This window comes from Anolis sagrei, chromosome 5 (genome assembly GCF_037176765.1).
Source record: "Anolis sagrei isolate rAnoSag1 chromosome 5, rAnoSag1.mat, whole genome shotgun sequence".
NCBI classification, from domain to species: domain Eukaryota; kingdom Metazoa; phylum Chordata; class Lepidosauria; order Squamata; family Dactyloidae; genus Anolis; species Anolis sagrei.
In genome coordinates, this window is record NC_090025.1 from 77902077 (window position 1) to 78046255 (window position 144179).

At 40.4% G+C, this 144179-nt stretch overlaps 3 protein-coding genes across 5 annotated transcripts; 2 read left to right on the forward strand and 1 right to left on the reverse strand.

Moving 5' to 3' along the window:
• Positions 1-3396: 3396 nt before the first annotated feature.
• Positions 3397-17840, forward strand: GNPDA2 (glucosamine-6-phosphate deaminase 2). Of its 2 annotated transcripts, none has more exons than XM_060778469.2 (7): positions 3397-3603; positions 8229-8392; positions 10878-10979; positions 11914-12096; positions 13829-14013; positions 15891-16065; positions 17452-17840. In XM_060778469.2, exons 2-7 carry the CDS (start codon positions 8269-8271, stop codon positions 17511-17513), a joined length of 831 nt encoding a protein of 276 aa, XP_060634452.1. In that variant the 5' UTR covers positions 3397-3603; positions 8229-8268; the 3' UTR covers positions 17514-17840. The 2 variants fall into 2 exon arrangements, with proteins under 2 accessions (XP_060634452.1, XP_060634453.1); XM_060778470.2 differs by having other exon boundaries at positions 3397-3542.
• Positions 17841-19572: 1732 nt separating this feature from the next.
• GUF1 (GTP binding elongation factor GUF1) lies at positions 19573-51078 on the reverse strand. 2 transcript variants are annotated; one of them, XM_060778466.2, is made up of 18 exons: positions 50981-51078; positions 45889-46282; positions 45168-45279; positions 42030-42178; positions 36964-37044; positions 34842-34919; positions 34126-34209; positions 32818-32882; positions 31907-32110; positions 30146-30285; positions 28881-29004; positions 28620-28752; positions 27820-27963; positions 26192-26325; positions 24103-24204; positions 22000-22119; positions 20419-20455; positions 19573-20000 (listed from the first exon to the last, which is right to left on the reverse strand). In XM_060778466.2, exons 2-18 carry the CDS (start codon positions 46039-46041, stop codon positions 19863-19865), a joined length of 1998 nt encoding a protein of 665 aa, XP_060634449.2. In that variant the 5' UTR covers positions 46042-46282; positions 50981-51078; the 3' UTR covers positions 19573-19862. The 2 variants fall into 2 exon arrangements, with proteins under 2 accessions (XP_060634449.2, XP_060634451.2); XM_060778468.2 differs by lacking the exons at positions 45168-45279; positions 50981-51078 and having other exon boundaries at positions 45889-45967.
• A 15803-nt stretch (positions 51079-66881) lies between these two features.
• On the forward strand, positions 66882-101563 carry YIPF7 (Yip1 domain family member 7). The gene is made up of 6 exons (XM_067468789.1): positions 66882-66969; positions 70388-70504; positions 74301-74464; positions 83288-83433; positions 90900-91081; positions 100455-101563. Exons 2-6 carry the CDS (start codon positions 70389-70391, stop codon positions 100615-100617), a joined length of 771 nt encoding a protein of 256 aa, XP_067324890.1. The 5' UTR covers positions 66882-66969; position 70388; the 3' UTR covers positions 100618-101563.
• The last annotated feature ends 42616 nt before the right edge of the window (positions 101564-144179 follow it).

A 144179-nucleotide genomic window follows, 5' to 3' on the forward strand; every position in this document is an offset into this window, starting at 1 on the left:
AATGGACGAGCCGCCCCTGTCTGTATGTTTGCCCACAATGCCCTGCCTCATGCAGAGGAAGAACTATTTGAAGTTAGACGTGGTCTCTGTTGCCCGTTTTTGGCCTAAAGTTATTTAGCCACTTGTGCTCCCTCCATTTTACCAGTTTTATACTTGTCTATTAGTGCAATGTTTTTGACACAATACAAGTCTTTGTTGTGTGTACTTAATATATGCTCATTAATACTGTATTTTATTTAAACCCTGTTGCACCCTGTCATGACTCATACCTTTGTAGGCTGAAACCGAAGTCAATAAGCTGGCCTCCATGTTAGGAAGGTAGTACAGTGAGGCAGACATCTTAGGAGAGGCAGATCAGCAGAGGGGAGGAGTTCAGCTATCCCAGGATTGGCTAGTACAGGTGGGAGGAGCTGGAGCTATGAGTGTAAAAAGGCAGGCAGCTTCTGACAGAGAAGAAGATTGGATTGTGATCTGAAGGGAAGCGGGTGGATTTCTAGTGAGCTCAAGTTTTCCTGTGAGAGTGTTTGGAGGCAGGTGTGTCTATAGGGATTGACCTGGAGGGTCAAGATACCCACCTGTGGACTTGTGTGAGCGTTAGAACACAAGTTAATTTTACTCTCTAGGGGACAGGGTATCTTAGCTATTAGGGATCTCTGAAGAGGGAAGCTAGATACTCTGGGGACAGCCAGGATTGGTGTGTCAGAGGGACTCACTGCTACTAGGTATAGAGTAGAGTGAGGGAACTTGCTCACGTTAAAGAAACACAGTTAAGGAAACCATCAAGCTTGTTAAGATCAAGAAACCATTTAAGAAGGTTGTGCTTTGTTAACCAAATACGCTTGTGTACCTCATAGAAGAAGTTAGTTGTGTGTTCAAGTATACAAATAAACTTTGTTCTAGTTCAACCTTCAAAGCAGCCTCAGCATTGAATCATTCCATAGAATCTGTTCCAGTAATTTTTAACATCTTTTTACTTCAGACATTTTAAAGGGAGTTAAAGGAGAGGACTGGTGAACAACAGGGCTTACCTCAAGCATAACATCAAGATAATTTCTCAAATCCATTTGAGTGGCGGCAGCAACTATACCAATACACATTCACGTTTCCTCAACACACATCAAAGCGCTTTGGGACAGGATTGTGTTGGTGTCCAGTTGGAGCCGTAGTAAGAAAAAATCATCTACACTGATTCTTCAAAGTGGTAGCCAGCTGTGTGCTATAGAGCAGCTGAAGGAACGGGTGGGTGTGTATTAGGGGATTTATTAGTGAAGTATGAATCCCCTGGGGCCTGACTATATTATACACCCCTTCCTCAAAAAGCAGGTAATAAATTATTAGATTAACAACTTCAGTACTAATTCCATTTTGTAACACTATCTGTATTTGTCTTTCAGTGAGCTTTTGGAGTGCATTTCAAAAAGCCCGTTCATCACTGCATTTTTCCTTCACTGAGTAAAGGCACTTAAATGCCCAAGCTCCATAAAGATATATCTGGCAATAGCCACGAAAAGTACAAGGCCCTCCACTGTATTTTGAGTTTAAGGCTTTAAACCAGTGTTTCTCCACCTTCCGAATGCCACAACTCCTTAATACAGTTCCTCGTGTTGTCATTTGGGAGTTGTAGCTGCTGGGATTTATAGTTCACCTACAATCAAAGAGAATTCTGAACCCCACCAACTATAGAATGGGGTCAAAAAGCCTGTTCGTCATTGCATTTTTCCTTCATGGAGTAAAGGCACTTGAATGCCCAAGTTCCATAAAGATATCTCTGGCAATAGTCATGAAAGGTACAAGGCCCTCCACTTTATTTTGAGGAGATTAAGGCTTTAAATCACTGTTTCTCAACCTTCCTAATCCCACAGCTCCTTAATACAGTTTCTCTGTTGTCATTTGGGAGTTGTATTTGGTGGGATTTCTAGTTCACCTACAATCAAAGAGAATTCTGAACCCTACCAACTATAGAATTGGGTCAAAAAGCCTGTTCATCATTGCATTTGTCCTTCATGGAGAAAAGGCACTTGAATGCCCAAGCTCCATAAAGATATCTGGCAATACCCATGAAAAGCACAAGGCCTTCCCACTTTATTTTGAGGGGTTTAAGGCTTTAAACCAGTGTTTCTCCACCTTCCTAATGCCACAACCTCTTAAAAGTTCCAAACGTCATTTGGGAGTTGTAGTTGTTGGGACTTATAGTTCACCTACAATCAAAGAGAAGTCTGATCCCCAACTATAGAATTGGGTCAAAAAGCCCCTTCATAGTTGCATTTTTCCTTCATGGAGAAAAGGGACTTGAATGCCCAAGCTCCATAAAGATATCTCTGGCAATAGCCATGCAAGGTACAATGTCCTCCACTTTATTTTGAGGAGTTTAAGGCTTTAAATCAGTGTTCCTAATGCCACAGCTCCTTAATACAGTTCCTCTGTTGTCATTTGGGAGTTGTAGTTGCTGGGATTTATAGTTCACCTACTATTTATTATTTATTTATTTACAGTTCTTATATTCCGCCCTTCTCTCCCCGCAGGGGACTCAGGGCGGATTACAGTAAACACATATATGGCAAACATTCAATGCCAGTTTGACAAACAACATTTAACAGACAAAGGCTATTTAACTTTTTTTTTCTGGCCGCTGGAGGAGCTGCTGCTTTTCATCATCCATCAACGACACCGATGAAGTTCTTCCGCATTCCACATTCCCCGGAATCTTCTTTCTTTATGGCCTCATAAATTAGTTAAATTTTGCCTCCCACACAAGGTGGTACCTTATTTTCCTACTTGACAGATGCAACTGTCTTTCGGGTTGCAAAGGTCGACAACGGGCTACACAATGGCTGGACACCCACTCCAGCCCGGGCTGGCTTCGAACTCATGACCTTTTGGTCAGAGTGATCTTAATGCAGCTGACACTCAGCGAGCTGCGCCACAATCCCAGCTGCGCCACACTATCAATGAGCATTCTGAACCCCAACAACTATAGAATTGGGTCAAACTTCCCTCACAAAACCCCCATGACCTACAGAAAACACTGTGTTCCCTGATGGTCTTTGTCAGGTCGACCCTTCTGACACCCCAATAACCCTCAGGTTGAGAAACGCAGCTTTAAACATAGGCCGCAAGTCCTTATATCCAACTTAAAGTATCTAATATCTGGCTTGGCTTGCTTTCCAACTTCCCACCCACGCTCTCCACAACGCAGAAGCAATTAGTTAAAACCCTTTCTCGTCTACCCACTCAGAAACAATGTCTAATTTGGCTATTTTTCTTTCCCTTCCCCGAGCTCCACTCCCTCCCAAGCCAACTGCGCAATGAAAAACGCGGGCGCTGAACGCGCAGGCTTTATAGAGCTGGCCTGCCGCACGCATGCGCAGTGGGCGCCCTCGCGGCCCCGCCCCTTTCCCCATCTGTGGCTCCCGCCGCTGCAGCGAGGACTGAGGCTTCCTTGTGTTTGTGCCGGAAGCCGTGGCCACGCCCCCTCTTTCCCAGGCCGTAGGCTCTTCTACGCCAGTCTCGCGCCGTTGACTTGCCTGCTGGATCTGGTCAAAGTGAGAGAGCTTCAGTAGATCGGGCTTTTGCAAAAATCTTTCCTGCAGGGAATCTTTCCGGGTGGGTGCGGGGTATTTGCATGCAAAAGGGGGCGGTGGGGTTTTCTGCAATCTTCTATCTTTCTCTCTCTTTGCTGTGTTTGTTTGTGGATCAACTCCAGGGCTTTGAATGACTGCACTTTAATTAGAGCAAATGTCTGCAACATGGTGGTATCCTCCAAAAGTTTTGCTCAGAAAGCAGGGAGTGCAGCTCCCATCATCCCTGGCCAGCTTGGCACTAGGATGGTTGGAAACGAGGAAAGGCAGTCATTGTAGAATTCGTGCATTCTGATCCCACTTTGACATCCAAGGTTCATTGCTATGGAATCGTTGGGAGTTGCAGTTTGGTGAGCACTCTTGGAGCACTCTTTGGCAGGAAATGCAACTCTCAGGATTCCATAGCATTGAACCACAGTGGTGTCAAACTGGATTAATTATACAGTGCAAATGCACCCTGAAAATTTTTGCCCATGCCTGTAGATCAGGCATGGGCAAACCTCAGCCTTCCAGGTGTTTTGGACTTCAGTTCCCACAATTCTTAACAGCCAGGAATTATGGGAGTTGAAGTCCAAAAACACCTGGAGGGCTGAGGTTTGCCCATGCCTTCTGTAGATTTGGGGGAGGGGAGAGAAAGGTGATATATAGACTGAGTATCTCTTAACGGTGCTCCGTGCAGTCATGCTGGCAACATGACCTTGGAGGTGTCTACGGACAATGCCGGCTCTTTGACTTAAGAGTTTCTCCTCCACAAACAATCTGCTCCATCCCTATCTCATCCTGATTTTAGTATTTTTAGTATCTTAGTTTCTATCTTGCAAATGCGGCTCGCTCCCGCTCATTGTTATGATATTTTATTTTACTGTGTATGATTTTGCTTTATCGTCTTTGCGTGCATATGTTGTATGTATTTTACTGTGTTGTTATTGTGTTTTGGTTTTACTTTATTGTAATATGCTGTTGGGCTTGGTGTCATGTAAGCCGCCCCGAGTCGCCATTGGGGAGACTCTGCATATATAACCCTGCTATATGCCTGTGAAACGTGGACTGTCTACAGACGTCATATGCAACTCCTGGAACGATTCCATCAGCGCTGCCTCCGGAAAATCCTGCAAATCTCTTGGGAAGACAAGCGGACAAACGTCAGCGTGCTGGAAGATGCAAAGACCACCAGCATTGAAGCAATGGTCCTCTGCCATCAACTCTGCTGTGCCGGCCACGTTGTCCGGATGCCTGACCACCGTCTCCCAAAGCAGTTGCTCTACTCTGAACTTAAGAACGGAAAACGGAACGTTGGTGGACAGGAAAAAAGATTGAAAGATGGACTCAAAGCCAACCTTAAAATCTCTGGCATAGACACTGAGAACTGGGAAGCCCTGGCCCTTGAGCGCTCCAGCTGGAGGTCAGCTGTGACCAGCAGTGCTGCAGAATTCAAGGAGGCACGAGTGGAGGGTGAAAGAGAGAAACGTGCCAGGAGGAAGGCGCGTCAAGCCAACCCCGACCGGGGCCGCCTTCCACCTGGAAACCAATGCCTTCACTTTGGGAGAAGATGCGGGTCAAGGATAGGGCTCCACAACCACGTACGAATCCACAAGGAAACCCATCATGGAAGACCATCTTACTCGTCCAACGAGGGATCGCCTAAGTAAGTATAAGTAAGTGAGTATTATTATTATTATTATTATTAGAAATGGAGATGAGCACCACACTCCAGAGTCGGACACAACTGAACTTCATGTCAGGGGAAAACCTTTACCTTTACTATCTCTTAACCAAAATGTCTAGGACCAAAAGTGTTTTGAATTCCAGATTTTGGAATACCTGTGTTTGCCTGTATATATAATGAGATATCTTGGGGAGGGAAAGCAAGTCTAAATATGAAATTCATTGATTTTTCCACATTCATCTTCTCTACATAGCTTGAAGGTAGCTTTATGCAATATTTTGAATAATTTTGTGTCTGAAACAAAGTTTGTTTGTACTGATATTAGCAAAGGTGTCACTAAAATTAAAGGCAAGAATCAAGCAATTTATGGCTTTGCTTACTAGATCAAAGGGGTATTTTGGCAACACTGTGTGCTTTGAAGTGTTCCTTGTCCTTTATCTTGCCCTGCAAGTTATTTGCTGAGTGAAGTCTAGTCTATAACAGTGTATTCCTTCACAAGATGGTTGGTTAGTCCATATGATGCCACTGTTCTCACAACCTCTGAGGATGCTTGCCATAGATGCAGGCGAAACGTCAGGAGAGAATGCTTCTAGAACATGGCCATATAGCCTGAAAAACCTACAACTCAGTGATTCCAGCCATGAAAGCCTTTGATTATTTTTGGTGAGATCTGCCTCACTTACATGCATGTTCCCACAGCAGCATAAATTAATCCATCGGCATCACAATGTAACGAATGTACTTTTTCTAAGTCTCCTTCCACTCAGCTGAATAAAATCCCACATTATCTGCTTTGAACTTGAATATATGGTAGTATGGATTCAGATAACCCAGTACAAAGCAGATATTGTGGGATTTTCTGCCTTGATATTCTGAGCTATATTGCTGTGTGGAAGGGTCCTTAGCCTCATTTGATGCCATGTCATTTGCCTCTGCTTGAAAACCAATTGGCTGACTTTAATGTGATTTCTGGCCAGGAGAATTGAAGATCATTTGTACTATTGTTCCTTTCCGTAACTGTTATGAATATCCAGTACTTTTCCTGTGCTGAGTCCGGATATTTTGTCAGATGCCTTGGAATGGTTTCCTGTCCAACAACTTTGGGAAGAAATCTAATCTTGCAGAATGCCTTTGTGCTAATGTATTGATTGCTGAAGGCTTTCATGGCTGGAATCACTAGGTTCTTGTGGGTTTTTTCGGGCTATGGGGCCATGTTCTAGAGGCTTTTCTCCTGACGTTTCGCCTTTGTGCTGCTTCTGGAGAATTATGGTCAGTAGTTGCAGAGTGATTCATGTGAAGTATTGCTTTCTCAAAAGCTTCCCACCCAGCACTAAATGCTTGTGATTGCAAAATATTCTGAAACAAATAACTGAGTATTGTGAAAGTATGTGACTCAGGGTGAGCATATATAAAGTATTTGCAGGATCTTGACATGCTTGGAATTTCAGGATTGTCCTTGAATGTTTAAAAAGACAATTGCTGTGATTGCATTGTGAAAGTCCAAGCAATAGAACTTTTCCTACATTGTGTGCTAAAGGTTGCTAAATCCCCAAGCCAACATGACTTGTAACTGTGCTGGTTCAGGGATTCTGGGGACTGTCGGCCAAAAAGTAACTTTCCCAGACTCTACCTATGGGCTGTAAAGCCCAGCTGAGATTCCTGTTCATGGTCAATGGACCCCCAGGGACTGGATAAAATTTCTGGTTTTGTTGTCTCCCTGAGGGTGCCAAAGAAATCAAATACCATGGCCAAGATCCTGGTATCAAAAAGTATTAAGCTTTTTTTATACTCTTCCATTTCCCCTAGCCCAGTCATGCTCAAATGGGAAAATGCAGTCTGTCGCATTGCCCGGACTTTAAGTCATATACATTTCTGTAATTTATAATCAGAACACTAATTGCAGATTGGGAGTGATCCTGGATTCATCGCTGAGCCTGGAACCCCAGGTTTCGGCCGTGGCCAGGGGAGCTTTCGCACAGTTAAAACGTGTGTGCCAGCTACACCCGTACCTTGGAAAGACTGATCTGTACCCAGGCATTGACTGTTTGCCGTGTATATGTTGTGCTCCGCTCTGAGTTCCCTTCGGGGTGAGAAGGGCGGAATATAAGTGTTTTAAATAATAATAATAATAATAATAATAATAATAATAATAATAATAATCTGGCCACGGTTGTCCACACTCTGTTTACATCCTGAATAGACTACTGCAACGTGCTCTACTTGGGGTTGCCTTTGAAGACTGTTGGGAAACTTCAGTTAGTCCAAAGGGCGGTAGCCAGGTTTCTTACTGGAGCAACATACAAGGAGCATACCACCCCCTGTTGTGTCAGCTCCACTGGCTGCCAGTCCATTTCCGAGCACAATTCAAAGTGCTGGTCTTGACCTATAAAGCTCTGTATGCTTACCTGTCCAAACGCATCTCCCTCTACATCCCGCCTCGCAGTTTAAGATCACCTGGAAAGGCCCTGCTCTCAGTCCCACCAGCCTCACAAGTGCGCTTGGCGGGGAGAGGAACAGGGCCTTCTTGGCAGTGGCCCCACGCCTATGGAACTCGCTCCTCAGCGGGATCAGGTCGGCATCTTTTCTCTTTTCTTTTAGGAAGAAGGTTAAATCGTGATTCTGGGACCAGGTCTTTGGACAGCAAGCATGACAGCACTTTGGATCGGACTGGAATTGGCTATATGAATTGTTGACAATGTTTCAATGGGATGTTAATTTGTTTTTTTCCTTGATGTTTTATTCACTGTTTTTAATTGATGTTTATTTGTTATAGTGTATTATCTTGTAGCATCAAATTGTTGCCGATATAAGATGCCCTGAGTCCCTCCTCGGGAGTTGAGAAAGGCGGTTTAGAAATGTTCGAAATACATATATAATAAATAAGTAAACAAACTTCATTGTGCCTGGAAATACTGGGTTTTGTTTGGATCACAAATTGTAACTGTTTGGCTTCAAATAACTGTATGCACTTGTTCTCCTTCCAGTTGTGACCTCGGTTGGCTTTGGAAAGACTTTCTGTAAGGGATGAGGCTGGTCATACTTGATAATTACGATCTGGCTAGCGAATGGGCTGCAAAGTATATCTGCAACCGCATCATCCAGTTCAAGCCAAATCAGAGCAGATATTTCACTCTTGGCTTACCAACAGGTAATGCTTCCTCTCTATTGCAAGTATACCATTAGTTCTCACCTTTACGCACATGGCTTCATTCATTTGCTGAGTCTGGGCTTCTTCTTGTTCTGCTATCTGATATAGTAATGTATAAGAAAGTATGAGGGGAACAGTTGAACACAGATGAGCACATACAGCCCTTGAAATGCAATTCCAATTGGCCTTAGGCAGCATGTGGTGGGGATTATGGGAGCTACAGTCTGTCCTACAGCATCTAGAGAGCCACAAGTGCCAGTAACAAGCATATGCAACCCTGTGTCTGTAAACCGTTGAGCAAGACATATGTGTTGTTTTCAACTTCCAGGATCTAAATGTGGAGTTAGATACTTCCTCTATCCAGACCCCTAACTCCACAAAATAATCAAGTTCCTTTCCTTTTGTGGCTGACTCATTTCCTCAACTTCCTTGACAATGAAGAACTGCTCACAAAGACATTCAGTGAAATTCAGATGGTCACTTTTTTGTTGTCAGAAACATCTTTAACAGGCACATCTTTGAACAGAAATGCTGCAGGTGCCTTAAATGTGAAATCTGTGTCTATTACTGCTCCTGCAGTAGGCAAATTGCTATCTTTGAATAGCAGAAAATGAACTTTTAGAGTTTGACATAGGAAACTCATCACCAGTTTGTTTGTTTTTTGGGTTTTTTTTTTTTTTTGCAAATTAGACTACAGTATATATAGCAAAAGCCTTGCAGGTTTAGAGTCTATCTGATACAGTATTCTAGACTCATAGATGCCTACAAGACACCCACAAACAAGCAGCAAATGCAATAACGCTCCCTCCAATTGAATTCTATAGTTATTGATATTCAAAAGCATGTTGTCTTCGATGCTGGAGATAGTATGAGGCTGCAAAATAATCTGATCCACCTTCAGAGGTGTTCATGTTGGAAACCAGTGCTACATTTTGGAGAGGCAAACTCCATTATTTAGTTATGGACTAGTTGTTTGAGAAAAATACTTCATTTTGTCTTTCCTGAGTACCAATTTTGTCTCAGTGAAGGTTTTATATATATATAAAAAACGGCTTTAGAATACGACTTTAAGCCTTTTCAAGTATATGTTTCAAATTGTTCTCATTCTGTGAATTCAATCAACACCGACCTTTTTGCTATGTTGCTTTTGTTTTAAATGGTAAGCTACAACACAAAGAACTTGAAAGTACATAATCACATTGAAAAAATAAAAGAAGACTTGGTTCTACATGGTGTGTGGGCATTTATACTCTTAAAAGCCAAACACATTTCACCCTTATCACAAATGGGACGCCTACAGAAGCTATTCAGTCTTTAGAAATGTTTGGAGTTACAGTATGCGTTCGCTATACAGCCCATTCCTTTCCTAATTATCTTCAGTAGGGAACTAGCCTTTTTCACAAGTGTGCCATGGAGCAATGTTTTCATCAGTATGTTACATTCCAAGTTCTCAAGTTCCCTTTGCTTAATATAGGTCAGTCACCATTAGCTGACCAGTCACCAGCAAGCATCTATGCAGAATCAGACTATTTTGTATCAACATATATCTATTAATCGTTACACAGAATTTCATTTGCCATCCTCCAGCTTTCTAAAATCCCCATTTGGTTCTTTATTTTAAACATCTTTATTTTTACATTCAGCAATTGGCACTCCAAAATCCCATTCTGGGTATGCGTATTCAGCTGCTGAGTAGCAAAGTGCCAGGGCAGGTGTCTTCACTGTGTCTGGTTGTGATCCCCAGGTTGTGTCAGTCAGCTTTCATATGATATTATTTCTAGCTCCCACTTTTTGCTTGATATTCAAGCAGTGCTTCTTGTAAGTCAGAGCACTGTCAAGTGTAACTCCCAGGTATTTTGGTGTGCTGCAGTGCTCCAGTGGGATTCCTTCCCAGGTAATCTTCAGAACTTGAGATGCTTTTCTGTTCTTAAGATGAAAAGCACACATCTGCATTTTAGATAGATTAGGAATCAGCCGGTTTTCCTTGTAATACGCAGTAAGAGCACCTAAAGCTTCAAAGAGCTTCTGTTCAACCATTTAAAAGCTCCCTGCTTGAGTGGTGATGGCATGATCGTCAGCATAGATGAAACTCTCTGTCCCTTCTGGCAGTGGCTGATCATTTGTGTAAATGTTAAACATTGATGGAGATCGTTTGTGTTTTTTAATACATTATAACCGTACCCTCAGTTCTTTTCTTTTGCATTCTTTTTACTAAGAAAAAGAGTTGGATTTATAGCAAATCAAACACTGCTCAGTATAAATCAGGCCTATGCTATAGATGTGATTAAGAAGGGAGGGCATATGTTAATTTTTAATGCATTTTCTTTATTTCTAGACTGATACTATCAGTTTGAATGTTCCCTTTGCTTAGAAATAAATGGAGCAAAATAACCAATCTATCAATGGCTGCATTTGGATTTTACGCTTTTAATTACCGTGAAGATGTTCTTACTAGAGTAAATAATATTTTCTTTGCTTAATATAGGAAGTACACCTCTGGGATGCTATCAGAAACTAATAGAATATCACAAGAAGGGAGATCTTTCTTTCAAATATGTGAAAACATTCAACATGGATGAATACGTGGGTAAGCCCTACTAAACATGTTTACATTTAATCTACAATGAGTCCTTAATATCTGCTGAGGTTTGGTTCCTGGACCTCCTTGTGGGTACCAAAATCTGCGAGTGCTACAATCCCATTATGTGCAATTTTGTAGTAAAATTGTGTCCCTTATATTTTGGGGGATGAAAAAAATGTTTTGAAATATTTTCAAGATGTGTTTGGTTGAGTTTGTGGATAGAGAGGACCAGCTATACTGATAGGGATTCCAAGTGGCCTCTGTGCAAAATAGAATATGAATGTGATATATATAAAATTATTTAGTACTAGCCGTCCCCTGCCACGCGTTGCTGTGGCCCACATGGGGGTTCTGTTTGGAAGCTTTGCCCCAATTCTGTCATGGGTGGGGTTCAGAATGCTCTGTGATTGTAGGTGAACTATAAATCCCAGCAACTACAACTCCCAAATGTCAAGATTCTATTTTCTCCAAACTTCACCAGTGTTCACTTTTGGGCATATTGAGTATTCGTGTAGAGTTTGTTCCAGATCCATCATTGTTTGAGTCCACAGTGATCTCTGGATGTAGGTGAACTACAACTCCAAAACCAAAATATTATTGCCCATTAAACCCTTCCAGTATTTTCTGTTGGTCATGGGAGTTCTGTGTGCCAAGTTTGGTTCAATTCCATAGTTGGTGGGGTTCAGAATGCTCTTTGATTGTAGGTGAACTATAAATCCCAGCAACTACAACTCCTAAATGACAAAATCAATTTTTGAATGAAGGACATACATTGGGTTGTTAGGTGTCTTGTGTCCAAATTTGGTGTCAATTTCCCCAGTGGTTTTTGAGTTCTGTTAATACCACAAACGAACATTACATTTTATTTATATAGATGAGTATTTTGGTAATGGAACTGATATTGTAAATTAGCTGTTGTGTGATCTTCATTTTCTCCTAGGGCTTCCCAGAAATCATCCAGAGAGCTATCATTCTTACATGTGGAACAATTTCTTTAAGCATATCGACATAGATCCAAACAATGCACATATACTTGATGGAAATGCTGCAGATCTAAAGGCAGAGTGTGATGCATTTGAGAAAAAAATAAAAGAAGCTGGGGGGATAGACTTGTTTGTTGGAGGTAAGTTTTTTACATGTTGATATATTTTTAAAAACCGATACATTTCATGTTTAGACCCACGCCTTTTTCTAAGATATCTCATATAAATAAAATATGTAGTGGTATTCAGAAATCTGAAATTCATAGAATCAAGGAGTTGAAAGAGACCTCATGGGCCATCCAGTCCTACCCCCTGCCAAGAAGCAGGAATATTGCATTCAAAGCACCCCCAACAGATGGCCATCCAGCCTCTGTTTAAAAGCTTCCAAAGAAAGAGCCTCCACCACACTCCCTGTGGCTTCCTCTCACATATTTATACATGGCTATCATATCTCCTCTCAGCCTTCTCTTCTTCAGGCTAAACATGCCCAGCTCCTTAAGCCGCTTCTCATAGGGCTTGTTCTCCAGACCCTTCAAATAATTCAAATAAAATTCAAATAATTTTGTTCCCAAGAATTTCAAATAAGGGATGCTCAACCAGTATTAATAAATGGAGGGAAAGAGCTGAACTTTCTGTGAGTTATACAAATATCTGAAAGAAACAAAAGTGAGATTATTTTAATAGTGATTGTATCTGGTTGGCTTTGTTTATTCTCATATACTGGCGTGAATTTCCCTTCCTAGATGTAGATTTCTCTCACTACCTGTTGCTTCACAAACTATGAGTTGTTTGGTAGTCGGATGTTTGTAACTTGGGAACTGCTTGTACTCACAATTCTTATGAATTGTGGGCTAAATGTCGTGTTGATGCTAGCTAGCAAATAGACTTAATTGAAATAAATAATACTTATTTAAGCAGTGACTGCCAAGTTTCATTTAAACTGTTGTTGAGATTAATATTATATTCAGACTATTGCATCTGTAAAATCAGCTTCCCTTTTTTAATTGTATATTGGTGCTACACAATCACCTATAACAGCAATGACTGCCACTCATTTTTTAACATGCCTCTGGAATTCATCCACATTGTACCCTGCTTTCCCCAATACTTTTTGAAGAGAAGCCTAAGTTCAAATTTTGAAGGCTATTATGGGCAAGGCTTGCACACCAAAACAAGTGTCAAATCACATAGCACCAGTTTAAAAAGAATTGCGCTGTCTGTCAATATGATTCCTGTGTGAATTCAGGGTGGTGACAATGACATTTAAAACCCTTAATTGCTTGAGAAGGCAGTGATTGAGCTTTTCCTCAATATCCCTGCTCATGTTTGACATCTGCAGGAGGAACCATCTTCTGTGTCCCATCAGCCAATTGCTGTTGGAAGCCATGGGAGGTAGCTATTTTGGTTGTAGCGCCTCAGTCATGAATTCTTTCCCCTTAAAGGCTCTCTTGATGCCTTCATCATTGTCATTTTGGTGCCAAGTGGAAATGTTTGCAAAACCCTTTAGTGCATAACTGGTTTTACACAAATCAGTGCATGAGCATAGTTTTAAAGTATTTTATTTGGTTTAATCTTTTCTTTAAACTTCTTAAATTGTTTAGTCTGCTTTTAGTATGTTTCTAAAAACTTTTTACCATTTACCGTAAATTGCTGGGGCTTTATTATCCATCACAATAGATGGCAGGATATAAACATTTTAAGAAACAAAAGTGTTCAGTGTTGTTACCTTATAAATGTCATAAAGTCTTACTGGTATCATTTTTCAGTTCTTCCTTTATAGCTTAGAATGTCAGCAGAGTTTTGTTGCATAAAAATTGTTTCTGAAACAAATATGTTGGCATTATTTTTTTATGTTTTGTGCGCTCTTTCCAGGCATTGGTCCAGATGGTCACATAGCTTTCAATGAACCTGGGTCAAGTTTGGTATCAAGGACAAGATTGAAGACACTTGCCATGGACACCATTTTGGCAAATGCAAAATATTTTGATGGAGACTTAACTAAAGTTCCAACTATGGCATTAACGGTTGGTGTGGGGACAGTGATGGATGCCAGAGAAGTAAGAAGATCTGTTCATAGTTCCCTGATATTTTGATATTTCTTGAGACAACCATTATGAAATGAAATATTTCAAGACTACTTTGTTATAAGAGTTGACAGTTCATGTACAACATGACGATGATGGAGTGAACTCATTTTGTCCAGTATAAATTGATACAGTGTAATAACAACAATGATACATTTTATTTATTAACTGCTTCTCCTGGTGGCTCAAAGCAGGGAACAACAAATTCATCAGTGCTTTAGTTGTCCTTCCCATTTCATTTTTCCAAGAGGCTCTGTATACTAGGGAGTCTGATTAGTAACAGATCGGAAAGGACATTTGGGAGCAATTGTGTCAGAAGCCCATGTTAGATTTTGATTCCACTTACTGATTCCACAGAGTTTTAACAGGATTGTTAGTGATACCAGCCACAGAACACTCTAAGTGTTCCTGAAATCTCAAAGGATCCATTAGCCTTTGAGGACAGACCATTTTAGTAGGTTCTTCACCCCTACTGTGATACTAGCCCAGACCAGAAAGTGATCGGTCACCTCCGCCCACAGATCCATGTGTTCCGAGCTGAAAATTGCATCAAGGGTATGACCTGCCAAGTGCGTTGGTCTGGAAACCAATTGGGATAAGCCCATATTTGTCATGGATGGATACTATATGCTCCCAGATGACAGTATGGCCCCATATAAACAGGACTGTGCTTTCACCGACATGCATCCAATGAAATGTGTGCTTTCTACGAATTTTCTAGATCCTCCAGGGGAACTCTGTGGTAACTCCAATTGAAGTCATTCATTTTGATAGGGTTCTCCATTATACATGGTTTACTGTTTCTGTGGTAAGTTTAGGAACATTTACTGTCAATATATCACAGGTTAAAATGAAACAGACCATTGTCCCCATATATTACTCACTTTTGAGACTGGAATGTGTGTGATCAATGTAAAATTAGTGTGTATTATTTCCCCATATATGGGAGGAGGGATACATCCACTGGCTTCCAGGTATCTTAGACTAATTCCCAGAACCCCCAACTAGCATCTGGAGAATAAAAGTTTATTCCTGCCATGTTGACAAATATCCAGTCACTTTGAGAAATGTTGTTAATAAAGTTAGGTATTGATAAGGTAGTAACTCGTGGTCCACTTTGTTCTTCTTAGCATCTCTACAATCAGCTGTCCATAGTCAAAAAGCCATCAGGTCTCTCCTTGTTGACAAAAGGACTGATGAGGTGATTGTCCCTTTTACTCATTAATAGCGTATGAGCAAGAACTAAAGTAGTGGGAGAGACAGTTTGCTTCAGAAGAGTTCAGAGTCAGCTTATTCTTCAAAACTTCACATTCTGCTGGTTCCAGAAGTTTGGACAGTGTGTTGTTTTTTGTTGAACACAATCCAAGGATTTGTCTTTAAGGACAAAAGATTTGTTCCACTATTAGAATGTAGCTATTGCCTGATGTATTTTGTGAGTGCACTTCTGTCAAAATGTAATATTCTCTATAACTGTCTGAAGCAAGTAGGGTTTTGATGGTTGCCTTCAGATTGTTTCTGACTTAGGGCAACCCTGGGGCAATTCTGTCATTAGTTTTTTCTTGCCAGTGGGTTTGCCTTTGCCTTCCTCTGGGACTGAGAGTGAGTGACTTGCCCAAAATTATCCAATGGGTTTCCATGGCCAAGTGGTGATTACGACTCTGGTCCTCAAAGTCCAATACTTAAACCACTATGTCAGTTTTTCTAGTAGACTTCACAGGTATCTTTCTATAATATTATAAAGCACAATAGTAAATCCATGAAATTATTATAGCAATTGGCATACATGTACTCATACCTATTTCCGGAAGTGCTAGTTTTGGATAACTTGCATAATCATATCTATTTTGCAGGTGATGATTCTGATCACTGGTGCACACAAAGCTTTTGCCTTGTACAAGGCAATTGAAGAAGGGGTCAATCACATGTGGACAGTTTCTGCTTTTCAACAACACCCACACACTATCTTTGTATGTGATGAAGATGCTACCTTAGAACTACGAGTTAAAACTGTCAAGTACTTTAAAGGTGAGCATTATCCCTTGAGATGCAATCAATCACGAACATCTTGTACTCAAGGGTGGGCAATCTGCAGTACTCTAGATATTGTAGGATTGCAGTGGCCATCTTCCCTAGATAGCATATCTTATTTTGAGAGATATTAGGCGTTGTTGTGTGCCTTCACGTTATTTACAACTTTTAAGGCAAATCTATCACAGATGTTTTGGGGACGAAGTGTGTGACTCACCCAAGGGCACCAAGTGGGTTTCCATGGCAATGTAGGGAATTGAATCCTGACTTAAAGAGTCATCATCCAGCACACAAACCACTACACCATTCTGGGTTTATTAGGAGTTGTCCTCCAACAATAGCTGAAGACTAATTTTTTGCCCACCTGGATGAAAAGTTTAGCAAGATACCTTCTCTGTGGTATGTAAAGGAAGTGCTTGACAGACACACACACATAATGTCCTGGTCATAAAATAAAAAAATGCACATTATAAATGTTATATTAGACTATAATTTATTCAATTTGATAACGTGCCTCACCAAATATGACTTGATAAGTGTTTAAAAATCTTGGCCTACCTGCTATTGTCTTCAACTTTTAAATCATACCAAAAAGTGTAGAAGCTTTCACCATTGCCATAGGCATCCTTTGTTTCTCCCCATGGTTTTCAGCCCCACCAAAAATAATCAAATTTGGCACTACTGATTGTCATTTGAAGAACATAGTAGTGAGTTAAAATTGTTGTCTCTACTCAAGTTGCAGTCTGTTTTCTGATCTTGGAATGCCTGAGTGTATATATACATACAACTGAAATGCATTGAAACTGAGACCCAAGTTTAAACCTGAAAGTAATTTATGCTTATAGGCATCTAAAATGTATAACTTGGAGGTAATTTAGTAAATAGTTTTAATAATTTTGAGCATGAAAAAGTTTGTGTACATTAAACTATCAGAAAGCAAAGGTGTTGTTATCTCAGCCCTCAGTTTGAGAAGTTTTGGATCTCAGAATTCCAGATAAAGGATGCTCAACTTGTCCATGTCTGGCATCTCCAAATCCTTTTCTCTAATTAGGGCCAACTTTTTTTCTAACTATACTTCAACACTTTTAGGAGTGCAACATTGTCAATGCTATAAAAAGATTACTTCTTGTCTTAACTATTGATAAAGTATAGAAATTCTACTTTAGAGGGGGTGGAGAAGTCATTGTTTACTTTCTCTTGTTACAAAATGGCTGAGATAATAAAGCCAAATGAATATGTATTGCATTAGCTCAAGTGAAAGTACAGCCTGTTTTCCATTAGCCTCTGATCTAATCAAATAAATAAAATTTGAATGTAGTATAATAATAAAGGCTGAATTATTTACTTATTAGGTTGCTAACACTGCTGCTTCATTTCTTCAAGGTCTAATGCATGTGCACAACAAACTTGTGGACCCTCTGCACAGTATGAAAGAACAAAACTGAAGGACACATCCATGCTGGACTCCCTTTTCTGGCCCTGGCAGTGTTACTAGGTGGCAGAAGCACTGCTATGCAATATGCTGAAAACTGGCTAAAGTGAAGAACCTTAAGTACTGTGGAGGGTTTTCTCTTTCCCCCAAAGGTCCAAATGTGCACACATTCCTCCTCGCACTATTATAAGCTCTCCTTTTCTGCTTCCCTACCTAGATCTCTTTTGCCTGTTACATGCTATATGCTGCTGGAAACCAGTGGAACATTTTGAACTTGAAGAGCGCAGGTGTAAACAAGCTGGCCACAAATGTAACTCAAATATAGAAATATATCTTTTCATTTTGTCTCAAGGACTTTTTTGGGGCTTGGCCTGTGTAAAATAACTGATGAACTGTTATTCTATCATGAATGTTTACATCCAGACAACTGTTACACCTGAAATATCTTCAGTTGACTGGTTTAAAATCCACACCTTTGTCTTTGTGAGGTATAATGCCACAATACCATTGCAAATTAGTTTGAAGACAGTGCTAATCTTATAGGTGATTGCTTCAGGTTTTTTGTAAGCTTCTAATGGGGGTAGCTATGCTAGAGTTTTACATGCTAACAAAAGGAATTCTCTGGTATCTTTTTAATCTTTGCAGATGTCTCTCTCTGTGTGTATATAGGACTCCCTTTTTAAAAGAAAATATATTTGTCATGGGGGAGAGAATTCTACATATCTTAAATGCTTCCGCAACAATTGTCATATTTCTGAACTGATTTCAGCAAAGTTTAATGTACCCTATATACTCATGTATAAGAGCCGCCGCGAACTAGCGTCGTGGGAGAGCAAACTGCCAGCACGGCCGATGACATCGAAGACTCCGCCTCTTTCTCCATCTATTTCTCCGCTGTTGACAGAACTCAACAGCGAGAGTACGCTCGCATTGCTGCCCTAGCAAAGGGAAAACCACGCGGGCGCGGAGAAAGAGGCGGAGAAAGAGGCGGAGTCTTCGACGACATCGGTCGTGCTGGCAGTTTGCTCTCCCAAGACGCTAGTTTGCGGCGGCTCTAAGTCTAAAACGAGAGTCAAAAAACCAGCCCGAAAAGCCTAGGTGGACTTTTCCATGGATCAGTGTAGGTGCTGTACCTTTCCTCTTATCAGAAAAAGAACCATCTCTGAGTAAACTGTCTTTTAATTGTTGTGGCATTGAACAATTAAAGAGAGATTTCTGCCCAAGACCACGGGAAAGATCTCAAAAAACAAGGAAAAGCTAGAATTGGCGCCAATCCTCTTCTAAAAGACAATAATTAAATTAGATTATTCTGGGATAGTTAACCCTTCAGTTCTCTTCTAGTCTTCTTGGACCACATGTAGTCTTGATGGGATTTTTATCTAACAGGAAATAAAGGCTGCCCTACACATGTATGTATACATTATTCTTGAGCAAGAGCTACAGCTGAACACATTTCTTACATCCTTTTAATTCCATGGCTGGTCCTTTCAGGTCAGGATTTTCAGGCAGGGATGACTTGTGGGCTAAGCACTTATGGATACTACCCAAGGGCAGAGCTGCTTAAGTCTGCCTGACCATCTTAATGGAGACACATTGGAGGATCAAATGTAGATCATGTTGATGCAAATTTACTGTTTATATCAAAGGTGGGCAACATGTAGCCCTCTGGATGGTATTTCTCACCATCTCTCATCAGTATTCATTCAGGTGAGGGCTCCCTAGAGTTCCTATTCAATCTCAAGGCTGCAAATTTCCTAATTTTTTGTTACACTATGTTAAAATTATTAATTAATAGATGGTTAACACAGTTTGTGGAAAGGCGGACACTCTAATGTAAAATTTACAACCCTCCATATACATGGATCCTGTGCCCCAACATGAAAATCACCAGCCCCCCCCCCCCCCCCCCAAAAATTAAAAAGCAAATCTTAATTATGCCATCTTATTTAAGGCACGCCAGTATATATACCAGGACTTCACATGGTATCCATGTGGGACGTGAGAACCCAAGCCTAACTGATACCAAGGGCCCACTGCACACACCAAATAAGCAAGTTCACATTAAAAACTCATTTATTCTTTACACATGATCGTTTAATTAGCATGTCCAAAAGGTCACACGGTGATCTCAGGATTATTTCAACCATCAGCCAAAATGTTTAAGTCAATTGCTTACAAATCCAGTTATTTATTTTAAAAAGTCTTACAGTAATTGTCAACATAGTATAGTCTAAATTTATGATCATTCACAGAACTGTATGTACACACAGAAAATACATTCAAGGAATCATATTTTGTCAGTGCTGGTCAGTTATTGACAATGAAATTTAAAAAACCTTCAAAGCAGTCTGTAGAATTCAAGCTACTTGTCAGGCTGTCTCTTCAGAACACTGATGAATGCATCCTTTGGCACTTCTATATTCCCAATTTTCCTCAGCTTCTTCTTTCCTTCTGCTTGCCTCTTCAAAAGTTTCATTTTCCTTGAAATATCTCCTCCGTACTGTTTTGCCCAAAAAGTCATGTTAGTTTTCTCAGATTATATAGTAATTATGCACACAGTACTGACTACTATTTTGAAAGTCTCTCAGACAATGGAAAGATGTATGAAAAATCCAAAACGTGCTATTAATTGCTCTAGATAAATTTAAAATTGTTATGCTAAACCCAGACCACAATGTTGAGAGTAGCAACACCTCTCTATCTGAGGAATGTCAACTTTAAGCAAGTTTCATGTTACTAATCTTACATATATTAAGAAAAAATCAAATTGCATTCAAAATGTACGGGCATGGAAATAGATTCCTCGCCAGAACTAACCCCATTAAAAACAAATACAAATTATACAAACTCTAGAATCAAAATACTGAAGGAAAAGAAAAGAGATCACAGGGCCTGGGTGGGTGCAAATTGATACTTACACATTTTGCCAAGACATTTTTTCTGTAAGCTTTCACCCTGGAATAGAAACATTATGTGTAAACCAAACTGCATTTTTAAGAGGGTGTGATGCAAAAAGGTTCCACATTGGATCACAAAATCTGAATAAATAGCATGTGAAGTGAGAAGATATCAAAAAGAAAAAACAATAAATGTATATTAAGATCAATAACGAATTACCAGTCTCCCACTAGAGTGGACCTATGGAATCAGTAGCATTTATATAAGTGTTGACACACTATTCAGTGGATTCTGTGACTAGCAACTGGATTTGGGCCCAAGGTATAAGGCAATTTTTTACTTGGGGGATAGGTATAGAAAACATCTCTTGGGCGTTTGGCAAGGAAAAGACTGACATACAAATGGGGCTATTCAATATAATCAGACCTTTGACCATAGGATTCCTGCCTGAAGCAGTTAGCCAAAGATGTCAACTTATTCCTGGATAACTACAATTGCTACTTTGTATCTGCTGAGGTTTAGTTCCAGGATCCCTCAGGGATACCAAAATCCCATTCTATAAAATATGGTAGCAAAATGTTTCCCCTTATATAGAATGGCAAAATCAAGTTTTGATTTTTGGAATATCTATTTTCAAGTCATGGGTAGTTGAATTCATGAATGCAAAATCTATGGATATGGAGGGCTGACTGCCTTGCAAACAGAATTATTACCTTCTGCGATCTATTTTCTAGTTTATTTTAAACACACAGATAAGTTGCTGGGGATCTACAAAATTTTGAACCTGTTATGAAATAATGTGTTCAAGTTCATTCCAACACCACTTTAACTGCAAAGAAATGCTAAAGAGCAATATGATTGTTCTTTATTTCAAACTATAATGTCTTCAAGTCAGAAAGGGAATTGTTTTTTGACAGCCTGAACTGTACTGTCTTTAAGACTGCCTTTCAAGTTTGGTTTAAAGCGATTCAGAATGTTAACACTGCACTTGCTAACTAGACATGTTTCTATATCCACTGCTTAATACTTAGGCTAAATTTAAGATGCTGCTTCCTGGGCCTGAGGGATTTTCATTAACCTCTGCAGTGTAAACTTCTCAATATATTGAGACTAGTTTGGAGCAAGGACATATTAAACAATGTTGTAAAGCCATCCCAAACATATCCCAGCACCACAGAACTTGCATAGTCAGAAAAGCTTTCATTTCAAAAGGAGGAAAGCCTGTAAGATATTATCATGAGGGTAGGGGACCACATAGAGCGTATGTCCCTCATGTTGTTCGCAGTGGACTACAGTCACTTCAATAGTGAAATTTAATCTCTGAAATTCTCTGGAAGTGCACAGAAGAAAGGAACAAACATGTTCAATGAAACCACTATGTCAATGCAAAATTGTTTTTGTTCTGTTTAGCTGTATCCTTTTAAAATGTCTGGGCTTTTATTTCAGTGTTGGGTGAGCGGGAAAAAAAAATACAACAATTTATAGAGGAGAAAGACAAAGCTACTAAATTTGTGTCCAGTGGTACCTTCAAGCACAGGCCTATGTGTACAACAAAGGCTAATTCAACTCTCTTTTAACAGAGTCAAGACCGGTAAACTCACGTTTCTCTTGCAATTATTTTGCTTCCAATCGCTGCCTGAATAGCTATTTCAAACAGTTGTCTTGGGATAACATCTTTTAAACGTTCACACATAGATTTAGCAACTGGGTATGCTTTGTCTCTGAAAAAGAGAAAATAGTTCAGCTTCATATAAAGCCTACATTCTGAACAGCCTGTTTTAAAATATGCTACTTTTGACAGTTTCACATAATGATGCCTGGATTAATGCAGTGAACTCACTGAGAGAAAGAATTCTAACTGTACTGAAGAATGGCCTGCAAACTATAATTAAGATCCCAAAGAACAGTTTTTAGAATACAACCCAGAGCTGAAAATAATTTCAACAGTAAACCTGGTTACTTTCTGTAGTTTACCATTTCATTTCTATCAATTCCTGATTTGAACTTCCAAGTGTTTAACGTATTGTTCATTATGTTTTAATTTTTAAAGTCTGATGAATTGTGTCAAATCAGCAGATAGTTATATGAAGGGTTTCATCTTATTAGTCTTTATAGTTTGTCCTGATAATTTGCTATAATAGCCATATTTAACACTGTTGACAGATCTTCAGTTTGTTGTTGTTTATTTGTTCAATCGCTTCCGACTTTGTGACCTCATGGACCATCCCACACCAAACCTCCCTGTCAGCCGTGGCCACCCCCAGCTCCTTCAAGGTCAAGCCGGACACTTCAAGGATGCCATCGATCCATCCTGCCCTTGGTCGGCCCCTCTTCCTTTTCCCTTCCATTTTCCCCAACATTATTGTCTTCTCTGAGGTTTCCGGTCTTCTCATTATGTAGCCAAAGTACTTCATCTTTGCCTCTACTATCCTTCCCTCCAATGAGCAGTTAGGCATTATTTTCTGGAGTATGGATTGGTTTGATCTTCTCGCGGTCCAAAGCACTCTCAGAATTTTCCTCCCAACACCACAGTTCAAAAGCATCTATCTTCCTTTGCTCAGCCTTCCAGCTCTCGCATCCATAGGGAATACCACTGCTTTAACTATGTGGATTTTCGTTGCCAGTGTGATGTCTTTACTCTTCACTATTGTTATGAGATTGGTCATTGCCCTCCTCCCAAGAATTACTTAGCTAAAAATAAAGACGCATCTGCTCAATTCTTCATGCTCTTAGAATAGAGAATGAATCAGGATATAGGTGAGATCCTGTTTTAATTGTTTTGACCCTTTCAAAAAATATGCTGTTTTTTTCCCAAAATAAATCTATGGCCAAGATTCTAGCTCTGTTATTTACTGAAGTATAAGTAATTAGCATGCCCTGGCCCAATCCACGCCCCATTCCTGACTTACCAGGCATGCGGAGTCCTGTCAATAGGATTACAGCAGGGTGATTCCATCCTCCTCCCAACACAGATCTCCGATGCAACAATCAGAAGTAGGATGCTTGCTGCAATCCATAACTATATCAGAAATCAATGGTGGGAAAAGGGTGGGAACATCAATATGCTGTGTCCAGATCTGAGAGAAAGATGGGATATAAATATAGAGGGGTAGATGGGCCCTGTTGCTTGCAGCAGCTGCTACCCACTGAACCAAGACTGGGACAAATTTATGATTCCTACATATTCTCTACCCTACTGGATATATAGCTGTGGTTCCCAACCTTTTTTTTTTTTTTTTTTACCAGGGACCACTCTCCAGCATTAGTAACAAAAGGGTTACGACAACTTTAGATTCGGTTTGGTTATTTGGGGTGCTGACTCAGAAAATTGCACTGGATAGACCACATCAGCTTTAGTTTCTGATACAGAACGTATGCCTTCCAGTAGCTGCCATCTGCTCGCCCACAGAAAACCATATTTAATAAGCCTCGGCACTATAAGAGGGTTTTTGCAAGGTAAATCACTCTCGTTGCAACGGTGTAGTAACGGTGTTAGTTCTTGCGGACCACTGGTAGTCCATGGGAACCACTGATATATAGGGATTGTGTACAAGAACCAGTTACAAATGTGTAACTTTGGGTTACGGAATCATAAGTGTGTTTCGTGAAGTTCAATCTCTTTTTTTTAACACTTCCATGTGTTTTTCTGACAGAATCTATTAGCTACTTACTTGCAATAGGAATTAATTTTTAAATCTACTCACTTGTGTACAATGGTCCCCAGTTCTTCTACAGGATTCCCATTTAAAAGAATGTCCATTTTGACAAGATCTGCAGTCTGGTATCCTGCGTCTTCGTAATCAAAACTGAAAGAGGATGGGAAAACACAATTCAAGATGACTTCCTGCTTGCTTACAAAAAAGCATAATGTCAATATAAATTTAGGATATTATTTTCCTGAAAGAGCACAGGTCTTTTGTACTTCATTAAATTGTTCCATTTCCAAATGCTGATGAATATATTCACAATGAGAATGTTCTTATCCTCCCATTTAAGGCATAGCCCAAGATAATAACAGCATTATTTCAATCACATATTAAAAGACACAAATTCAAGCTTTCAATGTTCCTACATTTCCTGTGTGTCAAGACTTTTTTTTATTTTGGAGGGGTCATACCTGTTTTTTAAAGTATTCCTCCAGCTTAAAACTAAGGGAAGGAAATTACTACCTAAGACTGCGAGGCCATAGCAATAGAAGACAGGATATACACAAAGATATGTTAGCACCCTCTGCCAGGAATCAGGTAGCTAAACTTCCCCATATCATCAGTACTAATAGGCTCTAACAGATTCTTTATTGAAGAGAGCCATGTTCAATTACTGTGTGTACATATACTGGAATTCTCCTAAACCAGTAATTTGAACATGTTTATATGAGTTTATTTTATATCTGTAAAGGAAGTAATATTGTTGTAGTTCAGCGTGCTGACAGAGTTGCTACTCCTAGTAGCAGAGGGGAAAGGTCTCCTCGGGAGTCAGGGAGAGCGGCAGCATCAGCACATTCGAGAAATCCTCATGGCTCCAAGTGATTCCGATACGTTTCCTGGCTTCTCAGATTACGACATGGAGAGTGGGGAAGGGAGTAGAGGAGTAAAGAGAACTGCTCGTGAGCCAGAGTCAGAGGGGGAATTGCAAAGGAAGTGTATTTGGGAAATACTTTGTGCACCAACCGATGAAGAAGACTTTTTGGGTTTTGAACAGAGTTCTGGGGCTGAGAGTAGCATGGAGGGGGATGAGTTGGATTGGACCCGTGTGCAAAACATAAGGGACATCTGCCACCAGCCCACCTCTAGTGAGGAATTTGAGCAGTTCACTGGGGACTGGCAGCCAGGAGATTCTTGGCAGGATCTAAACACCAATGATAATTGGCAGAGGTGGAGGGATGGGCACTCAGCTGCGGCTTTGGGAGCAGGTGATAGTGATGACGAGAGGGTGGGGAGCTCATCAAGCTCTGATGATGATTTGTGAGATATAAGGGGGTTCTGTTGGCACATTTAATTGCAGGAAGCAAAGTGTCTTATGGGACGTATTCTTTGTACTGCCAACTCTCATCCTTGGGTCCTGGGCTTCAGCCTCGTGTGATCCTGAACCTCTGTTTCTCCAGCGTTTCCAGCGTTTCAGCTTCACTCTATTTTGGATTGACCACGGACCAGTTTGACTTCGCTTTCAGGATTTATGGACTTTGTTTATTAATATCTTAGTGACTCTTAACTACTTTTTGTTATGAAAATACGTTTTTCAAGACTGTGTTTGTGCTCTGTTTTGATTTTCAAGCGAATTGCTGCATTTTTAGTTTAATCTGGATTAAGAGTCTACACTATAATCCAGATTATACTTCAGTTTGCCCTATTGAATCATTTTTGGTGCCAAATTACTCATTGGACCTTCTGCACTGCTGTTAAGTGCGTTTTTGGTTCTTTTGCTTTCAATAAAGCTGTGTTTGAACCTTTATTTTGTGTCTGGCATTGTTTGCAAGCATCTGGGTCTTGACAAATATGGCTGTAGCCAAGTTAGGTGGCTTTGTAGATATTTAGGGAAACTCAAATATTAGACTTGATATAATTATGCCTTCTATGCTGTTCATCACTACAAGAGAATCTAGACCCCAACTATTTACTTATTATTTACCATATTTGTATACTGCCTTTCTCAGGCCAAAGGCAGCTATTTACAGCAGTGAGACTACTGCTTCAAAATCTTTAAAGTCAATAAGAATTGAGTGCTAGGTTCCCAGTTATGATTCTGAAAATCCAACAAACAAAATGTTCAGCATTGATACAAAAGTTGCATTACCTGGCATATCCAGAAGATAGGGATTTCAGAGCATCATAGAAATCTACTACGATTTCATTCAGTGGAAAGAGATACTTCATCATGACTCTGTGGTCATCAATGTAAAGTAGGTCCTTCTGAACAGCCCTTCGAGTCTGACAAGAAACACAGTCAACTGAATTTTACACTGATAAGACACCTCTACCAGATATTACATTTTAATATAGGCTGATTGCATTTGTAAACACATTGTTAAGACTATATAATGTAGTTATACATGCTCAAAGACTTCAAAACCTAGTCAGGTCATGTTGCCCAGGCCTCAGTCTTTGACAAAAATCTAGGTTTTCCTTCAGTACCAAAATGAGGCCAGCATTAGTACCAACCAGACCTTGAAGGATAAGGAAGTTTACAACCATGACACTATGGAAGAATGGGCCCTACCTTGGGTCTCCACATTGGCTATTGTTTCCACTGGTGAAACACAAAAAGGGGATTCTCTTTAGGAAATCTCTGAGCAGGTATATCTAACATGCAAATCAAGGTCCCAATCCAGTTAAAGCTTTAAAGCTTCAATTGTAAGACACCATTGATTGTAAAACACTCAGTATCAACAACAACAAAATTACATAAGATACACCTGTGACTCTAAGACACTCCCTATTTATCGACATGTTGATATAGGAAAAGGCTGTGTTAGAACTGAAGAAATACAGTACCATCGTCAACACTACACATTTGAATAGGAACCAGATGCACCAGTTAATGCACTATGCAGATGCAGGTTCTTAAGAAGCTATCATAGCTTCTGTGAGGTGTTCTTGTCAATAATAATTACCATATATACTGTATTAGCTGCAGCATCCATATTGTGTTCTAGCATAGCCCTATACAGGACACACTGCAGTAGTCTAAATAGGAAGTTGTTAGTGTACAAACTACTGTGGACAGTAAATTCCACCCACCCCCAACCCCAGATTTCCAAGATTTGCCCACATTCCTCTATGCACATTTCTCTATGCTTTTAAGGCAGGGTTAATGCACATTCCTCTATGCTTTTAAGGCAGGGTTAGAAACATGGTCTTTTCCAAAAATCACCACTTCCCTGAATTAAGCACTAAAAAGGAAGAGCAAAGCCAGGTAAATTCAGCCACTGCTTTGAGAATTGGCTAACTCCTGTAGTTTGCACTCAGCCTGTTCCTAAATTGCCAGATGAGTGGACCTTACTGTGTTGGCTCCAAACACTGATTAAAGATAACATAATTCCAAACTCAAAACTCTGCTTGGTAGTTAAGGAAGTAGTAATCCCTTAACTACCAGTAGGCATCCTTTCTAGTTTCATATCTCTTTCAAAGGGAGGTTGGATTTTAAGAACAGCTTAGGCTGAAGTAATCTAAGGACCACACCTATAGGCTCATGCCTGACATATTACCTTGCCCGGTTTTAGGATATACACTTGGCCTGCTTGAGTAATAATGAGACACAAGATATACATGCAAACTGTGTGCCCTAAAATGCACCCAAGAGATATCTATAATATGCAGAGTTTATCCAAAGACCAAATACAATCTGTTTCCTAAGAAGCTGGAAATCACCAGAATACTTTATCACCATCAAACTTGCCTAATTTGCTCATCCAATAAACCTACCTGGCACAAAGATATTATTTTCCCAATATATTCATCAGGTGTTATAACAGTGCCCAAAACGGTAGGCTCCAAATATTCTACCACTGTTGATTTATCAGGAAATTCAGCAGGATTTATGATGGTGATCTCCTTTGTCCCATGTTGCTACAAAAATGGAAAACAACACCAAATTGTAATTTTGTGCTTAATCTCCTTGCTCCAAATTCTGATCGAAAGTGAATTGCTAAGCAATGGTGTTTCTCAAGAAACACAAGACTTTAATAAAGAAATGTATGTTAACATTGCCTACAGACTCTTGCCAAATGATTAACTATTTGAATTATAATTAATCCAATGAGTCCATGTTGAAGGGCTGCAGTGACGCAATGGGTTAAACCCTTGTGCTGAACTGCTGACGGGGTAAGCTCCTGCTGTTAGTCACAGCTCCTGCTAACCTAGCAGTTCAAAAACATACAAATGTGAGTAGATCAATAGGTACTGCTTCGGCAGGAAAAGGTAAAAAGACGCTCCAAGCAGTAATCCTGGCCACATGACCAGGAGGTGACTACAGACACAGGCTTCTCAGCTTGGAAATGGAGAAAGCACCTCATAACACTGCCTCCAGAGCTGGAAATGAAAGGAGAAGCCTTTGTAACAAGGCATTGAATGTTTGCCTGTATTTGTTTATATACTGTAATCTGCTCTGAGTCCCCTTGGGTAGAAGGGTGGAATATAAATACAGTGTTTATTATTATTATTATTATTATTATTATTACTAATAATAATAATAATAATAATATTTTTTAAAAAATCTTCATTACCTTTATCAATTTTGCTGAAGAAAGAACTGCCTTATAGGGAACTGTGGGAGAGGTTAAAATCACAGATGCATTATATTCTTGCTCCAAACGCTGATTAAAAACTTCCATATGCAAAAGACCAAGGAAACCCAATCTGTAAATACATGAGAAGGCGGTCATGTTGACTTATACTGAAGGATGTAACAACTAGGAATCCTTTCTCCTTACCCCACAAAAGGAAGTTAAAGTCTGAAGTGCTAATTTGAATTAAGCAAAACTCACCTCCACCCAGCTCCCAAGGCAAGGCTACTATCACGATGAACAGTAACACTAGAGTCATTAAGTGTCAATTTTTCCACAGCACTTTTCAGGTTGTTATATTCTGACTGATCTACTGGGTACATTCCTGCCAACAAAGACAGAACTTTGATTGAAAAAGGAGGTTGACCACTAGTCTTTTTATTCAGTACATTCTTTACAACCATTTAAAAGCTTCTCTGCAGACAGCTGATTTTTTTTCAGTTGCTCCCTAGCAATAATATACCCAGCTTTTAGTTAGGAACCCCACTCCCAAATCTGTTAATCCACAAACAAATTTTGAGGAAGTGTGGAAGGAGCGCAAGTGATCCCTATTCCACTTACAGAAGCAGTTCCATCAACTGAAGGAATTGATTCCATTCTAGGGTTTTAAGCCCCATTTTATATACAAAAGTTCTAAACAAATAATAATAATAATAATAATAATAATAATAATAATATATCCCGCTTTCCCCCCTAAACGTGGCTCACAACGTTTTAAAACAATATGTCAACCATATATATAACAATAAAACCAAATATACAATAAAACAGAAATAAACATTTTAAAATCATTTAACACAGTGGTTCTCAAACTGTGGGTCCCCATATGTTTTGGCCTTCAACTCCCAGAAATCTTAACAGCAGGTAAACTGGTAACAGTGGTTCTTAACCTGTGGGTCCCCAGATGTTTTGGCCTTCAACTCCCAGCTGGTAAACTGGCTGAGATTTCTGGGAGTTGTAGGCCGAAACACCTGGGGACCCACAGGCTGAGAACCACTGATTTAACAGAATATATAAGCCTAAATTCAATGTTAAACACATTTTCAACACGAGTAGATTCACTGAATCAGTAACATCTATGCGAGTCCTCTAGGAATCTCTAGATTCCCGAACTCTGTGGTCAACTTCATGAAGAAAAGTTGTGCTGGAGGACCTTGAGTTTCACAGAGAACATATTAATCAAATCCATAAAGAACCACATCTACAAAAGTTGAACCAGCAAATGTAGAATACAAACTATACTGAACAATGAATAGCCATATATCATATTGTATCTGTGGTGTATTCCTATCCATGCCATCATAGTAACATGAGAAATATTGATGTTTTTGGTAACAAGACAAGAAGCATTAATGCCCAAGTAGCACCCATGCCTGAGTAGCAAGTATTCAATAAGAGGCATAGGCAATTTTCCTATACTAGTACATATTAAACTGCTCTCCAACTTTTGAATATATACACCTCACCTGCAAATACCATCGGTTTTGCTGATTTAAACCCAGGAAACGGATCCACTGGTTGGTTATGTAAATAAATCGTATCTCCTATTTGGGCTTCTGTAATCTCTTTCATCCCAGCAATCAGATAGCCAACCTGGCCAGCATATCTAAATAAAATTGCCACCATTTGTAAGTATATATTGCAATAAATAATTCAAGCCACTTTCATTTTACAGATAAGATATTTTTGAATTTAATCACAATTAAAGTTGTATTAATTTCCCCTCACACACATTGCCCTCAGTTATTTAATTCAAGATCCTGCATCAGACACATAGTCACTATGGCACCTTCTACACTGTCCTATAAAATCCAGTTTCTCTGCTTAGACCAGGATTATATGGCTGTGTAGACTCATATAATCCAGTTCAAAACAGATAATGTGGATTATCTGCTTTGATAATCTGGATTATATGGCACTGTAGAAGTGGCCCACATTATCTGTCTCCCAATCCAAAGACAAAAACACATCTTACAATCCAGGCAGCTTCACGGAAGGACAAAGTTCTGTCGCACTGGTGAGAATGGCATCAAAAAATGACACCTCCAGCCCTATCACACCTGTAAGCAACGCAGTAAAGACAAGATGGAACAGGACGATGCAGGGATTCCTGTTTCTGTTAATCACTCTGCCACCTATTAGTAGGAAGGGGATTAATATATCATCCTTCAGCAACCTGCTCATCGGTACCAAAAAAATCCACCCCTCAATGAAGCTGCCTGGATTGTATGGTGCATTTTGAGGGCATTTACAATTAAGTGCATAGTGCAATGATTATAAACAATCCCAACTGGCAACCATCACCCAGAGGACCTTTTTATTGGCCACCCCAAGACTGCGGAACAACCTGCCAGAAATGCTCTCGACAACTAAAAAAACTTGAAATTTAAAAACCATCAAAAGACCTGTCTCTTCCAGCAGGCCTAGCCATCCAGTTTTAATCATTAATTTTAAATTTGTGTCTTCTGTTTAACCTTTGCTCTGTGTATTTTAATATGCATTTTGTAGAAATATGTTTTAATATGTGTATTTTGTAGAATGTTTTTAGGTGATTGTGTGTTTTTAGCAATGTTGTAACCTACTTCGACCCACAAGGAGAGGTGGGTAAGAAATAAAATTATTATTAGAGTGTTGTGTGGTTTCCGGGTTGTATAGCCATGTTCTCGCAGTGCTTTCTCCTGACCTTTCACCTGCATCTATGACTGGCATCTTTAGAGGATCCTCTGAAGATGCCAGACATAGATGCAGGTGAAACGTTAGGAGAAAATGCTGCTAGAACACGGCCATGCAGCCCGGAAACAACACAACATCCTAGAGATTTTGGCTATGAAAGCCTTCGACAATACAAAAGAATACTATGTCACAATCCTAGTTTATGACACTGTAACTGCCCATCAGGATGTCAATCTTAACTTTTTAAAATCAACAAAAAGACTACTTCTTGAAATCTTCCAATTTTAAGCCTAGAATGGAGAAGTACCAAGACTAACTTAGATCCACTTGGTAGGTTTTAGCAAAATAAAAATAAATCAACAAAACAAAACAAAAAAGAAGCCCTACTTTATACTTGGTCTGTGTGGCTGGATATGAAATGAAAACACAGCTGCCAAATATTATTGCATTTGTGCTGCTACTAACAGGCCAAGACAGGAATAAGGAATCAGCATATCCCTAAAGGCTACAAATAATATATTCACAGAGCTTCCCTGCCCCTGCATAATACTTACAACTTAGGTGTTGGCTGCTCATTGGGCGTCAGAATTCCTATTTCATTCACTTCATAAATCTTTTTTGTGTGAGCTGATGTTATCCTTTGGCCTTTGCGAATTTCACCACCATAAAGTGCGATGTTAGCGATCACACCTCTGTACTGATCAAAGGTGGAGTCAAACACCAAAGCCTTCAATGGATCATCAACGCTAACCGGGGGACTATTATAAAACACACAGCAAAATATTAAGTTTGCTTTATAAAATATATAAACGTTACTATTCAATGCCACATGTATATTCTCTAAAATGTTCAAATTACCAATAGGAAAGAAAACAATAACAGCTATATTGTTACTGTATAGTAAAAGATAAGGGTTTCCCCTTGACATTAAGTCTGGTCAAATCCGACTCTGGGGAGTTGATGCTCATCTCCATTTCTAAGCCAAAGAGCCGGCATTGTCCGTAGACACCTCCAAGGTCATGTGGCTGGCATGACTGCATGGAGCACCATTACCTTCCCGCCAAAGCAGTACCTATTGATCTAATCGCAAACTGCTAGGTTGGCAGAAGCTGGGGTTAACAGTTGAAGCTCACCCCATCCCGCACATGCGAAGCAGTGACCTTCCGGTCAGCAAGTTCTGCAGCTTAGTGGTTTAACCCGCTGTGCCACCGCAGCCCCTTGTATTGGTACTGTATACTGTATAAAATGTAATATTCTTTTTTTTTTTACAGAGAACATTAAAATGTTTGTCTTCGTGCTTACGTTTTTTCTCATCATAAAATAATTAATAGTACAATCTACTAAAATAAGAAGTTACTAAGTTACAGTTATTATGAAAGGGCTTTCAATTAAAATGTAGAAAGTTAGGCAAAATTGCAAGCCTGAGCTTTCAATAGTAGGAAAGATACTAGAAAAGAAAACTTACGGAGGAATCCTTTCAATCACTTCCTGAAGTATCCTTTCAACATTTGTTCCCAGTTTAGCAGAAATCTAAAAACAAGTGTTAAAAGTCGGACTTATTTCCATAGAATCCTAAGTGCACTGTAACTAGCAAACTGTCAAGTGCCATATTTATGTTATAAATCACTTAGGATGCCTAGCAATATTTGAAAAAAAAATGGCTTCATTACAAAGAGTAAACCAGTACATCTATTCAACAACTAATTTCTCAGAACTATTCAGAAATATGGGTAACACAACAGAAAAGGACAGTCCTTCAGTAGAAAAACAGCTGACATAAAACATTCCTTTTTATGATCAACAGGAAACACTGAGACAATTGAGATAAATATTCACATCATCCAAGCACTCTCTGACAACCCAGATTATTTATTTATGAAAAGTAGTTATTCTGTCCATATGGATTCCCAAGGTGAAGTAACAAGAAAACAGATAAAACATTCCATTTAAAACAGTGGCTGCAGCGTAGTGATTGAAACAAACTATAATGCAAGATTTCTCTGAACTGATTAGCTGAATGGATTGTCAGAGATAATTAGATAGAGAATAAAGTTTAATTCAAAGTAGTAGTTGCCACATGGAATACTTTTGTGGCCCCAGACACAGAGCCCTTCCACACAGCTATATATCCCAGAATATAGGAACCATAATGGTTCAATGGGATAAACCCTTGTGCTGGCAGAACTGCTGACCTGAAGGTTGGGTTGCTGACCTGATGGTTGCCAGTTCGAATCTGCAAGATGGGGTAAGCTCCCATCTGTCAGCTCTAGCTTGCGGGGATATGAGAGAAGCCTCCCAGCTAACACATTCAGGCATCCCCTTTCACACCAGAAGTGACTTGCAGTATGTTCTCAAGTCGCTTCAGACACGATAAAAACCCAGAATATCAAGACAGAAAATCCACAATATCTGCTTTGAACTGGGGGCCCTACCACACAGCTCTATATCCCAGAATATGAAGGCAGGAAATCCCACATTATCTGAATGTACACTCAGATTACCAGATTCAAAGCAGATGTTGTCATATTTCCTGCCTTGATATTCTGGGATATGGGGCTGTGTGGAAGAGCCCTGGGTTAACTGAGTCCACAATGCCATATATTCCAGTTCAAAGCAGAAAATGTGGGATTTTATTCAGCTGTGTGGAAAGGGCCATAGAGTCATGCGGAAGGTGTGGAAAGAAATAAAGGGCAACTCCTTGTTACCTATCCACAGACCCATAAGCAGGCAACTCAATTAACCAGACACACAGACACATATAAAGACATCTTACCCTAATACAATCTCTTTTGGGAATATCGAAGACCATTTCAATTTGATTTTCAACCCTCTCAGGATCTGCATTTTTTAGATCAATCTAAAAAAATATAAAGCAATGATATTATTGTGATAACGTGGACTTTTAGGACAATGCATTCAATATAACAGAAATTAAGTAACACACAGCATTTTCAGAAATAAATTGTATTTGTGGCCAAAATGAGAGAATAAAGCCATATTTCCTTACAATATGGTAAGTCTATATTATGTTTGCATACTATCATGTTTGAGCTACCTGGAAAGTTTCTATGTATTTCTTAAGAATAAAAAATTTCCTAATGACTTCCAGCCAAGGAGAGTGGATTTATTTACACCTGCTACAGCAAATTGTTTTGTTTACTATTATCATCGTTTACTCATAAATCACCCAACATTACTATATTGTACTTTTAAAAAAATCTCATTGACGACACATAAATCTAAGTATAAAAACTGAAATCAGAAGAGCCCGATGAAACATCAACATAAATCAAGGATATCATAAAGCTGAGTAGTAACATAGCTAGTCATTGAAGAAAATATATAGAAATGATACACGATCAGGACAGAAAGCTACCTTTCTGCACTTGGCCTCTTATTACCAGCACATTACAGTTATTGTGAAAAAGTCATGATTCTTTATTTGTAAGCTCTTAAGATTAGATATTAATCCAGGACATGTGGCATTACCTTATTTATGACAGGAATTATTGCGAGTTGTGCTTCAAAGGCAAGATAAAAATTTGCTACTGTCTGAGCTTGAATACCCTAGAAAAACATCAGTGTTAAATATGTGAGAATTTGTACATGTTCTTCTTTCCAAAAACATTTTGCACAGAAAAGAAAATCAGCACACCAAGAAAGATTTAAAACATAATATTTGTGAATGTATTATGTAATTGATCATCAATAATCAACAAAGCAGGATCAACTAGGACCTGAGGTGGCACAATGGGCTAAACCAGGGGTCCTCAAACTTTTTAAACCAGGGGCCAGTTCACTGTCCCTCAGACTGTTGGAGGGCCAGACTATAGTTTTTTTTAAAAAAAAATCAATAAAAAAATTCCTATGCACATTGCACATATCTTATTTTGCTGTGTGGAAGGGCCCTTAGAGGGGGGTTCTTTCTAGTCCTCCAGGAGCAGAGAATGGGAAATCTTCTTATTTCTAGTCTGAACAAAATCTGGCTACCAGTATTTAAATAACTCTAAAATTATAACTGTAAATAAAGAACAACACTCAAACACAGGGGAACTCCAGACAAGAAACAATCAGGGCCAGCTAATCACCTCTCAACAAAGGATTCTCCCTAAAAACTGTCAGGCTATGAAATGGTAATCAAGGTGGCCAATTGAAACATTCATACCTACCTCCAACAGACATGAGTTCTTTCTCCCACCCTGGATCTTGCACAATTTTCCTAGTTCAAGGTTTTCCTCTGACATGAAGTCCAATCGTGTCTGACTCTGGGGTGTGGTGCTCATCTGCATTTCTAAGTCGAAGAGCCGGAGTTGTCCATAGCCACCTCTAAGGTCATGTGGCCGGCATGACTGCATGGAGCGCCGGAACAGCCTCCCTTGGCTGGCTCACGCTGCCCATTGGGCGCGATGGGCAACGTGAGCCTGCCAAGGGAGGAGCAGCACCGCGCGGCCTACTCACGCGTAAAGCACCTCGCAAGCTGCCCTTGGCTGGCTCACACTGCCCATCAGGAATGGAGCTGCCCCGGCACTCCATGCAATCATTACTATTATCACCTCTGTGGAAATCAGATCCAAACTAACTATTTTTTGGTTAAGATTTGGTATACCAAAGTTTCTTGTAACAGAGATAATTCCAGAGTTATTATGTGAACCTACAGCATTTGTCATGTTGCTATTGTTGTTTAAAGGAATAGACTAGCATGCTACAAAACAATATAGAATGTGAGTCCTCTGCTTCTACAAATTACTAAGAACCCTGACACCCACAAAGTGGAGCAAAGTTTGGTGACACTATTTGAAAAACTGCTTTTTACATGTTGTCACAGACATAACAATTCAACAATTCAATATATCACGATATATGAATTGAGGATCGGAAATAGATTCAAACCACTGGAAGAAAGAGTCCCCAAGTTACAAACGTCTGACTTACAAATGACTCATAATTAAGAATGGGGGCGAGACAACAAGAAGTGAGAGAAATCTACCTCTAGGAAGGGAAATTCTCTTCTGAAAGATTTATCACAGGGAAAAGGGGTCTCCACTGAAGCTTTATCACCAATCCTTGTTTCCACAACAAGCCAATTCTTTCAAAATCCAATTATTACAGCGAGAGAAAGTGAGGTGAAATCTTCTGAACAGGGACACAGTCAGCAAAACAAACACCATAGGGCTGTCAAACCTTCCCTATGCTATCCAAAACATATGGGGATGGAGTTACACTTTAAAAATGTGCCTGTTTTGATTTAAGAACAAACCTATAGAACCTATCTTGGTTGTAACTTAGAGACTGCCTGTATTTGAGTCTATGGGGTAATAGAGTTCGCAACAGAATTAGCTTGGACCCATCTGAAATTTGCAAAATCACAGTTGCTTTCAGCCACATTACTACAGGAAATGTTCCTCTTTGTGTTCACTAATCATTTCAAGCCTTAAAATATACAAAGCTACTTCTGACAACATAGAATGTCCCTTGGCCTATTGTCTGGGATATGTGTCAAAACTGGAAGTTTAAGATTTCCACAAAAAAGGAAAAGAAAAGAACATTATACCAAATATACCCTTTCATTATTTTTCATTTACACACCAAGGAAAATATTTTAAATCCCTACCTCATTTGCATCCACTACAAGCAAGACACCTTGACAAGCCGACAAAGACCGTGACACTTCATAGTTGAAATCGACATGGCCCTATGCAATAAAAGAAAAATGTGTGATATATAAGCTTATACAAATAGCCTGGAGGTAATTTTATACAATATTTTAAAATTATTTTGTGTATGAAACATTTGTGTACACTGACTCATCAGAAAGCAATGATGTCACTATCTCAGTCATCCATGTGGAGAATTTTGGGTTTGGAAGAATTCTGGATTTTGGAATTCTACATAAGGGATGTACTTCAGGTCTTGATCTTGGAAAAGATGGAAAAGAAGTTGGCTGGAACTAGGAAGATAATGAGTGAGATCTTCATGGCATGATCCTCCAGAAATTTTGATCTACAGCTCCTATTAGCACCAGATAGCATGGTAAAGGGATTCTGGGATTGCTGGTTTTGGGTGCTGCACCCCAATACACCAGGAAGGCAAAAGATGCACTGGACTATCCAAGTCCATGTATGATAATTGAGATTTCTAAAGAACTTATAGGTTTTGCATTGTTTGTTTTTTATAGTTGTTTTATTGGTTTTTTTCCCCACTCCCAACCTTCCCTCCTTGTACATGCAATTTATACATCAAACTACAGAAGTTACATTTGAAATATCACTCTCAGTCTTAATTTTTCTACTCCACATCTTAGCACATTCTCTAAATAATTCCTAACTAGTTCCCACATCCTCTTAGTTATTGTAACCTTTTTCAATTTTATTTTTATTCCATTTGCGATTTGTTATTTCCACATTTAACATATCTATCTATATATATAAATTTGTTAGGGGCATCCAACGAGGAAACAAAACTCAAAAAACCCCCAACGAAACTTAACCAAAATTCCCATGCCCATAACACAACCCACAAGGTACAAACATATCTACTCAAAATGAAAAACAACACAACAACACACTCACAAAACGGCAAAACAACAAAACTCAAAAATCCCCCAACGAAACTTAACTAAAATCCCCGTGCCCATAACACAACCCACAAGGTACAAACATATCTACTCAAAATGAAAAACAACACAACAACACACTCACAAAACGGCAAAACAACAAAACTCAAAAATCCCCCAACGAAACTTAACCAAAATCCCCGTGCCCATAACACAACCCACAAGGTACAAACATACCTACTCAAAATGAAAAACAACACAACAACACACTCACAAAACGGCAAAACAACAAAACTATAAAATCCCCCAACGAAACTTAACTAAAATCCCCGTGCCCATAACACAACCCACAAGGTACAAACATATCTACTCAAAATGAAAAACAACACAGCAACACACTCACAAAACGGCAACAGAACAAAACTAAAAAAAAACCCAACGAAACTTAACCAAAATTCCCATGCCCATAACACAACCCACAAGGTACAAACATATCTACTCAAAATGAAAAACAACACAACACACTCACAAAACGGCAAAACAACTGAGCATGCGCATTGGCGCCCAGCCGCAAGTTCCATCGCGCGCGCACATGGCCTTCCGGCCAACGTTCACTCTGCGGAAACCATGCCCACTCCAAGCCCCGCCGCGCCGCTTCCCGCACACACACACACCCTGCCGCACACACACACGCAACCCCACGTTCCATCACTCCCCCCGCCGCCGCACACACACACGCAACCCCACGCTCCATCACTCCCCCCGCCGCCGCACACACACACGCAACCCCAGGCTCCATCACTCCCCTGCCCCAATCTTACCTCCTTTTACTTCAGGCCACCTCCAAACCCCACCCCGCCCCTTCCCGCCCTGTCAAAATCTAGGAAAGACAGGAAGGAAGGAAAGAAGGAAGAAAGAGAAAGGGAGGTAAAGAAAAAGGGGGAAGGAAGGAAAGTTAGAGGAAGAAGGAAGAAGAAAAGGAAAGAAAAGGAAAGATGGAAGGAAAGAAAAGAGAGACAGCAGAAGAGAAAGAAAAAGGGGGAAGGAAGGAAAGAGATAGAGAAAGAAGAGGAGAAGGAAAGATGGGAAGGAAGGAAGGAAGGAAGGAAGGAAGGAAGGAAGGAAGGAGGGAGGGAGGGAGGGAGGGAGGGAGGGAGGGAAAGAAGGAGAGAAAGAGGGAAGATTGGCCACAGCAACACGTGGCGGGTAAAGGTTGTTATTTCTATTATTATTATGATGATGCTATTGTTCCTCTGAGACCCTTTGAGGGGGAATGGGAGAGGTGTCAGGTCCCAGAGGCAATGCATTGCATTATTGTTATTGTTATGATGGTGGTGAAATAAAAGGAAATAAAAAGAGAAAGAAGGAAGCAAACAGGGAGGGAAGAAAGGCAAAGGAAGAAAGGGGGAGGGAATGAAGGAAAGAGAGAAGGATGAAACCAAGTAGTGAAAGAAGGAAAGAAAGAAAGAGGTAGAGAAGGAAGAAAGTAGAGAAAGGGGGAGGAAAAGGGGGAAGGAATAGGTAGGTACCTCTCTTTCATAACAGTCCAGATATCTACCTCAACTTTGATAAGTTTTACTATAGGCCACAGCAACGCGTGGCAGGGCACAGCTAGTATATATATAAATTTGTTAGGGGCATCCAACGAGGAAACAAAACTCAAAAACCCCCCAACGACACTTAACCAAAATTCCCATGCACATAACACAACCCACAAGGTACAAACATATCTACTCAAAATGAAAAACAACACAACAACACACTCACAAAACGGCAAAACAACAAAACTCAAAAATCCCCCAACGAAACTTAACCAAAATTCCCATGCCCATAACACAACCCACAAGGTACAAACATATCTACTCAAAATGAAAAAAACACAACAACACACTCATAAAACGGCAAAACAACAAAACTCAAAAATCCCCCAACGAAACTTAACCAAAATTCCCATGCCCATAACACAACCCACAAGGTACAAACATATCTACTCAAAATGAAAAACAACACAACAGCACACTCACAAAACGGCAAAACAACAAAACTCAAAAATCCCCCAACGAAACTTAACCAAAATTCCCATGCCCATAACACAACCCACAAGGTACAAACATATCTACTCAAAATGAAAAACAACACAACAGCACACTCACAAAACGGCAAAACAACAAAACTCAAAAATCCCCCAACGAAACTTAACCTAAATTCCCATGCCCATAACACAACCCACAAGGTACAAACATATCTACTCAAAATGAAAAACAACTCACTCCAAGCCCCGTCGCGCCGCTTCCCGCACACACACCCCCTGCCGCACACACACACAACCCCACACTCCATCACTCCCCCCGCCGCCGCACGCACACATGCAACCCCACTCCCCCCGCCGCCGCACACACACACGCAACCCCACGCTCCATCACTCCCCCTGCCGCCGCACGCACACACGCAACCCCACTCCCCCCGCCGCCGCACACACACACGCAACCCCACGCTTCATCACTCCCCCCGCCGCCGCACACACACAACCCCACGCTCCATCACTCCCCCCGCCGCTGCACACACACACGCAACCCCACGCTCCATCACTCCCCCACCCCAATCTTACCTCCTTTTACTTCACGCCACCTCCAAACCCCACCCCGCCCCTTCCCGCCCTGTCAAAATCTAGGAAAGACAGGAAGGAAGGAAAGAAGGAAGAAAGAGAAAGGGAGGTAAAGAAAAAGGGGGAAGGAAGGAAAGTTAGAGAAAGAAGGAAGAAGAAAAGGAAAGAAAAGGAAAGATGGAAGGAAAGAAAAGAGAGACAGCAGAAAAGAAAGAAAAAGGGGGAAGGAAGGAAAGAGATAGAGAAAGAAGAGGAGAAGGAAAGATGGGAGGGAAGGAAGGAGGGAAAGAAGGAGAGAAAGAGGGAAGATTGGCCACAGCAACACGTGGCGGGTAAAGGTTGTTATTTCTATTATTATTATTATGATGCTATTATTCTTCCTCTGAGACCCTTTTAGGGGGAATGGGAGAGGTGTCAGGTCCCGGAGGCAATGTATTGCATTATTGTTATTGTTATGATGGTGGTAAAATAAAAGGAAATAAAAAGTGAAAGAAGGAAGCAAACAGGGAGGGAAGAAAGGCAAAGGAAGAAAGGGAGAGGGAATGAAGGAAAGAGAGAAGGATGAAACCAAGTAGTGAAAGAAAGAGGTAGAGAAGGAAGAAAGGAGAGAAAGGGGGAGGAAAAGGGGGAAGGAATAGGTAGGGACCTCTCTTTCATAATAGTCCAGATATCTACCTCAACTTTGATAAGTTTTACTATAGGCCACAGCAACGCGTGGCAGGGCACAGCTAGTTAACTATATAGTTATACCAATTAGTCAATATCCATTTTGTTTTATCTTTCCAACCCCTCACTAAAACAGTTTGTGCACATGCTATTAATTTGTCAACTAATTTTTCTTTTTGTATATTCTTCACTCCTGCTATTTGTGCATTTCTGTTACCTATTACTATTTGTAAATTTAGCATTCTATTGATTTCTCCTTCAATCATTTTCCAATATTCTTGCACTTATAGGTTTTGCAAATCCTCTCATCAATTTTAACGAATTAGCTACAACATTTCAGCAGCAGTAAATTGTCCAGCTAATCACTGCAGGTTTACTTCCCAATTACCTCATAACAAAAGTACACAGGTGAATAATTTAGAAGCCCAGTAATTTCTATGACTACACGAAATTCCCACCCTAAATTGCAATGGCTCAGAACCAAAACCCACATTTTTGTACTCAAATGAACTTTGATGGGAATATGCACCATCTTTTAATACAAAAATACCTCTTTGGGAGAAATCAGATACTAGACTTTCTCCAGTTCCACTTCACTGTAACAGAGTACATCAACCATGCAATTGGTGGCTTGCAGGGGAATTCACCCTCATTCCTTGAAAGTAATTCCCCACAATAGGGAACTAGTTTGCATGTGTGCAAAGGTATAACCACCCCACGGCCAGCACATCTGAACCGTTTGCCTTTGCATAAATCTAAGAACACAAACCGAAAGATTAAGGCTTCAGTTCCACAATAAAGATACACATACTATGATTTAGTAGTACTTTGAAGACAATGACAATGAACTTACAGGCGTATCAATGAGATTTAAGAGGTAATTTGTTCCTTCGTGATTATAAATGAGAGAGGCAGTCTGGGCTTTCACGGTGATTCCTCTTTCACGCTCTACTTGCAATTTATCCAGCACCTGTTTATTATGGTCAGTTTTAGCAATTGTTCCTAAAGGATCAGACACATTCAGTAATTAATATGCACCACAAGGAAGAAAATAATAGTCACTCGGCTCACAGAAGGCACTTTGCTCTGCCTGAAGTTTCTTGCAACAGAAGAAGGAAGGCATTGTCATAGATGCCTCCTTTCTCCTGTAGCAATTCCCATGTTGCTCCAGATCATTCGTGGAACAGAACTTCGGGGGGGGGGGGGGGGAGGAAAATCACCCACATATACATCAATTTAGAGAAATTTTCCTAGCTCAAAGAATAATATCATGTAAGCCAATCTAGTTTATGCAATCATATTTCAATCTTATAAGAAAGTTGTGATAGAAAATACTCCAGGAAATTTGTCTGAAATTTCTTAGAATCGTTTCAAGTAAAAAGATTAAGGCAGGTTGAATATCCCTCCTAATCCTAAAGTGCTATGTATTTTGTGGGGTTGTTGCTGTTATTTCGGTGGACTTTTGAATGCTTATCTATCCATCTATCTATTGGAGATGGGACCGAATTTAAATTTATGATTCATATATATCTTTTACAGACAGCATGAAAGTAATTTTATATGCAGTATCTTTAATAATTTTGTTTATGTGTAACAAAGTTTTTGTACACTGAACTATCAGAAAGCAAAGCTGTCACTATCTCTGCCAGCTATGTGTATTTGGTGTATTTCTGATTTCAGAATTCCAGCTAACGGGTGGCTACCTGTATATCACTAATTATACAGTGGTACAGCCCTGGTGGTGCAGCGGGTTAAATGGCTGAGCTGGTAAACTTGCTGATTGAAAGGTTGAAAGTGCGAATCCAGGGAGCTGGGTGAGCTCCCACTGTTAGGCCCAGCTTCTGCCAACCTAGCAGTTTGAAAACATGCAAATGTGAGTAGATTAATAGGTACCGCTTCTGCGGGAAGGTAACAGCGCTCCATCCAGTCATACTGACCACATGATCTTGGAGGTGTCTATGGACAACACCGTCTCTTCAACTTAGCAATGGAGAAGAGCACTACCCCCCCCCCCATAGAAGGACACAACTAGACTTAATATCAGGGAAAACCTTTACCTTTTTGCACAACAAAGCAAATGTTACCATGCCCAAACATTCTAGTGTGCAGTTTCAACACCTATGTTCAGTTACTTGCCAGCTTAATGTTTACCAAATTCCAAACTTGAAACAGGCAATTTAAAAACAAGCCTCTCCGCAGTTTCCCCATGTTGCAAAGAACTGCCGTAAACAAAACCAGTGAGGCAGACAGGCCATTTGATGAGCTGGATGTTACTAAAGGAGTGCTGCCTGTTGTCCCTTACATTGGAATCTGTACAAATCTTGCATCTGTCTCCAAAGCTAGTGATAAGGGATGGCAATTCACCAATGAAAAATAAGCTAGCAACTGTGCACATTAAGGGATCAAAGCAAATTAGGCATCTCATGTTTGCTCATTTCTGCATAAAACATATTGTCTCCCTGTGCTGTATTTTCCAAACATCACAACAGGAGAATGACAATATTTTCATGGTAATGAAACTAAAATTTACTTTTTAAAATGGAAGTCACATATAATTTCACAGAAGATAATTTAACAGTTGCAACGAAACTGCACTTCAACTTAACTAGACCAGAAAATGAGAGCTTCCAGACTGCAAAACTGAAAGTTTCCAAGAAGATCGTTGCCACCTACAGAATACACTGGACTGGTGATAATCTGAACTGGTGAAAATTGTGTGCCCCCCTCCCAAATTGGGGAGTCAGGGTGGTTCAGAACTGTTTGATTTTTGTCGCTGCTGCATTCTTGAGATTTTAGACCCTTCTATACTGGCTGCTAATGCCGGACCCATTCAGCATCCCAGACACTGAATGGGCCCCACATAGCATCCAGAGAGGGACTCTCTCAACTGCCTAGGAAACAGGAGAGAGTCCCAACTACCAAGCCACTGGGAAGTCACCGTAGGGATCCCCTCTGCTCCAGCCTGTGTTGAGGCTGTCATCAGCATTGATGCCCCACCTACCCTGCTCTTCCTCACTATGGCTAAGGGAACTGGGAGGGAAAGCCCCCCCCCCCCCCAAATTGGTGTGCCAGTACTTTGGCTGACAGCAGCCAGAGTGCTAAAAAGCTAGGAAGGTAGAATGTAGTGGCTGGTGGCAGCTTTGACAAAGAGGGAGGGGGGAAGAGAGGCCTGCTTTCAAGCTGTCTTGACAGCCCTAAAGTCGATGGAAGTCTGGATTTGGCCTTTACCATGACTTGCCTTAACCTGGGGCAAGGCCACATTAAGGTAAACCAGATCAGCCTCATGTACCATTTAGCCACCGCAGGGCTGATTCAACTCAACTGCACACCGATTTAAGTGGTCAGTGTAGATGTGCCTTTGTTTTGGTGAGACATAGTTGAAGGATTATTTCTTCCTGATACAAAAGTTGAAAGCAAAGAATAGATGGGAGAAACTGGAGGGAGTCTTAGGCCCCCATCTACATTGCCATATAAAATCCAGATTATCTGCTTTGAACTGGATTGTATTAATCTGCACTGCTATATAATCCATTTTAAAGGAGATAATCTGGATTTTATATAGAAGTGTAGATGGGGCCTTAGGCTCCTTCTACACTGCCCTACACCCCAGGATATGATCCCACATTATCCACTTATTCCAGATTATATGGCAGTGGAGACTCATATAATCCAGTTCAAAGCAGATAATCTGAGATTGGATCCTGGGATATAGGACAGTGTAGATCCAGCTTTAGAGTTTTTAAAAATAAATTCATATTAAATACAGTGCAAAACACAAAATAATTTCTGAAGTTTGGAGATAGCTTCAATTCACATCAATTATAACAAAAAATTATGGAGGGCAGCGAGTTGCCCTCTTCTGGCTGTGCTATTCTAAATTAGTGTTCCTTCACCTCAGTCAGTATGAAATAGTATAAGTTAAATTAAACTCAGCCAAATGAAACAGAGCCTATCTACAAGGGACATGACACATACATGAACATTACCTCACCTGTTATCTCCAGCAGCCTGTCTGCTAGAGTACTTTTGCCATGGTCTACATGAGCTATTATGCTGAAATTTCTAATATTCTCAACAGGAAATACTGACATATCCACCATGTCCTAAAACACACAATGTCAGAAAATATTAAATTTGTCAACAAACCATGCAATCAAATGTGTATATTTATCCATGTAGTTATACTCATCTTAAAGCCTAAAATACAGTTTAAGTTTCTTTTGTTTGTTTGCTGAAGGATACAAACTGAACATACATCCTGGTACAAGTTCACTATTCTAGTACTAAAAAAGTAAACTGACTCAGCGGTTATTAGTGCAAATGATACACCTGGAGTACACTCACTTGAGATTAATTCTCACTAAATAAAAGAAAATCTATAAATGGATAGCAATGTGTCATAGAGGTAGAACCACTAGAAAACTGAATAAATAGCGATAATAGCATCCTAAATGAATGTGAGTGATAGAAAAGTTCAGAACCAAAAAAGAAAATTTTGTACTAATCAAGGCAGAAAAACAGACAAGTTTTTTGCTGATTGAAAGGCATCATATGATGAACAGTTGTAAACAGTGACTCGTAGCAGACAAGTTGGTGATAGTTCAAAATTGTTGTTTTGTTGTGTTATATTGCTGATAGAAGTGAAAGGTGTTTAATAAAACTGAAATCATTTCCAACCAACAAATATGTATAAGTATCCAAAGTACTGTTACCTTGCCACTGCCAGAGTGGTACTGTCTGGGAGACACAGTGCAATACGGAGGGAGTTCTTCCACTCTGAGGGAAAGATACGAAGCGATACCTCCATGGTATGATTTCTTAAGCCGGACATGAAGAAATAAGACCCTTTTCACAAGTGCAAACATTTTTCAGGACAGCTGCAAACGCCACCATTCAGACTGTGGGGTGGTAGGCAAAGCTTTTGGAACACAGCACAGATTCAGTCAGTGGTTCAATATAGCATACTCCATAGATAAGCTTGCTTCAGTAAAAGCCAATGATCAATTCTTTCACTCAAACACATTTTCAAATTCAGGGCAGACTGCTTTTATGACGAAAAATGTTCTCAGAATAGGGATGAAGACAGATGCACAGTCCAGGGTGAACCTGCAAAAAAGGGAAACAGAGCTTAATTTCTAAAAGTACACCTAACCTGCCTCAATGTTTTACTTTCTTTCTTGCCATAATCCAACTGTAATCAGCAACCAAATTCTTGCTATTGAACATTACAGAATTTGCTTCCTTCCTCTCTCCACTGCAGCCTCTGGTTCCATGTGAAAATGGACTTAGCAGCTTTAGTAAGATAATCACAACAATTATCCAGTCACTGCCTATCATTATTTTCTATAATTTGAACAGCTTATTCAGCCCCCCTGGTGTTCGTGCTGACCTGCATTAGTTTTGATTATTGATTATTTAGTTTGTTTTCCCCCCCAGAACTCATTAAATGTTTGCATTACTCATGGAAGGTATTTCAACATATAAATAAACATAGAACTTACTAGTGCAAGTTTGTTTCCCCACTGGGTTTATATGCAGCAATTTACCATGTCTCCTGACAACAAGGTAATATAGCAAAGAGACATTGTAGTTGCATATTACACATTTATCTCTGCAGAGAAAGTTAATTTGACTCTGTACTTATGCAGGAAAAAAAAGCTTAAGGCAATGAGATGGGAGCCACAAGACAGCTTCCTCTTCATATTGCCTCATATAGCTGTGATATATATTTAAAGTTCATCTGTTTCTGTTTCTGCTATCTAAAGTTGGACATTGCTAAAGCCATGTTATTTTCAGACATCTCATAGACCTACAGGTTGGGAATATCATCATCCTAACAGAAACACACTTGATCTTTACTACTTTGGAGAAACTAAGCAAACTTTGGTCTACCTAGTGCTTGGATGGAAGATGAAATATCAGTGTTCTGCAGATTGTACTAAGAAAGACACTTGCCTAAAACCCAGTAAGAGCTGAAACTCTTCTTAGGGGGCATCTACACTGTAGGAATAATGCATTGACCATTTTAATATTGACTATTCAATTACGGGACCTCTAGTATTGATCTTATACATTCTTTTCAATGGACATTATATGTTTTAACTGGTCTATGTGTTAACCGATATCACGTGTCTTTAACTGATATTATGTCTTTCAACAGACTGTGTCCCTCCCCCATGAACCTGCGCAGGTTTTGATATTTTGCTGGGGAGGCCCTTCTCTCTGTCCCACCCCCGTCCCAAGCATGGTTGGTGAGGATGAGGGAGAGAGCTTTCTTGGTTACGACCCCCTGGCTTTTGAATGCCCTCCCCATGAAGGCATGACTATTCAAGCAGATCTTTGACAATGGCTAATGTATAATCTAAAGTGGATGACCTAAACAGATTGAAGTAGACTCTGACATTTTAATGCTAATATTTTAATCTGTTTTATGGTTGGGATGCTAAACTTGGTTTGTATAGTTTATTTTTAACTACAATTTTATTGTTGCGTTTCTTTGGTTATTTCACTTTGATTGAGGTGTCTTATGTTAATCCTTGTATGTTGTTATTTTATATTACCCGGTGTTGTTTATTGATTTTGGCTAATTTCCGTTGTATTTGATATGTTCTGTGTTGCACTATTATTGCTTTGTAAGCCATCCCGAGTCCGTTTTGGGAGACGAGGCAGGATATAATTAAAGTTGTTATTGTATTGTCGAAGGCTTTCATGGCCGGAATCACTCAGTTCTTGTGGGTTTTTTTCGGGCTATATGGCCATGTTCTAGAGGCATTTCTCCTGACGTTTCGCCTGCATCTATGGCAAGCATCCTCAGAGGTCTGCTGGAGCTGGGAAAAAGGGGTTTTATTTATCTGTGGAATGACCAGGGTGAGACAAAAGGCTTTTGTAAGTTGGGCTAGGTGTGAATCTTTTCAACTGACCACCTTGATTAGCATACAATGGGCTGACAGTGCCTGGAGCAAACTCTTCTTGAAAGGTGATTAGATGTCCCTGCCTGTTTTTCTCTCTGCTGTTTTAATTTTAGAATTTCTTAATACTGGTAGCCAGATTTTGTTCATTTTCATGGTTTCTTCCTTTCTGTTGAAATTGTCCACATGTTTGTGGATTTCAATGGCTTCTCTGTGTAGTCTGACATGGTGGTTGTGAGAGTGGTCCAGCATTTTTGTGTTCTCAAATAAAATGCTGTGTCCAGGTTGGTTCATCAGGTGCTCTGCTATGGCTGACTTCTCTGGTTGAAGTAGTCTGCAGTGCCTTTCATGTTCCTGGATTCTTGTTTGGGCGCTGCGTTTGGTGGTCCCTATGTAGACTTGTCCACAGCTGCATGGTATACGGAAAATCCAACAAATGCTACGTTCAGCAAAGGACAAGAGGGATCCTCTCACCTCTGCAGGAGTCTACCGTATACCATGCAGCTGTGGACAAGTCTACATAGGGACCACCAAACGCAGCGCCCAAACAAGAATCCAGGAACATGAAAGGCACTGCAGACTACTTCAACCAGAGAAGTCAGCCATAGCAGAGCACCTGATGAACCAACCTGGACACAGCATTTTATTTGAGAACACAAAAATGCTGGACCACTCTCACAACCACCATGTCAGACTACACAGAGAAGCCATTGAAATCCACAAACATGTGGACAATTTCAACAGAAAGGAAGAAACCATGAAAATGAACAAAATCTGGCTACCAGTATTAAAAAATTCTAAAATTAAAACAGCAGAGAGAAAAACAGGCAGGGACATCTAATCACCTTTCAAGAAGAGTTTGCTCCAGGCACTGTCAGCCCATTGTATGCTAATCAAGGTGGTCAGTTGAAAAGATTCACACCTAGCCCAACTTACAAAAGCCTTTTGTCTCACCCTGGTCATTCCACAGATATATAAAACCCCCTTTTCCCAGCTCCAGCAGACCTCTGAGGATGCTTGCCATAGATGCAGGCGAAACGTCAGGAGAAATGCCTCTAGAACATGGCCATATAGCCCGAAAAAACCCACAAGAACTGAAAGTTGTTATTATTGTTATTATTATTGTTGTTGTTGTTGTTGTTGTTATGGTTGCATTATAACATGTTGTGGTTCCCCATTTTGATCCATGGTAAGAGGTGGGTAACCAAATAATAATAATTACTACTACTTAGTTTCGGTATGTGATTTCATGTCACCTGTAGACTTATGGTGACTCCATGGATTTCAAAGGGTTTTCTCAGGGCCCATTGCCATATAAAATCCAGATTGTCTGCTTTGAACTGGATTATATGGCATTGCAGACTGTTCTGTCTGATATTTTGTTTTATGTGATATGTTATGTCTTAATTTTAGATGTTAAGTCATAATTTGTTCTTATGTGTTGGATTATTATGTCTTGCTATTATGTATTTATTGGTTGTCGTATTCGGGCATTTAATGTTTGCCTCTTTGTGATTGGAATCTGCCCTGAGTCCCTTTGGGGAGATAAGGCGAAATCTAAATAAACTAGCCATCCCCTGCCACGCGTTGCTGTGGCCCAGTCTGGTGATCTGGAAAATAAAGTAATGAGAAAGTGTTGGTTTCTAATATATGTAATTTCTTTCTGCTTGTGGACAAACAGTATTTCTTGCTGTTTCTTTCAGTGTTGATGTGGAGAGTGTCTGGTTTGCCTACTCTGGAACATGCAACATATCATTGTCCTTCTTTAGGGGTCCCTTTCAAATCTATGATACGATATTTGTGTGTGTGTGTGAATCATATCTATCTATATCTATGGCTGGCTGGCTCTTTGTCAGGAGGGCTTTGATTACGTTTTCTTAAACTGATGAAGGGAGTTGGATTGGATGGCCTTAAGTGTTTTCTGTTGGTCATGGGAGTTCTGTGTGGGAAGTTTGCCCCGATTCTGTTGTTCATGGGGTTTTGAATGCTCTTTGATTGTAGGTGAACTGTGAATCCCAGTGACTACAACTCCCAAATGTCAAGGTCTATTTCCCCCAAACTCCATCTGTGTTCATATTTGGGTGTATTGAGTGCTTGTGCAAGTTTGGTCCAAATCCATCATTGTTTGAGTCCACAGTGCTCTCTGGATGTAGGTGAACTACAACTCAAGGTCAATGCCCACCAAACCCTTCCAGTATTTTCTGTTGGTCATGGGAGTTCTGCGTGCCAAGTTTTGTTCTATTCCATCATTGGAGTTCAGAATGCTCTTTGATTGTAGGTGAACTATAAATCCCAGAAACTACAACTCCCAAATGACAAAATCATTTATTTTTTTTTAGTGATGGTCACTCCTTGTGTTGTGAGATGTTTTGTTGCCAAATTTGGTGTGATTTCATTCATTGGTTCTTTTGTTTTTAAGGTACTCATTATGCACAGAACATTTATATATAGATAGATTATTCTTATTATTTAATATTATCCAATTCAAAGCAGATGATCTGGATTTTATAAGGCTGTGTAGATGGGGCCTCAGGCAAAGAATGCTCAATGATGGTTTGCCTTCCTTTGAAAGAAAGCCTATAGCACCTGATGTAGCTTGGCGGTCTCTCATCCAAGTACCAGTCAGGTCTGATCCTGCTCAACTTCCAAAAACTGACAAGATCGGATGACATCCGGGTATTCAGACTCCTTGCTCCCCCTGCAAAGGCAAACCCCTCTATAGAAACCTTGCTAAGCAAACCTCAGGGTCGCCATAAGTCGGGAAAGACTCGAAGGGACACAACAACAGGGAAACCAATGGCTCCTGTCCTCTCTAGAAAGGCTTCTGAAGCCCAGTTGTGGCCCAAAAAGCAAAAGAACACGGCCAGCCAAAGCATCACCTCCCAGCACCGCTCACCTGACGGAGAAAGAGTGAAAGACTTCCGGGATTGCAGCACGGAATCAACCGGAGGGTCCGGGGAGAGGAAGTGACGTCGTTGTCCCCATCTTCCCTCATGAGGGGGCGGGACAGAGAATGAATGACTGTAACACATAGAGATAGAAAGTGTAGAGTAAAACACGCCCATCCACATTTTTATTTAGTAACAGGACACAAGTCGCTGTTTTATTGTTGTGTTCCTTCAAGTAGTTGAACTGGCACGAGGAGCAGCAGTCATGAAACCAATACTTTAAATCCCAAATCAATACAGTGTCGTCAAGTTATTTCTAATGTATATAGCTTACTCTATCACAGGGAGTTTCAAAAGACATCTATTTCTGTTTTATTGACTACTAGTTGTACCCACCACGCGTTGCTGTGGCCAACCTTCCCTCCTTCTTTCTCTCCTTTCTTTCTCTCCTTCCTTCCTTCCTTCCTCCCTCTTTCCTTCCCTCTTTTTCTTTCCCTTCTTCTCTACCTTTCTTTCCTTCTCTCTTTCCCTCTTTCTCACCTCCTTCCTTCCATCTTTCCTTTCTTTCCTTCTTTATCTCCTTCCCTCCTTCTTTCCCTCCTTCCTTCTCTACCCTTCTTTCTTTCCTTCTCTCCTTCCCTCTTTCTCTCCCTCCTTATCTCCTTCCTTCTCTACCCTTCTTTTTTTCCTCCCTTCTCTCCTTCCCTCCTTCTTTCCCTTCTCTCCCTCCTTCTCTCCTTCCCTCCTTTTCCTTCTTTCTTTCCTTCCTTCTCTCCTTCCTTCCTTCTTTTGTGTGTGTATATGTATATGCATTTATTTATTTATTTATTTATTTATTTACAGCATTTATATTCCGCCCTTTTCACCCCGCAGGGGACTCAGGGCAGATTACAGTGTACACATACATGGCAAACATTCAATGCCAATTTTGACATACAACATATACAGACATAGACAGAGGCTATTTACCTTTTTCTGGCCGCCAGGGGAGCTGTCGCTTTCATCGTCCATCTGCGACACTGATGAAGTACTTCCGCATTCCCCGCATGCTTTTGCTGGAGTCTTTTTTTATGGCCTCATAAATTAGTTAATTTAGCCTCCCCACACTTTAAGGTGGTACCTTATTTTCCTACTTGACAGATGCAACTGTCTTTTGGGTTGCAAAGGTCGACAACAGGCTACACAATTGGTTGGAAACCCACTCCAACCCGGGCTGGCTTCGAACTTATGACCTTTTGGTCAGAGTGATCTTAATGCAGCTGACACTCAGCCAGCTGCGCCACAATCCCGGTGCGTATATGTGTGTATACATGTGTGTTTGGATGTGTGTATGTATATATATATGGTTTTGTGCGTGTGTTGTAATGTATTTTGGGGTGTTTTTTTTTTTGCTTTTTGGGTCTTTTCTGCTGTGTTTTTCAGTGTTTTTATGAGTAATGGTCACTCATTGGCCTGAGAGGTGTCTTGTGTCCAAATTTGGTGTCAATTTGTCCAGTGGTTTTTGAGTTCTGTTAATCCCACAAACGAACATTACATTTTTATTTATATAGATTCTAAAGCCTTTGACTGTGTGGATCATAATAAATTGACTGTGTGGATCATAATAAAAGTTCTTTATTTGGGCATACCAAATCACCTTGTCTCTCTCCTGAGGAATCTGTATAATGACCAAGTAGCAACAGTCAGAATGACCATGGAACAACAGACTGGTTCAAGATTGGGAAAGGCGTATGGCAGGGTTGTATACTCTGGGTTTAGCTGGGTTGCAGCTAAACATCAAAAAACCAAGATTATGGCAACAAGAATTATTGATAACTGGCAAATAGAGGGAGAAAACCTAGAGGCAGTGACAAACTCTGTATTTCTAGGTGCAAAGATTACTGCAGACACAGACTGAAGCCAGGAAATCAGGAGACACTTACTTCTTGGTAGGAGAGCAATGACCAATCTTGATAAAATAGTGAAGAGTAGAGAAATCACATTGGCAACAAAGATCTGCATAGTAAAAGCAATGGTATTTCCCGTAGTCACCTACGGATGTGAGAGCTGGACCATAAGGAAGACTGAGCGAAGGAAGATAGATGCTTTTGAACTGTGGTGTTGGAGGAAAGTTCTGAGAGTGCCTTGGACTGCGAGAAGATCCAACCAGTCCATACTTCAGGAAAAAACCCCGACTGCTCACTAGAGGGAAGGATATTAGAGGCCAAGATGAAGTATTTTGGCCACATCATGAGAAGACAGGAAAGCTTAGAGAAGACAATGATGCTGGGGAAAATGGAAGGAAAAAGGAAGAGGGGCCAACCAAGGGCAAGATAGATAGATGGCATCCTTGAAGTGACTGGCTTGACTCGAAGGAGCTGTGGGTGGTGACGGCCGACAGGGAGCTCTTGCGTAGGCTGGTCCGTGAGGTCACAAAGAGTCAGAAGCAATTGAACAAATGAACAACAACATCCCAGGCTTTTCAAGACAAATGTGTTCAGAATAGGCTGGGGCTCCATCTACAATGCCATATTATTCAGTTTCTGAATCCAGATGTATCTGCTTTGAACTGGATTGTATGGAGGTGTAGATCCAGCCTGTGAGAGTATGACCTTCTCGTTTTCAGATAAATTTTTAAAATCCCATTGTATCTGAGTGGATGGTGTGATGAGCTGTATCTTCATCCCAGGTTTCGAATGCTATGTTGATGGGTTGCTGTGAGTTTTCAGGCTGAATAGCCATGTTCCAGAAGCATTATCACCTGATGTTTCACCCACATCTATGGCAGGCATACTCAGAGATTGATAGGTCTGTTGTAAACTAGGTATGATGGCACACTGGGAAGATTAAGGAGAAAACTAAATGTGTCTGGCTATTTTCCCAGTGACCATCGGTATGCCCTAATTACTTTAATGCCCCCAAAAATAAAATTCTAAAAACAAGGTTAAATTCAACAATTGTTTACTGAACAATCAAGGTATAAAAGTACAGTTTGATTATGATGGTGTTAGAACAGTGAAATATAAACTCTGAGGTAACAAACTACTATAATTTCTATGAGGTAAATATAACTATAAACTATGGGGAATGTATGACTATAACTATTCTATGAGGTAAATATTATATAAACTATAAACTCTAAGGCATATATGTATTATCTATGAACTATGGCAAATATGGCTATTAACTATTGCATGTATATGACTATCTATCTATAATCTATAAACTTTGACAAATATAACTATTCTATGAAACGTGCTATCTATGAACTCTCTATCTATAGGGCAAATACTATCTATTCTATGGCAAGTATGTGATAAGGATGGCCTGTTCAAATTGCTAGGCCAGACCAGACATTATCTGGCAACTATCTATAAGCTATGACCAACAAAGAAAGGAATAAAAAGTCTTTCACCAGCCCATTCTGGCTCTGAGTCAGATGGGCTGCACAAACTGAGCTCGGACTCTAGGGGGAACCTAAGCTTCTCCCCTAAACTTGGCAAAATGGAACAGTCCAACTTGGAAATAAACAGGCCGAGACTTCACACTAGGCAAATGGGGTTTACATATCTGGAATGTCCAGGGTGGAGGAAAGCAGTGAATGTTGCTATTGGTCACCTTAATTAGCATTGAATGGCCTTGCAGCCTCAAACCCTGGCTGCTTCCTGGCTGGGGGCCTTCTTTGTTGAGAGGTGTTAGCTGGCCCTGATTGATTCTGGTCTATAATTTCCCTGCTATTTGAATGTTGCTCTTTATTTACTGTCCTGATTTTGGAGTTTTTTAAATACAGATAGCCAGATTTTGTTCATTTTCATGATTTCCTCCTTTCTGTTGAAATTGTCCAAATGCTTGTGGATTTCAATGGCTTCTCTTTATTTATTTATTTTATTTACAGTTCTTATATTCCGCCCTTCTCACCCCGCAGGGGACTCAGGGCGGATTACAGTAAACACATATATGGCAAACATTCAATGCCAGTTTGACAAACAACATTTAACAGACAAAGGCTATTTAACTTTTTTCTGGCCGCCAGGGGAGTTGCTGCTTTTCATCGTCCATCAACGACACCGATGAAGTTCTTCCGCATTCCACATTCCCCGGAGTCTTCTTTCTTTATGGCCTCATAAATTAGTTAAATTTAGCCTCCCACACAAGGTGGTCCCTTATTTTCCTACTTGACAGATGCAACTGTCTTTCGGGTTGCAAAGGTCGACAACGGGCTACACAATGGCTGGACACCCACTCCAGCCCGGGCTGGCTTCGAACTCATGACCTTTTGGTCAGAGTGATCTTAATGCAGCTGACACTCAGCCAGCTGCGCCACAATCCCGGTGTTTGTTTGTTTCCTAGGAGGAAATGAAATATTCCTTTTTCATTCTACTTTGTTTCTTATTTGAAATTTCATTTGCTTCTGCAGCCAGAGGGGGAAAGACAATATTAACCAAGAAGTGCCGTCTTCAGAGAATGGAACAGTCAGTCTATCATTCCAAGCTATAAAAAGTTTACAATCAACGAGGGACAACAAGGAAGTGACTGCTCTGCGCTGGCTCGCTGCTACAGAGCTATGAAGATAGCGCATGCGCTTTAGAAGCCAGTGGAAAGTGGAAAGTCTGCCCTCTTATGGAGCCAGGAGGTTTTACACCTTCTCCATCAGTTCTATAAACAGCGAAGCCTTGCTTCTCAAGATGCTCATCTAGGGTTGGGTCTGCACTGTCCTATGTCCCAGGATCGGATCCCAGATTATCTGCTTTGAACTGGATTATATGAGTGTCCACTGGCATATAATCTGGGATAAAAAGATAATCTGGGATCATATCCTGGAATATATAATAACTTTAATAAATAATAACTTTACAAAAGTTTGCTCCAGGCACTGTCAGGCCATTATATGCTAATCAAGGTGGTCAGTTGAAACATTCACACCTAGCTCCAGCAGACAAGAGTCCTTTGTCCCGCCCTGGTCATTCCACAGATATATAAACCCTTTTTCCTAGTTCCAACAGACCTCACTACCTCCGAGGATGCTTGCCATAGATGCAGGCGAAACGTCAGGAAAGAATGCCTCTAGACCATGGCCATATAGCCCGAAAAACCCTACAACAACCCAGTGATTCCGGCCATGAAAGCTTTCAACAATACAATAATAACTCTATTTATAACACACCCTATCTCACCAAGGGGACTCAGACCAGTTTCCAACAAAGGATGGCAAACATTCAATGCCATAGAACAATACAAAATGAACAAATAGCCCCATAAATAAAGCATCTATTGCAAATTATAACAACTACTCACAAAGTTTGAATAAATAAAGCATATACATCTATCAAACCTACAAAGTAACAAAATAATCAGTTTAGAAACAATTTAAAACAGTTAAAATAACCATAGTAATATCATTTATTATTATCAAAGCCTAGAGAAGACAATTATGCTGGGGAAAGTGGAAGGCAAAAGGAAGAGGGGCTGACCAAGGGCAAGATGGATGGATGGCATCCTTGAAGTGACTGGACTGACCTTGAAGGAGTTGGGGGTGGTGACGGCCGACAGGGAGCTCTGGCGTGGGCTGGTCCATGAGGTCACGAAGAGTCGGAGACGACTGAATGAATGAACAACAACAATAACATTTATCCGCCGCCAACAAGCCAGAGTAAGGTGTTGTGTTCTAGTCAAGGTTGTACAACATAATATTCTAATCTTCCTCTCCGTAAACTAAAGAACAAAAATATGTTTGGACAATGTAGCATAGGACAGTGTAGCCTAGGAAGAGCCTTTGGACAATATAGCCTATAGGACAGTGTGGCCTAGGAAGAGAGCAACTAGTTTTGTTTTAGCATTGGATGACGACTCGGGGTTCAAATTCTTGGTTGTGCCATTTGGTGACCTTGGTCAAGTCACACACTCTTAAACTCAGAGGGAGGCAGACACAAACCTCTTCTGAACAACTCTTCACCTGGTTTAAAACCCTTGTGCCAGCATGACTGAATACCAACAAGTTGGAGATTCAAAGCTGGGAGAGCTCAGATGAGCTCCCTCTGTCAGCTCCTGCTCCCCATGCGGGGACATGAGAGAAGCCTCCTACAAGGATGGCAAAACATCCGGCCATCCCCTGGGCAACGTCTTTGAGGACGGCCAATTCTCTCACACCAGAAGCGACTTGAAGTTTCTCAAGTCGCTCCTGGCATGAAAAAGAAAAACCTGATTGAAGAAATATTGGTTGATTAATTGATCAAATGATCAGCCACCTCGCTAATGGCATTTCGGAAAAAACTGAAAACTTGGATGTTCGAGCAAGTTTTCAACTAATTCCGATGTGATGATGTTTTGATCATGGACTAGCAATCAAGGATAACGAATTGGATTACGACTTTAACTATGAGATGTTCCGGTCTGTATTGGTGGCCCAATACTATGTATGTATATGTATGTATTTTTATATTTTATTTTATATTTTTAAAGTGAATATTGTATTTTTAAATATGTTGTAAACCGCAATGAGTCGCTGCACAGGCTGAGATATTAGCGGTATACAAGTGTACTAAATAAATAAATAAATAAATAAATAAATGGATTTAATACATGGAGAATTAATACAGTTTAATACCTCTTTAACTCCCATGGTCAGTGCTATGGGATCATGGTGAAAGGGGAACTATGCATGCTCTCAGAGGTTCCCTTCTCGTCTGCTCTCAAGGGGGTGGTGCGGGGATGGACAACATGGACAAGTCTGAGTGAAAGAGGGTCTACCCTAGCAAACCTTTTGTATCGTTATCCCAATACCCCCGTGTATATGGGATATATTGAGCATGGTGATCAGATCATGATATGAATAAACATAACAGTTTAAATAATGTACCAGTAAGTCCTTCTCGCAGACCACCATGAGAATTTCAGACCACCATGAGAACCGGGCTACATGCCTGCTGCTTGGCCATTAAACCCACTGATGACCTTGGGCAAGTCACAGTCTCTCAGCCTCAGAGGAAAACAATGAAAGGTTATTCTGAACCAATCCTACCAAGATAATACTGTGAAAAATTTGTCTTAGGACAGAAATGACTTGATGTCACACAACAATTAATACTTCAGGAAGCTGTACTACAAATATTTAACAAAATCTTATAGAAACCTAATTTTTAAAATATATTACAGCAGGTCAGGAATCTTGTGGGCTTTCAGAAGCTGACCTGCAAATCCCAGCATATATAGCAAACATAGTGGGAAATACTGGGAATTGTACTCCAACAATCTGTGGCAGGCCAAATGCTTCTGGGGGATACAGTATGAACACATAAATTAATTGATAAAAATAACTGAAGGCAATAACACAATTTATTGAAAATAATATAATTGCAAATCATGGTAACTGTCAACCTTAGCAACTAGTGAGTTATGGTATAATGGTCTGTGCATGGTTTGTGTCAGCATGGTGGAATGGTTTGAGTGTTGGACTACAGCTCTAGAGAATGGGGTTCAAATCCCCCTCAGCTATGGCAACCCACTGGCAGACCTTGGGTAAGTCACACTCTCTCAGGCGAAGGCAAAAGCAAGCCCCCTCTGAACAAATCTTGCCAAGAAAACCTGTGATAGGTTCATCTTAGGGTCGCAATAAATCAGTAATAACTTGAAGACACACAAGAGAATGACAGACAATTAAGGAAATGATCAGGAAAATGCCTGAGCAAACAAGCCTTTAGCTGGTTAAAGTTATGGACATGCCCCAACACTGAGAGCCGGCCTAATTGTGAGTAGCACAAGGAGCAATTTATTCATTACTTCATATATACTGTGCAAGCAATTGCTTATACTTGGGCACAAGTTAAGTGGCAAGATGCTGTAATCTAGAAGGGCAATATAGGGAATAATGCATTGCACAGCAAAGCAAAACCGACAGCTTCTTAAGGATGTACTTAAACGTTACTCTACAAATCACTGACTCAGTGCTATTCACCTGCATTTCTCAACACCTGCAAATAACACTAGAAAAATGTCTCTCTGGGCCAATATTCAGAGAAGCCAAAGAAACAGCAGAATCTGTGATTATTGGTGTTTTTTTTTTAAAAAAAAAAAAAAAAAGCTGTTCAAAACTGTCCATATATGCAAACACATGCATCTATGGCAAGCATCCTCAGAGGTAGTGAGGTCTGTTGGAACTAGGAAAAAGGGTTTATATATCTGTGGAATGACCAGGGTGGGACAAAGGACTCTTGTCTGCTGGAGCTAGGTGTGAATGTTTCAACTGACCACCTTGATTAGCATTTAATGGCTTGGAAGTGCCTGGGGGAATCTTTTTTTGTTGAGAGGTGATTTGATGTGCCTGATTGTTTACTCTCTATTGTTTTGCTGTTTATCTACAATATTTTAGTCTGGTCCAAGAGGAGGCAATAAGTGACACTAACCTTAGTAATGCCATGAACTCAAATACGTGGATTTTCTTTTAACCCACATTTTTGACATTGCTCATCATCAAGTAACACCTTTAACACAAAAGGCAGATATGCACTTGTTGACATCCTGAAATACAAATATGATACTGAAGGCATCTAAGAAATTATGTCTTAATTACGTCACAATAATGGAAACATGCATTGATTTCTTATATCCTTTGCCAAGCAGATGTTTTATGGGTACCTTTCCATTATCCATGCAGAGGCCACAAGGGGGTGTTAGAAAGAGAAGGATAGTCCATTTTATGTTGACGGGAGTTGGAAAGCCATTTCCCTCATTTTCACTGGTTATTCCCCCTCCCCACTTTCCATGTCATAAATGAGGGTTGTTTCAGTGATGAGAGCATGGGTGGCCGGAATAACAGGGGAGAATGGTTTTCCTCCTTCAACCCACCCTCCACCCCCATAAAATGGACAATCCTTCCCTCTCAAGCGCCCCCTTGTGGCCTCCCCTCAGATAAAGGACCAGTACCATTATATATTATACAGTGACAGAGTATTGAAAGCTCAGATAATTAGTGGAGGAATCAAAGATCTAGAGTAATTGTATGCATTGTTTACAATCATTTAGAGCTGTGCTGCCACCATAATCTTCAAACTGACATTTGAGTGACAGAGGCAGGATGGTGTTGTCTACTGCAAAGGCTGCGTTATTGCTTGTTTCCCCTTCAATTGGCCTGAAAGTTTGTCAGACAGAGAAGCATTTGCATGCATAAGTGATATTAATGGCCTATAAAATGTAAATTAAGACAATATAAGTAGTCATAGACTAGGCATAGGCTAAAATCAAATGGTATTATAACATTCACAGTGTATTTATTTACTTTATTTATTTATTTACTTTGCTTATATACCGCTGTTCTCAGCCCAGGGGCGACTCACAGCGGTGTACAACATAGGGAGAACAAAATTCAAGACACAGTATAAAATAATTGACAATCCAGCAATATACAAAAAACATCGTCATTACTACGAAAACCATTCAGCGTCGTCTCATCGTCCAAACCACAATCCGGTATCATTTTCCGTTGTTCCATTTCTATAGTCATTACCGATCATTACACTTCTTGTTCGAACGCCTTCTTGAACAACCAAGTCTTTAATTGTAAAAATATTTGCCCCATGAGCCGGTGTGATGTATTGTTGTGACTACTAGACTATGGCCCCTTTCACACAGCTGAGTAAAATCCCACATTATCTGCTTTGAACCAGGATAGCTAACATTGTGGACTTAGATAACCCAGTTCAAAGTAGATATTGTGGGATTTTCTGAGTTATATGACTGTGTGGAAGGGCCCTTGGTTTCTAGGGGGCCAGAGTTTGAAGCAAAGATGCATTCACACTATAGAAGTAATTTATTTATTATTCAGAACTTTTATATCCCAATCTTCTCAACCTCCGCAGAGGGACTCAGGCCGGAGTTTAGTACCACTAACTGCCATGGCTCAATGCTATGGAATCCTGGGAGTTATGGTTTTACAGAGTCTTTACAGCCAAGGTGTACTGGTGCATCACCAAATTATAACTCCCATTAATTCTAGAGTGTAAATCCACCCCCACTTAGTACACTCAATTTCAGGGCCCTTCCACACAACTCTATATCCCAGAATATCAAGGCAGAAAATCCCACAATATCTGCTTTGAACTGGGTTATCTGAGTCCACACTCAGATAATGTGGGATTTTCCCCCCTTGATATTCTGGAATATAGGGCTGTGTGGAAGGGCCCTCAGAGGAAGGTAATAGCAAATGATCAGTCTTGTCAAGAAGATTATATGATAAGATCACCATATGCCAATTTGAAAATGGACTATTTTAATCATGTATTGGGTGGGGAAAGAAATAAAAACAAAATGTTACAATGCAAAATTGTATAACATTTTGAGTGTGCCCCATACAGACGAGCAACATCTTATCAAGCAAAATGGGCTACTGTTTTTCTTAAGGCTGGAGGCACAATATTGCCACCATTCCAGTATCTGAAGGAATGACCTCTCAAGTGTGAAATAAAAAGGATTCAGTGAATCAAATTGTTTTCACATCTAGTGTGTTGAATCTCAGCCTGCTGTTTAGAGATGCGAACCGGTCACTGAAAAAAAGGGAACAGATACATTCTTCTTTTACTGGCTTAGTCTCAGCAGTAATTTCCAGTTTCTTGAAAATAAAGTCTGAGAAAAATGCTGTATTTATAGGGATCAGAACGAGCTTTTGCAAAAACTCAATTTCTTACACCCTTTGCTAGGTTAACTTAAAAACAATGTGCAGATAGTGTCATTATATGATTTTAGCACTAGATGGCACATAGATGGGCATGCATCTATGAAGTTTTAGTAATGTACGGTGGCTATTTTGTTCTCAGTGGATGGAGATAAAACATATTTCTTAGGTTTCACATCAGCATGCCCTATATGGCAAGTAGGAGGGCTCTGTTTGGTTATTTGCAGTAAATTTACTATTAGAATTCCTCAGATGCAAAAGCTCAAGTGTAGATTTGTGTCCATGGTTATCAATTGGTTCCACCACGCATGCCACCATCTAGTTATAGTTGGGGAACAACAGGATTTCCTTGTTCAAATTACCTGACAAATTGCAAATGTGAGGATAAAAATGAATAACATTTTGCAGATGGCCCCTGAAGTAGATTTCAATACAACACAAGGCTCATTAATTACAACCTATTATAGAGAAACCCAGCTTTTGTTTTTGGTAAATAACTTTTAGCTCCCCAGAATACCAGCAGTGAATACAAAATTGTGAGGAAATAATAATAATAATAATAATAATAATAATAGATCTGAAACAAGGAGATGATATAAAGTAGAGAGCAATCATCAGGTTGCAATCTTATTCAGCCTTCTGCATGAGAATATAGTCTGTGTGTCTTTCTTTCTTTCTCTTTTTCTCTCTCTTCTTTATTTTTTCAAATAAATCACATCAGTCAAAGTTTAGTTTCCAGGGGAAGAGAGTAGAATTGTTGTGACATAAAGATGTTTTATTTATTTTTTTGTTTATGGCATTTGTAGCCCGCCTTTCTCAGCCTTATGGCGACTCAAGGCAGCTTACAGAATTGGCAGAATATGATTTATTTATCGTATCGGAGTGAACCAAAACAGTTGTATTGCATTAAAAACAAACAAACAAACAAACAAGACACAAAGTTTGCAGACTTGATATTCTGTTAAATGTCCTTTGACGAGTAGCTGACCACTTGGAGTGCCTCTGGTGTTGCTGCAAGAAGTTCCTCCATTGTGCATGTGGCAGGGCTCAAGTTGCATTGCAGTAGGTGGTCTGCATTCACATGTTGTGGATTCCACTTTGTAGCCCCATTTCTTAAGTTTGGCTTTGAACCAGAAAAACTGGGTAAAAACTAAACAGCACTGACTGCCATGTAAAAAAATTATAGTTAGTCATCAGTATCCATGAACTCTTTGCCCTTGGATTCAATGACCCTTTGAAGGCAACCATAGGACTGATGTGGCCTCTGATGAAAATGAGTTTGGCATTCCTGCATTAAGGGCTTTCTTTTGCACACTTTCATGAGTGTTTTTTTGTTTAGCCATCACAGTTTGAAGCTAACTTTGAATGGTATTAAATGTCCAGTTTAGATTGGGTCCTTACCATTAGGCAGAAAAATGAATTCTTTCACCTTGTCAAATCCAGCAATAAAACCCTTAATCCGTTCCTCTGATTCCCTACTGATATGAATGGAACTACAGCACCCATCATCCACAGACGGTTATTTGCACTGTTCACTGGGGATAAAGGAAGGCATTGTACACAGTATTTCCACGATATTTAGTGTGAATATGACCTACTGTTTCAGAACTATTTCTCAGGAAAATATACTGTAAATATGCCTGCAGAGCTACTGAGGTAGACATCACACCAATCAGTTCCTCAGTTAGGTTCTTGTGGGTTTTTTCGGGCTATAGGGCCATGTTCTAGAGGCACTTCTCCTGATGTTTCGCCTGCATCTATGGCAGACCTCACTACCTCTAAGGATGCTTGCCGTAGATGCAGGCGAAACATCAGGAGAAGTGCCTCTAGAACATGGCCCTATAGCCCGAAAAAACCCACAAGAACCTAGTGATTCCGGCCATGAAAGCCTTCGACAATACAACTTCCCCAGTTGCTTTTGAAATAGTTCCCCAAACTGCACACTGAAAAGAGCTTTTACAGAAACAAATATTATTGATGAGGCCAGTTCTACTACTAATGAATCTCCCATAAAACACAATGAAACCATAACACACTAAAACAGAGTTGGGAATAGGACAGTCTTCCATCAACCTAGCCAGCAAGGCCAAGGGTGATGAGTTGTAAATCAATAACAATTGGAGGGTCTTTCAATTCCCACAAGTGTTTTTAAACTTTTGTGGGGATCCTGCACCCCTAACTCCCATGAAAGTAAAGACCCCACTGTATAGGATATTTGTGGGAAAATACTGAATTTCACATGACAGCACTAAAGACATTTGACAGGAACAATCCCCATCTCATTTTTTTTTTTTTTGCTAGTTTGGCTAAACTGGAATGTACTTGTTCCTATTTTGAGTTGTTATGGAGTCATCAACCACCCCAGTGGCCCATCTATCAATTTATGGTCTTGTCCTCTTTCTGGTGGCCTGCATGATCCCATCATTTACCAAAGGTGTAACAGTTAGAAATCAAGGCAGGTAATCATTACGAGATTTTCTTTCCCACGTCCATGATTTTTTGCTGCAAAAAGTTCATATATCAAGTTGCCCAGTTCTTTGTGCCAGGAAATCAGAAGGAGAAGAATATTGTGGAGTATGACTTTTATCTCTTTCCACCTATCCACTTCATTCTGGCTTAGCTATTTTCCAAAGAGAAAAAGAAAAAAAATAATGTGGTCCAACACATTATCTCTGACCCTTTCTCTTGGACAATCTCTGGTACTACCACGCTGAACTATTGCCCATAAGGGCAAAATAAGGTACTGCACATCTTTTTCCTGGACAGCAGAAAAGAAAAAAAGAAAATTATTTATATCCCAGGAGGCAAAAATGTCTCTAACTTTATAGGGATTCAGGTTGATCAGTTTTCAAAATGTCCCAGTTTGTCTCTCCTTTCCCTCTGTTTTCAGCTTACTTCACTTGCTGCTAAGTGCAAAATCAGTTTGTGCTCCATTCATTCCATTAACCTAGTGAAGGGAATAGAAGAGGAGGGGGTATAATCTTTCCCTTTGTAATAGGCTCAGAGGGCAGCAGTCTCACCTAGCTGGTGAGTTTAAGCCCCCTTCCACATCTATATATAAAAAAATGCTCTGTGCATAATGAGTACCTTAAACACAAAAGAACCAATGAACGAAATCACACCAAATTTGGCAACAAAATGTCTCACAACACAAGGAGTGACAATCACTCAAAAAATTGTGATTTTGTCATTTGTGAGTGGTAGTTGCTGGGATTTATAGTTCTCCTACAATCGAAGAGCATTCTGAACTCCATCAACGATGGAATTGAACCAAACTTGGCACACAGAACTCCCATGACCAACAGAAAACACTAAAAGGGTTTGGTGGGCATTGACCTTGAGTTTGGGAGTTGTAGTTCACCTACATCCAGAGCACTGTAGACTCAAACAATGATGGATCTGGACCAAACTTGGCACAAACACTCAATACGCCCAAATATGAACACAGATGGAGTTTGGGGAAAAAAGACCTTGACATTTGGGAGTTGTAGTCACTGGGATTCACAGTTCACCTACAATCAAAGAGCATTCTGAACACCACGAACGACAGAATTGGGGCTAACTTCCCACACAGAACCCCCATGACCAACAGAAAATATTTAAGGCCATCCAGTCCAACTCCCTTCATCAGGGCAAGAAAACGTAATCAAAGTCCTCCTGACAAAGAGCCATCCAGCCATAGATATAGATAGATATAATTCACACAGAGAAAGATATAGTAGCATAGATTTGAAAGGGACCCTTAAAGAAGGACAATGATATGTTGCATGTTCCAGGGTGGGCAAACCAGACACTCTCCACATCAAAACTGAAAGAAACATCAAGAAATACTGTTTACCCACAAGCATAAAGAAATTACATATATCAGAAACCAACACTTTCTCATTACTTTATTTTCCAGATCAACAGCAACGCGTGGCAGGGGACAGCTAGTAGTTGTATAAAATCCTGCTTTGAACTGGATTATATGGCAGTGTGAACTCAGATAATAAAATTTAAAGCAGATATTGTGGATCACCTGCCTTGATATTCTGGATTATATGACTGTGTGGAAGGGCCCTAAGAGTCAGAGATAATGTGTTGGACCACATTTTTTTTTCTTTTTCTCTTTGGAAAATAGCTAAGCCAGAATGAAGTGGATAGGTGGAAAGAGATAAAAGTCATATTCCACAATATTCTTCTCCTTCTGATTTCCTGGCACAAAGAATTGGACAACTTGGTATATGAATTTTTTGCAGCAAAATATCATGGATGTGAGAAAGAAAATCTCGTAATGATTACCTGCCTTGATTTCTACCTGTTACACATTTGGTAAGAAGTTATAGCATTTACATCACAAACTCCCCATGCTCCCAGTCTCCACATGATTTTTTTTTTGTCGTGTCAGGAGTGACACGAAACTGCAAGTCGCTTCTGGTGTGAGAAAATTGGCCATCTGCAAGGACGTTGCCCAGGGGACTTCCGGATGTTTTGATGTGTTACCATCCTTGTAAGAGGCTTCTTTCATGTCCCTGTGTGAGGAGCTGGAGCTGATTGAGGGTGCTAATCCGTGCTCCTCCTAGATTTGAACCAACGACCTGTCGGTCTTCAGTCCTGCCGGCACAGGGGTTTATCCCACTGTTCCACCGGGGGCTCCGCCACATAATTACCCAGTAAGTAAAATATTTACTGAGAACCTCACTGTTACAGGGCAATCCTGAACGTATTTGCTCAGAGGTAAACTATATTAAATTGAAGAGGACTTTAGTGCCTAAAGGTCAGCAACCATTTCAACTTGAGCAACAGAGGGATTTGTCATTGTGTGCCTTCAAGTCATGTCTGATGTATGGCAACCCTGAGACAATCTTATCACAAGCTTTCTGAGGCTAAAAGTGTGTGACTTGTCCAAGGTTACCTAGTGGGTTTTCTTGACCAAGCAGGGATTAAAAATCGTGTTCTCCAATATCGTAGTCAAACAATGCCATACTGGCTCCTAGGACAAGCTACACCCTCATTTTTTTGTTCAAAAATCACTTTCATGTAATTGAAAGATCCGTGAGGTCAGTCTTCTTTTGTATGAGGTCACCCTAGGTAAAGGGACTTTGAGATTCAGGTCCTGCCAAATTACTACTGTGTTAAGCACAAAGAAGAGTGTGATCACTTTCCTTTTCATTTATTATGATCGTTACCAAACAAACCCTGCTGGAAATACTCCCCAAAGGTCCTTCACTCTGTCCTGCATCTGTTGGGAGGCCAAATTTAGGACTTTATAAATAGCTCAAGATCACCCTGCTTGACTCATAAGTATACTTGGCTGCTTCCTCTGACTGTAAGTTGAATCTACGCTAGGACATTTCCAGCTAAACTTTGGAAGAGGTATGGGCCTTACATTTAAACATTTACGCTGTAGCTCTGTGAGCCCTGGCTGTTTCCAAATGCATACTTTGTACATCATAAATGATCATAATGGCTTGTTGTATGAAGGGAGATTACTTCAGAGAAATATCAATGGCATTTTTAAAGCACTATCGTTGAACTGATAATTAAAATGTTTAAATATTAACCTGAGACGATTTAAGAATTATATTTCAGTTCATAACTTTATGTGTGTATAATTCATAGAGAATGTCACATTGCTAATAAAAATATCTTAAATTTACTGGAGTTATTAAAAAATAAATCAGCTGTTTCTCCTCAAATTTAGAACATCTATTATCTGTTTGTTAGTAAAAAGCTGAGTTGCTCTGTGGCATAACTGTTGTGCTAAATAATTTCGACACATGGAAATATGTGACTGAAACAGATCAATCTGACTTTAGCATGTCATTCAATAGCGGTAAATTTACATGATGATGATATTACTATTATTATTGCTCCATGTAACACAGGGGTCCTCAAACTTTTTAAACAGAGGGTCAGATCACAGTCCCTCAAACAGTTGGAGGGCTGGATTATAATTTGAAAAAAGTAAGAATGAATTCCTATGCACACTGCACATATCTTATTTGTAGTGCAAATATACTTAAAAACAATACAATAATTAAAATCAAGAAAAAATTTAACAAATATAAACTTATTAGTATTTCAATGGGAAATGTGGGCCTGCTTTTGGCTATTTATTTATCGTGTCAGGGGCAACCAGACCATTGTATTACATTTCTAACAAAACAAAACAAACAAACAGATAAAAAAACACAAAGTTTGCAAACCTGGTAGTTGATTAAATGTCCTTTGACCAGTATCTGGCCACTTGCAGTGCCTCTGGTGTTGCCGCAAGAAGGTCCTCCATTGTGCATGTGGCAGGCCTCAGGTTGCATTGCAGCAGGCGGTCAGTGGTTTGCTCTTCTCCTCACTCGCATGTCGTGGATTCCACTTTGTAGCCTCATTTCTGAAGGTTGGCTCTGCATCTCGTGGTGCCAGAGCGCAGTCTGTTCAGTGCCTTCCAAGTCGCCCAGTCTCCTGTGTGTCCAGGGGGGAGTCTCTCATTTGGTATCAACCGTTGATTGAGGTTCTGGGTTTGAGCCTGCCACTTTTGGACTCTCGCTTGCTGAGGTGTTCCAGCGAGTGTCTCTGTAGATCTTAGAAAACTATTTCTTGATTTAAGTCGTTGATGTGCTGGCTGATACCCAAACAAGGGATGAGTTGGAGATGTCTCTGCCTTGGTCCTTTCATTATTGGCTGCTACTTCCCGGCGGATGTCAGGTGGTGCAATACCAGCTAAACAGTGTAATTTCTCCAGTGGTGTAGGGCGCAGACACCCCGTAATAATGCGGCATGTCTCATTAAGAGCCACATCCACTGTTTTAGTGTGGTGAGATGTGTTCCACACTGGGCATGCATACTCAGCAGCAGAGTAGCATAGCGCAAAGGCAGATGTATTCACTGTGTCTGGTTGTGATCCCCAGGTTGTGCCAATCAGCTTTCGTATGATATTGTTTCTAGCACCCACTTTTTGCTTGATATTCAGGCAGTGCTTCTTGTAGGTCAGAGCACGGTCCAGAGTGACTCCTCCCAGGTATTTGGGTGAGCTGCAATGCTCCAGTGGGATTCCTTCCCAGGTAATCCTCAGAGCTCGGGATGCTTGTCTGTTCTTAAGATGAAAGGCACATGTCTGTGTTTTAGATGGGTTAGGGATCAGCTTGTTTACCCTGTAATAGGCATCAGCTTTTGGCTGATGAGATAGGATTGTTGTGTGCTTTCAAGTCACTTCAGACTTCGGTTGACTCAGAGCGAGGGCCGGGTAAATGACCTTGGAGGGCCGCATCCAGCCCTCGGGCCTTAGTTTGAGGGCCCCTGATGTAACAAATAGTCATGTTTTAAACCTTTTCTTACATATTTGTTGATGAAGTTTCTCTTTCCTGGACGTATTTAAATTTTAGTCCAAAGTTTCATAGTGGGCCAGTCTAGCTTCAAATCAGGCATGGGACTACAATCTGTGCACACACATACATATACCCTATAACCCTCCATAAAAGACCTCACACAAATGATTTCAAATGACCTAATTTGCTTGGAGTAGAAAAAGCTTTTCCTTTTTTGTACTGTAAGAATGAACCTCTATTTTTTCCATGTTGTTTCTGCATCCAAATAACACCAAGGAATACATCTACCTTGTTAACTGACGTATACCTGTGCCATTGGTGCCAGCAAGTAGGTACCAACGAATTAAAGAGCAGAGCGTTGCGAGAAGCAACCTCAGAACTCATGAAAGAAGTAAGGAAATGTGCCCAGTGCACTTTATAGTTCTTTGTTAATACAGGTTGAGTATTTGTTATTCAAAACACATGTGTTGGATACTGGATTTTCAGATTTTGAAATATTTGCATATACATAATGAGATATCTTGGAGATAGGACTTCCATGAATGTCAGTCTCACCATGAACTTCATTTATGTTTCCTATGCATCTTATACACAGAACCTGAAGGTGATTTTATGCACACTATTTTTAAATAGTTTTGTACATGAAACAAAGTTTGTATTCATTGAACCACCAGATAAGTGGAATGTGTCCATAGGAGGGCAACTAAAATGATCAAGGGTCTGGAGAACAAGCCCTATGAGGAGCAGCTTAAAGAGCTGGGCATGTTTAGCCTGAAGAAGAGAAGGCTGAGAGGAGACATGATAGCCATGTATAAATACGTGAGAGGAAGTCATAGGGAGGAGGGAGCAAGCTTGTTTTCTACTGCCCTGGAGACTAAGACACGGAACAGTGGCTTCAAACTACAAGAAAGGAGATTCCATCTGAACATTAGGAAGAACTTCCTGATTGTGAGAGCTGTTCAGCAGTGGAACTCTCTGCCCCAGAGTGTGGCGGAAGCTTCTTCTTTTGAAGCTTTTAAACCGAGGCTGGATGGCCATCTGTCGGGAGTGCTTTGAATGCAATTTTCCTGCTTCTTGGCAGGGGATTGGACTGGATGGCCCATGAGGTCTCTCCCAACTCTATGATTCTAGGTGTCACTATCTCAGGTACCCATGAGGACAATTTTGGAACATTTTGGATACTGAGATCCTAGACAAGGAGTGCTCAACTTGTACTTATTGAGCAGGATGATTCTACAATTGTGTTTAAATTCAGAAACATTTCCATCTCCCCAGTCTTTGAAAAGAGGGAAGGGAACAAAAAGGGACAGCAGCATCATCAATTGGATTCTTGATAAAACAGTTAATTATTTTAATTGTGAAGAAAATAGCTGTTATAGATGTCAAAATGAGTTTCTAACTGCTGCTTCAAAAGACAATCATCAAAAATATTTACAGACCATAGTTGCTAAGCAATCTGCTTATCTTCTCAGAATGACAAACTTCGAGCAATTCGATATAGATTTTTACCAGTCCAACTACCCCACAGACAACCAACAACAAGTTTATCCTGAGTCTGAAGACACAGGGCAAGTCCATGGAAGCAAAAAGTAAGTTTTTGAAATGGAAGAATGTTTTGATTTAATTCCATCCATGTATTTCATTCATGTTGATAAACCAGGAAAGATGTTGTACGAAGCCACATGGAAGTAGTTCCAATATCATTATTAGTAAGCTTCAAGGTGAAGGAAAGGAATACTTAGCAAGGCTGGCTCCCTCTCTTGTCAAGAATGAAGGGAAGGGGAGAGCACACTAAGTGCTATACAAATTTGGGACAAGAAAGTCCTGAGCAGTTATAACAGCTGGTTGAGGGGCCTACCCAGTGGGTTGGCAATCTGGAGTTTTGGTGCACCTCTTTTGGTGGTTCTGCTTGCTCTTCAGATTGAAAAATCTTAGTAAGCATTATCTGGCATTTACTGAGCATGAACAGTGATGGTACTATATAGATCAGTGGTTCCCAACTTGTGGTCCATGGACCACCAGTGGTCACCAAGAACTAAAATATGGTCCGTGGCCTCACCATTACTACACTGTTGCAACGAGAACAACTGGTCTCGAAAAACCCATCCTTTTGCAATGAGGATGTCAGGAGAGGAGAGGCTGACTACCCACAAAAGGTGCAACAACAAGCCTCCTGACTACTATTTCTCCTCCCCCTTCCTCCCCCTAAGCCGTTCCATGTGGCACCTGGAAGCAGGGGTGCCTTGGTGTCTTCGTTTTTAGGCCTGTTCCTAAGGTTATTTGGAGTGCTGATTCAGAAAATTCCATTGGATAGGCCACATCAGCTCTAGATTATTAAATATGGTTTTCTGTGGGTGAGCAGAAGGCAACTACTGGATGGCATATGTTCTGTATCAGAAACTAGAGCTGATGCGATCTATCCAATGCAATTTTTTTGAATCAGCACCCCAAATAACCAAACCGAATCTAAAGTTGACAAAAAAAAACTGGTTCATAACCCTTTTGGTACCAATATTATTTATTTATTTATTTATTTGAGATATTTATTTAAATTTGTTTATTTAAAACATTTATATTCCACCCTTCTCACCCCAAGGGGGGCTCAGGATGGAGTACATTGTATATACGGCAAACATTCAATGCCGGGACAAGAATTCATATGAATATACATAAACATTAAAAACATTTATCAAAATATTTAAAAAAACACTGTTTAAAACCGTCATTGGTCATCTGTGTCAAATCTAAATTGGCCTGGTAAAGTTTCCTATCGTTGCCTTGTATGCCGCCCTTCAATATATTACATTATTAGCATAGTACAATATCAGTATTATATATTACTATATTGTACTATACCATTATATTGTAATATTATTAGTAATATTACATGTAATGTAAAATATATAATTATAGTATCATATTATTAGTAGTATTATATTGTATTACATTATAATATTATAAATATATGTATATACAATATATTACATTACATTACATTATTAGCATAGCACAGGAGACAAGGTGGAACTGCCCCCTGCCCCCCCCCCCCTTCACTCTGGCCCAGAGCAGCAGTTGGTGCTAGGGGGAGGGTGGTCCCTGGTCAAGTGGTCCCTGGTCAAAAAAAAGGTTGGGAACCACTGATATAGATGATGATAAAGTTGTTGCCATCCACATTTACCCATAAACTTGGTGTCTGGTCTCTGTCTTGGTGCACATTGGATTCAACCTTGTCCAATCCTTGTCGCATTATAATTTGGGTAACATTTTGAAATGGACAGCAAGCATTATAATTTGGATAATATTTTGAACTGGACAGCAATTTGAACAGCAGTTTCCCCGTATCTTGGGAAGTCGGATCTGGCCACGGTGGTCCACGCTCTTGTTACATCCCGGATAGATTACTGCAACGCACTCTACGTGGGGTTGCCTTTGAAGACTGTTCGGAAACTTCAATTAGTCCAGCGGGAGGCAGCCAGATTGCTCACCGGAGCGTCATACAGGGAGCATACCACCCCCCTGCTATGTCAGCTCCACTGGCTGCCAATCCAGTTCCGAGAACAATTCAAAGTGCTGGTTTTGACCTACAAAACCCTATACGATTCCGGCCCAGCATATCTGTCCGAATGCATCTCCCTTTACGTCCCATCTCAGAGTTTGAGATCCTCTGGGGAGGCCCTGCTCTCGACCCCGCCTCTGTCACAAGTGAGATTGGCAGGGACGAGGAGCAGGACCTTCTCAGTGGTGGCCCCTCACCTATGGAATTCACTCCCCGGGGAGATCAGATCAGCAACATCCCTCCTTTCATTCAGAAAGAAATTAAAGACATGGATGTGGGACCAGGCGTTTGGGCAATCTGGCAGATGAATAAGGGACTGTGACGATAGATAGGAACTGGACAAGGTAGAGCGAAATATGAATTCTGAGTTGGCGAACGCTGTGTCTGAGATTGGCTATTGAATGTGTGATATATTGTTGTTTTTAATTGTTTTAATTGTTGACCATTTAATTGCTGGTTTTATATGTTATTGTATTTGTGTAGGCACCAAGATGTGCCTTTTGTAAGCCGCCCTGAGTCCCCCCTCGGGGGTGAGAAGGGCGGGGTATAAGTACACGAAATAAATAAATAAATAAATAAATATTTGGACTTTATTTGGACTGTATTTTTAAGACAGTTTACTTTCTCGAGGACTACGAGATAACCAAGTAGCACTCAGACTTGCAATTTCTTTGTGTGGTTTATATGCAGTGTATTTACACGGTTTATGTTAACATAGTTCTGTTTGGATAACAGTTTGCAACTTGTATTTTGTCTTTGCACATTGGACTGCTCCCATTTACTCTATTGGGAAATCAAAACTAATGAAATAGAGCTACTTCTCGTATTTATTTATGTATTTATTTAGAATATTTGTACCCTGCCCTTCTCACCACCACCACCCCCCCCCCGGGGGGGGGGGGCTCAGGGCGGCTTCCAATTGGCAGTAACTCGATGCCCCAATATATACATAATAAAAACAGTCAATAATTATAAATAGTTAAAACCATTAAAACAATACAATTAAAATCTACTAAGAATTATCACTCTAATGGCCATTATTAGCCGAAAACTGTGGTTGGATGCTCCATCAAACTTATACATAATCAATTTCCAAGCCATTGTCAACATTGTTATTGTCATTGTCCGCTTAGTTACCTGAAGGTCTGGTCCCACGTCCATGTTTTTAACTTTTTTCTAAAGATGAGGAGGGATGAAGATGACCTAATTCTCATAAGTGGATCTGCATCAGGACTTCTTTAAAAAATACACTGAATTGTGTGTATTTTCAGAGCCTAATGAGAAATCCAGAAAATTGAAAGTTAACAGTAGAATTAGTACTGTGGTAGGGATTAGAGTTAGTGTTCAGTTTAATGAATAGTTTCTTGCATTTCCTGAACACACTGAGAATTCTACAATTCCCCTCCTCTCTCATTCTGGAATGGGGGCAGCCTACTCTGTCACACCCGCTGCAGAAAATTATAGTTGACTGAAAAGCACCATAGTCCAAGTACATTACATTGGTTTGGACAAATATGTACCCAATGGGTAAAAAGCTGTTAGGACAATTTTTGCCCCAGACATGTTTTGAATGTAACAAAAAACAACTAAATGGTAAATGGCTAAAAGGAGAGGATAATTCTCTGAAGATACTTCAACAAAATGTGACTCTAGTGAGCCAAAAGGTTAGATCCTGGTGCAGGAGGACTGATAACTTTAATTTGGAAGAGGCTGATCAAAATTTGCAGCACTGACACAAGTTCATATGTAAAACCTAATAAAACCTCACATATGCATTGCAATTTCCAGGAATGTACTTCTGTCCTCTCTTAATGTCTCCTTCCTTGCAGAGGTTGGACTGGTGCCTTGCCGCAATCTGATGCCTCGGCTCATCCAGAAATGCTTTCATCTCAACAGTACTCAGGGCAGATCTTTCAACCAGCACATGCTTCTGAGTTTCCATCTAATATCACTTATTCTGATAACTTTGATGAAGAACCTCCTTTATTAGAAGGTATGGAAGAAAAACATTTAATTGAATTTTAGATGTTTTGGCAGCTTACATGTAAAGGAACATCTATTTGTATGTATCAAAAATACAGTCATTATCAGCATAGTTGTTTATCTCCCCACTTCATAATATAGATAATATTCAGTTATACTGATCAAGATCCAATTATGTTCCATTGGAGAGTAGTACTTAATCAGTGCCATTGCAACACTTCATGCCAAAGGCTACTTTTTCAATACCCACCTATTTGCAATGCCTTGCTCGCTGGAGTCCTCAAAGCCAAGGTACTATGGAAAGCATGGCTTGGAAATTCACCGGTACTTCTGTTTCTTGGAAATTCACCGGTACTTCTGTTTCTTGGAAATTCACCGGCACTTCTGTTTCTGAACCAAGCAGTAAAGAAATAGGATATTCTGCAAAGAGATGGTCTCTGGTGGCATTCCATGCCAGGTAGTTACTTCCTTCCAGGCCTGTAGCGAGGGGGTTCACCCCCCTCCCCAAAATGTTTCAGATTTTTTTAAAAACCTGGTTTACTCATGAATTTTAACTGGTTAACCAAATCCCCATGCTAAGTCTATGAGATACAAAAAATTAAGAGTCCCTCCAGAACTGCAAGCACTATCTCAAACTAATATTGACAATTTATTCACACTGTCATTACTTGCAGCAATAGCCGATGTAGTGAAGCAACCAAGTTGTGGGTGTGTGTGTTGAATGCTCTCATTAAGGAGGCCAGACTTGGTTGAAGACTGCTCTGCCCCTGCTGTGCTCTTTGCTTCAGTGTGAGCTAGGAGGCAGGTTTCACCCCCCCCCCCCCCGCAAAAATTTCAACCCCCCGAAAAAATTCCAACCCCCCCGTGAAAATTTCAACCCCCCCCCCATGAAAATGTCAACCCCCCTACGAAAATTGCAACCTCCCTGTGAAAATGTCAACCCTCCCGCGAAACTTTCAACCCCCCGTGAAAATTTCAAACCCTCCCCCGCAAAATTTCAACCCCCCGTGAAAATTTCAACCCCCCCGCAAAAACTTAACCCCCCCCCCCCCGCAAAAATTTAAACCCCTCCCAAAAAATTTTTCTGGCTACGGCCCTGCTTCCTTCTCCTTTTGCTTCCCTTCCATTGTCTATGGCCATTCCTCACTGCCATAACTTCTGCTTATGCCACTCTGCATAAGTGACAAATCTGACAAAATGTTCATGTAGCAGTTGACTCTTTGAGCATTTTGACATTCTTAGCCACAGCATTTTTTTATTTAGCTATTCTCTTGTTTATTTATTTATTTTTATCTCACTTTTCCCCCATGGGTGGGACTCAAAGCCGCAAACAATAAAATTTAAATGACAGAAATAACAGAACACAAAAGCAAAATAAAACTGATAAACAGATAACACAATTACAGAAACTATAAACAACAATGTTAATAAAAACAACATGTTCCACTAAAATTCCCTGGACCTCAGGCCACTGAGGTTGTCCATAAAAAATGATATTAAAAATCCTGAAGCACTGTTTGTTTAGGCTGTGTATACGTTGCCAAGTCCGATATAACATTCACTGATATGCCTTACCCATCACCGCTTGATCATTTCCTATTGTGGTTATTGGGAAAATTATGTATTTATTTATTTACTTACTATATATCCCGCTCTCTCACACCCGAAGGAGACTCAGAGCGGCTTACATTTTGGCAAAATTCATGCCACATATTCAAATAAATATACAAAACAAAGCATTATAAACAATAAAACAGATAAAAACATACCATAAAACTATTAAAACATGATCCCTAGTTCTACTGCTTCCACAGAAAGGTTTTGACCTTTGCACAAAAATCCAGTAGAGAGGGGGCCAATTGCACTACTTTAGGGAGGGAGTTCCAGAATCATGGGGCCACCACCGAGAAGGCCCTCTCTCCCATTCCCACCAACTGTGCTTGTGATGGCAGTGAGACCAAGAGAAGGGGCTCTCCTGATGATCTTAGGGCTCGTGTCAGCAGGTAGGAAGAGATGTGGTTCCTCAAGTAGGCTGGGCCCGAACCATTTAAGGCTTTATAGGCTAAAGCCAGCACCTTGAATTGCACTCGAAACAAACTGAGAGCCAGTGTAGCTGCTTCAGAAGTGGAGTAGTTCTTTCCATATATCCTGCCCCCGTAAGTAGTCTAACTACTGACTTTTGAACCAGTTGAAGTTTCCGAATGGTCTTCTGGGGCAGCGCCACTTAAAGCACATTACAGAAATCTAATCTGGATGTGACTAAGGCATCTACTATCATGGCCAGATTGAGATTTTCAAGGTATGAGTGTAGCTGGTGCAGAGGCTTTAACTGTGTGAATGCCCTCCCGGCCACTGCTGGCACCTGGGTAAGCGCTGAGTCCAGGAGGACCTCCAGACTGCAAATCTGTGCCTTCAAGGGAAGTGTGACCCCATCCAGTACAGGTCGCAACCCAATACCCTGATCAGTACCTCTGTCTTGTCTGGATTAAGTTTCAATTTGTTCATCCTCATCCGGTCCATCACAGCTGACAGGCACTGGTTCAGGGTCAGGATGGCACCGGTTCAAGGTCAGGGTGCTTTGAATGCGATTTTCCTGCTTCTTGGCAGGGGGTTGGACTGAGGTCTCTTCCAACTCTATGATTCTATAGGTGGGAAGTAGTAATAGAGTTAGGTGTCATCTGCGTAAAGATGGCACCAAACTCCAAAACTCCAGATGATCTCTTCCAGCAGCTTCATGTAGATGTTAAACAACATGGAGGACAGTATTGAATCCTCTAAGACCCCACAGGACAAAGCCATGGGGCTGAGTAGGAGTCCCCCAGCACCACCTTCTGAACCCGACCCTATAGAAAAGAATGGAACCACTGTAACCACTCTTATTTATTTATTTATTTATTTATTTATTTACCATATTTGTATACCACCTTTCTCAGCCCAGAAACGACTCACGGCAGTTCACAATCGGCAACAATTTGATGCCACCACAATTAAAAGACAATTAAATAGTCATAAATACTATTATTTATTTGTTTGTTTGTTTGTTTGTTTGTTTGCTGCATTTCTATACCACTTTTCTCACACCTAGGGGGACTATTAAAACATTTAGCATGTAGTATAAAAACAGTACAAAGCAAAAAAAAAATTATCTCCTTACCAAAGTTATTATCCAATTGCATTATTCCCTTATAAAATGCATCCTATCACAACACTGTCTAGAAGGGGAAACAGAATTATTTACTTTTAGACTTTTTTTCTTGAGATGCCAAAGAATCTAGAAAGAATATACCCCTTTTGTGGTCAGAAGTCATTTTCCCATGCCAAGATCTCACAACATCCTCCCCCAATTGCAGTGTTATCTACAAGTCCATTGCTTGGGTTCCTAAACTAAGACTTTGGTACACCAGTTGAATGCATTGATGCCAGTTCTTTAATATAAAAATCCAATGGCAGTAAACAGCTTATTATACAATATTTTCTAATGTCTCGGGATATGATGTAATGCAGTAATATTGAAATTTGCTTTCTCTTAAATGATCAATCACAAACCAAGCCACAATACCAGACAAATCCAGCTTGTATTTGGCTCCAACCTCATTTTAAAATCCCATATGCCAAGTTTTAAATAGAATAATGATTGCACAGAAGCATATTTTAAAAGAAGGAATAGTCAATCCTAGGACGTCAAATCAAAAAGAAGGGTGGAAAAATATGGTTAATTTGTTGGGTTACATTTGTAATACAGGCACATGTTTATATTCGAAAGGGCAGTTTCACAATTTGCATGGGAAATAAAGGCATTAAATTATTTTTATGGTACATACATCATATACTTTACTACCTCTAGATGACAGCATCACAATAAATTTTGTATTCAGACTTCATAGCATTGCCTTTTCCTCTGTATTTATATTGCATAATCAGATAGCATGTTGAGGTACCGATAATTAATAAACACTTGTTATAATCCTGCTTACATATCTTGTAATAAATTTCACTTTTAAATTAACATGGTTTATTTTGAGGCAAAGCAAAACTTGAATAATTTCCTGTGAACCATCTTCAAATCTACATTCCTATAACATCAGTTATATTAGTTATTTTTCAAGAAACATTACAAGCCAGTCTGTGAAATATCTTGCTTGAAACAGTGGGCAATCATACCGCCTCTTAGCTGGAAAGAAGCCTCCTTGAATTCAGTGAGATGTATTTCTGAGTAAATATGAGTAAGATTGTGTTATTTTAATCTAATTTTGTAACATTATCCATATGCCTTCAGATAAAAGGCCAATCTTTCAGTCTTACCTCTCTCAATCACATATTGAACACAGATGACAAAACTGCTGGCCAACACAATCTGCATCCACGAAACTAAAATAAAATTGGGAATAAAGCGTAGTATAGTGGTTCGAGCACTAGACTTATTGGAGACTAGGGTTAGAATCCCTTCAGGGCCATAGAAACCCACTGGCTGACCTTGGGCAAAGTCACACTCTCTCAGAAGAAGAAAAAACAAACTTGTTTGTTGTTCATTCGTTCAGTCGTCTCCGACTCTTCATGACCTCATGGACCAGCCCACGCCAGAGCTCCCTGTCGGCCGTCACCACCCCCAGCTCCTTCAAGGTCAGTCCAGTCACTTCAAGGATGCCATCCATCCATCTTGCCCTTGGTCGGCCCCTCTTCCTTTTACCTTCTACTTTCCCCAGCATAATTGTCTTCTCTAGGCTTTGCTGTCTCCTCATGATGTGCCCAAAGTACTCTGAAAACAAACTTACTCTGAACAAATCTTGCAAAGAAAAATGCAATAAGTTGGAAACAGCTTGAAGGCATGTAGCAACAGCAACAAATAACTAGTTAAAATCAATTCAATTACCAATTAAGCTGGATTTTTTCCTAATGTAATGCGATACTTAATTAAATATATTTTTAATTAAAGTAATTGATTCAAATCGGCATTTTAGCTTTCGCTTACTCCTAGAATGAAATTATCGATTAAATTATTAATGAATTAAATGAGAGACAATTCTAAGAAACTAGCAAACTTAACATTTCCCAGCAAGTTCTTTAGCTTGATTTTGGCAAAACTTTTATTTTCTATTTGTTAGTGCCACGGACGATGGAAACTTATAAAACTTAAGTCGTAAACATACTATAGTTTATTAAAGGAGTATGATTATATAATTTATTTATTTGTTATTTATTTAGACCATTTATACCCGTCCTTCTCAACCTCCAAGGAGGGACTCAGGGCAGCTTCCAAACAAGCAACAATTCAATGCCAAACATATTATAAAACATAGTAAAATACAACCATATACATTAAAATCATTATAAAATATACATCAAAAACAGTTAACTTTATAGATTTTAATTGCACAAATAGCAGCAGTGTGAGGGAAAGTAGTCTTGCATATTCAAATTATTTTCCTGTGTTGTACCTCAGAGAATGCATATAGAAAACAGCGAGGAAAAGAGGAGATTATGAAGTTGGAAAGAAGAACCTTCTAAGTGACTTCAATATTGTATAGTTCCATGCATATTTAGATAATAATTTGCTTGAATGGTCCGGAAAGAATGTCAGGCTTCCCTCTAAATCAGGCCTGTACAACCTGTGTTAATGCACCAGTCTCTTCACGACTACAGGAGTAGACTCTTAATTTGAAGTCCTCCAAATCGTGTTTATAGCAGCTGAGACTGGTTTACACTAAATCATAGTTCCAGTCTCTATGTATGGTTATGGAAGCTGGACAGTGAAGGAAGCTGATAGAAAAGAAGCCAACTAATTTGAAATATGGTGCTGAATGGGGACTTTGCAACTCGAGATACCAGGAATTGTCAAATGAGTCAAAGAGCACATTGAGCCTGAATTCTGTAGCAGCCAAAATGACTAAACTAAGGCTCTTGTACTTTGGCTATATCATGAGACAACTCAGTTCCCTACAAAACCCAATAATGTTGGGAGAAGTGGAAGGCCATAGTCTACATCACTGCTCTTAAACTATGGGTCCCGACCCAACATTAGATCAATGTTGGGGTCTTGAAAAATTGATAACAGTAAATACTTTCCAAATGCCACCTGGTGACTGTTTTAGACATTTACAAGAATCTGTTGTGCAATGTTTACAGAGGACTCAGCTATACTTCATAAAAAGGAAAATCAGCCTATTTAGTAAGCCTTACAAATGCTGATTTGTTTTCAGTAATTATTCCAGTTTCTTATACCTATATATCCAGGGTCACATAAAAGTTTCTCAGACCAAAAAGGTTCCCGAGCAGAAAAGTTTCAGAAGCCCTGGGCTACATTACAGAAAGATGAATCCAATCAAGAAAGCCCATAGTTTGTCCTGACTTTGAAGGACCTGAGCAGAGCAATGGATGGAGCTCTCTACTTCTTAGGGTTGCATTATGTCAAAACTAACTTGGTGGCAAACAACAACAACAAAGTAATGAAGTGTAAAAAATATGTAATTTTTGGATAGCGGGACTCTGTAGTTAACTAGCACTTTTCCTAAAGTTAGGGAATGTTGTCTGATTTGATGCATCTAAACATATTTGTGTATATGTGGTAGATAAATTCCATATGGGATTTTCAATCTCTGGGGGAAAAAAACGCTATTGCAGTTTAGGAGTGCTCTTTCACCCATCATTTACCCTAGATATTCGCTGAAAAACGATAGCAAAATATGCTGCAGGATGCCCTGCAAAAACAAAGCTTTTGCAGTTTAATAAACTTTCCATGATTTTATGATAGAACCAATTAGAAAATGATATTTATAATATACACAAATATGTTTAGACGCATCAAAACAGATAACATTTCCTAACTTGAGGAAAAGTGCTAGTTATCTACAGAGTCTCACTATCCAACAATAATCATATTACATAGTGGTATGGGAACCCCAAATGAAAATAAACAGTCTTGCGGATAGCATAGCCCTACATTTGTTCACATATCGAAAACCAGCACCTTCAACTGAGCTTGGAAACAAAATGGAAGTCACTGAAGTTGTTATAACATTGGGAAGGTAGATAGGTGACTAAGAGAAAGGGGTTCTTTCCCTTCAATGGTTGTACAGAAAGATTAATTTTAGCAGGTGCTCCTTTGTCACACAAACAATACCTGCTGAAATACCTTCTTCTACACAATCATTAAAGGGAGAACAGCACTCTCCCTTATTCCAACTTGGCAACCCTAAACATTGGTGATATGTGTTCTCTAAAGTACACACCAGTCTGAGTGCTATATTTTGCAAGAGCTGTCAAGGGCAGCCCAGGGGTGGCTCAACCCATTACGCAAAGTAAGCATTTGCAGAATAGTTGGTTTTGCCCAGGGGCACTCTTGAGGTGCTCTTGGAGGAAAATAGACCTTGTAGTTACTGGGATGTATAGTTCACCTACAATCAAAGAGCATTCTGAACTCCACCAATGATGGAATTGAACCAAATATGGCACACAGAACTCCCACGACGAACAGAAAATATATATCAATGATTGGTTTTGGGGAGGGGGGGTGCAAAATACTGTTTGCTTACCGTTGAAAATTACCTAGGGCCACCTCTGGGGCAGCCATATATACTCACAGTAGTGTAATTAGGATATAATTAAGGTAAGAAGTAGATCCACAAATTTAACATATTAGTTTGTGGCAGACACAAAAATGAAGTTTCTGGAGTATAACAATTACTTTCAAAGTAAGTACAGCACAATGAAACAGGAAATTACACTTTCAAAGCAGATCAGATTTTTTTCAAATTTTGTTACATAGTGTAATTGGACATCCCCAGCAGATGCCCCATTGCATATTCCACCACAACTACCCATCTAAAAAAAACAAATACATGAGACAAGGCTTTCTTAATAGTAGTTCTTTGCTTGTGGAACTCCCTTCCAAAGTCAATCCAGTTGCATTATGGTTGCCAGACTGAAAACAGGGAGAGGGTTTCTGCACCTCTAAATGTTATGTAAACAGGAGAATTTCAATTAGGTGTTGCAGTTGGGAATAAAACAATACCTGTAGACAGAGGCGGTCCTAGGTAATTTTCAACGGTAAGCAACCAGTATTCCCCCCCCCCCCAACCAATCATTGACATATATTTTCTGTTCATCATGGGAGTTCTGTGTGCCATATTTGGTTCAAGTCTATCATTGGTGGAGTTCAGAATGCTCTTTGATTTTAGGTGAACTATACATCCCAGTAACTACAACTCGCATATGTCAAGGTCTATTTTCCCCCAAGAGCGCCTCAAGAGCGCCCCTGGGCAAAATCAACTATACTGCGAATGCTTATTTTGCGTAATGGGTTGAGCCGCCCCTGCCTGTAGAAATCCCACACAAACGTTAAGGTACGATAGCCCTCTGCGGTTCTTACCTGGACAAACCTAGGTTGGCTCCATTCCAACAGAGCTTTCAACAGACATCCCAGACTAGACTATTTTGTATTGTCTTTGCTCTCAAAAACAAAGGTTGGCCTTGGGACTTTTAAACTGCTTGCATTTCAAACTGGCTATCAGAAATGTTTTGATTTGTTTTAAATTGTGTTTTATTTCTTTTCTAATCCGTTATGCACCACCTTTGCCCCTAGTGGGCTTAGAGGTAATAAAACCATATTTTATTAGACAAATAAAAAAATAAATCTTCTGATTCATAACTGCTTAATCAATAATTCCCAATTTGGAGTCCAAATTAAGTCTTGGCTGCAATGCGACTGTTATTAGAATAATTTGTTTACCACTAGCCGGCCGCTTTATTATTTGGGGACTCAAGATACCAGATGAAGTGTTATGCCAATGTTTTCCCTTAGGATAATAAACCATGTTGAAACTGCTTTCTGTTGCAGAGTTAGGGATCAACTTTGATCACATTTGGCAAAAAACATTAACCGTGCTAAATCCAATGAAGCCGGCAGATGGCAGCATTATGAATGAGACGGATTTAACAGGACCCATGATTTTCTGTTTGGCACTAGGAGGAACACTGCTACTGGTAAGCTTCAGTAGAAATCAGACGCTGTAATAATAAATACCTTTGCCAGTCAGTGATTGTTGAGCTGCCAATAATATAAAGATCTTCTCAGAAGTCATATGAACAGTGGGTCTGATTTAAAAGCCTCTTTGTAAGCTTCACTGGGATATTCTCTTCTTTGTCTACAGCTTTTCTAGCTGAAATAATCTTGGAATGCAACACAAATGGTTTTATCAGAAACAGCTGGCTTTCAGAAGGAATTTATTTAGATTTAAATGAAATTAGGTGCAACAGATTATGGATCAGGACTGCGGCACACAGTCACCATGTGGAAACCAGGGCACTCAGTTATCATGTGGAAATCACTTTTCACCTTGTTCCAACACTGGCTCTCATCCACTTTCCTCTTCGACCTGTTGCCACCATGTGGGATATGTACCATGGCATGCGACAGGGAACGCAAGAGAAGCAATGAATTATAGGAATTATATTCCATTATAGGAAGCAGTCCCTCTTCTATGCTTAGAGCTTGGAAATATTATTTTTGAGATCAAAAATTCCCCACCCAACAAGACCAACGTCAATGTTGGCTGGAGGTTTCTGGGACTTACAATGAAACAAAACCAGTTGCATTCCCAAACTCAGTGTAGGATTATCAACTGGCCAAGAAGAGTGCAGAATCCAAAATCACACCCTCCAACACTCCATCCACATTTTCAGCAGCTTTCAAAACGCCCCAGTTTCTTCTTCCCACTACTATTTCATTCTCAACTTCTTCAATTGCTGCAAAGTGACTTCAGAGTACAAAAATGGTTCGAGTTCCATTAACTCAACTGGGGGAAGTGAAGAGGAGGGGGCAGCATTCTGCTCTTCCCAGGAGGCTTAAGCAAAAACAACACTGCTGAACTATTTTTGAGTGTCTGTGTTTATCCCCATTAATATATTTTGCTACCTTAACCATATTCTGAAGCTGCTTGGCCATATGGGTACTGTTCCATTATCTAGGTGGTGTTGGCGCTCAGCCTGTGATTGTGTTTCAGGATCAGGGTGTCAATGAGGTTCAAGATGAGTTTCAAGACGGCAATGGTTTGGTCAAGGATATTGATGCAGAAAATGACCAGGAGATTCCTGTAGTTTCCCAGGAGAATGTCCCTGAGGGGTGTGGGGATGATAGTGTGCTTAAATTGTTACCAGAGGGTTCCCATGAGAGAGAACAGAAAGTTGGCTGAGCACCTGCAGAAATTAATGAGCAAGTAGATAATGAGCCAAGAGATAGGCGAGAAGAGATTAGCCAAAACAGGAGGGCTGAACAGTGGCTTCGCCGATTGGCCCAGCTTTGACAGAAAACAATAATAAAGCCTCAATTACAGAGAAACCTGTTTCTGACCACTAGTGACCTAGCTAATGAGGCAATAAAAGTCTCAGCTTTGGAATGTGTAGTCAGATGAAGCATCGTTTAGAATCACGCCAAGTTATTATCCTTGTTTCAGGGAAGCTCTGCTTTGAAGATTCATTTTAAGGTATTTCTTGTGTCATGGTTTTTGATTCCTGGATTTACTGATTGCTCATCCAAGCCTTGGATCAATATATTCCTGTGTTTCTGGATTATATTAGAAAAGTGTGGACTTTGCTTTATGGACTTTGCTGAACTCTACCTTGGATTAATTTGCTCCTGCTTATCTTCTTACCTAATTGGACTTGCCTATTCCCTTTAAGTAGTTTTTATTTAGATGCTTTTTACTTATCTTCAATAAAAGGATTGCTTTCCTATTCAACGTGTGGTGTTTAAAATCAGAGGATTTTTCCTGTCCTGAAGTGCAACGGGCGGACTCCAAAAGGGAGCTTAGACAGATAAAGATAGTCCATTTTATGGAGGGGGTGTTGAAGGAGGAAAATCACTTTCCCTATTTCTGCTGGTTATTTCCTCCCCCCCCCCCCCTTCCCATATCTTAAATTATGTTTTTTTCAACAACAGTGGTATGGGTGGGGGGAATAACAGGAAAACGGGGGAAACAGTTCAACTCCTTCAACCCTGTTTTCTCTGTAAAATGGGCTTTCCTCTGTCTAGCATTCCCTTGTGGCCTCCACCCAGATAATGGAACATTGCTACCATATGTGTTCTCATCTGTGGGATTGAAAAAGAAAGGCCATTTCACCTCTGAAATCATTGTTAGGTTGTTGTGTACATAAACCAGAAAGCAGGGGTTGTTATCAGGATCTTTATTTATTTATTTACTAGAGGTCACCTGTACTCCTCCCGTGAAACATTTCTATCTAAGAAAGATCCCCCCCCCCCCCCAACACCAAAAGAGTCTTTCCAGAATTGGGGAATACCACATTTTATAGCAGCACAGTGCAACCTGCACAGGATTGGGAGGTGTTGGAAATGGCCTGCCAACTCTTAATCCCTGCCCTTTTTTCAATGCTAGTGATGTCATAGTGTCATCTACCACACACGAGGCTGCATATTCATGCAGGTGGTCCAGAGCAGGCTGTACAGGTAGTCCCCGAGTTACAAACAGCAGACATACAAATGACTCATAGTTAAGAGCAGGGGTGAGACAACAGGAAGTGAGAGAAATCTACACCTAGGAAGGGAAATTCACTCCTGGATGAGCTGTCATGGGGAAAAGGCATCTCAGCTGAAGCTTTATCACCAATCCTTATTTCCACAACAACCCAATTTTTTCAAAATTCACTATCACAAAGACAGAAGATCAGGTGAAATCTTCAGAACAGGGGCACAGTTAGCAAAACAAACACCATAGGGATGTTAACCCTTCCCTATGTTATCCAAAGCTAGAAAATAAATATTTGGCTGGAGTTACTGTTAAAAAATGTGTGTATTCTGACTTACATACAAATTCAGCTTAAGAGCTTACCTTATTCATAACTTGGGCACTGCCTGTGTAGCAAGTGCTACTCAAAAGTGCTGGTCCTTGGGCCTTTAGCTATCTTTAGCTACCAGAGTCATTTTCCTGGTCCCAGAGCCCAATACGGGTGGAGAAGGGTCCTGCCTCAACACTCTAGAGCAGTGGTTCTCAACCTTCCTAATGCCGCAACCCCTTAATACAGTTTCTCACATTGTGCTGACCCCCAACCAAAAAATTATTTTCATTGCTACTTCATAACTGTCATTTTGGTTAATGTTATGAATCACAATGTAAATATCTGATATGCAGGATGTATTTTCATTCACTGGACCAAATTTGGCACAAATACCTGATACGTCCATATTTGAATACTGGTGTGGATGGGTGGTGGTGGGGGGGGGGGGAATTGATTTTGTCATTTAGGAGTTGTAGTTTCTGGGATTTATAGTCAACCTACAATCAAAGAACATTCTGAACTCCACCAACGATGGAATTGAACCAAAATTGGCACAAAGAAATCCCATGACCAACAGAAATTACTGGAAAGGTTTGGTGGACCTTGAGTTTTGGAGTTGTAGTTCACCTACATCCAGAGAGCTGTGGACTCAAACAATGATGGATCTGGATCAAACTTGGCACAAATACTCAATGTGTCCAAATGTGAATACTGATGGAGTTTGGGGGAAATAGACCTTAACTTTTGGAAGTTGTAGTTGCTGGGATTTATAGTTCACCTACAATCACAGAGCATTCTGAACCCCACCAATTATAGAATTGGAACAAAATTTTCACACAGAACCTCCATGGCAAACAGAAAATATTGTGTTTTCTGATGGTCTTTGACGACCCCTCTGGCACCTCCTCAAGACCCCCTCGGGGGTCCCGACCCCCAGGTTGAGAAATGCTGCTCTAGAGTCTAGGAGCAATCCTACCACATTTCAGTCTTACTGGACCTTTCTGGATGCAAGGAATGTCTTCTTTTTTTTCAATTGGACCCATGCATGGAGTATGGTGAATGGGCTGAAAATCTGACTTTATATGTTCCTAACATTATTTTCCTTCTCTCCTATTTACTTCCCAGTCCCTTCTTTATTTCACCAAACCTTTCTCCTCTATGAGGCAGTATATCAAAGGGAGTTTTCATTTAGCCTCTGTGTTACCTCCCTCTGCCCCTGGCAGCAATTTGTTAATCGGAGATAAAGCTGCTAAGTGTGGCCATGCCGATTAATCAAATACTCTGAGACAAACAAGTTAAAATATTAGGTGATTACTGATGGCATTGCGTTTATGTACGACATCTGTAGAAAATATTGAGGATCAAACCTCCTTGCCCAAATTGAAAATGCTAAACCTATTGAAAACCTTTAATGACTGTAGAAGTAGTTGATAGTAATCTGTTACACTAATGGCATTATGCGCCGGCAACATGTCAGCAGCAATCTTGGAAGCGCTGAAAATATGAGTGTTCATAATGGCAGTTGCCCATTCATTTTATTTTAGACACAACCTTTTGCCTCATAATTTCATGATAGGCTTGTTTGTGAGCCTGTAATAACAAACATGAAGCATTAATTCCACAACCCCAGCCATTATAGTATAGTGCCAGTGTGGGATACTAGTTGGAGTGTTGGGAGATCTAAGTTCTTGAACTTACTGAGTTCATGGGGTGACCTTGGGCATGTCTTACTTTCTCCACTTAAGAAATCTTCCTCATTGTTAGGATAAAATGGCGGGGAGGAGAGCTTTAAATTCCAACCTGAGCTCATTGGAGGGGGAGAAATATGACCATTGTATCTGATACATTCCAAGATCTTCCTGCCCACGAAACTGGGGATAATAGTGGACATTTATTAAATTATTATTATTATTAAACTTTATTTATACCCTGCCACCATCTCCCCTCAGGGACTTGGGGTGGCTAACATGAGGCCAAGCCCAACAGATACAATAAACAAATAAGATACCTACAGCAAATAATAATTAAAATTAAGTCAAAATAGAAATTAAATACAGCAATAAAACAATAAGATACAAACAATAAAAGGAAATTAACAGAATGGGATATAACACTGGGTATAAAGTAAAAAATAAGATTAGGGATAAGGAGTTAATCAGAATGGGCTGAGTCAAGATGCGAAGATAAAAACAAGGCAAGATAGGATAACGTAAGCAATTTAACTCATGGGTGATACCAGAGGGACAAGCTATGGGGTTTAGTTCCTTGCTAGGAATAAGGTGAGGTGCATCAAGAGGACGAGTATATGCTGGGACAGTCATAGTATGGGGATTATTGTCCATTCATCAAAAGCAAGGCGGAACAGCCAAGTTTTCAAGCTTTTCCTAAAAGCCGACAAGGTGGGAGCTAGCCTAATCTCCCCAGGTAGTTAGTTCCAAAGCCGGGGTGCCACCACCAAGAAGGTTCTCTCCCTAGTCCCCACAAGCCATGCTTGCGATGGAGGTGGGAGCAAGAGGAGAACCTCCCTAGAAGATCGAAGGGGTCGAGCAGGTTCGTAGAAGGAAATGCAGTCGCGAAGATAAGCGGGTCTCAAACTGTTCAGGTCTTTGTAGGTGATCACATTTGAGCTGGAATTGCACTGGAGGACTGGGAAGTAAATAGGAGAGAAGGAAAATAATTGTGCCGTCGTGCCTGGGGGCTATTATTCTTAATGAAGGAGGGATGGACGTGGCATCTTTCCCCAGGGGATTGCTTCTTGCCTTCCTATAGGAAACTGGAACTCCCAAAAACCCAAAATGCTGTAAATAACTCAAAATAAGTTTTATTGATCACAAAGAGTTATTTCTTTAAAGCAATAATCTGGAAATTTCAGAGGGGTGAAGAAAAATATACGTTACAGTCTCAGTTAGTCCTGGGTCCAAGGTGTTTGAAGCTGAGAAGCCTTTCCAAGTTTCCTCTTTCCTCAATGGCTGTGAATGCCGGAGCAAACCACAACCCCAGTTCAGGTGGCCTATGTTTGAAGACTCAGGATCTTCCTTTGGTGCCAAAAGAACCGGTTTGAAGGCGCTTGAGACTTCCAATGTCATTCAGGTTGGTCTGAACATGAAGCACAAGTCTCAAGGGTAAAAAAACCTCAGTACTGGTGCTGACAGGTAATTTAAATCAGAGTCTTTTAGAGTCAAGTCTCTTACTCATGTCCATCTGGTAGAAACTCTGATGGCAGAATGAATAGAAAGGAAGCACTCCCCTCCTGCAGGAAGAGGTGGCGCCAAACAGTACTGATTGACAGCTATAAGTAACCAATCCATACAACTATACATAAGCAGGGTAAAAAGGGGAGGATTAAGCATGATACAACAGTTAAAATCTTGCAACTAATAGTTCTACACATAGGTGGCGCCACTCGCGCCGTCACAATAATGTTGGGAACATATAAAGTCAGACTTTTGCCCCATTAATCGTACTCCATGTATGGATCCAGTTGAAAAAAAGACATTCCTTGCATCCAAAATAGTCCATAGAATTCCATAGAATGGCACTGGAGGACTTACCGATAGGCCAGCAAACACCTCCAAGGATGCAGGGGTAATATTTGTAAGTTAATCCATGGATATAAAATCTGTGGTTACTGTAATTATAGCTACGCATAAATAAACACTATGCATCTTCTACTTGAAAATAAGTCCTACCGAGTTTAATAGCATTCTATGTAGGACTGCAGGCAAAGAACCCACAAAAATAAGTAACACATTGATGAAATCAAAATATAAATGGACAGTAACAATGTTAATTAAAAATGCTCATATTTTAAATTGGTCATGAAGCATAAATACATGAAACAACCTAAAATATAGGTATTTATCTGTACCAAGTTGGCAGCTACCTGTACTTGATTCAGTCTGTTGATCTCAGCTTTGTGTACCCTGTCAAATAATATTTCCAAAGTTTATGGCCAGAATCCTATATGGGCATCATGCTACCATAAAAATAGTTCAAGCAGTTGCACTTTCTAAGGAGATTGCTAGTTCTGGCAATGATTCTTCAAATACACACCCAGAGTGTCTTGTATCTCACTGTAGACTGGGTAACTTGGGAGCTGTTTGTTCATTGTGTAGTGTGCAGACTCAGAATGCAATTGTGAATCCTGATGTGTCCATATATTAAACATTACCCTAGAAGTGTATAAAACCTTAGCCAAAGTGGTTGGCTGGGTGGTTGTTTCATTTTTGTTTGCTTTGAAAATAGACATATCAGATATCACCCATAAAGAAGATTTGCTTCCCAGACTTTAGTTTCCATCAAGTTTCTTTTTCTTGATTTATTTCTGCAGCCTGTTTTATTTTGTTTGTATTACCCTTCAGTCTTGTCAAGCATGTTGTATTTTTCCCGATTAACTACTTTTCCTCCTTATTTTGAGTAGTATAAAGCCACTTGTCTATACATTCAGTATAAATTCAAAAATAATGTTAATAGTGTGGATAACATTCTATTACATAGGACTAAATGCATTTACTTCTATCAGCTCCTACTGTGTTTATACTTCTATTGGCAATAATTAAAATAACCATAATGCTGAATAAGGGGGACTGCTCCACTTCTTTACCAGCTCCTCCACAATCAATACAGTGACACTGTCCTATCTTTGTTCGTCTCCACAGGCAGGAAAAGTTCACTTTGGCTACGTTTATGGCATGAGTGCTATTGGGTGCATAGGGATCCATGCTTTGCTGAACCTGATGAGCCTAGCAAGTGTTTCCTATGGGTGTGTGGCAAGTGTGCTAGGTTACTGCCTGCTGCCCATGGTGATACTATCCTCCTACGCAATATTTTTCTCTCTACAGTAAGTACTGTCAACTGGAATACTGACTGGTAAGGAAAGGGTCTTTATATGAAACTAGCTGTACCCACCACACGTTGCTGTGACCAATCTTCCCTCCCTCTTTCTCTCCTTCTTTCCCTTCTTCCTTTGTTCCCTCTTTCTTTCCTTCCTTCCCTTTTTTCTTTCCTTCTCCCCTTCCTTCCTTCTCTATCTCCTCCCTTCCTCCCCCCTTTTGCTTTCCCTCACTCTTTCTCTTCTTCCTTCCTTCTCTAACTCTTTCCTTCCTTCCTTCTCTCTTTCCTTATTTCTTTCCTTCCCTCTTTCTCTCCTTCTTTCTTTACTTCTTTCTTTCTTGCTGTCCTTCCTTCCCTTCCTTCCCTTCCTCTTTACTTCCTTACCTTTTTTCTGTATCGTCATTTAGCTTTTTTGGGTATTAAGTCCTTTCCACTCTTTTGGAGGGGGGTGGGTGTGATTTTATGAGTGATGGTCACTCGATGGTCTGTTAGGGGTGTCGTGTCCAAATTTCATGTCAATTCACCCAGTGGTTTTTGAGTTATGTTAATCCCACAAACAAATGTTCCATTTTTATTTATATAGATGTACTGAAACAGACAGGCAAAATATTTTATTTATTTTATTTATTTATTTATATCATTTTACCCCGCCCATATCAGCCCCAGGGCGGAAATAACAGACCAATTAAGCGTGGAGGGCTAAACATGCACACATAAAAAAACAAATACTGAAGATCTGTTTACTTCTGCACTTTGCTTCTCACCTAGATTCAAAAGTACTGGTAAACACCTTTTGTCCCCTAGTAAGTGTTTATCTCCTGTATATACTGCTTAGAGGTAGACTGTCTCCTGTATGGGAAAGTTCCATTTAGTTAATACAGCTAACCAGCAGGGTATGCAATGCAATGTTGCAAAGAATCCCCCATCCCCTCCAGGGAATACAATATTCTTGTTTGGGGATACAACCAGCTTTATGCTAGAATAATAACTTTTAACTTCACGGGATTTTCCCCTCAACTCTTATCCCTGACCTAGGATATCAATGATAAACTTTTAGAGAACCGGGCATTTCAATCCCCTCCCCTTCATCTGTCTTTTATTTTATTTTCCTCCAATCATCCAGAGAGGCCCTGCTCTCAATCCCACCAGCCCCGCAGGTGCGATTGGTGGGGACGAGAGAGCCTTTTCGGTGGTGGCCCCTCGACTTTGGAACTCACTCCCTAAAAGACATCAGACAGGCTCCAACCCTGGCAGTCTTCAGGAGGAGCTTGAAGACGTGGCTGTTCCAGTGCGCCTTCCCGGAATAATGATCCCATAGCACTTTGTCCTCTAAAGCACTTTACATTTCTTTAGGTCTGCTCGTATGCCCTTCCACAAACACTACTATCACCTTCTCGCTCATGTCCCAGCATCATTTCCAATTTTAATTTTACATTTGGCCTTCCCACTGTTTCTAATTGTGTGTTGTCTTATTGATAATGTTGTATATTTTATTGTCTATGCTTTTTATTTTTTATTTTAATTACTTGTGTTGTTGTTTTATTGCTTGTATTGTTGTATTTGGGCTCGACCTCATGTAAGCCGCACCGAGTCCCTTGGGGAGATGGTAGCGGGGTACAAATAAAGTGTTGTTATTATTATTATTATTATTATTATTATTTCTTTCATCCGTGATGCCACTTACCATCCTGTGTCATTCTAGCATCCTGGTTCTCAACCTCTTTTAGCCATAGACATAAGCCCTATACAAACCTTAGATGAGATGATAATAATAATAATAATAATAATAATAATAATAATAATAATATAATAATAATAATAATAATAATACAGTTTATTTATATTCCGCTCTATCTCCCTGAGGGGACTCAGAGTGGATTATAACTTACACTGACTTTAATAGGCAAACATTCAATGCCTTTAATACAGCAGAATAACAATGACATTCAAAGGTAAAGGCTTCCCCTTTCATCTCTGGCTTTCTGGAGGCGGTGCTCAACTCTAGCCATGGGGAGGGGCTCTTGTTCCATTTCCAAGCCGAGGAATCTGTTGTCCATAGAGGCCTCCTGGTCATGCTTGCTAGCATAGCTGCATGGGCACCTTTATTACCTTCCCACTGAAGCAGTTCCTATTGATCTACTCACATTTGCATGCTTTTGAACTGCTAGGTTGGTAGGAGCTGGGGCTAACCGTGGGAGCTCACCCCAACTCACAGCTTCAGAGTGTCAATCTTTAGGTCAGTAGATTCAACAGTTGAACGGTTTAATCCGTTGCACCACTGCGCCCCCATAAATACAACTACATAAATACATACGTAACCTTGATTTTGCCATTTTATATAAGAGGCACTATTTACAACACCACTGTATATAACAGTGAGCAGCCACGAATTTTGGCATCCCCAAGGAGTTGTGGAACCAAATGCAGTGAACAACCAAATCCAGTGAACACAAGGGCTCAATGTACTTAGGGAAGAAAGCACATTAGTCCAGTCTTTCAGCTGTTATTCATCTCATGTGGGGAGGGAGGTTCTGAAGGAAAACTGTTGAATCTGCTGACCTAAAGGTTGGCACTTTGAAACCGTGAGTGAGGGTGAGCTCCCACGGTTAGTCCTAGCTCCTACCAACCTAGCAGTTCAAAAGCATGCAAATGTGAGTAGATCAATAGGAACTGCTTCGGTGGGAAGGTAATGAAGGTGCCCATGCAGCTATGCTGGCAAGCATGACCAGGAGGTGTCTACGGACAACAGATTCCTTGGCTTGGAAATCATAGAATCATAGAATCAAAGAGTTGGAAGAGACCTCATGGGCCATCCAGTCCAACCCCCTGCCAAGAAGCAGGAATAATTGCATTCAAATCACCCCTGACAAATGGCCATCCAGCCTCTGCTTAAAAGCTTCCAAAGAAGGAGCCTCCACCACACTCTGGGGCAGAGAGTTCCACTGCTGAACGGCTCTCACAGTCAGGAAGTTCTTCTTAATGTTCAGATGGAATCTCCTCTCTTGTAGTTTGAAGCCATTGTTCCGCGTCCTAGTCTCCAAGGAAGCAGAAAACAAGCTTGCTCCCTCCTCCCTGTGGCTTCCTCTCACATATTTATACATGGCTATCATATCTCCTCTCAGCCTTCTCTTCTTCAGGCTAAACATGCCCAGTTCCCTAAGCCGCTCCTCATAGGGCTTGTTCTCCAGACCCTTGATCATTTTAGTCGCCCTCCTCTGGACACATTCCAGCTTGTCAATATCTCTCTTGAATTGTGGTGCCCAGAATTGGACACAATATTCCAGATGTGGTCTAACCAAAGCAGAATACAGGGGTAGCATTACTTCCTTAGATCTAGACACTATGCTCCTATTGATGCAGGCCAAAATCCCATTGGCTTTTTTTGCCGCCACATCACATTGTTGGCTCATGTTTAACTTGTTGTCCACGAGGACTCCAAGATCTTTTTCACACGTACTGCTCTCGAGCCAGGCATCCCCCATTCTGTATCTTTGCATTTCATTTTTTCTGCCAAAGTGGAGTATCTTGCATTTGTCACTGTTGAACTTCATTTTGTTAGTTTTGGCCCATCTCTCTACTCTGTCAAGATCGTTTTGAATTCTGCTCCTGTCCTCTGGACTATTGGCTATCCCTCCCAATTTGGTGTCATCTGCAAACTTGATGATCATGCCTTCTAGCCCTTCATCTAAGTCATTAATAAAGATGTTGAACAGGACCGGGCCCAGGACGGAAACCTGCGGCACTCCACTTGTCACTTCTTTCCAAGATGAAGAGGAAGCATTAGTGAGCACTCTCTGTGCTTGTCCACTTAACCAATTACAGATCCACCTCACCGTAGTTTTGCCTAGCCCACATTGGACTAGTTTCCTTGCCAGAAGGTCATGGGGGACCTTGTCGAAGGCCTTACTGAAATCCAGGTACGCTACATCCACGGCATTCCCCGCATCTACCCAGCTTGTAGCTCTATCGAAGAAAGAGATCAGATTAGTCTGGCATGACTTGTTTTTGATAAATCCATGTTGACTATTAGCGATGACTGCATTTGTTTCTAAGTGTTTGCAGACTGCTTCCTTAACAATCTTTTCCAGAATCTTGCCCAGTATCGACGTGAGGCTGACCGGACGGTAGTTGTTTGGGTCATCCTTTTTTCCCTTTTTGAAGATTGGGACCACATTGGCCCTCCTCCAATCTGCTGGAACTTCTCCCGTTCTCCAAGAACTCTCAAAGATGGTTGCCAATGGTTCCGAAATGACTTCCGCTAGTTCCTTCAATACTCTGGGGTGTAGTTGATCTGGCCCTGGGGACTTGAACTCATTAAGAGCGGCCAGGTATTCCTGGACGACTTCTTTCCCAATTTGGGGTTGGATGTCCTCCAATCCCTCATCCACTCCATCTTGCTGAGGTTGAAGACTCTCTTTTTGTGAGAAGACTGAGGCAAAGAAGGCATTAAGTAGTTCTACCTTTTCCCTATCCCCTGTCAGCATTGCCCCATCTTCTCCTCGAAGAGGTCCTATCGCCTCCTTGTTTTTCCTTTTTCTACTGACATAAGAATAGAAGCCCTTTTTATTGTTTTTAATGTCCCTGGCAAGTCTGAGCTCGTTTTTTGCTTTAGCCTTGCGGACCTTTTCCCTACAGGTGTTGGCTATTTGTTTGAATTCTTCTTTGGTGATTTCTCCCTTTTTCCACTTCTTGTGCATGTCTCTTTTTTGTCTTAGCACAGTTAGAAGTTCTTTGGACATGCATTCTGGCTTCTTTGCACTTGTCCTATTTTTTCTCTTTGTTGGCACGGTTTGCAATTGCGCCTTGAGTATTTCACTCTTGAGAAATTCCCATCCATCCGTAACTCCCTTGTCTTTTAGTATCTGTGTCCACGGAATGCTGCTCAGCGTTTCCTTCATTTTTTGGAAATCAGCTCTCCTAAAGTCCAAAATGCGGGTTTGACTTGTCTTAGTTTCGGCCTTTCTTTGTACCTCAAATTGCAGGAGCACATGGTCACTTGCCCCTAAGGATCCTACCACTTCGACCGCATCGATCAGGTCCTCCACATTTGTTAGGATGAGATCAAGAGTAGCCAATCCCCTTGTTGCCTCTTCTACCTTCTGGACCATGAAATTGTCTGCAAGGCAAGCGAGGAATTTGTTGGACCTTGTACTCTTGGCCGAGTTTGTTTTCCAGCAAATATCGGGATAGTTGAAATCGCCCATGACTACTACATCTCTTCTCTGTGCCTGTTTGGTCAACTGTTGGCAGAAGACTTCATCAAGTTCTTCCTCCTGGCTTGGGGGTCTGTAGTAGACGCCTACAATGACATCTTTTTGAGTCCCAGTTCCCTTGATTCTTATCCAGATGATTTCAAGCTGGTTTCCCAGATTGCTGTCTTGAATCTCTTCTGCAGCATAAGAGTTTTTGACATATAAGGCTACTCCACCTCCTCTCCCCTTTGTTCGGTTTCTGTGAAAGAGGTTATACCCCTCGATATCTACATTCCAGCGATAGGAGTCATCCCACCAGGTTTCAGTGATGGCTATGGTATCATATTTGTGGTGTTGTGCTAAAAGTTGGAGTTCGTCTTGTTTATTTCCCATGCTCTGTGCATTAGTGTAAAGACATGTGAGCCCCTGGGATCTTCCCTTGAGCTGTTTAATTGGGATTATTGTGCTTTTGGTACTTGGTCCTTGTTGTGTTTGTGCAGCCCTCCATTTAGCCTTCTGGCGATTCTCAGACATTATGGGTAAAGTAGTGTTCGGAAGGCTGTTGTCCCCCTCCCCCGGTGGACCTAGTTTAAAGTGCGTCTAATGAGGTTTGCGAGTCTGTGAGCAAAAAGGTGTTTTCCTACTTGTGTGAGATGCACCCCATCCCTTGCCAGTAGGCCATCCTCCTGGAAAAGCAGGCCATGGTCGAGGAAGCCAAAGCGTTCCTCTTGACACCATTTTCTAAATGGAACAAGAGCACCTTTTGTCAGAGATGGATAAATGAAATCACAGATTTTCATCCTGTGGATACAGGGATCACACCGTGCATACATATGAACATGCACACAACCCATACTTGTGTGTGTGTGCATGCACACATGCACATATAAGTAATACCTAAGAAATTATTTGGCCACAATATGTGGGGATATTGCTGTTCCTCTTGAAAATGCATGTATTTCTTTCCTGCCACTACTCAGTTTACAATTAGAAAATAGATTTGCTTTTCATCAATTCAATTTTCAGAGATGCAAAGCATCCACTAAATTGTATTGAGTTTTATCGAACAACAAAGTGGGAATTATGGGAGCTGGAGAAATAGCTCAGGAAACCTGAAGCCAAGAAATTAAAAAATATAGCAGCAGCTGCACATTGTTGTCATTTCCCCTCCTTAAGTGTATTGACTTTATGGTTCACTCCATGTTTCTATTGAGGGGCTAAACCCTATTTATCAATGACCCAACAGTGAAGGTTTATTGATCCCTTGATATGACAATTTCAGGTTTTACTGAAAGGGCCATTCATTGTCTTTTTTCTGCACCAATAAGCATGTCCGATTGATATTAATTGGCTAATCGTTTTCATTTCAAATGTAGTCCACTGGTATTTTTTTTAAAAAAAGTAGATGGCCATAATGTTGGATGACTATTGCCTATTTTAATAAAAAGCTAAAGAATATCCACTAAAAATAATCACAATTTTAATCAGAATTTTTTGGAACAATAACTGTCTTTCTCACTTCTGTGTGGTGCTTTAAAGTTCTGTATAGCAAAACATGGGAACACAAACACTATTTCAGTCAGAGATATGGAACAATTAACCCTCCAAGTGAGGTTGGACTGCAATTCTCATCATCTTGGCTGGCGGGAGATCGGACTGGAATGCCGGTGGTTTCTCTCAACTCTGTGATTCCATGATTCCATCCTTTACCCCATGTTGACCAGAAATCATGGAAATTGAAGATCAACATTACCCAGAAGACCACATGTAATCCATGCCTGGTCTAACATGATGAAGAATATAAGTAGCACTTTATAGCCTCAGTCACTGCTGACTTGTGAGAAGGAGGGGAGGGAAAGCAACCAAAGCAAATTGGCATCCTCGCCATCTCTGTCTCCTGAGATGATAAGATTGACATGGTCCTTCAAACTGCCAACAAATTAAGGACCGGATACAAACTTTAGTGAAAGTATGGTTAGACTTCTTTGTGTATTGTGTGGTGACTCTCCATGCACCTATATGCACAAGGGATGAATGAAATGTAATGCCTCCACCTTCGTAACTCCTCAACAGATAGCAGTACTGGTATGCGGCAGGTACTGGCTTGTTCAGTAGACTCTCCTCTACAGTACCATTTTGGCGGAAAGCCTTAGCATTGAATGGTTGTGTTGTTAAAATGCAAAATATGGAACCCTGTGCAGATGGTCGGTCAATGCAACTTAAGCAACATGCAGTCCTTGAATTTTTGACAGCAGAAGGTGTCACCCTGAAGGGGATTCATCAGAGAATGCAAGCTGTTTATGGTGATTGTATTGATGTGAGTACTGTGCATCACTGAGCAAGTAAATTTAAAGGTGTTGAGGTGGGAACATCCACATTGAGTGACAAACAAAGAGTTGGAGGTCCTGTGACAGAAACCACCGAGTTTCACAAGCAAAAAGTTGACAGATTGGTTCAGGATGATCATCGTATCACTCAGAGAGAAATTTCTTTTCTTTTCTTTTTTTTTTTTTTTTTTTTTTTTGCATAAAATTTTATTAGGTTTTATATAATTACAGCGAAAGAGGTGGAATAATATGAGAAGATAGGAAAGTAGGAAAATACCGAAAGAGGAAGAACGAAAAAAGAGAAAAAAAAATATGTAAAAAGATAAAAAAAAAAAAAGACCAATAATAATAAAAAAAATACAAAAATTATAAAAAAAGAAAAAGAAAAATTACAAAAAAAAGATGGTGATGGACTTCCTTCTGATTCAACTCGATGCAAAAATTTTCTTTTACTATATGTAAATATGTATTAATAAAAAATGATGAGTTCCATGGCTCATCCTCCAAATTTCCTCAGTTCAGTTTATAAAATATTCTGTAATGTTTTTATATAGTCTTCGACTATCGACCAATTTGTTTCTTTAAATGGGATACCTGTATTTCTTTTTAATAAAAATGTTAATCTGTCCATGTCCTTTATTTCATTTATCTTGTTGATCCAATTGACTTTTTCTGGTATTTCTTTCTGCTTCCAAACTTTAGCAAAGACGATTCTAGCGGCCGTTGTGAGATATATGAGAGAAAGAGAGAAATTTCAAGCAAAATTGGCGTTTCACAGGAACATGTGGGCCACATTATTGCTATGCTTGGCTATCGGAAGTTCTGTGCATGATGGGTTGTGGAAACAGTGTCGACTTCTTCTGTGACGGCTTCAGAAAACTTGTTCATTGTTGGCAGAAATGTATCCAATTGTCTGGTGATTATGTGGAAAAGTGGAAGTGGTAGTTAAAGAGCACATTCTAAGGATTATTTCTGCATTTGATTTATTAAAATATTCCCATCCAAAACCAAGTAACGAAGGTGGAGGCAATACTTTTCATTCATGTAAGGTGAGTTCAGCACTTGGATAACTCCTTTAAAGTTAAAATTAAAATCCAGTGCCCACTTACCACCCTACTGACCTTGGGCAAGTCTATACTGCAGAATTATGCTGTTTGATGCCACTTTAACTGCCATGACTCAATGCAATTGAATCCTGGGTACTGTCATTTGTTGAGAAAGTAATATCCTTCAACTGAGGAGACTAAAAAGCATTGTAAATCTACAACCCACGATTGGGTTGAACCATGGCTGTTAAAGTGGTGTCAAACCATTAATTCTACAGTGTAAATGTATCCATAGAAATCACCAGTGGAGGGTGGCAGTTAGAAAATACTAAGAGGGAATTCATTATACATTCAGACACACACACCCCACCATAAATACAAATATTATCTGGATGAAGCCATGCCAGTCAAACTGGAATAAAACCAATATCAATGTTTTTGGAAGGCAAGACATGCTATAATTCTACTTTGTGCCATGCAAATATTACATCATGAATCCATTCTCTTTTATCTGCTTCAGGCTTCTGCTTCATGTAGAATGAAAACGCAGAGGTTGTTTGTCATTTGTTCTAACAAATGAGATAGCGGCTTGCTAATTTACTACTTGCTGCTTAGTCTTTTAAAGCTGCAAATTAGGAGGCTGTTTTTCATCCCAAATGAAAAATGTTTTCCAGTCCCTTTGTTTGCATTTGTCTCGTGGCATAGTTGATGCTAGACCCTAGTTATCATTGCTTCTGTGATTAGCAAGAATCTTGAATTGTTTTCACTCTACTGATAAACCACTGATTATTTTTTTACTGTTGATTTTCTTGCAGGGGGACTCTAGGAACTTTGCTAGCCCTGGTCATTATCGGATGGTGTAGTCTGTCAGCCTCCAAAATATTCATTTCTGCTTTGGCTATGGAAGGTCAGCAGTTTCTGGTGGCCTACCCTTGTGCTTTACTCTATGGACTTTTTGCTCTTATGACGGTTTTCTGAGCATCAGCTTTTGACCTGACCATATATAGTAAACTGCAAAGTCAAAGCTACTACTAGATGATCTTTCAAGAAATGTTCCCAGAGTTTTCAATTACTTAGCTTGGAATACATATTTGTTTGGTTTGGAACTATAAATGTATTTTAATTTTATTTGTAATTTTATAAAATGTATTTTAATTTTAAATGAAATATCATTTTTCTTCAGACATTTGTAACCAACTCAGAAGGTTCAGTGGTATTCTGCACATGGGCAACCACGCTCTCTATGTAGGGTTGCCTCTGAAGACTGCTCGGAAGCTTCAATTAGTCCAACGTGCAGCAGCCAGATTACCAACAAGAGCGGGGTACAGGGAGCATACTACTCCTCTGTTACGCCAACTCCACTGGCTGCCAATTAGCTTCTGAGCACAATTCAAAGTGCTGGTGTTAACCTTTAAAGCCCTAAACGACTCCGGCCCAGCTTACCTGTCCGAATGTATTCTCCCCTATGAACCATCGAGATTGCTAAGATTGTCTGGAGGGGCCCTGCTCTCGGTCCCACCGGCCTCACAAGTGCGTCTGGTGGGGATGGGGGACAGGGCCTTCTCGGTGGTGGCCCCTCAACTCTGGAACTCCCTTCCACTGGAGATCAGAACTGCCTCTTCTATCTTGACGTTCAAAAAACAGGTGAAAACTTGGCTCTGGAAATTGGCATTCGAAGAATGAGTCAAGATCCTGTGATATGGATAGATATTGACGAACAATGATTTTATGATGACGACTGACCATTGTAATTATAATTATATGACTGTATATTTATTTTTAATGTTTTAGTGTAATTTGGAATATGACGTTTTTAATTATTGTTTGTGATATTGATGCTGGAAACCGGCCTGAGTCCCTCGAAATGAGGTGAGAAGACTGGTATACAAAACTGCTAAATAAATAAATAATAAATAAATAAATAAATAAACCAGTCACAGATCTATTGAAATCCAGAATATTCTAAGTCAAATTATTCCACCTCTTATGTCATGCAGTTGAGTGCTTTGGAGAGTTGTAACCTAACAGATCTGATTGGAGAGCTGTTCTAAACCATGGTTGATACCAAAGACAACATTTTTCAGAAGAAAGTATAATAAAGTTATCACATATAGTGCCACCATCATGCATACTCCAGAAGGATGCGATGTGCCTGCCTTCTAGTCTTCTATCAACTTACAGAGAGCACATGAATTTCACTGGGTTTTCTCAGAGAAGGAATACTGAGGACTTTATTGCATGAACTCACTAATCGATTATACTCATGCCATTACCAATAATGAATACATACCAGATTGAGTACGACCTATTTTCTGTCAGGCAACTGTGCTGATCTGTCAATTTCAGATCCCACAATCACACATTTGCATATTCTCATAACCTTGCCTTCCCACTCCTATTTTTTTTTAATTTTTTTTAAATTTAGAGCGATTTTGTAATTCCAGCTTTGGAAAACAAACACACAAACAAAGCAAACATGAACATGATAAAATATAAAATAAACAGAAATGGAGAGATTTCGAATGGTGAAGGTAGAAGAGGCAAATAACCTTTCCTAGCATTTATTTATTTATTTACGACATTTATATGCCGCCCTTCTCATTCTGAAGGGGATTCAGAGTGGCTTACAAGTAATATGTAAATACAATATATTATATATATAGCATCACTTTACTGTTGATATGCTAGCACATAGGCAAAAGGAAGGTGATGAGGCCTTCCTTTTGATGATGACGACTGACCATTGTAATTATAATTATATGACTGTATATTTATTTTTAATGTTTTAGTGTAATTTGGAATATGATGTTTTTAATTATTGTTTGTGATATTGATGCTGGAAACCGGCCTGAGTCCCTCGAAATGAGGTGAGAAGACTGGTATACAAAACTGCTAAATAAAAGAACACTTCAGGATTGGGAGGTTCCAATCCAATAAGCCTTTATTGACATATACATAGCAAAGAGGTATAAAATACAGTACAGATCATAAAAAAGGGGGGATTGGGAGGTATTGAAGGGTTTTACATATCAGTATGAATGGATACAATAATCACAGTGAGGAATCAGACAGGCAGAGTCATGTACAAGGTGTTGTACAATAGGAACCATCCTGCTCCAATGCCAGTTTGGCACGGGAACAGTAGATGCCTTCAGGATATATTTTATACAAGTTTATACATTTAGAAATTGATACAACAGTCTGGTCCAATTATGGAAAGCACAAGAAAAACCCATCATTGAACAATGGATTCTAAAAGTCATGGATATCATGAATGTGGATTTGCTAACACAAAAATCAGCTCAGAATAACCTACAATCACAAAGAACGGATTGGGGAAAATTTAGGGAATTTTTAAAAAGTGAAAATATAAAAATATATGTAAAATTGACCTAAAAGAAAGGCAAAATTGGGATAAAAAAGAAACCCGACGCAATGTGAACAAAGTAACAAACTAAACGAAAGAAGACTCCCAGCCAGAAGAGACCTGGAAGTACAACCTTACTTTTTTATCCTGATGATTTTCTTTTTTTTTCTTTTTTTCCCCTTTCCCCTACTTTTTCCTACTTTTCTTAACCATATTGTTCATCCACTTTTTATGTAAACAAGTACTTTCTCTTTTCTGGAATCTTTTATTCTCAATAAAAATCAATTTAAAAAAGAAATTGATACAACATTCAAACAACACAAGTTACATAAAAAGTATATTTTTATACATTTATTAATGGGTTTGATTTGATAGAATTCAGGGTACAGTTGTTGCTAGGTCCTTCAAGAGCCTCTAGTGGCTTTAGTATTGCTAAATGTTGAAACCATGAAAAATGTTTTTAAAATAAGGAAAAAACCATATTTCTTGCTTGCGGTCTTCTTTTGTTCATAAAAACTTTGGGCAAGGGGGTGTCGTGGCTTGACAACAGCATCAACATCATTATCTATATTTATACCTATCTTTCCCTCCAGAATTGGGTGTTAAGACAGTTTACAAATTAAAAATAGATATTGAATAGTTAAAATATACCAAAAAAGTAAGATTAAAACAGAATTAAACAATTAGCAATACTACAACATTTTTATAATATTCAATTTAAAATGGTAACAAGAGACTTAAAAACAGTGCAATTAAAATGTCACACATTTTTAAAGAACCTATTATTTAAAAACTTCAGTTCTCTAAAGCTTGCCAGAACAAACAATTATTTGCCTGCCAAGGAGGACTTCTAGGAGGGCCAACCCAACATCCCTAGAAAGAAGGTTCTTGAGCCTAGGGGTAGCTCCTGAGAGCAATAGTGATTGTGCCATTTAACTCACAAATAAAGGTATCTTTATTGAAAGAGTGAAGCCAACAAAGGCTCGGTTTCCCAAAGCAAGTGACTCTCTCTTAGCCATTGGCTCAGTTACTATAATATTATAGAATGTTTTTGAAAGTATTCCAAATGCTCACATTTAAAAAAAAAAAAAAAGAACACTCCCAGCCCACAGTTTAAAGCAGATGGAGTTGTGCCATGTTTGTAGCAGTAAAGGGAGTAGGGATACTCACATCAACAGTTACACTACACTCATACTTTCATGGACATATATTATTCAAAGATATAACCGAGTTAGTCTGGATCAGTATGCAAAGGGATCACGTAGCACCTTTGAGACTAATTGAGAGAAAGAAGTTAGTACTGCAAGCTTTTGTGGACTTTATCTGGTGAAGTAAACTTTTCCTATAAAAGCTAAAGCTACCAACTTGATTCAATTGCTCTCAAAGGTGCTGCAATGTCCCTTAGTATACTGATCTAGTCTAATACAATGATGTCTTTGAAAAATGTGTATGCATGAAAGTTGTCTTATGAATCAGTGTAGTGTAAACTGTTTATATGAGTGTCTCCTACTCCCTTTACTACTGCAATGCCTTTCATTAATGGCAGAACTCCATCTGTCCCTAACTTGAAGCACCTTTGAGAGTAACTGAAAGAAAAAATGTTGGTAACATAAGTTTTTGCAGACTGTATCTGATGAAGAAGGCTTACGGCCTCATCACATGAGGAGAAATTGGCATCTAGGATGCTGCCAGGACGCTCCCTCCTCAGAACCTGTTAGGTGCCATTACACAATGTATGACAACTTCTGGTGAGGCTCCATGGAGGAAGCATTCGGACAGCATGGACGCTTCCCTCGGACACTTCCATCGGAACACAGGAGGCTTTCTGTGTTCTGTAGAGAACAACAGGGCCAGTATGGGGGGGAAGCCTTGTGATGATGCTTCCCCACATGTGATGGAGAAGTGTATCTGCAGGCGAGGCCCTGCTACCCCACAGATTAGTCATGGAGGCTGGCGAATCACCCCATGCACCCTCATCAATGTGATGAGGTCCTTAGTCTACAAAAGCTAATGATACCATCTTCTTTCTCTGTTATTTCCAAGGTACTACAAGATTGCTTTGCATTACATTCATATTATGTGACTGGAATGAAAATGATGAAGGTATTGGGCGAACAAAACCAAAAAAAGACAGGGATTCATTTCTGCATGTCATCCACATCATAATGTTTTCTGCTCTTCCCTTCCAACCCTTTCTGCATTAAGTTCCATTAAGAAAATTAGATTATATGATTTACATCTTATTTGTTTAATGGAGGAACATGAAATCAAACCAGGAAGGGAATGTTAATAATTGTGCAGTGAAAGCATTAAGCGGCAAATGTTTACCTTTAAATGCATTTTGGTGACATGACTATTTTAAAAGGGAAACAAAACATCTGGTGAAAAAAATAGGAAAAATAGAATTAAAAACACACTTTGCTACTGAAATAGCATTTTGATTGGGAAACACACAGTTGTATAATTCTTGTGGGAAGTGTATTTGTCATGAAGGTTTCCGGGCAAATGTCTTGTAAAGATCTTAAACTGAGTTTACTATGCGGTAAGGAGAGCTAACCTGCTTTAGATGGCCTCATGGAGGTGTGTGTATGGGATGTGGAATAGATGATACAAAAATATATGTCTGAATGATGCAACAAGAAGTTTTTAGCCATTGCAATGGCTAAGAGTTGTGGGCATTAAGCTTTTGCTGCCTAAAGCAGAAAAATATCTGGGGTAACATATGTATATGGCCAGTGAAAGTTTGTTGCCAAGTCATGTTCATGTAAAACTGCATCTTCATGTATCTGCTATATGCTTTCATTTCTGTGTCGACAGCAATTCCAAGAAGTACAATTGCCACAGCAAGGATTTGTAGCCACATTTTTTTCACTAGGTAGAAGCTAGGCATTAGAACAATTACACTATGCAAAAAAATTGAAAGATTTTTCTGTTCCTGGTTTGAAAGTAGTTGTTATACTCCAGAAACATCAGTTTGTGGCTGCCACAAACTATGTTGAATTGGGTTGTTATAGGTTTTTTCAGGCTTTATGGCCATGTTCTAGAGGCATTCTCTCCTGATGTTTCGCCTGCATCTATGGCAAGCATCCTCATAGGTTGTGAGGTTGTGAGACCTCACTACCTCTGAGGATGCTTGCCATAGATGCAGGTGAAACTTCAGAAGATAATGCCTCTAGAACATGGCCATAAAGCCCGAAAAAACCTACAACAACCCAGTGATTTCGGACATGAAAGCCTTCGACAATACATATGTTGAATTTGTTGAGACTAAAGATATTCATTGGAAAACTATAGCAAAATGTGCTGTAGGATGTTCCGCAAAAACAAAGTTTTTGCAATTTAATAAACTTTTCCCATGTTTTTATGATAGAACCAATTGGGAAATGACATTTATAATCCAGGAACAAAAATCATGTTACATGGTTCTATAGAAGCTCCTCTGCATTCACTGGGTTTAAGGGCTCAAGACTATTGAAAAAGTAGAAAAACTACAAATTTTTAAAAGTGATATTTTTTTAAACTCAGAGAACAACTCTCTAAGGACATCATTACATTAACAATGAGAAAATAGAGGGCACTGTCTTAATTCATTCTCTGCTGTCTTTCCCTGTTGTCTGTGATGGCCAACCATCCCATGTCCTTTTCCATCCTTTCCTGTGCTTTCCCCACTTCCTCCTTGTTTTATTGACTCAGGAGTCAAGTAGTACCTAACTCCTGAAAATTGAGTCTTCTCTTCATTTCAACACACTGGCAACACGGATTCCCACAGGCAGCCACCAGAAGTGGCCATGCGTTGTGGGATGACCTCTATGAGACTCCATTTGCCAGCATGTTAAAATAGAAAGAAGGTGACCATGTGGGATGAAGTTGTAAGTCCTCCAGTATGATTGTCCTCTAGAAGCTGACTACAGAATTATATTGTGCACCTACAAATGGCTAGAGAAGTGTTATTTCTGGACATCTCTAGGTTCTGAGAAGTTGACTACAAAGACTTGCTGGAATAACTAGGATTCCTAGAGAGAGCATAATCAAATCTGCAAAGGTGTGAAGACAAATGTAGTTTGAGAAAAAACAACTCCCCAAATGTATTTTTTTCTAAATGATATTGGGAGCATGAATTCCAAGCTGTTTTCACTCATGAGCCCAGTGGTAGCCCTGCTCATTCTCAAAGTAATTGGGATCCCCGAAAAAGATCTAAACATATAAAGAAAACATTTTACCTGCCACTTGAGCTGTTGTCTATATTTATTTATTTATTTATTTATTTGATGCACTTATTAACCGCCATTCTCAGCCCTTACGGGCGACTCATGGCGGTGTACAGTACACATAAAAAGACAGTTACAAAGGCCAGTATCAACAACATATAACTATACGACAAATACAAACTACATAAAAATCCGCTTCGACTCTTAGTAGAATCATAGCCAGTCTCATATTCCTTATACCATTCCAGTTCTCATTACCGTAATGTTGTTGCTTAGCACTTAATTAAATGCCCTCTCGAACAGCCAGGTCTTAAGGCTTTTTCGAAAGGACATGAGGGAGGGCGCCTGTCTGATGTGTGCCGGGAGAGTGTTCCACAGCCGGGGGGCCACCACCGAGAAGGCCCTCTCCCTCGTCCCCGCCAGCCGTGCCTGTGACGCAGGCGGGATCGAGAGAAGGGCCTCCCCAGACGATCTCAAGGTCCTCGTGGGCTCGTAGGCCAAGATGCGGTCCGAAAGGTATTTTGGGCCGGAACCGTTTAGGGCTTTGTAGGCCAAGACCAGCACCTTGAATTGGGTCCGGTAGCAAATTGGCAGCCAGTGGAGCTGGGACAACAAGGGCGTTGTGTGCTCCCTGCTACCCGCTCCAGTTAGTAACATGGCTGCCGCACGCTGGACCAGCTGAAGCTTCCGGTCCGTCTTCAAGGGCAGCCCCACGTAGAGAGCGTTGCAGTAATCCAGGCGGGATGTGACAAGAGCGTGTACCACCGTGGCCAAGTCAGACTTCCCGAGATACGGGCGCAGCTGGCGCGCGAGCCTAAGCTGTGCAAATGCTCCCCTGGTCACCGCTGAAACCTGGGGGTCCAGGCTCAACGATGAGTCCAGGGTCACACCCAAGCTGTGAACCTGCGCCTTCAAGGGGAGTGCGACCCCGTCCAGCACAGGCTGTAACCCTATATCCCGTTCGGCCTTGCGACTGACCAGGAGTACCTCTGTCTTGTCTGGATTTAGTTTCAGTTTGTTCGCCCTCATCCAGACCGTTACAGCGGCCAGGCACCGGTTCAGGACCTCGACAGCCTCCTTAGTAGCAGGTGGGAAGGAGTGACAGAGTTGGACATCATCTGCGTACAGATGACACCGCACCCCGAAACTCCGGATGATCTCACCCAGCGGCTTCATGTAGATGTTAAACAGCATGGGGGACAGTATGGAACCCTGTGGCACCCCACAAGTCAACGGTTGTGGTGCGGAACAGGAGTCCCCCAATGACACCTTCTGGGTGCGACCCTCCAGAAATGACCGGAGCCACTGCAAAGCACTGCCCCCAAGACCCATTTCCGCAAGGCGCCCCAGAAGGATACCGTGGTCGACGGTATCGAAGGCCGCTGAGAGGTCCAGGAGCACCAACAGGGACACACTCCCCCTGTCTAGCTCCCGGCGCAGATCATCCACTAAGGCGACCAAGACCGTCTCGGTACCATGCCCCGGTCTGAAACCAGACTGTGCCGGATCCAGATAATCCGTGTCTCTCAAGAATACCTGGAGTTGTGAGGCCACCACGCTTTCCATGACTTTGCCCAAAAAGGGGAGATTGGAAACAGGCCGAAAGTTGTCCAATTTAGTGGGGTCCAGTGATGGCTTCTTCAACAGCGGCTTTATAATAGCCTGTTTTAGGCTCGCTGGAATCTTGCCTTCCCGAAGGGAGGCATTCACCACCACTGTTACCCACTCGGCCAATCCCCCTCTGGCCTCTCTCAGAAGCCAGGATGGGCAGGGGTCTAGGATGGACGTGGTGGGCCTCATTCCTCCAAGTATCTTGTCCACATCCTCGGGTTTCACAAACTGAAAAGAATCCAACAAAATAGGACAAGCAGGTGCTCTCGTTACATCCACAGAGTCTGCATCTAACGCGGCGTCCAGCCCAGAACGGATCAAGGCGACTTTGTCTGCGAAGAACCGAGCAAATGCTTCACAGCGCGCGACCGAATTGTCAGGGCTCCCACCTGCAGAGGCGGGAGTTAAAAGACCTCTGACAATCCGAAACAGCTCCGCCGGACGGTTCTTTGCAGACGCAATAGTGGCCGCAAAGAAAGTTTTCTTTGCGGTCTTTATTGCCGCGGCATATGCCCTAAGAAAGGACACAAACCGTGCTCGGTTTGACTCGCTCGGTTCCGAACGCCACACGCTCTCTAGTTCCCTCTTCCTTCGCTTCATAGCTGCCAGCTCCTCAGTAAACCAAGGGGCTGGTTTAGCTCGGCTACTTGAGAGGGGACGTTCCGGAGCAATCATGTCAATAGCCCTGGTCATCTCCCCATTCCAGAGAGCCACCAAGGCTTCGACATGGTCACCTACCGAGGTGGCGGGAAAATCCCCAAGAGCCGTCAGGAAGCCATTCGGATCCATCAGTCTCCTGGGGCGGACCATCTTAATGGGTCCTCCACCTTTGCAGAGGTTAGGGGGCGCAGTGAGCCTAAATCTGATCAGGAAGTGGTCGGTCCATGGCAACGGAGAGATGGACAACTCCTCCACACCGCCACCCTGTTCCCATCCCTGGCAGAAAACCAAATCCAATGTGTGTCCAGCACAGTGGGTGGGGCCAGATATTTGTTGGGACAGCCCCATGGTTGCCATGGCAGACATGAAGTCCTGAGCCGCGCCTGTGAGGGTCGTCTCGGCATGGACGTTGAAGTCTCCCAGCACAAGAAGCTGTTGAGACTTCAATGCCAGGCTCGAGACCACCCCCGCTAGCTCAGATAGGGAGACTGTAGTGCAGCGAGGTGGACGGTACACTACTAGAATCCCTATACTGTCCCGGTCACCCACCCTCAGGTAGACGCTTTCGAAATTTGCGGTCTGCGGGATGGGGCACCTGGTCAGATGGATGGAATCCCTATAGACCACTGCGACCCCGCCTCCACGCCCTCCGGATCTAGGTTGGTGCTGCACGGAGAAACCCGGAGGACAAAGCTGGGTCAGATTTACTCCCCCAGCTTCATCCAACCAGGTCTCCGTGATGCACGCCAGATCTGCCCGTTCGTCCAGGATTAAGTCCTGGATCCAGGTCGTTTTTCCGTTGACAGATCTGGCGTTCAACAGCACCACCTTCAGACCGGAGGGTCCGCTCACCTGGTTACACCAATTTACCTTAGGAGACCGATTTGGAATTTTGATTATAGATAAATGGTCCGAATTTGGCCGAATTTGAGGTCTCCTTTTCCCGCATCTCCTCCTTCCCACCACGACCTCTATGGGGGCCCCTCGGCTAGTGGAACACCTCCCCTCCTCCATGCCGCTATTCCTGGCTAGGGTCTTAATCACATTTTCACCAGCTGTTTGGGATGTTGGCCAATTTTGCTGGCCTTCTTCATCCCCCCTCCTCCCCTCATTGTTTCCCACAGGCTCCAGCCCACTACCTCCCCTGCCCCTTCCACCAGATAATAGTAACAGAGACAGTAAGCATAGGATGGTGGAGGACCACATGGATGGAAATGAACACTTCGGTAGATGAGGATACTGGAGGCAAGCGTTAGCCGCGAAATAGGATGGTCCTTGAATACTAGAGTCTTAAAGTGCAAAGTGCAAAGTAAATTCCGCGGCTATATGTCAGTTTTTGAAATGCTTAAATGGCGTGCATCTCAAACACACTCCTTTGGGATTTTATTTATTATAATGCATTTTAATCATGGAAATATAAACAAATAGATACACAGCAACAGAAAAAGAAGTTTGCTGAACATCGATGTGATAAAGTTACATTCTGATCAACAAATAAAATACATTTTCCCACATGCTACTCAGTTAGGGCAATTTTCATGATGGAGAATCCCATTTATTCATATTACTGCATGCTGTTCCACTAAATTGTATTGCTATACTTAGGTTCTATTGAAATCAGTGACGCTTTCATCATAATCTTGAAAGTTATCCCATTGATTTCAGTGAAGCTGAAGTGTGCTCACCTGTAAGATGGATTGGGGCTCTGTTTCTTCTTAAATGGATTGAGTGGCCTATTAGAAGGTTTTGGGCACAACACCTTTTTCCATTTTCTTATGTAGAGCTGTTTTAAAACAAAGATTGTTGTACCTCTGAGTAGACACCTATTAGTTTCACTGTTATGTCTGTTTTGCAGGACAATTCTAGTAAGACTCGTGTATCTGCAAGGGATTCATTCCTAGATAGATAGCAATTACCTGAAGACAAGGATTTGGTCAAACACTATTAAATTATCTGATTCTATCTTGGCATATCATAGTGTCACCCTGAAGAGGTATCTTTCTAGGAATTTGCTAGGTATTCCAGAGCCATTCTATGATCACTTCAAGGGCAGGATACTGTAGAATCACCTGGAGAAATTAGCCAATTTCTCGAGAGATCATTTTCTCCAGGTACAGACAAATGAAACTGTGAATATGTGTTCAGTTGCTATGGGGATCTTTCTGTATAATATTTTGATACCACATTTATTTATTTATTTCGTATCAAAAGCATTGCATAAATTAGTATAAAACTGATAAAAAATAGAAGGAGCGCAGGCAGCTAAATATCCTTTGACCAAAAATGGGCAACAGCAATCGCATTGTCTGTAACCTCCAACAAATCTTCCTCTGTACATGAGGCAGGGCACAGTGGACAAGCATACAGGTGTGGAATTGTTTGATCTGTTCCACAGTCAACAAGGTGTGGGATTCTTTTAGGTAGTGCCATTTTGACAGGTTGTCTTTTGATCTGCCCACTCCACTTCTGAGTCTGTTCAGGGAGTTCCAAGTTGCCCATTCTTGGTTTGCCCCTGGAAGAAGACCCTCATGGGGGCCATCCTGGTTTTGCTGCCCAGAGGGATACCCTTGCTGTTGCTGGGGGGACACCAAGAGGAGTGGTAGTTCTCATAAAGCTTTTCCTTGATTTAAGTCTACTGGGAGGAGGCTGGTAGCCACATGGCAGCATCCTTTAGAATAGAGATTTGTAGTTTGGTGAAGTACTTAGAATTTTTTTCTAAAGGGCTCTAGTCTTCTCCCCAGAGTTATAACATTAGAGCTCTCTCAGAGATCATTCTAAGTATTTCACCAAATTACAAACCCCAGGATCCCATAAGATGGTCATGAGACTTAAAATGGTGTCAATGTGCTCTAATTGTATTAGGTGAAAGAGATGGCCCATGGAAATGGCAAAAAGAAAAAATCTGAAAAGGAAAGGGGGAAAAACCATAATGGCAACAGAAAAATAAAGCTGTCCATTCTTTGTTGCCCTTCTTAATTGCCTGGTTTCTGGAGAAGAGGACAGTGCTCACAGAGCAAAGGCAGGCAGGAACAAGAGAAAACAATAGAGAAAAATGACAAGGATCTGCTGTAGCCACCCCTCTGTGTAAGTAAAAATGCTTGTACAATGGTTCATTGCACTAGTGTATTGGTGCTTTTGAGTCTCACTGCCTTACTATTAGCCATTCATGTCAACAAACCAAAAACTCAGTAAACCTGCTAGTTTTGCTGATAGCTGGGATTGCAAAAAGGAAATGGGCAATCATGGATAAGTAACACATATTGGTGAGTAGCATATTGTGAGAAGCAATTTGAAAGGATTGTGGGAAAGGATTCATACCTGACAGATGACATATATTACACAATTTGTGTAAGAATATGGATTTATTTGTTTTTATTCGCAAATAGGGACCTACTCAAAGTGGTGATTAGGAACAGCAATTGGGTTTATGCTAGCTATGTATGAATAGTTTTGTTCTGTTGCAAAAGTACTTGCAATCTTACAATATTCTGGAGTAAAACCCATATAAGGCTTGAGCAACTGACATTCTCTCATCTGTACACCTCAATGCCACCTAAAACTGAGTTGATTTTGTAGATGTATGGGAGGCATTAAGGGAAAATGGAAATAATCCCCCTTCTGTTTTACTGATGCTACATACCACCAGTGTAAGCCCACTGCTGAAATCTGCAGATTTTCATGAACACCAGTAAGCCTGCTACTTGGAAGGGAGAGAAGGTGTAAAGAGAAAGCAGGCAGTTGTTCTTACTTTTTTGTCATGTCAGGAGTGACTTGAGAAACTGCAAGTTGTTTCTGGTGTGAGAGAAATGGCCGTCTGCAAGGATGTTACCCAGGGGACATCCGGATGTTTTTAATATTTTACCATCCTTCTCTCATGTCCCTGCATGAGAAGCTGGAACTGATAGAGGGAGCTCATCTGCGCTTTTCCCGGATTCAAACCTGCGACCTGATGGTCTTCAGTCCTGCCGGTGCAGGGGTTTAACCCCACTGCGTCACCAGGGGCTCCTAGTTCTTACTGAACAGTAAAATTGCCAAGTTGGTAGGGATTGCATCAGCCATCTAGTCAATTGCTTCTTAAACTGCGGGTACTGACCCCAAATGGGGTCTCCTTAGCTCATTGTTGGGGTCCTGAAAAAATTGGCAACCATAAAAGGTTTGTGAACACCACCTATTTACACAAAGCTGTTAGAAACAACATGCAGACTTACAGTGAACTCTGCACAAAATGCTTCAGCTGTACTCCACAAAAAGGAAAACCAACCTGTTTAGCAAGCCTTCCTAATGCCAATTTATTATAATTAATGCTTGATTCTTAAGCCTGTTATAAGATATAAACCTATATATCTGAGGTCACATCAAAATTTCTTGGAGATCCCAATTTGAAAAGGTTAAGGAATCCCGGAATTAGTCCAATCTCCTTCCAGCAGGAATCCACAGCAAAAAAAACAAACAAGCAAACAAACAAAAAAACTCATCCCTGAGAGGTTAAACCTCAATGTCTGTTTTAAACATCAAATGAAGGATAATTTGCCACTTTCTGAAGGAAAGTATTATACTGTCTTACCATTAGAAATGTATTCCTAATGTTAAATATGAATCTCATTTCCTGCAATTTGAAGCAATCGTTTCAAGTCCTGCCGTCAGAAAATAAGTTCACACTCTCTTCTACATGATATCCCTTTCAATATTCAAAAACTGTTGTTGCACCCTTCAGTCTTATATGAAGGCCAAACATGCTCATGTTTTCATTTTCGTTGCTCCTTCTACTGTAAGTACTACTACCACCTCTGTTAGCATATGTCAATTTACCAGAACAGCATAAGCATTAAAAGGTAGCTCCCAACCCAGGAAAGTCTGCAGTCTAAATTGTACAAGAATGTAGAGCATGGAAAAGTAAACAAAACAAGTCAAAATCTGTGGAATGGAAAAAAGCTCCATATTCATTGAATTTCACATATTGATTAGAACTGATTCACCCATTCTTCCTCAGTAGGCAACTGTCTTTCAATAATTCAAGCATAAGTTTGGCTTGGCACTTCACATGAACAGTTTATTCAAGTATGAAAAAGTGAAATTACTCTAACGCTGAAGAATTATTGTAATGGGACAGGGCAGCAAGAACATATTATTACGGCACTACATGAGCAACCTGTGAATTTCAGCCTATTGGTTTTTTTTCTTTTTTAAAAATGGTTCGGTGGAGCTCCATTGTACTGTACATAATGTACAGCAATGTTTGATTCTTAAATTGCCACTAAACTATTGCCTGCTGTCACAGCAGAAACAGCCAAGGTAATTCCTAAATGTGTCTCCTGGAAGCCAGAATTGAATCCGAGCGTGTAATGTGTAAAGCTCAGCCACTCAATGGGGAGGGAACCGACAATATATTCAAAGAAACAATGCAATCATAGGGGGAAATACCTTGCAAAATACAAAATATAATAGTGGGAAACCAGCATAGTGAAAGGTCAAAGAGTTTAGAGGAGTAGATTTAACATTACAGAACAGGGGATGTCAGTCTTTGTTGCTGCACTCCTCCCCATTCATTCAGCAAAATAACCAGAGGTAAGAAACTTGGCTTGTTTGGAGTACAACTTCTGAAATTCTTGAGCTAATCTTTCCAGCATCAACAAGGAAGTGACCACAGAGCAGAGCTTGTAGTGGTAGGTTTAAAAATTAATTCACTGTTGGTAATTGTTTAAAATGGGTGATTAATATGCTGCTAATGATGAGAAAGAGGTACTTTAATTTGTTTTGTTCTCCTGAAATTAATGTGACAATTCATCCATTTATAAAAGAACCATGAGCTTTACAGAGAATGGCATCTTGGTAATCTCCAATGCGCTTCAACTGGCAACTTAAAAAAAAACCAATGTGTTTTTTCTGGGTCGTATTTTAAACTTGTCCTTCCCAATACAGCACTTTCTAGCTACGTTTCATGACAAATCACACAATCCAACTGACAAGGAAAGTAGGGCTGGTCAATTCGTTTCGTTAATTCGTAATTCGTTAAAAAATTCGTTAATTTTTGAATTACGAAACGATTACAAAACATTTTTTTTAACCTGGAAGTGTTTTTAAATATCGAAACGGCAGGCGCCAAAAATTTTTGTATTTCCGTCCATTTCGGAAATACGTAAGATGGCCGCCTGCCGATGCTTGCTGAGAGGGGCGAGCGAGAGGGGCGAGCGAGCGGCGAGCGAGAGGGGCGGAAGCACTCTCTCCTGACATTTCACCCACATCTATGGCAGGCATCCTCAGAGGTTGTGAGGTCTGTTGGAAACTAGGCAAGTGGGGTTGATATATCTGTGGAATAATGTTCAGGGTGGGAGGAAGAACTCTTGTCTGCTGGAGGCAAGCGTGAATGTTGCAGCTGGCCAGCTTGATGAGCATCGAATGGCCTTGCAGCTTCATGGTCTGGCTGCTTCCTGCCTGAATGTTGCAATTGGCCAGCTTGCTTAGCATTGCCTATTAATAATAATAGCGAGCGGCGAGCGAGAGGGGCGAGCGAGCGGCGAGCGAGAGGGGCGGAAGCACTCTCTCCTGACATTTCACCCACATCTATGGCAGGCATCCTCAGAGGTTGTGAGATCTGTTGGAAACTAGGCAAGTGGGGTTGATATATCTGTGGAATAATGTTCAGGGTGGGAGGAAGAACTCTTGTCTGCTGGAGCGAGAGGGGCGAGCGAGCGGCAAGCGAGAGGGGCGAGCGAGCGGCGAGCGAGAGGGCCCGCCAGAGTGAGTGCCTGCCTTCCCTCCTTAATAATAATTAATAATAATTAATCCCTATTCTACTAAATTAATAATTAAATTTAAAAAATATTTAAAAAATATTGAAAAAAAAAGGGCGCCATCTTTACAAAATGTTTTGTAAATATTTACGAAATTTCATAAATACCGAAACTTTTTTTTGGGAAAGTTTTGTAATTATTTTAAATATCGAAACAAAAAAAAACCCCAATTACAAATCAATTTTAGAAACAAATTTTTGCGTTGTTACCCAGGCCTAAAGGAAAGATCTATATTTTTTAACTGTCAGGGTGAAGAAAGCTTTCTTAAACCACTGGACCTAACAACCAAATCAATTAAGTTCTTTATAAGCAAATGGCAATGTTCTTACTCCCACCCTACCAGAAATGTATGTTAGTCACTTACCCTTCAGACACTGTGAATTGTTTCCTTGGACTAGAACAATTGAAGATATTGCTGAAGGCTTTCATGGCCGGAATCACTGGGTTGTTGTGGGGGTTTTTTGGGCTATATGGCCATGTTCTAGAGGCATTCTCTCCGGACGTTTCGCCTGCATCTATGGCAAGCATCTTCAACAAAATATTGCTCCAGGCAATGCTAATCAAGGTGGTCAGTTGAAACATTCACACCTAGCTCCAGCAGACAAGAGTTCTTTGCCCCCCCCCCCGGTCTTTCCACAGATATATAAACCCATTTTTCCTAGTTCCAACAAACCTCACTACCTCTGAGGATGCTTACCATAAATGCAGGCGAAGCATCAGTAGAGAATGCCTCTAGAACATGGCTATATAGCCCGAAAAAAACACCACATTATTATTATTATTATTATTATTATTATTATTATTGACTTTATTTATACCCCGCAAAATCTCCTGAAGGACTCGATGCGGCTTACAAAGGCCAAGGCCACCGACAACAACAACATACAATACACAGTAATACTCATAAGCAAATAATAAAACATCAAGCAAACAATAAAACAGTAAAACAATGACACTGTGACACAATTAAAACCCACAACAACCCAGTTGAAGATATATTCATTCCAGTTACAGAGGGCAGTAATCCAGTGCAATTACAGAGTAGAGAAATATGTAGAAGTCAAATATATATTTCAAGTATATGCAAAACATATTTCTGGGGCCCATTCACAAGACGGAATTATGATTCTGTGTTCCATCTTAACTGGAACATTCTGTAGAATCCTTGGTTATGTAGTTTGATAAGATATTACAGTTTTGTATTGTTGAAGGCTTTCATGGCCGGAATCACTGGGTTGTTGTAGGTTTTTTCGGGCTATATGGCCATGTTCTGGAGGCGTTCTCTCCTGAGGTTTTGTCTGCATCTATGGCAAGCATCCTCCGAGGTTGTGAGGTCCCATGACCTCACAACCTCTGAGGATGCTTGCCATAGATGCAGGCGAAACGTCAGGAGAGAATGCCTCTAGAACATGGCCATATAGCCCGAAAAACCTACAACAACCCTATTACAGCTTTCTGTCAGAATATTTGCCCCTAAACTCCAGAGCCTAAGAATCCATAGCACTAAACCATGTATTTTCTTGGACACAGTACTGTTTAACATTGTTAACATATATAATCTGAATGCAGGAGTAGAAACCACAATAAAGGATGACCCCAAACTGAAAAGAGTGACAGTCTTTTAAAGCAACTATTGACAGGTCAGCTTGATGGCAAAATACAGATTCAGCATTCAATGTCATCTCAACAGATGGAGACCTGAGCCAAACAAAACAAAATTAATTCCGATGGAGATAAATATAAAATTCAACAAGGATAAATATAAAACGGAGAAATGAAATGTACCGATATAGAGTGAGTGACACTTGGCTTGAAAACAGTATATATGAAAGGCATCTCTACAAGGTAAGCATAAGTCAACAGTGTAATACGGAGATGTGAGAGCCAATGCAATTCTAGCCTGCATCAACAGTAGTTGCCTTTCCAAGGTCAGTAGTAAAACCACTCTGTTCTGCTTTCCTTAGATCTCATCTAGAATACTGTTTTAATTCTGCATTCTATAGTTTAAGAAGGATATTGACAAAAGGGAATGTGTTCCAAAGCGTGACAACAAATGTGGTACGAGATCTGGAAACCAGGCCCTGTGAGTAAGTTTAGAGAGGTGGAGATGTTTAGTTGAGAAGAAAAAAATCATTTTCAAATATTTGAAGTTCTGTGCTACAGAAGATGGAAAAAGATTGCTTCCTGTTGCTTCATGGGCTTCTAAAAATGGCTGCATGCTAAAAGGCAGTTGTAGCTACTGGCAATGACTATAATTTTTATTTTGTATTTCCAAAGCATGTTTAAAAAATTAAGTTGCAAACTAATCTGATTTTTTGAAGTCTGAGGAGAGTTGCCCTTGACGGACGTGAAATAACAACATAAACTGGTGTGAAAAATTCTGTTGCCCTAGAGAAGCACACAGAGCTATTAGCTGCTTCATGGATAGTGACTGGAGTACTTTGGGACATCCAAAACACCCAGATGGCAATAATGTATCAGGGCAACAGGCCAAATGTTTCCATGGACACTTTGGCCACACTAGACAGGCAGGCAGGCCATTCTTCCAAAAACTAGTATTGGTGATCAAAATGCACTCATTTTTCCATGGGCATTTTCTCTTCTTAACACAGTGCCAACAACAGCTATCGTTAAGCTATTGTACAGTTTGCATAAATTTAAACACCCATATTTACTTGAGTCTAAGGTGCAATCAAATCTAGTTTTCAAAACCCCAAAGCTAAAAAAAAGGATTTGCTGGTGAATGTAATGTGCAGCCAGCAAAAAGTTCACTCTTTTTAATTTGGCAAAAAATGTGCCTTACATTGGCCACTTGCTTATAATTCCTTCTTCAAAACCAAATATGTTAAAACACCAAAGTTTTCAGCAATGGAAAAGAAAATCTTGGAGTGCATCTATGCTGAAGAATGAGTCCACTTAACTGCCCTGGCTCAATGCTATGGGGTCATAGGGGCTTTATCCAGATGTATTGTTGAAGGCTTTCATGGCTGGAATCACTGGGTTGTTGTAGGTTTTTTCAGGCTATATAGCCATGTTCTAGAGGCATTCTCTCCTGACGTTTCGCCAGATGCTCCTGAAGTAGCTTCCCCTTTTTGATTTGGCTGAGCTCTAAGATTACCATATTATGCAAATCTAATGCATACCCTAATTTTAGGAAGGTGAACATTAGATTTGACTAAATAATACAATACATGCTTTGTGTGAAAATTTTAAAAACACTGGTTATGATTGTATTCAATTCTAAATTGCACTTGTGTACCCTACAAAAATCACAAAGGGTGGTTTCAGGAGGATGATTTTTAGAAGGGCCTGTCGTAGCACCAGAAGGAGTAGGAGATGGTAATGGCAGCCATCCAGCCTTTCTTCTTGAGCTCCTCTCCCCCAAATACATTAGACAAAAGAGTTGTGTATACATAACACACTATGCCTGCACCCCTAAAATAGTTTTCTGCCTCCCAGTTGTGATAGATGACACTATCCTATAACAACTGTTAAAGTTAGATTAAACATGATGCCAGGATCCACATGCTTTTGATGTCACAGAGAATCTTTCCACTTTCTTCTGTCAAGATAGTTATCTCATTCATTTATGATTGCTTGGTCAGAAACAATCCAAAATCTAAAACTCCAGAGCCCAAGACTTCTTGTCATATCATAGAAGACATACACTGTGTGCTGTCGCATGCTGGGCCCGTGCATAAGACTGTAGACAGGATATAAATTCTGTGTGCCCAACGGGACGCCGGGGCTGCCTCAGATTAAAGGCCTTTGGATTTCCTTAAACAGAGTCTTTAGATTGCTTAAAGGTTCAACAAAGTTCTTTATTATTGAAATCAAACAGGTACTTTAAGGCTTTCTTAATAGTCTATTGGCTCTTTCAATCTTGTTCACAGGGGACAGGCACTATCTTCATAACTGTATTTTAACTAATGAGGAAATCCTTAACCTCTTATCTGGGCAGTCTGTCTTTGCCTCTATTGGCGTGGAGCTCCTACACCCGGTACCAACTGCTTCTGGCTGCTGTGAGTGACCTTACCAAGCAGAACTTTGTAGACTTCCAGGGGAAAAGAAGGTGTTCAGGTTTCAGTGATGGCTGGCTGAAGTGCTGTGGGACCGGATTCCCTCAGCAAAGGAGCTGTAAGGCTGTAAAATCCTCAGCAAAAGAGCTGTGCTGAGACTGCATCTCTCTGGCCAAGCTATGGGGCTGTATATCCCCGGCCAAGCTGTGGGGCTGTATATCTCCCGGCCAAGCCATAGAAGACGAAGCTTTCTACAGGAACTCCTGGTTTTATGCCCTGTATGAAAGGCTTCTCTGTGTGGTCTGACCCAAAATGGCTCCTATTCCCTCCAAAACCCAAAAAGGGGGCAGGACCAGGGAACCTAATGATAATTGACAGGTCATAGATCCAATAAATGCAAACTAAGGAAAGCCATCTAACTGCAAAGGCATAGAACTTTAGAATACATGCAGTAATCAACAAATAGCAAGATAAGCTGGAGCTCCTGGTGTGGCTGTCCCAGAACACACCGGTCTTGTTAAAAGGAGAAGCTTTTGCTGATGGCACAGTACTTTAAGTATCAAACACAGAGTGTGCCAAGGCTCATGGATGAGGAAGATATATATCCATGTAATATTATAAAAAGTACAATATAGTAATATTTAATTCTGCTATCGTACTATTCTAATAATATAATATATTGTGTGTGTGTGTATACCAGTTGTGGGTTATATATAGTAAGCCATGCTGAGTCCCCTTCAGGGTGGGAAGGGCGGCATATAAATGTCGTAAATTATATATATATATATATATTTCAGTATATTCATATACCTATTTCGGTAAAAAAGATGTGATAAGAAGAAAATCAAGAGAGCAACGATTCCCTGAAATACAAGGGTGGATGGCCACTATAGACCAAAAAGTAAGGCAGTTATATACTCACAATAATGTATCTCATATCTATGCTTATAGTACTAAAACATTCAATGTACTGGCATCTAGTACAAAGTATACTTCATGCAATTCTCTAAACCAAAAGATTTCCTTATGTGGGATAAACAACTAATTCTTACAGCAAAATACACAGGTTTTTAGGTTCTTTTTGAAAACCAAAAGTTTATAAATAACAAATCATATATTGACTTTACTTGAAGAATTCTTCACTTTGCAAAACTTACGATTCATGGATGTCTACACCTGTATCATCTATCACCTGAAGAAAACTCCACGTAGTCGAAACCAGTTGTGGCTTATAAACTGTGGATTCTTAAAAAGGACTGATATACTGTGTTTTGCTGTTGACAAACTTTGGTTAAAAATAAGGACTTACAAACTCGTACAATCAGCTGTAGGAATCAGCTGTGTACCCACATTAAGAAGCTCTGGATTAAGAGACTTGCAAAAAAGACTTACAAACTTTGATTTGTTATTTATAAACTTTTGGTTTTCAAAAAGAACCTACAAACCTGTGCATTTTGCTGTAAAAATTAGTTGTTTATTGGTGTAAGAATTAGTTGTTTATCCCTCATAAGGAAATCTTTTGGTTTAGAGAATTGTATGAAGTATACTTTGTATTAGATGCCAATACATTTAATGTTTTAGTATTATAAGCCTAGATATGAGATACATTATTGTAAGAAGAAAATAAACTCATTTGAAATGTGCTGGAGAAGAGTTCTGTGGATACTGTAGAGTGTTAAAAAACAAATATATGGATCCTATAGTAAATCAGACTTGAGCTCTTCCCAGAAATAAACTTAACTAAATAGAGACTGTACTTTGGACATATCATAAGAAAATACAACTGACTAGAAAAGACAGTAATGTTTGGTAAAGTGGAGGGTAATAGGAAAAGAAGAAGAAGGAAGCCACAGCAGTCTGCAAGATCTGAGCAGAATTGTTGAGGACAAATTAACCTGAAGGCCTCTCATTCATCGTGGCACCAAAGGTATAGGTCAACTTAAAGGCAGTTAACAACAAATACATTTCAAGAAAGTCTCTAATGCCAAGATTCTTCCCCTTTGCCCTTAAGACTAGAGAATGACCAGACCCGAAGATCTAACAAATTACGATCTAAAGGAGAGATCAGGACCTAATGTCACATTTGCTGTCTATAACTGGCTTTTCAAAATCTAAGTTAACCAGAGAGGGCTGGCCTCTCTATCTTTGACACTCAAAATAATTCAGCTCGGCCTCTGGATGCTGCAAGGTTGAGCAAAAAAATGTGCAGCCAGAAAATATGTGATTAAACATGCCTCCCCGCATTTGAGCATTTGTCCATCACGCTGCTTTTCAATTTATCAGAAAAAAGTATGGATAGATACCTATATTTTTCCACCCACATGGGACCTCTTCACACGGGGCTAAAACTAGATGACGCTAGTCAGGCACTGCCCAAATTCCTCCCAAAGTGGAGGGGAAGCACCAAAAGGTGGTTCCTCCACCACCATGGGGTGGAAAGTGTATTTTGGGTAGCTCCAACAGAGCTACCCACACTCCCCCCCTTTTCCTTGTATGATGGGGGAAAGGACGGTGGGTCAACAAATGTTGCCACACATTGTCGCCCTTTCTCTCATCCGATGGGGACAGGCACAGGGTGCCAACGCAGCCTGTCCCATCCCCACCATATGATGGGGGAAGGAGGGGGGTATACATGGCACCTTGAGACATCCCAAGTGCCTTCAGTTTCACTGACAACACTGAGCTGTGTGAAATATTTATTTATTTATTTTGAGCATTTTTACCCCGCCCTTCTCAGCCCCTGGGGGGACTCAGGGCGGCTTACAATTGGCAACAATTCAATGCCGCTTCATAAAATACAAATATCAAATATAACAATTTAAAACATGAACATTAAAATAAAAATTAAACAGTATACTTACAATCCATTTATCTATTGCCAGTCTGGTGGCTATTTATCTAGCCATATACTAATGATTACTCCGCTTCACTTATCCAATTCCACTGCCAAGCCACAGTCAAATATTATCCATTGTCCTTTAACCTGATTGCCCAAAGGCCTGGTCCCACAACTACGATTTTACCTTCTTTCTGAAGGTGAGAAGGGATGACGATGATCTAATTTCCCCGGGAAGTGAATTCCACAGGCGGGGGGCTACCACCGAGAAGGCCCTGTCCCTCGTCCCTGCCAAAGGTGTTTGAGACAAAGGCGGGGCCATAGAGAAAAATTATATGAGAAAGGAAGTGACCAAGAATAGAATTCACTTTCTCCCTCCCTTACAATCTCTCTACAGTTTCCCCGTCATTTCTTTTTTTTTTTTTTTAAGGGAAATATATGTGCTTGCATATCACATACAGTTTGAGGAAAAAAATCTGCACCTTGCTTCCACATTTTGCTAACTATTAACCTTTTCTTCATCTTGGTTCCTGCTCAGATCTTTCTCAGAATCTGGAGGGCTTTTTCATGTATACCTGAAGGGAACTTCCAGGTGTATATAACACAAAAGTGGATTTGTAAGTCTCCTCTGTGCGCCACATGAGATTGCTCCTCTCCAGTACTTTGCCAATTTGCTTGCATCCTTTGTAATGCATTTGAAAGGCAAATAAATGCATGCAGCCCCATCCTTGTATATAGTTATTAGTCCCAGTTAGGATCGCCTTGTTATGGAAATCTGAGGCCAGAGGTATGCTGATGGAGTCAAGGCCTGATTGCTAAAAATAGCTGAGAATGGAAAATTAAAATGCTTTTCCTATGCATGGTCTTGGTTACTTGTTAGCATTTTTAAACAAATGTGCTGAATACATGGGCAATTCCAGCAGATTGGTGCTTTGTATGAGATGAGAAGGGGATTATGACAAGGCGATCCTAACTGGGACTAATAACTATATACAAGGATGGGGCTGCATGCATTTATTTATGCCAGTGACAAAGACAGGAAAGTTAGATCAAGAGGTTGCAAGTCCATTAAATTTAAAGAAAAATATTTAGGAGGGAGAAGGTAATGCCATTGGTCTCACAGGAAGATTTATTAGGATGATCACGTGTTGGTTGTAAAAATTTGATTTCATCATTCTTGTTTGGGTCCATTATTCAACTGTACTTAAATATATTTGCATACATGTCACAGAAAATACCTGAAATACAGAAAATACCTGAAACACAACTGGTCTCCATAGGAACATATGCATACATTAAGCATTTTGGGAGAGGGCTACTCTGGGTAGCCCCAGATGAGAACTTAATTGATAATGTTGGTGCCATAGCTGTGAAATGCTCTCTTCAGAGACATTCACTGTTGTTTTGGTGAAAAACATATTTTTAGGAAAAAAAATTGAAAAGCCTTTAGGAAACCATTTTAATAATTAGCCTGAGTTTATGACACAAATTTGTGGTGTTGAAACAGATATATCTGTTTCGACAGGCCTTTGACCTTTGATATTGCTGTTTTTAAATTGTTTTAAATTGTTTTTAAATTGTGTTAGATTTTAGCCTGTTCTTGTAAGCCGCTCCGAGCCCCAGGGGAGTGGTGGCATATAAGTTTGAATAATAAATAAATATATATATATGTTTTAGATTTATATTTTTGGACAATCCCCGTAGTCCCAGAGATACATTCCCGGAGTTTGAGTGGACATGTAAAACCATAACCTTCTTGAAATGAAGAACCTCTGGCCCATCAATGGCATAGAGTTGTACTGGAAGACTTAGAAAATGCTTAGAGATAAAAAAAATTCAGATACGGATAAATGAAACCATAGATACCAGCCTCATGGATAAATGGGTCATCATCATAAGCAATCAGTCATGGCCGAGTATAACTGTCTTCCAAAGGTAGAGTCTTGGCAGTGGGTCCGTAAGTGACTGTGAAGACCTATTCTGGATCCACATGGTCTTTCACATTGAGGACATAATTTTCCATGTGGAAGGCATCACGACAAGAGTTTGCTTGATGTGTCTGCCTCTTGGCATGCTTTTCCTCACATTCTGTTTTTGTGCCTCTTCAAAATCCATAGCTCCATTGGTAACAGCTGACATCCAGTTAGAGCACTTGAGTGCCAGGGCTTCCCAGTTCTGTGTTTATGCCACATTTTTAAAGGTTAGCTTTAAGCCTATCTTTAAATCTCTTTTGCAGCCCACTGACATTTCGTTATCCATTCTTGAGTTGAGAATAAAGTAACTGCTTTGGAAGATGGCAATTCAGACAACATGACCAGTCCAGCGAAGTTGATGGTGGAAAATAATCATTTCAGTGTTGGTGGTCTTTGCTTCTTCCAGAATGCTGACATTTGTCTGCTTGTCTTCCCTAGAAATCTGCAGGATTTTTCAAAGGCAATGTTGATAAAATCTTTCCAGAAGTCAAGACTGATGTTTGTAGATGGTCTATATTTTTTTCAGGCATACAATAGGGTTGGGAGGACAACAGCTTTATAAACAAGCACAAAAGGATAATACCGCATTGCCCTGGAAATATAACTGACCATTCACCCAAAAATGAATTCCTTTATGAGGAATAAAGATTTACAAGAAAAAGAATAATTAACCTATGTGTCTATGTAATATTTTGTTCAAAACAAAAAAGTATCACCTCCAATACCTAGATAAGGTCGGTCACTTGTGGTCTGGCCACATGGCAACAACTCCCTTTTTCTACAGTGACAGTTTGGTAGTTCTTGCTGAAGATGCAGAGTTAGAAATCAATTTATGAGAGCTGTTCTGAATCTTTCCTTTCTAAAAAGATTATCGATCAGGCAAGCAGTTGTCTTTCAAAAGGACAAGTCAGCAAAGGAGAAACCAATACGACACTAAAGAGCAATGTCCACTGCAGTGAGAGTACTTAATATATTTCCTAAAATAAATGTTAGCAGGATGCAAAGCCACAGATTTGAGCTCACATAATTCATTTACTTAAAAAATTGCTAGGATCCAACGTTTATCTTAGCATAAGATTATTCATGGCATTGTGTGTCAAGTATTAGATTAGCTTGACTGATAAGAATCACACCCTTCTGGCCCTTTTTGTTGGCAGCTCAACCCATTACGCAAAGTAAGCATTCGCTGTATAGTTGATTTTGCCCAGGGGCGCTCTTGAGGTGCTCTTGGGGGAAAATAGACCTTGACATATGCGAGTTGTAGTTACTGGGATGTATAGTTCACCTACAATCAAAGAGCATTCTGAACTCCACCAATGATGGAATTGAACCAAATATGGCACACAGAACTTCCACAACGAACAGAAAATATATATCAGTGATTGGTTGGGGGGGGGGGGATACTGTTTGCTTACCGTTGAAAATTACCTAGAGCCGCCTCTGAATTCAACCCCTCTTTGATGAACTTAGCTTTTTTGAGAGGAATTCAATGGCAAACCTCTGAATAATCTTGCCAAGGAAAACCTATGATAGCTTGACACAGATGAGTCATCTCAAAGGCATGTAGCAACAACAAACAGAGTGTAAGTAAATAATTAGCACATATTTTTTCTTTTAAAAAAATGAAACTAGCTGACATGGGTGGGCAGACAGAACTGGAAACATGATGTGTAGAGGACGGAATCTCAATCTTCCTTTAATGTGATCCTTAACAAAAATATACCTCTTAGGATGCTATGGAACGAAGAAATTCATGCATTAACCCATGTCAGTTGTATGAAACCCTTGCCTTGCCTGTTTTTCCCATAGCTCCTTTTGCAATAAATTCACCCTAATTCAAATCTAGATAGCAAGCTTCTTGAGGCAATATTTACAAGGCTCCATTCTGATGCTATGCAGCCCTCCCATAATCTCTTGCGGGATTGCGTGAGCCACATGTGGTGAGATTGTATGAATTATAAAAAGTGCTTCCATTTCTAGTCATATAAGGGCAGCCAATGTAATTTTCTGGACTACAATGCCTGTTTCCTTATGTATCAACATAATCATATGATTCCACAAATTGTCCTACTAACTAGAACTGTCAGAGTTTTAGGAAAGTAAGGTTGCTTACCTGTAACCATGTTTCTTCTAGTGGTTAACTGTGAAATTCACACCTGTGGTATTTCCCTGCGTCCACGCAGCTGACTCGGATCTTTCTTGAAAGCTTTTCCTAATTAGGGACTCCAGCCCAGCCCATCTACTCCTAATAAAGCCAGGCAGCGGGGCTTGGAGCCTTAGTTCCGTACCGCGAAAGACAGTCGGAGATAAAAGGCATGACAGAATGTGGGGAGGCTGGGCGGGTTGTGTGAATTTCACAATTAACCACTAGAAGAAACATGGTTACAGGTAAGCAACCTTACTTTCTTCTGCATGGTACTGTGAAATCCACACCTGTGGTAGACTAGCGAGCAGTCCCACGGATGGTGGGTGTCATGCTAGTGCAGAAAAAAGGACTGCTCTCCCAAAAGCCATCTCCTTCTTGGCAGCTAAATCCAATTTATAATGGGAGACAAAAGTATGTGGTGTTGACAATATGGCCACCCAACAGATATCATCCAGAGGCACACCGTGCAAAAAAGCCATGGAGGCTGCCAATGCTCTAGTGGAATGAGCATGGATCTGAACAGGTAAGTCCAGTCCTGCCATTTCATAAGCTAGCCGGATAGCTGCAACTATCCAGGCCGCAACCTCTGGGTAGAAACAGGAAGGCCCACAGTATCCCTACGGTACTTAACAAAAAGTCGTAGTGACTTCCGTAATGGAGCTGTGCGGTGGATATAAAAAGCAAGAGCCCTCCGCACAGAAGGTGCAAAGACTGCTCCAGGGGAGTAGAAGGATTTGGAAATAAGGTTGGAAGGACAATGTCCTGAGACATATGAAACTATGATGCTGCCTTAGGTAAGAAGGGAATGTCTGTGCCCAGCATGACCTTATCCTTATGAAATTTCATGTAAGGACTATCGACTCAAGAGCCATAAGCTCGCTAGCGCGAAGAGCAAAAGTAATAGGCACTAAAAATGCTGTTTTCCATGATAGATGGAACATGTCAGAAGTGGCCATTGGCTCAAATGGTGGTTTCATAAGGGTGGAAAGAACAACCTCCAACCTCCAACCTCCAAGAGGGGGGCACAGGCCTACTTGGGGCCAGAAATTTCTAAAGCCTTGCAGAAATCTCTTTACAAGAGGATCGGATAAAGGAGAGGGAAGAGAATGCTAGCTTCTAAACGAATCTATATTTGCCAGATTGACCTTCAAGAATGATAATGAGAGTCCTGAATCTGACAGAGAAATTAAAAAATCCAGGAGGAGGGAAGTGGAAGCAGACAGAGGCTGAACCCCTTGCTTTTGTGAAAAAAATGCAAAAATGACACCACTTACAAATGTAAGAATGTTTAGTGGCAGGTCTCAGGGCAAGGTCCAAAATACCCTTTACTGGTTGAGAGAGGGCTGAGGCTGGATCTGCCACGCCGTCAACCGGAACTGAGTGACCTGGGAGTACGGGACTGGGTTGTTGCCCATAGTCAGCAAGTCTGGTCTGAGTGGCAACTGAATGTAACAGCTGCCTGCAAGTTGGAGCAGAGTGACAAACCATGGCTGGCGAGGCCACCATGGTGTGATGAGAATGCAATCTACCTGCTCTGCTTGAAGACGAGAGACCACTCTGGACAGCAGTGGCAGTAGTGGAAAGATGTACAGGAGGGCGGATGTCCAATCCAGAAGGAAGGCATCTCCCAACAGCCTGTCTGGTGGAGGTAAGACGTGCTCCAAAGAACTGGCACTTCATGTTGGCGGGAGAGGCAAACAAGTCCAGAAGGGGAGTTTGCCATCTGACAAAGAGTTCCCATGCCTGGGAAGGATAAAGGGACCATTAGTGGTCAGTATAAACTGTCTGACTGAGGGAGCCAGCAAGAGAGTTCTTGATGAATGGCACTGATGGTTATGGTATACCAGTCCCAGATTCTGATGATGAGGGCAAGCAAATCACAATCGTGGTGGTGGTGGTAAGCTGGACAATACTGTCCATGAGCAAATGACAGATAAGGTGCAGTGCCATTTCTACTGCGAGTAATAGAGGGCATAGAGCACAAATAGTTGATGTGCTCTATGCCCTCTATGGCCGCCCAAGGACCATGGATGGTGTGACCCTTGAGGTGAGCTCACCACACTGAGAGGGAAGTGTCTGTTGCTAACATCGCCCACACAGAGATTGGAGCGATGAGTCCACTAGTTGAGAGACCTGTGGATGGCTAAAGGGACAATGAGACATTCATTGGGCTCATCCTGCATGGGATGAAGTGCCCAAAGAAACCAATTCTGGAGAGGCCGAAGGTGCAAACAAGAGAAAGGAGTGGCAGTTGTGGTGAATGCCATGAGTCCCAAAAGGCACTGGACATCCCTGGCATGGATGTATGGCTTCTGCCAGACTCAAAGAGCTAATGAATGCAGATTCAGAACCTGTCTTCTAGCAAGTAGGCCCTTGCATGCCAAGAGTCCAATACAGGCCCAATGAATTGGTTGTTTGGATAGGCTGAAGAAGAGATTTTACCTTGTTGATAAAAAGACCAAGCTTCTGCTATAAAGACAGAGTAAAGTGAATGTTCCTCTGTAGATACTCACAGGACTGTGCATCAACAACCAGCCATCAATATAGGGGTAAACTACTACCCCGTGCACCCAGGGATGAGCCGGCATACAGCCATCTCCTTAGTAAAAACCTGTGGAGCTGTGGAGATACCATAATGAAGAACTTGAAATGAAAAGGCCTGACTGCTAGTAAAAAGTGACAAAAATCTACCGTCTTGTGGTCTAATCACCACATGAAAATAGGCATCCTTCAAATCAATGCTACTGAACCATGTCTTGCTGGATAACAGAGGGAGGATGGTTGGTAATGACAACATCTGAAATTTGCAATATGCAATATATGCATAAAGTCCTCTAAGGTCCAAAACTGGCCAAAGCCCACTGCCTTTCTTGGAAACCAAAAAGTATTTGGGGAAAAAGGAAAAATAAGGAAACATAGAAAGATGTAAAGAAGCTACTGCTCCTTTTTGAAACAAAGTAATTACCTCCTGCTATAACACAGGAGAAGGAATGGCTTTTAGGAGAGAACACCGAGTTGTTGCTGCTTTCGCGGACAAAAGGAATTAAGGCTCCAAGCCCCGCTGCCTGGCTTTATTAGGAGTAGATGGGTGGGGCTGGAGTCCCTAATTAGGAAAAGCTTTCAAGGAAGATCCGAGTCAGCTGCATGGACGCAGGGAAATACCACAGGTGTGGATTTCACAGTACCACGCAGAAGAAGTTGTTGCTGCAATTCCTCCTCCTCCTCCTCCTCTGTTGTTATTTTTGTTTCCTTTACCCAGAACTACAGCGGCAGTATGTATGTAGGGTACTGATTTAACCATCTGCAGCTTCACAGTATTGATATTTCTAACCATCACTTCTGAGAAATGTCCATATCCATTCCTGTTATTATGTAAACAAATAGATTAATCTCTCCTCACTGGGACTGCTGTTTTGGTATCATGAATGGCTTCTTTTGAACCTTCACTAGAGCTCCAAGAGCATCTTGGATCCCAACTTAGTTCCCTTTAATTCCTATTGAATCAATAATAAATGACTTTGGGGAGATCTAAGATCAACTCATGCAGAGCATTGAAAGCAGTTGAAGTTGCGTGGTAGTAAATCTGTCACCCCCTAAGTCCTGCTGCCGTGCTCTGTTCAGAGATAGGAAGATGGGGATAATATTTCCCCATTTTTAAAAACAATTTTAAATGTAGAGAAATTAATATGTCAACTTCAGTGTAACATCATTAAGTGTAACATTTCAGGGGAGCCAGTAGAGTGGGATCCCCATTATTATTATTATTATTATTATTATTATTATTATTATTATTATTAGAAACACAAGATGAGTCCACAGCAGACACTCTGCTGGCTGTTGTATTGGATCACACGTTGGACACTTCCCAAGTGTCTAGGACTGTGTGATGTATCAGCGAATAATGTGTGCAGATCCCAGTAAGGTGGCCTTTTGCAACTGGCAGATGGTAATCTTGTCAGCGCCGATTGTATTTAAGTGCAGGCCAAGATCTTTAGGCAGAGGTCTCTAATGTAATACTTTAGGAGAATGCAGTATTATGCTCAAAGTGCCTTATGAAACTACAAATTCCTGAAGTCCATTGGATAGAACCATGACATATCAAACTCCAGAGAATATGCCATAGGTCTCAAAGAAGGGGGGGGGGGAGAGAGAGAATAATTTAAACACAGTTGAGCAGTTACAAACTGAAGGAATGTAAAAAAATACATATTTAGGTCTAGGATTGCCAGCAGGTCTGGAGCTTGGCTGTGAGGGTGTAAATTACCTGAAATATTTTAATTGTTTAAAATAGTATCATCATGTGGTTATCAGGCTGTCTTTTGTCATGTATTCCTGGGCCAACTTGGTTCTTTCACACTGAATTTCACCCACAATCTTTTGCATAGTTGTAAAGCCTTACATTAGAGTATTTTCAATGTGATCTGGAAATTATTACCATATTTTTCCATATTAAAATTGCTTCTATAACTAATCAGAGGATATCTATATGAATGACGTATATTATACTGTGCATGAATGCATTTGCTTCATAAAGTTTCCCCATGGATTTTTCCTTGTGGTTTCCTATATAGACCATATTTCATGGTGCACTATTAAAGTTCCTCTTATACAAGGTCAGCAAGAATTTGACACACGCATTCATCTACAGTCTCTACTCAGATTCATTTTCTCACTGGCTACTCATAATCAGCTCTTTGCCTGTTTCTCATTTGTATTTTTTCTTTAGGCTCGTGAATATGGAGATCAGCTTTCATCATTCCTTGCCAGGCAGTAGGCAGAACATCAAGGGTGCTGCCACATCATTTCTGTACACAAGGCTAAATCACAAAGCACGTGACCTTTTGGGCCAGTTAGTTTCTTCTCGTTTAGTCCATCTTAGTGGTAATAATGGCCTCTTACCATCATCTTGAGCAATAGCTGAGGGATATGGACTCACATCTATACAGACAAATGGTTAAAGGCATTTGGTTAGGTTGCAATTATTGGAGTCAAAATTACATAGGATCTGCAGAAATCTCATCTAATGGGCATGACTTGCTTATGAGAAATGTGATGGCTTGCAGGCACTTTGAACATGGGAGGTTATAAAACATAGCAACACAAATTGCAAGAGAGACTTCAGGGACTGGTGGAAGGCTGCTGCTTACCTCACTTTTTCTAGGAAGCTTGGTTGTAGGCTAGACAAAGAGGTCCAGACTCCCAGCTGGACCTCTCCTTGAATATCTGATCATCCAGAATGTCAAATGCATTGTGAGTAGAAAAAGAATGTGTATCTAGTGTTTAGCTCATCTCCTTGCACATATTGAAGCCATGCATCTTTCCAGAGGTTTGAGCTAAAGGACTATTGTCTCTTTGCCTGGGATGCAGAAGAGACCTGCTTTGCTAACTCAACCCACATATAGTGAAGAGCTGAACAAGACAAGCTATTCATTGGCCTTAGGAAGCTTTCACCACAACAGCATGTCATTCTCTAAATCAAAAAAATTGAGCACCTGATAGAGGTAGAATCTCATGAGTCCGGATAAAGTTAAGTATAATGGGATTTCTTCAAGTCAAAGTGTAGTGGTTAGGCTTTTGCGTTGTTTTTTTCCAAATCACTCAAATATCTGCTCAGAAAACAGGAGGTGCTGCTATGTCAGTTATAGCAGACAAGGGAGGTATGGCAATAGAGGCAGAACAGGACAATGAGAGAGACGGGCAGACAGTCTGTGGTTGTTTCTCCAGGAGGATTATTACTCACCCAGATTTTCTAACTACTCTAGTAGAACTCCATCAGATCAAAATAATGAGATTTCTTCAAGTGTGACTGGGAAGAACTGTGTGATCCAGGACTTAATCATGGTCAAGCAAGCTAATCTTACAGGTGTAACTGAAATCCTGTCTGCTATTGATGGTCATGTGTCCTGAGTTACCCCTCAAAAACAGCCTTAATACAAGGTTGTAAGTAAAAGAAAAATGCTTTACTTCAACAAACACAAAGGATAAGCAAATGCAGTTGAAAAATACAAAATAAAACAAGGAAGTCTTAATGCAGACACAAATTAAAGTCTTACAAAATCCCAAAAGAAACAGCAGTCTTCCATGAGACAATGGGCAATGATCACTAAGTCCTTAACAGCAGACACAAAGCAGGTTCAATTGAAGTGAAAACATCGGCACCAGAGTCGTTGTTACCATCGAAAGCTGACTGCTCCTGTTTCTAATTTATAGCTCTGAATCCCCCATGCAGGAGGTGCTAGGGTGTCTCCCAATTAGCTCAGCATTTTTAGCAGCTATTCTAGCTGAACACCCTCTGTGCTCTGTCTCCTTTCATCTCTCTAGAAATGTGGGCACTTGTAAAACCTCATTGTCTGATTCTTCTTCTCCCTCCAATTCCTGAGTACTTCCCTGATCCCATTCCTCTTCTGAAGATGAGAAATCTCTAACATCGGGTCAAATTGACCCACCATTTATGTCCACCAGGCATCAAGATGCAACAGCAGGCAAGATCGGTTGGGTGGAGTGGAAAAGTAACAATTGTCTATTGATGGAAATTGTCCAATAATCTCAAAATCATAAAGGTTTGAGTGTGTGCACCTAGTAATACAGCAAGAATTGGGAAACTGTTGGTGTTCCATCCACCCCACTATCTCCCTACCTGTGCTATTAGGATCATCTTGAAGGTTGTGTTGATTCCCCTCTTTTCCAACTTACTCTGTTGGCAAATTTAATATCTATGCAAAGGTCCTTCATTAGGGACAACAATGAGCTCATTTCAATTGATACCTAGTTCTGTACTTGTAGCAGGCCACACTCATGATTTGGTTTTTACTCAGTAGAATGATAGTGAAATAATTATGCTATAATGGACAGATCACTATGTGATAGGATTTATTTTTGCTGGGATTCTTAATCTCTCCAGAGATGGAGCACCCAATAAAATGGTACATTCAATTCTGAACCTTCATCCTCAGCTATTTCCTCCTAATGTGAATATTACCTCCAAAGTAGAGAGCAGAGGTGTGAGGTCTGGAAGAAAGCCATGACAAAAACAGAGATTGGCACCCTCTGTGCCACTTCTTTCTGCCCTCATCCAGGGAGCTAATATCTGCTGCAGTTTGGAAAATGAGAGAGGACAGGGCTCTACCTCTTGCCTGTGTGCCTTTAGTCTCAGTTTTGCTTGGGAAAGGAAGGGAGATACCAGGTGGAACAGACACCCATAGCAAATAGGATGAAAAGGAGAAACCCGCACTGCTTGTATCATTAATTTGCTGGCAGATCCAGTTCCTCCTCCTCTTCCTGTGTGATGTGTGTTCCTGTTCCACCTGGAACTCCTTTTCCTTTGCCTGTCTGGTCAGAAACAAAATTTGAGGAACACAGGAAAAGGAACTGGATCTACCAGGTAAATTAATTGGTGCAGGGATGGCTCCTCCTCTTATCTGCATCTCATACGTCTCTCTTTCAGGAAGGAAGATATCAGGTGGAACACAGACTCATGACATGCTTGCCTCCCCAAAAGCTCCCTCACTCAGGAGGCTCACTAACTTCAGGAGGCAGTGTATTTCAAACTCATGAATAGGTTGTATTTCAAACTCATGAATAATCAAAACCGCAAGTGTAAAACCTGTGAAAGTAGAGGGCTGACTGTACAGACTTAAAAAAAATCTCATCCTACTCTGTATCACACTTCTTAGAACTCACCAAAATGGAAAACTAGTTTCAGTATGTAGTATGAGTCAACCCATGATATCTTTTCCTATATGGATTACCCTGGATGCATTGGTACAGCTGGTAATCAAGGCTTCAGATGGCATCAAACATGTGATATTTTATTTCAAATTCCACCTGGAGGCCATAATTCTTGCCTTCAGAACATCAATGAATGAGGGAAAAATGTAAAGCAAATTACTTGTTTCTATTTCATAGAAAGGGGAAGATTGTTTTTTTTAAAAAAAAATCCTGAAACTTCACATCTGCAAAATGAGGTCAGTATTGTGAGAACAATCAGTCTGTCTCAAAATCTGATTGCTCAGTACAGTACAAGCAATTTTATCAGCAATTTAAATGGGAAAGCAAGAGCTTGTGACTTGAGTGGTAGAATTCATTATACAATATGCAAATTTTTCATGTCTGATTGTCTATACAAGATGCAAAGCCTGGGCTACAGCTGTATTTGCACATTGAAAACAGTAAGGCAAAACAGATTGCTGAAAATAGATGCCTGAAAGTTTTTCTTCAGAAATCATCGTGTATCTGGCCAAATAGCCCAGGGACATTCAGTTCACTATAGTGCCTGCCTACCATTCATGTCCTATGAAATCTAGCTTCAGCTGGATGGAGAAAAAAATATCCTTATATAAGTTAGACATTGGAATGATACCATAATATGAGAGTTTGGATGGGAATATTTTAACAAATCAAATGCAGAAATAATCCTTAGAACGTGCTCTTTGACTACCACTATTCATTTTTCAACATAATCACCAGACCATTGGATACATTTCTGCCAACAATGAACAAGTTTTCTGAAGCCATCATGGAAGAAGTCGACATTCTGTTTCCGCAACCCATTCTGCACAGATCTTCCCATAGCCAAGCAAAGCAATAATGTGACCCACACATTCTTGTGAAATGCCGATTATGCTTGAAAATTCTCTCTGAGTGATACAACAATTGTCCTGAATCAAACTGTCAACCTTTTGCTTGTGAAACTCAGTGGTTGCTGTCACAGGACTTCCAACTCTGTGTTTGTCACTCAAGTCAGATGTTCCCACCTCAGCATCTTTAAACTTACTTGGCCAACAACACACAGTACCCAAATCAACACAATCACCATAAACAGCTTGCATTCTCTGATGAATTTCTTTTGGGGTGACACCTTCTGCTGTCAAGAATTCAATGACTGCACATTGCTTAAATCGCATTGCCTGACCGTCTGCACAGGGTTCCATACTTTGCACTTTGACAACACAACCATTAAATGCTAAGGCTTCCTGCCAAATGGAACTGTAGAGGAAAGTCTGCTGAACAAGCCAGTACCTGCCGCATACCAGTACTGCCATCTGTTGAGGAGTTATGAAGGTGGAGGCTTAACTTTTCATCCAACCCTCGTAAAACAAGAGGTATCATATCCAATTCCTGTGCATATGTCATGTTTCCCAGCATGAGCAAGATCCTTTATCTTCACAAATGGCCTCCAAAAGGTCTTGATGAAATAGGAAAGGCAAACTACTATACTTTGGGCTCCATATGTTAAAAGGAAAGAGACATCACCGTTCGATGTTGTTGTAGCTAATATATGCAAGGCACTGAGATATTTGTCTTCATAAATATAAATAGTATTGGGACATCCACATTCCAGTGAGTAACAAAATCATTCTTCAGTACAGTACAATCTGCTCAGTCCACCTGAGATAGAAAGAAAAGGACAAATATTTTGAACAATAAAATAAAACATGGATGTTCCAGTGTGCCTTCCCAGATTAAGGTATCCCAAGCAATTTGTCCCAAATGCACTTTACAAGAGAGTTAGAATTGTCTGCACACCCACTTATCCCTAAAATATCCATCCTATTTCACCTGAACATGCCCAGCATTTTTTTAAAAAAAATAACCATTACATTTGGCCCTGCCACAGGTTTTTAAATGTATTGTGATTTCTGTTATTGTTTTGCTTTGCTATGAGTTATTTATTGTTGTATTGTTGTTGTTGTGTTTTTTGTTTCTGATGTATTTGGGCTCGGCCTCTTGTAAGCCGCACCGAGCCCGGCGGGAGATGGTAGCAGGGTATAAATAAAGGATTATTATTATTATTATTATTATTATTATTATTATTATTATTAGGCCACCTCTGAAGGTGGGTAACTGTTACATGACATTACTCTTGAAACTAAAAAGTTAACTCTAATGGGTTATACTATAAAGCTGCTTTAGGAGTTGAGCTTTTATATAGTGAGCATGTTTGTAACACTAGTATTTATAATGAATTGAGAAAACGTGTTTTGAAGAAAAATCCAGGACGTACTTGACATATCAGATTAATATCACTAATTCTAAGCTCAAAGTAATCATTTTGAATGCAGACCTGCTCTTACTGGTTAAAAATGAACAGCAGCAGAGTAGCATAGCACATGGGCAGATGTCTTCACTGTATCTGGTTGTGATCCCCAAGTTGTGCCAGTCAGCTTTCGTACTATATTGTTTCTAGCGCCCACTTTTTGCTTGATATTCAGGCAGTGCTTCTTGTAGGTCAGAGCACGGTCCAGGTATTTGGGTGTGCTGCAATGCTCTAGTGGGATTCCTTCCCAGGTAATCCTTAGAGCTCGGGATGCTGGCCTGTTCTTAAGATGAAAAGCATATGTCTATATTTTAAATGGATTAGGGATCAGCTGGTTTTCCCTGTAATAGGCAGTAAGAGCACCTAGAGCTTCGGAGAGCTTCTGTTCAACCATCTCAAAGCTCCCTGCTTGAGTGGTAATGGCACGATCATCAGCATTCATCAGCAAATAATTCCAGGTGTATTCTTAGTTTTCTAAGAATTATAATCCCATGAGTGCAAAGTAAGGTAATTTGTAATCTTATATATACATACTGGGATTAAGCCTCTGTGAATCCAGCAAAATTTAACTCTTGAGTAGACAACATTTCTCAGAAATATGTCTCCCTTCAGGGAGATAGGACAGCAGATACATAAAGTTGTTGTTGTTGTTGTTGTTGTTGTTGTTGTTGTTGTTGTTGTTGTTGTTCCCTGAATTCAAGGTGTGTTGTGTTTCCCATAGGATTACTTCATGAATGCTGAGATGCCGTAGAAGCACCATAAGGCAAGTATTGTTTCACCATTGTGGCCATTTTTGTTGCAGCTGGTAGGAATATAGTGCATGCTATGTGTTTTACAGAAAGCCAAATTGCTTGTTTGCTGCTTACAAAATAGTGAGAAATAAGCCGAAAGCTACAATTTTACAGGCCGTGATAACGATACCAAAGTTTTGCAGGAGCAAACCACGGGGCCACTTAATTCAGCATTCTCTTCCTTACAACAGCCCATTGGGGATGTGAAATATTGAGGTTGATCTGCATTTCTAAAGTGAACCATCAAATCCACAGTTCCCAGACCAATATGCAGATTGGAACATACTTATCCTTTAGGTAGCACACTTCTCTGAATTTTCCAATACAGTTCCTAGCTTCAGATTTGTGGCAAATAAAATGCATATGTTGAGAGAGGTAGATTTTAAAAATGTATATTAGAGGAAGCTGTGTATGCTAAGGAGAATTATGTATGAACCTAGATTTGCATTTTGTGCAATGCCTTTTTAAAAAACAAGTTGCAAACTGATATTGGGTGAAAAGGCAGGATGTGTTACTCTTTTTGGACTATAGCTCCCAGAATGTTACTCAAAAAAAGTAATTTTGCCAAACTCTGATTGAATAAAACTTATGACTGAATACATAAAAAGCTGACATTTATGGAAAATAAATAGATTTTCCATCCTTATACCCCCCTGATGTCCTTCATATGTTCAGAAGCTAAAAGTATGAAGGGTCTAGCCTGTTCCTGTTGATTTTCTTCAACTCTACAATGCTGCAATTGAAGAGAATAAGAAATACAAAACCTGTGTGCCCATGATGGGATTGTTGTTAGTTATCAATAGTGATGAAGCACACTAGGAAATAGAAGTTATAGATTTCTTGAAATCCACCACACAGAGTGTTCGTCGGGTGGGAGAGAGAATTAAAATTAGAAGTGGAAAATAATGGCTAATATCTTACCTTTTAAATGGAAAGTGATGGAAAGCAGACTTGCAGGGGATAATGAGATTGATGTTAGCGTTTTCATTTTAAATGGGCTAGACAGTTGTTCTGTGGAAAAAAAAATGATTGCAGTAATTATAAGGGAACACATGACAGGCCAGCATTGGGAGATAGTATTTAAAGCAGCATAAATGCAAAGAAATAAAATGGGATAATTAAATAAACTGTGAATTATATTGTTCTGTTGTGCACTGGGCCTGTAAAGAATTTCCTTCAAGACAGGATGTGCAACCTTAGCCCAGCGGGAAGCCAGGGGGCCCAAGGAGAAGTTCTTAGAGGTTTTCCACCACAAATGACCTTTAGATGGCTTGTGAAGTATAACAACGTCTTTTATTAATGAACAATCAAAAAGAAACTTCTCTTGTCTTCAATAAAGCTAAACAAATGCTTCCAGGCTCTATGCAACTGGTGACTTCCTAATTTTGCCCACGAAGGACAGGCAACTGTTTTCAATAACTTCTTCTTTACTTTAAATGGAAAATCCCCTTTTTAACTTCTCCCACGCTGACTGTAATCTAACCCTTACTGATGTGGGCTCCGCTATCGGGTCAAACTGCATCTCGAAGCACCGAGTGGACCTACCAGTAAATGCTTAGATGTTCTCCAGCTGGAGTTCTTTGGTCTTTAGGGCTGTTTTCCTGGAAATCTTTGGAGACTCTTAAGACTGTTTCCCTCCAGAAAATCTTAAGGGTTGAAGCTTTTGTACAGGGGAAGCTTGCACACGTCCTGTACATACGCTTTCCTTGCTGAGAGTAACTAAAAAATGGCTCCCTTCTCTTCCCAATTGCCCTGAGCAAGGGGCGGGACCAAAGATTAACGATGATGGACAGGTGACTTGCCCTATGACTGCAACCAAAGGAAGCCACCCTTCTGCAGAGTCCCTGAAACCTTGGACTGCAAACAAACATTTAATACAAAGCAAATAAATTTGGAGCTCCTGGTACAGCCGCACCAGCACATATATTGTATGAAAAAATTAATTTGGGTTCCAAGATGTGTTTTGGGTTTAGTATTTTTTGCTCTAATCAAAGGATGGAAGTCTTCCCATTCCTTTAACAATATGACTTTACATTCAAAGCTTACAACGGCAGAAGGGGTGAGCTTGAACATATATTAATCACAGAAGCCATCAATTTCTGTAGCAACAGAACATTCAGCTTCATCAGGGACAGTTTACAAATTAATCCTATGAAGCTTCTCTATATGCTTAACTCTATGTTCTATGACAGATAATATCCAGCATGTAGTTGTTCAACTTTTCACATTGTTTGTACAGCATCATTGTCTACGTTGTTGTTCAGTATTGGAAATTGAGAAAAGAAAATGTTTTGTCTACCTTACAAGTCTTCAGATCAATATAGCATTATGGTATTAGTAGTTAGCATTCAGAAATCTGTAATTTTTCATTTGTAAAATAGGAATCAATTTGTTCTCCATGGAATCTTAAGCCCATCAATACTTCCATATAATGCAGTTTTAAAAGCATTGAACTGCAGTACAAGTTCAATGCAATTACACTGCACTGTATGAGTCTATACTGACCTTATAATGCAGTTTCACACTGCATTATATGGCAATTTAGGTGGGATATTTGGAAATTTAGAGAATCTGTTGACTGATGGATTTTGGGGAGTGTAGTCATAATTAATAATTTCCTCACACTTTAGGTATTGTTTCTTGGTTTCTTTTCAGAAAGGTAAATAAAACCAAAAGAGAGCCTGAGCAAATCAAGACAACCACTCTAAGGTTACTTCTACACTGCCATTTAAAATCCAGATTATCAACTTTTTACTAGATAATCTGGCAGTGTAGACTCGTATAATCAAAGTAGATAATATGGATTATCTAATTTAATAATCTAGATTATATGGTAGGGTAGGAGGGATCTAAGAAGGAAGATGGTAATCCTCCCCTAATCTTGTTGAAATTCACCACCTCCTGCCTCTGTCATTCGCATCAGAACTATTTTGATAACCAACTGACCAATAATCTATATAAATAAAATGTAATGTTCATTTGTGGGATTAACATAACTCAAAAACCACTGGACAAATTGACACCAAATTTGGACACAATACACATATCAGGCCAACAAGTGACCATCACTCATAAAAATATTGAAAAACACAGCAGAAAATACTTAAATAACAAAAAAAACCCATTACAACGCATGCAAAAAACCATATATATACACAAACACACATATATACACATATACACAAAGATATACAGAAATATATACACACATATGCACACACAAAACACATACACAGAAAGGGGGAAGGAGAGAAGGAAGGCGAAAAGGAGAGAGGGAAAGTGGGAAAGGAAGAAGGAAGAAGGGAAGGAAAGAAAGGTAGAGAAGGAAGGAAGGAGAAAAGGAAATAAAAAGTGAAAGAGGGAAAGAAGGAGAGAAGGAAGAAAGAGAGCAGAGGGAAGGAGGGAAGGAAGGAAAGAGACAAAGGAAGGATGGAACCAAAGAGCAAATAATAATAATAATAATAATAATAATAATAATAATAATCCTTTATTTGTACCCCGCTACCATCTCCCGAAGGACTCGGTGTGGCTTACAGTAGGCCAAGACCCAATACAACAATAAACAAGAAAACAAAGATACAGCAGTAAATAAACTCAAGCAATAACATTAACAATAACAACACGACGCAATTAAAAACCAATGTCAGGGCCAGATGTAAAGGTTAAAATTTAAAAAGCTGGGCATGACCGGGTGAAATGGATAGATATTTTGGAGAATAGGTAGGGCATGCAGACAGTCCTAGATCTCTAGTAAAGAGCAAAGGAAGTGAGAAAAGAAACAGGTAGAGAAGTAAGAAAGAAGAAGGAAAAGAAAAAGAGGGAAGGAAGGAGAGAAAGAAAGGAGAGAAAGAGGGAGGAAAAGCTGACCACACCAACGCGTGGCAGGTATAGCTAGTAAATATATAAATAAATAAAGTCACATTGATTGCATTATTCCAACAAATATTATATCTAGTTTGGCCTCTTGGAGAGGTGGTTTGAGGCACTCTTGAGGTCAGCTTTACACAGTAGCAAACCACACTCTGGAGGAATCATCACCTACAAATATAATAAATATTTTTAACAGATTGGATGCATGTGGGGAGAATCATGATCTATCTCTGCAGGATTGACTTTTTTCATAAATAAATTCTGTTCACTTCCTACTCCCCTGATTCATGAGATCACCTATTACATTCTGCATAACCTTTCCAATCTTCATCTATATGGTGATGCCTCTCTGGATATAACATGATACAGCTGTAATGTAATATGAGTGTAATACATGAATGACTGTAATACAATTCTCACTTGGCAAAGGCTCTAGCCAAGCTGTATGCAATTCCTAATATACTCTAAAATATGATTTCTCTTTTAGATTGTATGTGTACTATTCTGAGCGAGACATACAGGGAGGCAAATATATTTATATATTGTTGGAAGACATTAAGTCTGTACTGTACATAATTTATTAGATTTAATTGCATATTTGTTTCAATCTTTTCAAACGCAGGACCTATCCTGAAGTTCAAGTGAAATGTTTCTTTAACCCTATATTTTCCCTCTACTTTCTCACCCAATCTTACTTTCTCTATCTCTTCCAGGGTCACCAACTAACTTGGTAACAGAAACAGGATTATATCTAGGTAATTTGGAAGAGGTGGTCTTTTTTTTGGCTTGAAGAGAAGACAGCTTTCCTGTCTTTTGGAAGAAGCTATTGAAACTGGTAACCCCAATGTATGCATGCCATTGTTTATACCAGGGATTCCCAAACTTTGCCCCTCCAGGTATTTCAGTTCCTGGACCTTCTGATCATTGCTCAAAGTGCTGAGTGTTGAAGTCCAGGGCTGCTTAGTGTTGAAGTTCAAAATGCTTGGGTGCCCAAAGTTTGGGAAACACTGGTTTGCACAGATATTAGTTCAACTGAGCTTGGTCAAGCTTCTCCCAATGTGAAGGTACACAGGATTCTAATTTCCAGATGAACAGAGGTCCAAGAAAAAAGGATGGATATCCCTTTCCACACTCGTTTTCAGTAGCAGCGTCAGCAACTGATGTAGATTTGGCAATGGCAATGATGAAAATAGACCATCTTGAATCTCTCAGCTGGTAAGAAATACTTGTGTTATCTCTTTATAGATTGAAAATTAACTGTGGTTGATCCTTATTCCCTGGAAGGTCTTTATTCTGGACCAAAGAACCAATACTTAAGCAGACGAAAGCAGAAATCTAACAACCTAATCACATTCAGATGGGAAAGTATAGGTGACCATCTCTTAAAGAGTACAGAATCGCCTCTCTTATGTCATCAGCAGTCCTGTTTTGAGTTCTGATTCCCCATCACACTTACCCATGGAAACCTAGGAGCTGGTAATACATCCATCTTACATTCGTCACATGATCAGTATTACTTTTTAAAAAAAATCAGGAGAAACAACAATATCCGAAAGACAAAACAATTCTTGCCCTGCACCAAACTCCAAATTATACAAGAGTGCTCCAGGTTAAAATAATTTCTTTCAATGGGATAATATTGTGCTGTCCTGAACCCATATGATCCAAGACACAGTGCTCTGGGTTAAATCAATTTCTTTCAATGAGATACAATTTTTCTGCACCAAACTCCATATTATGCAAGGGACAGTTCTCCAGGTTAAAACCATTTTATTTCCATGGAATAATATTGTTTTGCACCAAACCTCATATAATACAAGAGGCAGTGCTCCAGGTTAAAACCATTTATTTCCATGGGATAATATTGGTCTGTACCAACCCCCCCCCCCCCCAAAGATACAAGGACTGCTGAAAGTTGGGCAATGAAACAGAATAGGAAACCTTCCGGATGTTTCCAGGCACAAGAACAACCAAACCTGTCTGCACAGATGGCCATGCAGCCTCTAAAAAGTGATAATAATGACAAAGTTCTGTTCCTGGCTTCAAAGTGTGTGTTCTTGTTTGATTGTGTAGTCCCGACTTGGAAAGTAGTGGTTCTACTCCATATCTTTGTTTGTGTGCCAGAAACATCATTGAACATGTGGAGGGGGAAGTTTCTCTTTGCAGAACAAAGTTTTTGCCCTCTAGTCAATGATCTACATCTTCTCACAATAAAAGCAATAAGGAACAGAC

Coding starts and splice junctions, on each gene's coding strand:
- GNPDA2 (XM_060778469.2), top strand. CDS start 8,269: ATGAGGCTGGTCATACTTGATAATTACGATCTGGCTAGCGAATGGGCT. Junction 8,393..10,877: donor CACTCTTGGCTTACCAACAG/GTAATGCTTCCT, acceptor TGCTTAATATAG/GAAGTACACCTCTGGGATGC. Junction 16,066..17,451: donor AACTGTCAAGTACTTTAAAG/GTGAGCATTATC, acceptor CATTTCTTCAAG/GTCTAATGCATGTGCACAAC.
- GUF1 (XM_060778466.2), bottom strand. CDS start 46,041: ATGTTTGCACTTGTGAAAAGGGTCTTATTTCTTCATGTCCGGCTTAAG. Junction 26,326..27,819: donor AAATAATATCTTTGTGCCAG/GTAGGTTTATTG, acceptor GTTTCTTGTCAG/ACTCGAAGGGCTGTTCAGAA. Junction 24,205..26,191: donor CTATCTTCTGGATATGCCAG/GTAATGCAACTT, acceptor ATCCTCTTTCAG/TTTTGATTACGAAGACGCAG.
- YIPF7 (XM_067468789.1), top strand. CDS start 70,389: ATGACAAACTTCGAGCAATTCGATATAGATTTTTACCAGTCCAACTAC. Junction 70,505..74,300: donor CAAGTCCATGGAAGCAAAAA/GTAAGTTTTTGA, acceptor CCTTCCTTGCAG/AGGTTGGACTGGTGCCTTGC. Junction 91,082..100,454: donor GCAATATTTTTCTCTCTACA/GTAAGTACTGTC, acceptor ATTTTCTTGCAG/GGGGACTCTAGGAACTTTGC.